General features: G+C 43.9%; 1 protein-coding gene across 4 annotated transcripts; it reads left to right on the top strand.

Moving 5' to 3' along the window:
- Positions 1-4,576: 4,576 nt before the first annotated feature.
- Positions 4,577-65,170, top strand: PCMTD1 (protein-L-isoaspartate (D-aspartate) O-methyltransferase domain containing 1). 4 transcript variants are annotated; one of them, XM_082675186.1, is made up of 6 exons: positions 4,706-4,828; positions 31,071-31,500; positions 44,094-44,196; positions 55,499-55,670; positions 57,180-57,303; positions 62,544-65,170. In XM_082675186.1, exons 2-6 carry the CDS (start codon positions 31,194-31,196, stop codon positions 62,906-62,908), a joined length of 1,071 nt encoding a protein of 356 aa, XP_082531312.1. In that variant the 5' UTR covers positions 4,706-4,828; positions 31,071-31,193; the 3' UTR covers positions 62,909-65,170. The 4 variants fall into 4 exon arrangements, with proteins under 4 accessions (XP_082531314.1, XP_082531315.1, XP_082531312.1 ...); XM_082675187.1 differs by lacking the exon at positions 31,071-31,500 and adding an exon at positions 37,610-38,141 and having other exon boundaries at positions 4,716-4,828; XM_082675188.1 differs by lacking the exon at positions 31,071-31,500 and having other exon boundaries at positions 4,577-4,828.
- Positions 65,171-116,858: the final 51,688 nt, after the last annotated feature.

Raw genomic sequence — 116,858 nt, forward strand, 5'->3', positions numbered from 1 at the left:
TTCTAATTGAATATAGTCTGCACAAACAGGTTTCATTCTTAATGTTCAATAGAGCAGAAATTTTGGAAGTATCCACTCAAAGAATAGGGTCGAGTGACTTGGGGAAAGTATAATTTTATTTTTAATTGCACATACAATTCCTTTATTACTTAGATTTCAATGGTTACTGAATTTGAGAAGCTAAAAGCAACTTTTCTGCTTTTCAGTGTTTTGCTGTGAATAGTTCCAGTGGAGGGAGGTGGTTAGACACAGCAAGGTATGTGTTTTTACATTTGTTGCTTGGTCTCAGAAGAATTGAATTCTTTGCTGTTCCAGGTTCCAGGTTTTTAAAGACTCTTACTATAAAATAACTTTAAATAAATTTTGTCGTAGTTTTTTTGTTGTTGTTTGTTTTTAACATATTAAGAAGTTTCAGAAAATACAGTATAGCTTTGAAATGCTGGGAAACTAATGGAGTCTGCAGATCAATGTGGCATTCTGGGTGGGTAGTTCAGAGGGAAAAAAAATACAGAAGAGTCACTAAAGGCTCAGGCCCACAGAAGCAGCGGTGGTGCCCGATTCCAGGTGATTTTCCCACGTGGGAAGGGTTGCTTGAGCAGTCTTTCCGTGCACACCCATCATCACGAATAGCATCTTTGACTGTGAAAAATATCAACAAAACAACTTCATATTGTGGCTCAAAGGATTGAGAAAGGCCCATAAAGGAAGAAACACTGGGGAAGGTCCATGAACAATGAGTACACTTTCCTTACTAGGAGATGATTTATAGCCACTGGGAATACCAGGAATGGAGTATTTTCACCAAAGCAAGCCTGTTTTCCACCCAGTTTCATATGTATGAACTATATGTACTTTAGAAAAAAGATGTACTGAAAAAGTCTATTTTCAAACTTTCAGCACTGATCAGAATCGCCCAGAGGACTTGTTAAATTGGGTTTGGGCCCCCTGGATTTACACTTCCGGTGAGTTCCCTTATGATTTGATGCCTCTGGGCCCAGCCTGAGGCAGGAAGTAGACTGGCCCCCGGGGCAAATGGTTGCAGTTCGTTCCATGTGGACTGATACTCAGGTACTCCGAGGAGAATAACAGGACAATTGAGAGAGGAGGCTGGGCCCTGTCCAGATAGAAGATAAGAGACCACATCTTCCTCATTCTCCAAGTCAGGAGACCTCCCCGACTACACATGCCCAGAAAGGCTCCTTGGAGGTCAAAAGGGGAGTGATGCTAAGTGGCCCATAGGCCCCTTCAGTAGAATCCACCTTGGCTAAGAGATGTGCACGCACACGTGGGGAAATCCTGAGATAAACCAAATACGGACTCAGATCAGGCAAATCAAAATGATTGGCCAAAGGAAACCAGGAAGAAATGCCCCATAAGAGTGATTCACTGATTCACGAGGGCACGACTCTCTCTCTGAGTCTGCCCGTGTGTCTCTCCACACGTACTGTACTTTTTTTTCTCCTAATAAATACTTTACTTGTTTCACTACTTTCCGTCTTTGTGGGAATTCTTTTTCTGCAAAGCTGTAGGGCCAGGGCCTTGTCACTGACCTTTGGTCTAGTGGCTAGCATTCGGTGCTCTCACTGCTGTGACCTGACCTCAGTCACTGGCCGGGAACTGAAACCCTGCTTCAAGCTGCTGCAGGCTGAGGCCACCCGAGACCACATTTTGAGAACCACTGACTTAAAGTCTGTTTCACTTTTCTTCTAGAGGATAAGCTACTTTTATGTTGTCATAGAGAAATCCTGAATTTTGACTTTAATGTTTCTCAGTAATCTTAAGTGATCACAGTGGGACGCAACACCAAGGAGACACCTTGGAATAAAACAAAGTGCTAATGGCTATAAACAAAGGTTGTCACGAAGTTAAAAGATTCCCTTTCATCTGTCAGCTCTGAGACTGCTTTGTATTTCCTCGATTTGTAAATTACATAGATATCACTCCTCTGGAATGTAGGGTCTGAAGTTTTCTCCTTCATTTCCAAATTCTAGTCCTACTCTAGAAACATGACCATCTTCCCAAAAAGCCAAATTTATGTTTCTTAAAATCAGTAAGGAAATGCCGTTGTGTGGCTCTTGTTTTTCAAACAGAAAAGTAAGTACAGTGAAACTAATTCTCTTTTATTAGAGAGGAGATATTTATTTTTTTGTTGGGCGGGGAAGGAGGCGATGGACTTGTAACTGTACTGAAAATAGTACAAGGAAATTTAGTTGCAGAACAAAACAGTTCCATATTTAGTAGGATTTAGTCCTGGATTTTCCCCAGACATTGCAGGTCAAATGAAAGATACAAAGAAATTCTTTCAGGCCTCAGACCAGACTTGGCACTCACTATAAACCATAACCAAGGCCCATTATGCAACAGAGGTGTTTGCAAATAACTAGGTGATTTAAGGTTAATCTGGGCAACACACGAAGACCTCCAATCCTGAGGCTGAAGAGAACATGCAACAACTCTTGCCATGACTTTGGGAAATGTGAACTCCAGGATGGTGACAGTAGTTTGTATTCTGAATTTGGTTTAGTTTAATAAGCATTTGCCGAATGCCCTGCCAACTACACACTGGCATTCGCCATCTACCTTTACAAGGATTAAATCATGAGCCGCTGCAGCTGCTGACCTTCAGCACCCCCTGAAAGGAGCTCAGGTTGGAGATCAGGAATGAGGCGCTCTGTGCTCCGGGAAAAACTGGCGGAACAGGCTTTCAGACAGTCAGATAGTCTCAGAAGATTTCATGAGCCCAATTCTTGCATCTCCTCACACCTAGAAAAGCACTAAAAGCATAAACAGTGACATCTGCTCCTCGTGACTAGCAGCAAACCTCTGCCAAAACGTGTGTGCACCCAATGCACTAAAAACCTGTATAACACTGACCGTCCCCTACCTCCTCGGGGCAGCTTCTCAGGGCTATCTGAAAAGCTGTCTCCCGGGCTAGAGTCCTGATCTTCCCGCAAATAAAACTTAACTCACAACTCTCACTTTGTGCGTTTTTTTTTCAGTCGACAGCCTCTGCGTGCAACTAACAGAGCATTTCCGATATTACAAGGCTCCTGCCTACACAGGATTCTGTATTCATGAAGTATGCACTCTGGCTATCTCCCGCTTAATATTAAAACTGAAGCAACCTGGTGTGAAGAATTAAGTTACTGCAGCAAGTGTTACTTTCCCGTTGCCAGGACCACACTCGCTGCAAAACTGGACCAAGAGCTCTAGGAATAAATTGTCTTGTGGGCATCTACATTAATCAAAGTCTAAACAAATCTCTAAATAATTCTGGATGACGGGATAATTTAAAATTATATCAGCCATTCAACAACTGCAGAGGACCAGTCTTGCAGGAGACCCTGTACTGGGTGCTGGAGAGCAGCAGGGAACACCATAGGCCTGCGCCCAGACTTTGTGGATTACACATCAGTAGGAAGGCACACACTCACCAGAAGTAAATTATGCACGAGAAGTGCTAAATGCAGGCGTAGTCAGAAATGGTCTCAGGGTGGAGAACCCCAGGAAGACACTGAGCTGTCGGCCGATTTGCTGTTGAATCACTCACCCACAAGAACAGCACTTGGTCCCGTTTGCTAACTACATCCTTACTGGTAGTCTTACTAAAAATGACATGTGGTCAAGTTTAATGCAGTTGCGGAAGAAGAAAAAAAAAGTCTAGAACTCTGAAAAATTCCTATTGCAGAATGGGGAAAGTAAAGAAAATGCATAAAGAAATGAAGGGGAGAAAAGAGGTGTGGCAGGTGATTCATGATTTCAGCTATTTTCCTATCTTGACCATTTTTACTTATTTAGCTTATAGTAGGAGACTTTCGGGTGCAGAAATTCCTGCTTGGGAATTTCAGAAAGCGAACCCTTTAAGACTGTTCCGTGACCCCATCACGGTGAGTACACAGTTAGGGCCCGGGACCAGGAATGCAGGGGTCAAGGACACCGCAGACAGAAAGACTGCAGGAGCGGAGCGGCCGCCGGACCTGCATTTACACTCCATTCACTGCAAACACAGTTGCTGAACTGAACGCCGACCAGCTCTTAGCAACTCTGCTCCGTCTGCGAGCTCCTCCCTAGGGCTCTGACCTCGCCTGCAGGGTTTCCGCCAACAGTATCTGATTTAAACGCTTCTGCACACAGATAGCCACGGTGGGAAGCAGCACGGCATTCAGGGCGCTGTAACTGTTCACCCGCGGAGGCAGCCCGCGGACATGGTCCGCACGTCTGCAAGGCCGGCAGCCGCGGGCAGACCCCTCCCGCCAGGCAGCCCTCGGCCTCGCCTCCTCTCCCGGCGCCGCCCGAGGGGGTGGAAGCCGCCTGCCGTGGCGGACAGACAAGCGCCCACACGCCGCCGGGAACCGCTGAGCAGCACCAGCTCACTCGCCGGCCCAAGCTCCGGAAACAGCCGCCCCACGCGGGGAGGCGGGGGGGGGAGGGCGGTGGCGGCGGCGGCGGCGGCGGCTACGCGGCAGCTGCTCTCGCGGGATCTCTCTCTGCCTCCATGTTTTCGGGCTCCGTAGAGATCTCGCGTGGTTTGGGCTAGGGGCGGGGCGAGTCGAGGGGCGGAGTCGGATGGGGCGTCCCCGGGCCTTGTTGATTTCAGCGTCCTCGCGGCGGCCCTCGCGCCCGCCGCCGTCCGCGCATGCCCGGTCCCCGCCGGCTCGGAGGCCGCGGCGCTCGGGCTTCCCCAACCAGCGTCCGGGCTCCGCCCCTCCCCCCGGCGGCGGCGGCGGACGTGTTGTTTTGGCGGCGGCGCCGGCTGCCGCGGAGCCCGCCGAGTCCCAGCGCCTCACCTGCGCCCGCTGCGGCGGGCCCACCGACCGCCTCGCCACAGGTAAGGCAGTCGCCTCGGGCTGGGGGCGGGGTCGGGGGCCAAGGGGCCGGTAGGGCCGAAGGGGGCCGAGGGATTGAGGGAGTCAGGGGGTGGTCGGGGGCCGGGAGGGAGGGAGGTCTGGGCCGGGCGGCCGAGGGTTCGGGGGAGGCTGGGCCCGGGGTTGGAGGCGGGTCTGGGGCCTGGAGGTCGGAAGGGCCGCGGGGCCGCGGGGCCGGGGTCGGAGGCCGGGAGGTCGGAAGGGCCGAGGGGCCGGAGGTCGGGGCCGGCGGCTGAGGGTTCGAGGGGGCCTGGGTGCTGAAGGGAGGCTGGCGGCCGCGGGGTCCAAGGAGGTGGAAGGGCCGGGGGGCCGGACCCGGGCCCCGCCGCCGCGACTTTGTTGTTGTCGGCTTCGGAGGAGGCGGACCTGCCCGCGGCGCCTCGCGCGGCTTCGGCGCTGCGGCTGGCGGGGCTCTCGGGGGCTGGAGCGGCGCCGCCTTTTCTCGTTTTCGGGTCTTGGTTGGGCGGTTACTGCTGTAGAGTGCGGGCTCGTCCACCGCCGGAGTAGAGGGGACCCAGGCGTGGAACCACACGGGGAGAAATTTTGCGAATCCAATTATTTTTTTGTTTGTTCCCCGCTTCCAGAACTGTGTTTCTATCTGTCCTCTTCTTAAAATTTAGAGATCCTAACTGTGTTTTTTAAATTACACATTGGCATCCTTTGGGTACGGAGGAGGAAGTACGGTCTTCCCGATAGTTTTTGCTCTTAGTTTGTTATGTATCATTGTTGCAGAAGTACTATGTGCTCTTTAAGGAAACACAGCGCAGCCGCACAGTGACGAAGTGTGTCCTCCCGCCGCGCCGGCCTCCCACCCATCTCCCCCCCCCCCCCCCCCCCGCTTACTGCCCAGGGGAACCAGTCTGCGAGTGTGGGGTTTAGCCATTAAGGATTTGTCTGTGCGTGTAATAAATACGGTTTAAAAACACAGTTGTCACGTTATTGTAAATCGACTATACTTCAATAAAACAAAAAGAATAAAATTGGGATCATATATAGTATATAGTTCTTATTGGCCAGTTCTACTCATGGTTGTTTCTCCATTTTATGACATACCTCATTCTTTTAAAAACATACAGAGCTCTATTTTAATCGATGAACATTGTCGTCCATAGTTGTATAATCATTTAGCTTTTAGTTAGCTTTTAATAAGGTCTACAAACTAATGTTTTGAAACGTAATGTGGTAGAACTTTCAGCATGTCTGCCAGTTGGGGATACTTACATATTAGGAAGTTGAGTAATATGTTTACATAGAGCTTAATGGTAGCTTTCAGGAGGCCTGGGTGACTTCATAATGCAGGTTACTAAAATACTTCATTTTTTGTTTTTTTAAGTGCATTTTTCAGAGTAAACTTAAATTCCATATGCTCAGTTGAAAACAGATTCAGTCCCTCAAATGTGAACTGGCCCCTGTGTGACGAAGAGGTAAAGGTAGGAGGCCAGTGGCCCGCAGGTTTGTGTCTCAGGCAGGTAAACGGTAGGGAGTAAGCTGTTAAGTGGAGGGATGAGAGCAGCTGCTTACTATTCAAGAGCACGGGGAACTAGGGGCTCTCTGCTACACTTGATATTTCTGCGTGCAGAACTGGAGGCTTCGTTGATCGAATCACCGCCTTGTATCTATTAAAAATGTGCTGTGCGTTCATCTTGGTGCTGGCTTCCAGGGAAAACAACTGAGTAAGGTCATCACAGAGAACCATCTGGTTCTCAACATGTATAGCCTGAAATCTGAGGCCCAGTCGTGTAGCATTTTATCATTCGGGAAACTGTTTAGAAGGAATAAAAAACATCCGTGGCCTTTTTAGTTATCCTTGCTGGTAGTGGAATGCGCTTTCTTATGTATTTCTCACAACATAGGTGGCAATCTCTCCACTATATGAATTTTTAAACAGAGGCTCTGAGAGGTTAAACTGGTGAAGACCCCGCTGCCTTTTCAGTGGTGCTGACTGCATTAGACTCAGGCATGCTTCATGCTTCAGACCTGCATCCAAGAACCTGTTTTTTGCTCTTCTGTGCTGCCCCCCATTAATGAAAATTACCTCACAAAATTACCGAACTTAGAGTTTCCTTCTCTTTTTTGGCTTGGAAACGTTCCTTACAAATAGAGACATAAATATAATTGTATGTATTGAAAAATAATCTAAAGGATAATTAGTGTGAAACTCTAACAATATCTATTTATTTTTACTAATTTTTATTTTTGGCTGCTTTGGGTCTTTGTTGCTGTGCGCAGGCTTTCTCTAGTTGCGGCGAGTGGGGGCTACTCTTCGTTGCGGTGCGCAGGCTTTTCATTGCGGTGGCTTCTCTTGCTTCAAAGCACGGGCTCTAGGCACACGGGCTCAGTAGTTGTGGCACGTGGGCTCAGTAGTTGTGGCTTGCAGGCTTAATTGCTCCGCGGCATGTGAGATGTTCCCGGACCAGGGCTCGAACCCGTGTCCCCTGCACTGGCAGGTGGATTCTTAACCGCTGCGCCACCAGGGAAGTCCCTCTAATGATATCTTTTAGATGAGGTTTCTGATGGTGTATTATTAAAATATTGAATTCCTTGAGGTGATGCCATTAAGCAAGTAGATGGGGGATTGTGTTACTTTAGTTTTCAGTCACTCCATTTGATGCCATGCAAAATTTGGACGTCTTAGTGAATTGTAGCTCTTACAGATGCTTTTATTCCTTATAGACTAGTTTCATTTAGTATTTTTATGAACACCATTACACTCTTTGTAAACTAATATGATGAAAACAATACAAAGAGCGTCCTAAAAAGATTAAAATTTGTTTATTTATTTTGGCCACCTAAAACTGCATCATGACAGGCAGTTTAATAGAGTGTATGTCATAATGTTGTGGTTATTGATCTGTTTTGGTTTTCCAGCAGATGTGACAACTGTGTGGTTTAAAGAAATACAGCACGTACTGAAGTTAAAGTATGATCAGTTGTAATATGTATTTGAGAAGAAACCCACGTATAGGAAAATATTTGAGCTTTTTTTTCTTGGCATGTGTTAAGGATGGTAATTAGATTCACATTTAAATGGCATATCTGCCATCACTTGTCTCTTGGACAACTTACACTGGATGTGAGTGGGTTTTATAGTTGTGGGATACAAAAAAACAATTCAGCACTAGCAAGATGTCTTTAGAATACGTTAGGACTTCCAGCTGTTGGAGGATGGGGAATCCAATTCTGTGTGTGCATAGTCTCAAAAATTAATAAGAGAGATCTTATGGCTCACGGGGAGAAATACAGTTTTCCAGGTTAGCCTAAAAATTCTTTTGGGGCGGCATACATTTATGAGTAGCCGTCAATAAACTATTTAGGGCCTATGAATGGTAACAAAAGCGTCAGCTATGATCTAGAGTTTAAAATCTAGATGAGATTTAAAAGCTAAGTATGAAAGAACTCTTGTGGAATTGCCTAAAGGACCTGTTCCCTGATAGCTCTGTTTCTAGGGAGAAAATGGTTAAGATGCAAGAGAGGCCAAAGGAGAGGGGAGATAATCTGAGAGTTGGCCCTCAGAGTAGACAGAGGGAAAGGGGAGCCCTCAAAGAGTCAGCTCCGTGGTTGGAGGTCAAGGGAGATAAGAACTTAAAAGTTATAGTTCTTTGAGATACTGGAAAAAAGTCTAATTACGATTATTATCCTGTGGTAGCTGTGTCCTGCTGGGGGTTGAGTTGGAATAATTAACACTTTGCAGTAATGGGCGGGCTCTTGTAAACCTATAATAACCACAGTGCAGTAAGTCAGTTCAGTGTATAACCTCAAGTGCAGTGAGCATCTCAGAGCTGTGGACTGTGAAGTGTCGTGAGGCCCTTGTCTTCCCTGTTCCTGCTACAGGCCAGCACCTTGGACTTACGTACAGGTGTTACCTGAGATACAGTTCCCGTCTCCCTTTTTTGGAGCTGTGTTTTCTCCTTTCTGGCCGCCTCAGGCCCCTGGATCCCCCTGTTCATTCCCTCTTTGCTGAGGTCCCAGTTTGCATCACCAGCTTCATTTTATTTCCAGAGCTTCAGACCTGCCTTCTGTTGTTTTCCTTGACAAACTCTTTAAAGTGCTGTCATTTTGTTATCTTGAATCAAATAGATTCAGAATTGAAGTGTTTTCCTTGCAAAGTTAATTCTTTTTCCTTCATTTACTTGTTTGTATTAATGATCCTCACATTTTCTTAGTCATCTAGACTCAAAATCAAAGGACACCTTTGACACTTGGCCCCTTCTTATAAATGATTTGTCATTTTATTGCATGTGGTTCCTGATTCTCCTGCCTCTTTTCCATTTTCCCAGCAGTTAAGTAGTTTTACTCCCTTTGCTTCAACTGCCATTAACCGGAGTCTACCCGAATCTCTAGGTTTTACCATCCCATCGTTTGCTGCTATCAAATTAACTGTACTAAATGCAGCCCTGATCATTTTTTTCCCCCTGCTTGCAAACAAAACAAAAGCCGAAAACTTACGGAGTGTTTCTTCTGACAGCCACTGTGCCGGGTGCTTTGTGTCATTTGGTCCTCGTAATAGTTTTATTTTGTAGGTACTATTATGCTACTTTACAGAGGAAGAAATTGAGAGTTCATGAGCCTGAGGGAGTTGCTAGTGGGTAGGTGAACTGGAGTTGGAATCCCAAGCATGTCTTCCAGTTTTGTGTTCTTGACCTTTGTGCCTGCAGCGCGTGGCTCCTGATCGACTCTGGAATACAGTCCTTGTTCTTCACCTTTGCCTTTTCAAAACTGCGTTACGTGGCCCCAGCGCTCCTCCTCCAATTGGTTCCTTGTTTTATTCAAACTTCTGGTTTCTTATGCATTTTCTTTCGGAGTTTCCTCCCTTTCCTGTCTCTGCTCTTTGAGGCCCTCCTTGTGGAAGGCTTACTGATGCGCTGTATTTCGCTAGGGCTCCTCTTCCCCGCCTGCGAGTAAGGTCTCCTCTCATTCATATTATAGTTGCTTAACCTTGTGATGAGAACTTTCTACTCTGAATTTGTTTTTGAGTACTCTTAACAGTTGTAATTGGATTAAAAAATGCTCGAAAACAGAAAGCGTGTGTTGTGGACGCTCAGGAGATGGGTGTGAATGGATATGAAAATGATCTCTGGTCACCTGCCCTGTTAATGGCAATTTAAGTAGTATTTGACTTTAGTTGGTAGATGACACCCAATAGTTATTGGAGTTTTTAATTTTGTGTATGTGACAACCAGATTTTCTTGTTGTAGGCTATCAAATGAGTTCAATTTTCAGATTCATTTCTAGGTAATTATGATAAGTTGTTTTTTCTTAAAAACTCAGTTTTGTTTTTTCTGTATGCATGTGTCTGAGTTATTGACAATTGTACATATGTATAATATATGTATATAAATTCTTAAAATTAATGGTTTGACATTTGAATTCTTTTCGATGCGGTTAAATTAGACATATTGTCAAATGAACTACAATGTTCTCATAAACTTTTTGGCCTCACACCTTTCTCTGTGCTTATGTAGATACGGGCCTATCCTGCAGTGTCATTTATTCCTTTTTTGTGACACCAGGAAGCTCCAACGTTTTGGTCAGCTGAAATGCCCTCACACAGATTACACATAAGTCTGCTTCCTGAAGAGTTCATGTGAAATTTCAGATTATTTTGAATCTATCAAGGTTAATGGTTACCATGCAAAGGTTAAAATTTTATATTTCTCTTATATCTGCCTCTGCATTTTGTATTATAGTGTAAGTAATACAATATAAGTATTATATTAAGTAATTAGTTTCTGCTTTATCTTATAAAAATATAATCCTTTCTGTTAGGAGTTGCGAATGTAGGATATCTTGGTGATGGTGATGGGGGACACATTTGGGGTTTCTTTTTGGAATACTAAATGCATGATTATAAGAGTGAGATTGATTCTCAGACTAATTATTAGTCTTCCTGCTCTCGACTTCATAAAGGATTAAAGTGATCACAAATACTTCTCTAAAGATAAAAGTTGTAAGCAAGTTTAAAATAAATGATTTTGAAAATAGGTACTGCAGTCACATGGCTCAAGGTTTAAGTGCTGTGAGAAGTTTCTAGCCTGAAGATGACTCCTCAGGCTGCCCTTCTCCCCGCTGGGAGGTAGCCACTTATCTCTGGAATGATACAAAAGAAACTATTTGTATGCGAGTAAATTTGAATAAATACTCTTCTTCTTTCCAGTTAGGATGAGGGTCATTGCAACAGTTTCACTTGCATTTTTCACTGAGTGTTATCTCTAATATTCCATAACAGTAAAGAATTTCTTCATTCTTTAAAAAAATCTTTTTGCAGCCTCAAAGTATCTGCTATATATTGCTACATATGTAGATTGTATGTATTATCATTTATTTAACCTTATTCCCTACTGATGGACATTTAGATTGTTTCCAGTTTTATACTGTTATACCCATTGAGGCACCCGTTTGAAGGAAGAGAAATAAAAAGTAGATCTTTCTCTCTAGGGAAAAATAAAAATTGAAAACTGAAATGGATGTTTCTTGGGGAATGAAATGGTTTCCTTTTCAGGCCTGATGATGACTGGTGAGAGAAGGACGGGCCATGTGAAGATGCTTGCTGGAGTCCCTGGTGACTGTGTGCGGAAGAGTAGGAATGGCAGTGGCAGTGGTGATTGGCCGCAGCTCCCAGGGCCAGTGTCCGCTCCGCGCGAGGCCACCTCTGCCTGCGGTTAGAAGTTCTGTACTTGGAAAGGGTTCTCCATATCTGGAAACTCGTCTCTGGGACTGTGGCCTGTAATAGTATATTTAACATAGGAAATCTGTTCAGGGAATGAACTAAGATCCCTGGGTGTCATCTAGAAGGAAATGTCATGGCCAATAATACAATATATTTTATGAGGTCATTGAATTTTTTACTGTAGTGTTATTGTATGTTCAGGTGTAAGATTTAAACTACTGAAATAAATGAAGTTTAACAAATTCCTCCTTCAGCAAACCTCTGTCATCCACATCTGTTCCTCATGGGTTGTTTGGGTAATAATGGCTTTTTAACAGTGTGGTGTGAATCCTTTCAGACTTTATGTATAAACAGAAATAACATTCATGTATCTTAAAAATGTCAGTCAGAATCCTATTGAATAACAAGTCACGGTAAGAATAATGAAAAGTCAGAATTGAATGTGATAACAAGTGAATAAGGTGATGATGGGATGTCAGGTAAATAATGAATGCACTTTGATTCCTTCTGACCAAGGGTGCTATAAATACAGACTGTCATTGTATACAAGTGTAACAGCTGCTAAAGTTGTGTAGCTGGTCTATCAGGTTACTCCTAACAAGTCATTTAAGGTTTCCCAAGCTGTGCCTTTTTTTTGTTTGTTTTTTAAACATAGTAGATATGGCTTACTGAACAGGATGAGTTATCTTTTCTTTGTTATTTTTCAGTAATTCTGTCCTAAATATGGGATTTGAGTGTTTTTCTGATAGGCATCAAAAAATGAGTTTTTTAGGTGTTTGGTAGCTATGTCATTTCTCTTTATGCTGGTACTGTATATGCTGCCTGGGTCCACATGGCTCAGGTTTTTGTAACAAGGATTCGTTTGCACTGACTCATTTCTGAACACCTATGATTCTCGTTTGGTCACTTATACACAGTTTCCTGGCCATCGTAGAAATAATAGGTAAAAAGGTCATTTGTCTTTGTTCATCTCCAGATCCTGCCACATATAATAGCAGTAAGAACTCCTTGTAGAAAGACTAGAAAATATGGATAAAAAAGAAACAGATTGTCGGGAATGTAATCACCCGGGGTGAGTGTCCTCTAGTTAATTCTGAGAGATTTCTGTATTAATGAGAACACCAACTAGAAAAGCCCAGCTTTATACATCCTGCTGCCATATAAGGCAAATACATTTGGTGATAGAAGCATGGAAAATGTGAGTGCTTGAATTTTCTCTGACCTGGATGCTTTGCCAGGTGACCAAGGCTGTGGTAGGGCCTCAGCTTAGCATGTCAGGTGATTTGTGCATGAACGGCCAAGTGCTGAGTGGTTTAGCTGTTGGTGATGGGAGCCCCACGTGTGTCAGTAGGTGGGTTAGTATATCCACCTCTATTGCTGTTCCTGGTTTGATAATTCAGAGCTTTTATTCTGATTGTGTATCATTGTATTTTTGTAATCGTCTTTAAAATACTGGATCTTAAGTTTATTAGAAAGAAATATTTAGAAATACCATAGCCCAAAAACAAACACAAAATGAGCCTTTCTTTGTTTGACAGTATTTCGAAGGATGGTGTATTTTATCCCTGTGACCCTGTGAGTCCTGGTACTCTTAGTCTCCTGTTTGCATTCTAGTCTCTTTTTAAAAATTAATCAATTAATTAATTTATTTTTGGCTGCATTAGGTCTTTGTTGCTGCACGCGGGCTTTTCTTTAGTTGCAGCGAGCGGGGGCTGCTCTTCGTTGCGGTGCGCGGGCTTCTCATTACGGTGGCTTCTCTGGCTGTGGCGCATGGGCTCTAGGTGTGCCGGCTTCAGTAGTTGCAGCACAGGGGCTCAGTAGTTGTGACTCGCAGGCTCTAGAGCGCAGGCTCAGTAGTCGTGGCTCGCGGGCTTAGTTGCTCAGCGGCATGTGGCATCTTCCTGGACCAGACCTCGAACCCGTGTCCCCTGCATTGGCAGGTGGATTCTTAACCACTGTGCCACCAGGGAAGCCCCCTGCATTGTAGTCTCTTGATGACTAGAGTGGATTTTTAAATTCATGGTCACCTTGATACTCAAATATAAGAGCAGATTTTGGAACACATGAAGGTAGTTACTACAGTTTTAGTTTTAAGAAAAAGCCTGGCAGTGGTCTGTAGTGATTTAACATGTATTATAAATACCATTGTGAAAGAATTACTTCAGATACTTCTAAACCATTTTAATGGTTTAATGGACTTGACTTTTTTCCTGCAAATAGAGTGATTTTGAACCTTTATTCTTTTATGAACCAGAGAAATTAGAACTGGCAAAAGAAAGATTTAGGCTTTTCTGCAGTGATTTATATAAATACCTGTATTGTAACTGTTCCTGAAATTGGTTTGATTCTGATGGAAAGGGAGAGATCACCATGGTCTTAAACTAGTTGAGCCACCTTATTGTTTATGGCAAAAAAGCTTTTTGTAAGCATTCTGTTTCTTGTTAAGGACTTGTTCAGCTGTCACTGTTTAATAATCCCTGGTTTTATTGTGCCTAGATAGTACATCCTGTATGTATTTGGGGCCACACCTGCATATGCACGTGCGCATGGACATCCGCGGCGCACGGCTCCAGGAGGCCCCATTCACACAGACACAGTGTGATTGCCATTCCCTGCGCTGCCTCAGGAAGTCTCCTGTGTGTGACGGATGCTCCCTGGAACGGTGCAGTACGAGATGCTAATATCTTGGTGCTTTAACATTTTCACACTTTTGTATAACTTTCCCTTCATTTAATCTTTACAACAGCCTTGTCAAAGAGTGTCTTGTGTGGTGAGTATCATTAGTCTCATTTTATAGATGCATGAACTGAGATTCAGAGTTAGTTCCTTTTCCTGAATCTGCTGAATCTGCTTTCTTTCCTGTGAAAGGATCTGCAGTCTTCAAGGACAGAGGGCTTGGTGCGAGAATAGACCTAGAACTCAGAGCCCATTCTGCCTCCTAAGGAAGTTAGGTCATCCCTTTGCTTGGAAGTGATACTATTGCACAGGGTTTTGTTAAGATTAAATGAATTAAAATGGCACCGCTTTATATGCAGTAAATGCTCAACTAATGAAAGTTGCACTAATGATAAAGGTAGTAATGCTTTATGAGTCACACACTGCTTTTCAAGTATCATGAGATCAGTCGTCACTCGGCAGAGCGAGGGACTCGCACAGCAGTAGTGTCCATTTAAACGAGAGGCTAGCCTTGGGAGCAGCCTCGCGTCAGTATTGTGTGGGGGGTCAGGAGTAGCCAGGGAGCCGGGGCGCGGTCGCTGGGGAGCCACCTTAGGCTCGCTTGTCTTCCGTTCGTTTTTAGTGATAACACGCAAAGCACCACCTGTAGGGCAGTCTGTTTTTAAAAGGGTGCTCCCTCTTGAGGCCAACCTGGAATCATACTGCATTAAAGTTTGAGCCATTTTGAATCTGCTGCAAAAATCCTGACAAGTACCAACAGCTGAGAAAAGGTGGCAGCTCTCACGTACAGGATCTTAACTCACGCTGAACTGAATTTCTGTCAGCCCTCAGAATGAATCTGTGCAGTGGCTTCCCACTGTCCTAAAAGTAAGGGCAGGAATCGAGCAGGGTTGAGCCCTAAGTGGTTTTGAGCTTAGGCACAGCTTCGCCCAGTGGTGTAGCATATTAGGGATGCTCGAGTTTTTTTGTGATACTGCTCCAGGGTTTTAGGACTGGGCATACGTTTTCATTTATAAGAAAAAATGATTACATGCCTTAAGAATAACCAAATCAAGAAATTGATGGTTTTATTTGTTGCAGTGTTTCCAGTTAGTGCTTCAAATTGATTTTCAGGGTCATCTTTAAAGTCCTTGTATAGTCGTCTGCAGTATAGTCATTGTTGTTTCAGGGGACTTTAGGTTGTCTTGGTGTGGCCGTGCCTTGTCTGTAAGGGAAAATGACTTCCGTGTTCCGTCAGGACCACGAGCTCTCTTGCCGCCGATTATCCTTGTGATCTCTTATTTTGTTTCCTGTGTCTTGGTGAGTAGAATGGATTCAGGCCCCAAGTGTACAGATTTAATTCCCTGTGGAGCAGCATTTGGTTGTAGACTTCGGGCAGTGTGATAGACAGATAATGCCCTCTTCCCCAGGGTGTTCATGCTTTAATTCCTGGACCCTGTCAGTGTGTTACCCTGTATGGCTCAGGGGAATTAAGGTTGCTAATTAGCTGACTTTGATAGGGAGAGTGTCCTGTATTACTGTGATGGGCCCAGTGTGATCACAGGGTTCCTTAGAAGTGGAAGAAAGAGGCAGAGTGAGGACTCAGCCTGACGTGGCTGGCTTTGAAGATGGAGAAAAGGGTCATAAGCCAAAGAAAGCAGACGGACACTAGACTTTTGAAAATGCAAGAGTAACCCCCCTTAGAGCCTCCAGAAAGGAATGCAGCCCTGCCTGCACCCTGATCTTAGCCCAGTGAGACCTGTGTTAGACTCTGATCTCCGGGACTGTAATATAATGAACCTGTGTGGTTTTAGGCAGTTTCATTTGTGGTAATTTGTTAAGACAGTGATAGAAAATGTATACAGGTAATAATAACACATTGTGATCATTTGATTCCTTAGTGAAGTGATTGCTAAGCAACCCCTTCCCCCAACAAAATATTTAGATGACATTACAAAGCTGATAAAAAACTAGTACTGCTGTGTTTACTTTTATTAAAAAAATGTTTTTAAAGGCTTGATTTAGAGCGTTTATATTAGTGTCATTTTTATTTATTTATTTTTGGCTTCGTTGCTGCGCTGGGGCCTTCTCCAGTTGCAGAGAGCGGGGGCTACTCTTTGTCGCGGTGCGCGGGCTCTAGGCGTGCGGGCTTCAGTAGTTGTGGCACACGGGCTCAGTAGTTGTGGCTCTTGGGCTCTGGAGTGCAGGCTCAGTAGTTGTGGCACGTGGGCTCAATAGTTGTGGCACGTGGGCTCAGTAGTTGTGGCTCGTGGGCTCTAGAGCGCAGGCTCAGTAGTTGTGAAGCATGGGCTTATTTGCTCCACGGCATGTGGGACCTTCCCGGACCAGGGCTCGAACCCGTGTCCACTGCATTGGCAGGCGGATTCTTAGCCACTGTGCCACCAGGGAAGTCCTACTGCTGTTTTTAAATGGGGGTGGTCTTGAGCCCTGCCAGGTGGGATTTTCTCTCATTTTTGTAGCATCCTGGAGATAGCTCTTGAGTTTTTGGAGCTTCGTTCTGTTTTTAATGACAAAAGTGGTGTATTGGGTAGGTGAGTCAAAATGGTGTACAGATGGGAGAACCACAAGTATGAAGACTGTCTTGAAGTTAGTTGTAGTAATCTAGCTAAAATTGATAAGGATGGTGATAGAATGGAATTTTCACTGAGAGCGGTGGGAGTAATTGAAGCGAGTAGCTGCCCTGCAGGGTGAGGGCTGTGTAGAAGGCTTTGGGTGTATTGTGTTTGAAGTGATGGTGGGGACCCGTGGCCCTGTGAAATTAATCTAGTAATTTATTAAATGCACTGGAAAATTTGTACTGAAGAGGAGGGTGACTTTGAATCAGCAGAGCAAGAGAAAGGAGTGATACATACCTGCCCTCAAAAGCCTGAGGCAGTATGTTGGAGGAAGGCATGGACAAAATTAACAGCTGTTTAAGTCGCTTTTCTGGCAGATAGAAGCTGGGGTCCTTGTGAGTTTGCTACATGGAATCCTTCCAGTTTGGGGGAAGGAGTCTTATATTTGAAGAAGTTGTATATACTCTTTGTTCTCAGTAGGAAAGAAAGACTATCCCTCTGCATTCACTGTAAATAGACATAAGTAAATTTCTACCCTAGGCTCCCCTGCTGTAAAAAATGGAAAAATGACAGTAAGGTAGTTGGATAAGGTAAATTATTAGAGATTATTATTTTTGAAATTTTTTTTTTTTTTTTTTTGCGGTACGCGGGCCTCTCACTGCTGTGGCCTCTCCTGTTGCGGAGCAGGCTCCGGACGCGCAGGCTCAGTGGCCATGGCTCATGGGCCCAGCCGCTCCGCGGCATGTGGGATCTTCTGGGACCGGGGCACGAACCCGTGTCCCCTGCATCGGCAGGCGGACTCTCAACCACTGCGCCACCAGGGAAGCCCGAAAATATTTTTGTTCTTCCAGAACACATATACCTCCCCACACAACACACATTAAAATAAAACCAAATGCTCTGTAGAAGCATAAGGATGTCTTTCTGGCTAGTCCTGCTCTTCTCTGGTGTTCAGTGTATCACATTTTTAGGGCACAGCAGCAACGTTTATATGGCTTATTTACCATTTTTTACTGTTGCTTTCTTCCAAAATTATTTTCTGCAAAATGAGTAATACAACAAATCCATTGAATTCTTTAGGGCCTGTTTGTATATTCAGTTTTCCCTCTGTGTTCCTACAACTCTGGGACTGCATTTTCCAATAAATGTTTTTTGATGGTCTTGTCTTCTTTCGATTTGAAATGCCACTGGCTAGAAAAAGTAACCTTTACTATTGCTTATCTCTGGCATTTGTTTCAAGAATTTGGCTTTGCTGTTTCCCTGTTCCTTCATTCCTTTGTGGGTCTCTATTTTTAGCCTGCCTACCATGTCTACATGAAATTTAATGAGTTTTTCATTGGTTTTATTTTGTCCTTTTCCAGGTGTGCTAATAATTATTGAAGTCTATACAGGGGAAACAAGGGAACCAGAAAGATGTTGTGTTTCAGTTAACAAGCTCATGTTTAAGCTGACTCCCAGTAGCTGAGGCTGCCAGGCATCCTTCTGTCTAAGAGTGTGACCCAGTGATGGATCTCCTGAGAAGGAACTTTAATTAATTAATTAAGTTTTGGCTGTGTTGGGTCTTCGTTGCTGCGCCTGGGCTTTCTCTAGTTGCGGCGAGCGGGGGCTTCTCTTGTTGTGGAGCACGGGCTCTACGCGTGCGGGCTTCAGTAGTTGTGGCTCGTGGGCTCTAGAGCGCAGGCCCAGTAGTTGTGGTGCATGGGCTTCGTTGCTCTGCGGCCTGTGGGATCTTCCTGGACCAGGGCTCGAACCCGTGTCCCTTCATTGGCAGGCAGATTCTTAGCCATGGCTCCCCCAGGAAAGTCCCCCTGAGCAAGAACTTTAAGACGGCAGAATTGGCGCCTGCTGCCCTCAGACTCCTAGTTGCTGTTGACCGTCTAACTTCCCTTTGTGATCACGGTGGACAGCTCTCGTAGCACAGAAAAGCTGGTGACAAGTGTTTAACATTTTGCCAAGAAACTAGGATAAAACACAATCACATACTTGGAAGTTTTAAAAAAAGGGGTGGTCATTGCAGGATACAGCAACTCACATCAGATCCATGGGACTGTGGGTGTTCTGGCTGGCATAGTATCAGGGTCTCGTGTATCCTCAGTTCATTTTACTGCCTAACTGTCTTTCGTTCTCTGATGGACCTGAATGTGGTCTTCCTGGTTTTCAGGTTTGTATGAGTCTAGTTCGTACAGGAACGGCAAACCACACGGTACTTTGAACAGGGAACGTTTAATGTGAAGAATTGTTAGCTGTAATGGGATTGGCTAGTAAGTAAAGAGAGCCCTGAAGAATATGGAAACGGTGTGAGGAGCAGCCACTACTCCTGGGGCTGGGATTGAGCGCTCCAGGAAGAGGCCCGCCTGGCGCTGAGATCCAGGCCTTGTTGGGAGGGTGTCTGGCTCATTGGATGGCAGAGAAGTTGCTCTGGTGCCTCCTTGATGGAATTTTCTAGAAATCTGCTCTCTGGGGTATGAGGCAAAAATGCTAGAGAGGTGTTTCACCAGAGGCTGCCTTCCGCAAAGTGGCTAGGGGAGCCTCTGAGGGAGCCAGGTGCCGGGAACCCTCTTGCTCTGTGGGAGCCCGCCGAGACATGGCTACGCTGTCCAAGGTCAGGAGCCTGCAGGAGGAGTGAGGTGGAAAGCCCGGGCGAGGGGCTGAGAGGGACAGGAGGAGGGGCAGAGTAAGGGGGTGAAGACTTGTTCGTGGGACCTGTTCAGTCTGGGAAGAAAGTGGTACTGGCGGGTGTTAGCAAATTGTGGCCCGTGGGTTAAACTGGGCCTGCTGTCTGTTTTTGTGTAGCCTGCAAACTAAGAAGGGTGTTTACATTTTCAGATGGTTGGAAAAATACTAAGAGTACTGTTTCATGATGTGAAAATTCTATGTAATTCAGGTTTCGGGGGTCCATAAATAAAATTTCTGGGACATAGCCACACTATTTGATTTATAAGCTGTTTGTAGCTGTCTTTGCTCTGGAAGCACACAGTTCAGAAGTTGTGATGGAAACTATGGCTTGCAAATCCTAAAATACTTGCTCTCTGACCTTTTATAGAAAAAGTTAGCTCAAGGACTGGGGACACTGAAGGTTAAGTGTAGTGGTAGAAGGATCAGCAAATTAGATGCAAGACGTGCCTGGAGAATGAAATAAGGATTCCCAGGGGCAGTGGGTGGGCAGGTTCTCAGACATGAGACAGTTGCTGTTGTTGGAGTTGTGGTGCTTGTTGAAGGTGCCCAGGATGATGGTGAGAGCTGGCGGCAGAGAACCTGCAGCTGAGGTGCCAGAGTCCCCACTGACACTGGGGGAGTGGACACCTCAGGGTCCTCAGTGTGCGGATGGGGAGATCAGTGTGCACAGATAGGAGAGTGGAGTGGGAGGTGGAAATGCACAATGTCTTCTGCACCTTTTCCAACAAGAGTGAAAAGCAGTCGCTGTCAATCTTCTAGGCCTTCTTAAACACGGAAGACTATGTATGTATATGTGTTTTCTCTAGCTTCTTATTTTTATATGTGTGTGTATATATATACATGTATATGTGTACACATACACATATATATTTTATATGTATATATTTTAAACACGTATCATGAGTTCACATTGATTCCTCCAGTTCCATCCAGCTCACGAGATATATCCTCGCAGTCTTGCCCCAATCTTTCCATGCTTTGGTTTCCCTCAGAAACACCATAGGGTTTTTGAGATCTCATTGACAGTTGGCACCTAACATCCACAGTATTTTATGTGTCTTTATTATATTTTATTGCTAGATTTCTATACATATGATGAATGTTTCTTGAAATGGAAACATGTTCTTTTGTGAGAGGACTAAGTAGATCTATATTAAATCATAAAAACAGCTGTTGAGCACATGGTGTGTGTTATGGAATGTCACAGGCAGTTTACGTAGATTATCCCATATATGTCTCGCTAATCCTGAGGTAGTTATTATTATTAATATTGGGTTTACCATGTAGTAGCTGAGGCCTAGAGAGATGGATTATGTGTCCTGAGGCCGCATAGCTGGGAAGCTGTACAGTTAGGGTTCCGACACAGAACCCACACAGTATCCTATGAGCCTTTATCTAAGTATAATTTTTATTTTAAAAGAGCACTTTCTGTTAGAATATGATTCATAATGAACATACAACTTGATGTGAAGTTATGATTTGATATGCTAGTACTCATTCTACAAATGGTCCTTGTAAGGGTAGCAAAGAGTAAAGCGAAATTAAGTTACATTCCTGTTGATGTGGCTCCTGTCGAATTCTGACCAGAATCTCACGTTGCGGAGGGCTGTGACTCAGCACGTAACCTCCGTGCCTATCAGAGGTCCTGAGACTAGGTTATCAGTTTTTGTTTATTAAATGAGGAAATCATCAAGTAAAGTCTTTTTGTGCAAAACACTTAAAAATTAAAATATCCAAATGTAAGGTAATACTATTTGCTTTGAGTAACTTTTTGTTGAGGGAACGTGTAGTGTTTTAAATACGCTATGAATAAACATGATTTTACTCACCCATTTTGACTACTGTTTATAGTTTGAAGACCGGTCTAATTTCATTTTAAAATGAAACGGTTTCTTACATTACTAGAGACCTTTAGTTCTGTAAATTCATTTTAGCCAAGTTAAAAGTAAATTTTAAACATTTTTTCTGAAAATATGCTATTTAAGAGACTGATTTCCTTGAGCAGAGACTATCTGTGTGCACTGAAGCCATCCTTTGACATCCTTTCCTCAGTGTGCCTGTGTCGTGCTCATCTTGCCGGATTCGTGGTGAAGAAGTGTTCAGTGCAGGCTGGAGAGAGGTACTGAGCTATAGTTGTAAAAGCTTTTGCAAGCATTTTGATTGCTTAGTTTGGACAGTTTTCTGAAAATGAGATTTATTAACTAAAGGAACCACGGATGACAAATGAATCATTTGAACTTAAGGTGAAGCTCTTAGCACTCAATTCAGAGCCCATGTAGCATTGTTATGATTGTCTTAGGACGACAGTTCATCTCTCAGAACTTATTAAACTTTCTCTGGGTTGTGAGTAAAAATAAGGATAGAACTATTTGTCCCCATAAATGAAATGAAGCTATAGTATCAATGTGGTGTGTGTGTGTGTTTGCGTTTCTCAAGGGTCTCAGACCTGCATTTCTAGTCACTGTATTTCTGATAATGTGAATATTAGTAGTAGTGCATGACGTAAGATCTATGAATAAGGCTGAAATATCTCTGTATTTAGGAAATCTAGAACAATTTACTCTTTCTCGGTTGGTTTTCTTCGTTCATATGGTGCAGGTAATACCGCCTGTTCTGAAATACCCGAAGGTAATTCTGATATCATGTGAGTTGGTGCTGAACTACAACAAGGTGTTTTTGTTTTATGCAGCTTGTACTAGTGTCTGTCTGTAGATAAGGTGACCGTCATGGGCTTCAGAAAGATGCCATTTTATAGAACTACCATACGACCTAGCAATCCCACTACTGGGCATATACCCTGAGAAAACCATAATTCAAAGAGTCATGTACCACGATGTTCATTGCAGCTCTATTTACAATAGCCAGGACATGGAAGCAACCTAAGTGTCCATCGACAGATAAAGGGATAAAGAAGATGTGGCACATATATACAATGGAATATTACTCAGCCATAAAAAGAAACGAAATTGAGTTATTTGTAGTGAGGTGGATGGACCTAGAGTCTGTCATACAGAGTGAAGTAAGTCAGAAAGAGAAAGACAAATACTGTATGCTAACACATATATATGGAATCTAAGGAAGAAGAAGAAAAAAAAAGGTCATGAAGAACCTAGGGGCAAGACGGGAATAAAGACACAGACCTACTAGAGAACAGACTTGAGGATATGGGGAGGGGGAAGGGTAAGCTGTGACAAAGTGAGAGAGTGGCATGGACATATATACACTACCAACCATAAAATAGGTAGCTAGTGGGAAGCAGCCGCATAGCACAGGGAGATCAGCTCGGAGCTTTGTGACCACCTAGAGGGGTGGGATAGGGAGGGTGGGAGGGAGACGCAAGAGGGAGGGGATATGGGGATATATGTATACGTATAGCTGATTCACTTTGTTGTACAGCAGCAACTAACACACCATTGTAGAGCAATTATACTCCAATAAAGATGTTAAAAAAAAAAGATGCCATTTTATAATACTGGAAAACGGTAGTTAACCTACTTACATTCTTTATCTTTGCTTAGTCAAGTGCTTACTTAGACTTTTTGAAAGTTTTTAAAGGTGCCATCAAAATAATTTGATGTAATGACTGTGTGACAAGGCCAGTCTTTGCACTACACAGTGCGTTAATATATAGCAAGAACATCTTTGGCGTGAGCTCATCTTCGGGTTTATTTTATAACGAAATGTTGGAACAGATTAGTGGAAGGGAACAGATACAAATCATCTGAACTGATGAGTAGTTTCCAAACCATGTAGTTTTGCTTCGGAGTATTCTTTTACTTTTATTTGACTATTGTCCTGTGTGAATTCATAATTTTTCAAATAAGCCCCACTTTGAAAGCGTGACCCAAGAGGAGCTGAAAATACGTATGCTTTTCTCTCATGCTTCCCCATCGATCTCATTACGTCCTAAGAACATTGTCACTTAACGGACTGAAAGCGGACAGCACAGCTGCCAGTTCAGTATTCTGACTTTTCCGAGTTAGAGGAGGCAAACGACTTGCAGGCTGTGGCTCCTATGAGGATTGTAGTATAGCACTTCTTAATACTTCTTGAAAAATGGAAAGATGGCAAGTAAATATCCTCAAACCTGATGAGGTTATTCCCCGAGGACTGGTTTTGTTAGGTCACAGACACGTGTATAGCGAGGGTGTTTGTGGTCTACGATTAGGGCTGTGCTCAGTGACCACGGGCTTGCGTGGCAGTGGTAGAGGTTTGACAAGGCCGTAGATTCTTTGAGTAAGAGGAGAGGAGAGACTTCTGGAGCTATATGAAGTTCTGTAATTTTCAAAATAAAAAAAATTCAGATTGAGTTGCTTCCTATCTCTTCTTTTAAAAAGATGTGTATTTCTTTATCCCCTCATGTCCTGTACCTTGAACTCTTCAGCGAGCCACCACCTACTGCTTCTCTGTCCATCTGTGAGTTCATGCCGTTGTCCACTGTCCCAGGTGGGGAGGAGGGGAGAATTAGAAGAATGAGGGGCACTGTGGGGAAAGGCAGCAGGGGCAGCTCTGGAGTCGTGGGGCTGAGAAGGTAACTGAGAAGTCCACACCTGTGAATATAGGCGTCTTAGCACTTGCTGAATGTCAGAGTATCTAGTGTGGACGCTTGAACGTGGCTTATCAGTTTGCCTTTCTTCCTGGCGCTCCAGCTTCAGGGTTCACACTCCCTCTAGAATCGTGTCTCACGGAGGCCGCTCGCTAGGTGATAACGGCGCCAGATTCCAGAACTGGTGCTTCCTTGTGTTCCCTCTTTGGTCTTCTGGATTGAAGAATGAAAGTTTGCAATGTGCATTGTGTCATAGAAGTGAAAGAAAATGAAGTATTTACTGGATTTGTGTATTACTAGGAGCTTTCTATGTAGCGTACTCTTTACTCTTCACAAATTGATGATGTGGTTATTATTTTTCCCATTTTATAGATAGGGAAACTGAAGATCACAGGTTAAACAGTTTGCCCGAGGCTGTACAGTCATTAAATGACATCAGATGCTTAATTTCCCTCGAATCCAGGGGTCCCCAGCCCCCGGGCTGCAGACCCGTTAGGAGGCGGGCCGCACAGCAGGAGGTGAGAGGCGGGTAACCGAGCCAGCCTTCGTCTGCCGCTGCCCACCGCTCGCGCCCCCGCCTCCGTCCGTGGAAAAATTGTCTTCCATGAAACTGATCCCTGGTGCCCAAAAGGTTGGGGACCGCTGTTCTAATCCATTCTTTCTTTGGAACCAAGAGTACAAAAGGGAGGAAAAAAAGGAAATGAGAGGTTGAGGAGAGGGAAGGAGATCTGAAGTGAACATCTTTTCAGCTAAGAGAATGAAAGGTTCTTCGGAGTGAGAGGTCAGGAGCCTCTGGGTCAGCTGTTGTGTTTCAGGAGGGTCCACGGCTTGACAGACCGGATTTGCGTTGTGGCTCACCCCTGCCAGCTGTGAGCTTGTCTCGTGGTCTTTGAACTTTGTTCTCGTCAGTAAGGTGAGGTTAGTGCTTCTTCGTAGGGATGCTGAAGAAACAGACTCCAGTGCCAGGTAGGTGGAGGTTCACAGGGAATTGCATGTGTGTGTTATTAGTGGTAAAACAAGGGCAAGCTTTGCATTGTCCTTGGACGTGGAGTTAATTAGATGTTCTCAGCAGCTTTTGGCATGGAGTAGCGAACCTTGGCTCACCCTATTTTTTCTTTTTCTTCCTTTCATAACTCTCTATGTTTCCTCGTGTTTGTCTGTCATCATTGAGAAAGGTTCCCGTGCGGTTCTCTCTGTACTCAGAGCGGCCTTGGTCCATGACTCCCATGTCAAGATCCTTGAAGGCTTAAGGAAGAAAGAGCCTATGTTCGTGCCCTCCAGTAGTGTGTTCTCCTTTGTTTGGGTCACCAGTCTCCTTCCCCCAAAGCTGGGTGGGCTGCATCCCCACCTCTGCGGGGACAGGAGCACAAGGAGTGACTGCTGGCCACCGGTGCCAGGAAGGCAGGGGAGGGGTCAGCCTTCCGCCTGTTCTCTTCCTGCCCCGTGGCGTCTGTCTGCCACTGGCTTGCTTCCTGCCTCCTTTGACTTGGCTTTAACCTCCCATAAAACATCCCTGAGCTGCCTGAAAGACACCATGATGTTGAATGGAGCTGCCAGTAGTTCTTTCCCGCTGCCAGGTACATAAAGTCACAGACCTAATTTTGAAAGCGTAGGGCAAGCAGCTTTTGGAGCACTTGGAAATCATGTCAGGTGAGCTTATGTGAATGTGCCCTTTGCTCCTCCACCCTCAGGAGTGAAAACTGTTCTGAGGAGTAAGTGCCGCAGCTTCCTTCTGGGACATAACTGCTTAAGCTGTTCAGTCCTTTATTCTGACACTTTGTCCTGTTCTACCTTTACCCTTTCTTCTTTTTCTTAGAATCCTTATTTTGCTTTTATTGTTTAATGCAGGACTTGAACACCCCTAAATTTTTTTTCCTTCTACGTTAGAGAAAATGGCAGGAGTGCGGCAGAAAAAATTGTGATTGAAGTAACAAATGCTGAGGCACAGACGCTCATTTCTAGATAACTAAAACTCAGTTGTATTCAATGCAGGTTTAACTGATGCCAAAATAGCAGGGAAATCAGAGCCCTGGGCTACCTTAGGAATCCGAGAATTAGCCTCTTCATTTCACAGGTGAGGAAGTGGTGTTCTGGAGGGTTGCCCAGAGCCATACAGCGAAGTTATCAGTGGGATCAAGGCTACACCTTGGTCTCTTGACTTGTGTTTGGCACTTTTCCATGATCGAGATGGAATTATCTCAGAATTAACAACTGGCAAACACATTCCATGACCTAATGCTGTAATGGCTTTTTAAATACTGTTTGCCTTACTCATAAAAAATGAACTGAATTTCAAGGTAGGAGATGATTGTTGAATTATCAAAATATTCACTACAGATTTAACTTGCGAACTCCTCATATGTACATTGATTGTAATCAGTGTAAGTCTCACGGTCCAGTAGTCAGGGGATTGGTTACTTGGTGCATCTGTCTGATGGAACATCACGCCCCTGGATTTTGGAAGAATTTTTGATGGCATGAATAAATGCTTAAGACATTAACTGAATGTCTGAAATAATATATACAGTATAATACCAACATTATGTTAAAAAAATAAGAATATTGATGCTTAGAAAGTAAATAGTAACAGTGACTCTTCAAAGGTTAGGCTTATCAATAATTTTTATTTTACTTGGTTTTCAGGTTTTCTGCAAATGCATGTACTACTTTTATAATCAAATCAGTGAATATTATAAAATGTAATTTATAATCATACATACAATTTATATGTACTATGTGATTCATTTTCACTCAGTTTTTCAGAACAATGTATATGATAAAATGACATCTTTGAAGCTCTGTAGTGTAAATTATTATTTATATTATGATCTCTTTTTTGTTCCGTGGTTTTTCTGCTGTAGACTTATTTTATTTGTTAAATGTATTTTTATTCCTTAGGAAACTATTCTCCATGTGTCTTTATTGTACTTCTTCTGGTCTAAATAAATATATATAGCTGTCTTCATTTTTACCTTGTCAGTTTTGTTCAAATAATGCAGATACGCAGTTTAGAAAGTTAAGTGATACTACGAGCCTTGCAGACAAAGCATAGCAGTTCCTGGCTTCACCTGTCCCCCCCAGGAGGCTCACACTCCAGAGGGAACTTAAAAAGGTAGCTTTTACGTCCTGCTACAGATGAAGGGTTAACTCCCATACCCCCTTTACCTCCCTCTCATCCTCCCAGTGTGGTTAAATGACTATTCAAGTTAAATCAGCAATCATGTTTTCTGTTATGACTGTGTAAATATTGCCTTCCACAGACCAAATAATGTATTCCAATTCTAACAGTCCCTTTCTTTTATGGTTTTGGTTTTCCCTTAACATCCTGTTTGAGTCATTCAGTGCGCTTCTCATTGTCTGAAATCCTTCCCTGGCTTGCCCCGTCTGCAGGAGGAGGTCCAGGCTCCATGTGCTGTGGCCTGCGAGTTTGCCAGGCCCCTTGGTCCTTCTGGCCTCGGGAGCACTGCTTTCTGTCCCCGGGCTCACCTCTGCGGTGCTGTTTGCAGTGTTTGAGCGGGTGTGTTGCCCCTGTCCCTTCTACATCCCGAAATGCCTTTCCTGCTTTCTGCTGTCTCTGCTTCCCAGGCCTTCTTTAGGCAACTCGTGTGGTCCTTCCATCCCCTCCCCTGCCCCCACTGTGTCTGGGCTGGGTGCCCCCTAACACCTTGTGCAACTGCTGTGCCCTGTGCATCTGAGTTTGTAATTGTTTATGCCAGCTGCTTGCCACATGTGCTCTGGGGTCCTTGAGGTCTCCTAGGATCTTTTCAAGGGTCTGAGAGGTCAAGTACTGGGTTTTTCTACTATAACATCTGAAAACACCTAATGTTTTGCAAAACAGCAGGGCTTGTGGGAAAAATAGCGTTGGGGCATGCCACTCAAAGCCTGTGCAGCCAGCTTACCAGCAGAAACAATACCAATCCTAAGGAAATTTCTGGGACAGCTAAACCTCTGCTGGGGTTTGCAGCTGGCATCACAGCCAGTCAGTCCTTCACAGCCTTAAACCCTGGGGTTCATCGTCCTCCTTTGACATTCAGGCCCTGGAAGACCATTTGCTTATGGGTTATCATTTTATTTGCATATAGATGTCATTTTTATTAAAATTAAAAAATATGAACCTGGGTATAGCCTTCATTAGTCTGTTGTTTTAATTCAGGGAAAACGTCTTAGCATTTTTACATCTGCATCCACAGTCCCCCAGATCACTTGAAGACACTGTCCCGTCATCTCATTGTCTTACATAGGAAGGTACTCTATTCTAAGCTTTTTGCTTGAAGTCTTTATGAGCTGCCACGGTATGCCTTTAGTGTGTGGAAGCTTGTGCCTTCCTGTCACTTCAGAACACGAACATGTATTGTAAACCACCACACCTTCATTATCTCCACGTCATTACCATGTATGCTGAACGTGTGAGCTCATTTGTGTTGAAGAAACATGCACTGCAGCAGGTTGTACCTCCTACTCCAGGAAGCCCTTCCTGACTTCCTCCCTCCTGCACAGCCTTTCAGCTTTCTGTTCAGATCGGTTTCTTTCCTACCAGACCAGAGAGAAAGGAGTCTGGGAAATCTGATTTTGCAGTTGGGCGCTACACCCTGTTGACAAAGGTGATGTTTTTTCCAGCCTTCTTAGTGCCTGGTCTGTTGCAGTAGATCTGAAACACAGATGCACTGCACTTTCTAAAATGGAAAAGTAATTTCCCTTGTTAATACCTGACTGACTCTGCTGCCTATAGTAGATGTTCCTAAACTAGAGTGGACTCCTGGGTCTCCAGGAACTCAGGAGCCTTCTAAAATTGTATGCAACACTTCTAATTTGTTCATTTTTTAATAGAGGGGAGTTTGTGATCAGACTCTCAAAAGGGTCCCCCCCAAAGAAATCACTGGCCTGCAGGCTGAAGTCTACCCAGCTCCGTGTAATTTCTCTGCTCTCTTGACTTAGGCTGAGCTGTTTCCTCAGCCTGTAAATTCCCTGACTCCCATTACTGTGTTGCACAGTCCATGCCCTTAGGAGAGCTTCCTTGATCCCCGGAGCCAGTTCCCTGTGGGCTCCGTGGGCTCCTTCAGCAGCGTCTGTCACGTGAGCTGTAGCTCCCCATCCTTTACGGACGGTTTCTCACTTGACAGTGGGCGTGCCAGGGCCTTCTTACCAGGCTTACGGTGGCGTTGGTGAGGCAGTACACAGATGGCGGCAAATGGCGGCAGTCCCTGCTCGCTTGGGTCTTTCCTTTGCCTTTCTCACTGAGAGTGTGAGCTCCCGTGTGGTGCGGTCCACGCGTGCGTTTTGCTGTGATGATTTTGGGTTAGAGTTAAGAAGGACCCGAGAAGGGTCAGGTCACTCTTCAGCCATAAAACAGAGCAGAAGGGAAATAATTCTTCAAGCTAGTAGATTACGGCGTTTCGGTAGAGCCGTCTGTAAAATGTCTCTGTGTAGTCAGAGTCGCTCTCGTCAGATCCTCAGCAAGTGCTGCCGGGGGTGGGGGTAGGGGGGATCTGACGGCAGCCGCCGCTGCCCAGCGTCGCCAGCTTTTCTGTCGTCTCGGGAAGACTTTGAGGACCCGGTGAGAAAGCTATAACCTGTGCTTAGAGGCCATGCTGTCAAAAACACCTCTAAATGGGGAATTCCCTGGCGGGCCAGCGGTAGGCCTCGAAGATCCCGCAAGCCTCACGGCGCGGCCCCAAATCCCACCACCCTTAAGTGCTGGAATTGCACCCCGCGCGGCGCGCGGTGCTGGAGCTGGAAAGGGTCTGTCCCCGTCCGCCTTCGTTGTGTGGCGGGCGCTCAGCTCGTGGGGAGGATGGCGCCGCGGGCCCTGGCCCTTTCCAAGGAGAGCGGGTGGGGACGTCGGAGCCAGCCATTTGTGTGTGTGAGCTTGAGCGCGCTAGATAGGAGCGCGGCGCGAGTCTGCAGTGTTTCCCCTGCTTGGAGAGGAGGAGAGACAAGAGGGGCCCCGGCAGTGGGGCAGGCCCTAGGGGCGCGGCCGCTCTGTCCGGCTGCGGTCCGGCTGCGGTCCGGCTGCGGTCCGGCTGCTCGCCTTCTCGCCAGTCAGGAGCGGACCGAGTGGGCTGTCAGAACTCTGGTTTTTGGCCATGTGGGTGTTTTTGTTTCTCGCTTTCCCTCTCGCCTGATTTATCAATTCAGAAATTAATTGATACATGAATTTGCTTATTAGCGCATTGAATAAAGCTTAAATTGTGTATTGAATAGTACTATTGAAATTCTTATTTTATCAAGTTGCACTTATGTTTCCGTTCAAAGATGCTGAGTTTGACTTGTTAAAAGTTCATTGTACCTACGTGTGTATAACGTATGTTCTAAGGCTTAACCTATTAAAGTTGTTAACAAAATTTGTGGTCTCATTTATCATGACAGGGTTTACCAAACACAACAATCTTAATATGTATATTTACCTATATGTATATATATTTATTTCTATACACACATTTTAAACATGTTCCATTTTGTATTCTGTGTTTAGGTAATCTATTCTTCTTTATGTTAACCTTTTGAATTTATGTGGTGCATTTAGGAATTGATAGTGGATGTTTAAGTTTAGGAACTTTAAATCCAGTACCTAGGCTTTCCACACTCTGAAGAAGGCCACGTGGCTCAGTGATGGAGGGGCGTGGTCTCTGGAATCGGGAAGGCCGGGGGCCACGCCCCAGCCGCGCCCCCTTCCAGAGCAGCCTGTCCACCATGGCAGCCACTGGCCACGTGGGGCTCTTCAGCACTTGGAGTGTGGCCAGTGTGACTGAATTTTTAATTGTATTTAATTTTAATTAATTTAGGTCTGGGTAGCCATGTGTGACTGTGGCTGCCATACTGGGCCTCACAGTATGAGGTGATTTAACTTAGTTCTGTGTCCCAGGTTTCCTGTCTGTACAGAGGAGATCAAACTTAAGCTGCCTTTTGTGGTGGTTATAAGAATAAATAAAACAATATATTTAAAGAGCTTAACTCTGTGCCTGGAACAGAATATGTCCTTGAGAAATGGTAGTTAGTTATAATGACTATTATATATTTAATAAGCTGGAATTACTTTCCTTTTGAGCATTCATTTAAACCTGTTTATTTTTATTCTTCCCTTTCAGGATTAATTTATTTTTGGAAATCAAGTGCAATATTAAAGGAAAACAAACCACACTACATTATTGGAAGCCATTTCTGCTAATTTTATTACATTTTAAAATTTATGGTTTGATTTGAATACTATCATGGGAGGAGCTGTGAGTGCTGGGGAAGATAATGATGACTTAATTGATAACTTAAAAGAAGCTCAGTATATCCGCACTGAAAGAGTGGAGCAAGCCTTCAGAGCGATTGATCGCGGAGATTACTATTTGGAAGGCTACCGAGACAATGCTTACAAAGACTTAGCCTGGAAGCATGGCAACATACACTTGTCAGCACCTTGCATTTATTCAGAAGTTATGGAAGCGTTGAAACTTCAACCAGGATTGTCTTTTCTTAACCTGGGAAGTGGAACCGGATATTTAAGTACAATGGTGGGCTTAATTTTAGGTAATTTAATTTTTGTAAAATTCTATTTTAAAAAGTAAGCTGAGTTTGTATTACTGTTTATGATTTATAGGGTTTGTAACTTTGTGTACAATGTATGTTTGAATGTATATTCTAAAAGTAGTTACCTTCCTTAAGTGTGGAAACACAAGGTCATAGTAGTAATCTTGCCTTATTTTCAGCCCTGACCCTGATAGTTAGCTTTGCGTTCAGTCCTAGGCTTAAAAAGTTCTTGGAACTGTTTTTGAACCCCCAGCCATTGTCTGTACTTAGAATTGAACAGTCGGAAGGTGGGAAACTCAGGAGTATCATGTAATCTACTTCAGGTAAAGTGTCCTGACAGCTGGCATCCTGACAGCTGGCATAGAGAGTTTGATGGCTATCAGGCAGTGCCCCATGGTGAAGGGGATGGTGCTGTGCTCTTGTTAGGGTGCAGGAGTCTGTGGGGTATGGAGGGTGTGGCACTGTGGGGCAAAGCACAGGACCGGGGAGAGAAGTGTGTATGTCATTAAGTTTCAGCCATCTCGTTGAGTGTCTCTCTGCCAGGCCTTATTTCTGGAGCGAGTATGCAGCAGTGATCAAAAGGGACAAATGTCTCTGCCTTCAAGAAGCTTACTGGGTGCTTACTACGAGGGCTAGGCATTGCTGAAAGCACTTGACATACAGTAACTCATTTATGCTCCCAGTAACCCTGTGAAGTATGTATTGTCATGATTCCTGCGTATGTCGGTGAGCAAACCGAGGCACAGAGGTTCAGTAACTCGCCTAGGGTCACGTAGCTAGGAAATGACAGCTGGGGGATTGAGAAGGCGGGTGGACAAAGCATGCACGCAGGAGCGTCTGCTCTGAGACATTGTGATGTTGGATGGAGGATGAACAATCACGAGTGTCACTGAGCCGCTTAGTATACTGAGAACTGCTGTGTGACAAGCATTAAAGTAGAGCGTCAGGCCCATAACACGGACTCTTGCCCTTGGGTTGCAGACTGGCGGGAGTGGAGAGACAGGAAGATGCACGGTTCTCATCCCGTGTGCTGTGTGCCGTGGTTGGGTGTGTGCCCACGTTATAGGGATGAGACTGGTTTACAGACTACTCTACAGTGATGGGGATCATGGAAGGATTTTAAATAGAGAAATGGCTGTACTCTAGGAGGTCCTGGTGCGCTGAGGCAGTCCTGGTTTTTCCTGGTTATCCTAGCATCAATATTAATGATGTCCTTTTCTTTCCCAAAGTGTCCCAGTCTGCACGGTAAATTATGTGTTCACATCGTACGACTTTAGGCATTTTCAGGCCTAAAGTTCCCCTTTCCTAAACACTGACTAGCTCCATACTTGCTCTCCTAGTCGTGGAACCTGCAATCATTTCACTTTAAAAAAAAAAAAAGCCCTTTCATCCCACAGCTGAGTCAGTTCCCGATACATAATAACTGGTCAAAAACGGTAACATTATTAATTTCTTCCAAGAAAGAAATTTAGCAGCTTACATTTGAATTTGGTGCTCTGCTGATCCTGAGATAGCAATTTTTCATCAGGTTGGGAATCCCAGAAACCTAGCACTTGTGTCATTAGCGCCTCTTTGAAAAAGGAATCTCTAGGGTTTGAGACGGTCTCCAAATCAAAGGAACTTAGCGGAGGGGGAGTAGGGAGAGCTGCTTTTCCAAAGCAGGAGCTGCCTTCCTTGAGCCAGTGCATTTCTTGACTAGCTGTGGCTGCTTAAGGCTCAAGTCCAGGCCTCACTCCACGTCCAAGCACCTGTTGTTCTGCCCTTCACTCTTCTAGCCGGTCAGCTGGCTCCTGCTGAGGGAGGGCAGTTTAGCCAAAGGCCTGGTGGGGGGAGAGCAGGGGTCCTAACTAGCTGCCTTACCAGCAGTGAGGTCACCCTCCTAAACTCCATTCCTTAGTACTTGTCTCCAAGAAATTAGATGACTGGGGCCAGATGCATTTGAAGGCCGACTGCAAACGTCATCATATCTTGAATGCTTTCTCCTCTATACCCGCGGGCATTGTGGGGAAACAGACCCTGGTTTGAGTGACCCACAGTGATGCCGCTTCCTCCTGTTAGCAGGCTCCAGGAGGTCGCGAGTCTTCAGTCACATGTGTGACCGCGCTGACTGGACAGTATTCCAGCGTTTGTCTGTGTGTGGTCCTGCAGTCAAGACCAAGATAGAATACCTCTCCTTTTGCTGGTAAATAATTCATTTGATGAGAAAGATAAAGACATTTTAAAAAAGGAAAGGCAGAGAGAGCGGGGTCTGTAAGACTGTGATTACAGTTAATAAACCTTGGATCTCTCTAGCTTCTGAGGAAGCTAATCTTTTTTCCTCCTGCTCCCCTTTTTTGGTTTGTGTTTCTCGAGCATTTAATTAAAGTCAAGGAGGGGGATACATCCGTAAAAATCACTTAGAACCAGCTCCACGGGGGGCTGCTTCCGTGTTGCCTGTAATAATCTGAGAGCCGTGCGTCGGGCTTGGCCCAGTGCTTCGCAGTGGCCGTAGCAGCAGAAGCTGTCTCCTAGCTGCACTGCTCTAGCACCCTGGCCCTCAGCCCTGCTCTCCAGTCCCGAGACGGGCGGCGCGTGCTCCCTGTGGGCAGCACTCCTCGCCCGAGGACACGCTCCGTGTGATCCGGAGGCTCTGGGCCGCACCGGGAGGGCAGCGCGTCTGACGAGGCCCCTTGAGGGATCTCCCCTGGAGAGGGTGGGCTGCAGTCCTGAGAGCTCTCGTTCAGTGAGAGGTTAGGGTGATCCTGGCTGCAGGAAGTGTCTGTGATTCCACATTTGGAGCAGTTACTCATAAATGGAATTTAGTTTTGCCGCGCACTGAGGAAATGGACTGCTCCAGGTTCTAAATCATGCCTCCTTCTGACAACTTGTTTCGTTCCCAGTTGAAGATAAATTCTTGTTCCGCTCTCTTCTCCTTAGGAGTCTTCCTGGAGCAAAGGGTTTCCACACAGAATCTAGTCCTTAATTGACCCTCCTTTCAGTGCTGTCTTCTCCAGGGAAGCCCATTGAATAGGGTGCGGGAAAGAGGTCTCTCGTGTGTCCTCATTAAATATCAGAACCACGCAGGCACGTTACTCTGATCATCTTTCTGGTTCAGGTGGAGACGCTTCGTCTCCATTCTGGTCCTTTGTGCTGAGGGATTCACCCCTTACGTAACCCATAATATAAAACTTAGGTGTTGCTTATAAAACCTGTAACCTCGGGCTGAATGACTTTCTCAGTCTCTTGCCTAGGTCCTGAGTTAGCAGACGTGACTGTGGAGAGACTGCCAGAATCACCCAGCACTGCGTACGCCGCTGCCTCAGCTCTGCAGCCTTAGTTCCTACAGGTCACACGGTGGGCAGGCTTGCGTGTCTGATGGGAAGAGCACCGCCAGTGTACCTAAATGCCCTCGCCTCCCAGGGGGCTGGTCAAGCTGTGCGTGGCCGTCATGTTTGGTCTCTGTGCTCTTTCTCTACCACAGGACATTAAGTGGTACTTACTTATTCAGCTACACTGACATTGCCTTTGACCTCAGACATTCATGTTTTCTCTCTCACTTTAGCCCTCTTCCTCACTTGGATGAAGTTCTAATTTACATGCCATAAAGTTCACCCATTTTAACTGTACAAGTCAGGGAGTTTAAGTCTGTTAGCAGAGTTGTACAAACATGACCATAATCCAGTTTGAGAGCACTTCCAGCACACATAAAGATCCCCTACCCCAGCCCCTGGCAGCCACTTAGCTACTTTCTGTCTCTGTAGGTTTGCCTTTTCTGTACCTTTCATGTCAGTGGAGTCATGCAGTCTGTGATCTTTTGTGTATGGTTTCTGTCCTTGACCGTTACATTTTCAGGGTTCATCTGTGCTGTAGCGTGTGTCAGTGGTCCATTCCTTCCGGTGGCTGAGTAATCCTCTGTCGTGTGGGTGTGCCACATTTTGTTTGTCCTTTCACCAGTTAACGCTGATTTTGAATGATGCTGATGTGAACATTCATGTACAGATCTTGGTGGAGACCTCCAGTTTCATTTCTCCTGGGTGGGTTCCTAGGAGTGAAATTGCTGGGCTGTATGGGGAGTTTATGTTTAACTTTCTAAGAACTTGCCGAACTGTTTTCTGGAGTGGCTTGCACCATTTTATATTCCCACCAACAGTACACGAGGTTCTAGTTTCTCCATAGCTGCACTGATGGTTTTTTTTTTTTTTCTTTAATAGCCATCTTAGTGGGTATAAAGTGGTATCTTGTGGTTTTAGCTTGCACTTCCCTGATGCCTAATGATGTGGAGTATCTGTTCCTGTGCTTTTTGGTTATTCCTCTATTTTCTTTGGTGAAATGTCTATTCAGATCTTTTCTCCATTTTTAAATTAAGTTGTTGCTGTACTTATTATTGAGTTGTAAGTGTTCTTTATATATTTTAGGTACAAGCCCTTTATCAGAAATAGGATTTTCAAATAATCGTTTCATATCTTTTTAAGCACCCCTTTTAGAAAACCCCCATGGCTCACTTCAGGCCTGAGAATGAGGGAGATCCAGAGTGGTCTTCTGCCTCATCTCCCCCATCTTTTTTGGTGAGACAAAACCCATTCTGCACGTTTCCAGGGTTCTCTCTAAGGTAGATTCTCTTCTCTTCTTCTCTGCATTAAGCCAAACCTCAGTTTTCCCTCTATATTTCTACCCTACTTCTTCTTTTTTAGGAGATTATTATTTTTTTTTTCTTTTTAAGAATTACAAAGACTGTCCTTGGTATGGGCTTTATTTTGGGCTCTGAGCAAATCTGTTTTGAAAAGAACCCTTGCGTTTAGGCCACTACCATTTTCTGAGATCAGTTAAGCTCCTTTACACCGTTACTTCTTAGCCCTGGTTGGGCTCCCGTGCATCTTTTTTCTGCCCATATGCCCTGCATTGAGTTGCTACCATTATTGTTTTCTTGGGGTTTTCCCCTCACTTCTGGTTGTGGAGCGGAAGTCATTACTGACAGCCATCTCCTTCATTGCTGCTCCTGTGGAAGTCCCCAGATGATTCTGTGTTTATGGGTGTTACTGCTGATTATTACAGGGCAGCTAATAGTAATAAAAATACAGTTTTAGGGAACAGTGCAAGCTGTAGAAATTTTACCAAGTTTTCATAGTAATTTCTTCTGGTTATATTTCTTCAAGCTCTTCTTCGAGGTTGAAAGGCACTTCCCTCGGTGCTGTGAAAAGTCTCAGGTGGGTCACTTTGCATCCTGAGTTTTTACCTTCAGGCTTAACGCTCCCCAGCCTGGATCGTCCATGCACCAAAACCAGTTGAACCGTATTTGCGAATTTGCCGACTTGCTGAAATGCGTCTGTAACCCTGATGTCAGTATCTGTCATTGGCGCACATGTGCGGGTGCCGGCGGGGGCGGGGTGGTGGTGGTGGGAGCCGCTCTGGGGGCGTGGCCCCAGCTGGCCTGGGTCGAGGGACGGTTCTGCTCCTGGTTTCAGCGTCTCAGAGCGGCGGCCAGAGGATCGAGTCACAGTGCGGTGCGAGCAGCTTGGGTGCTGGGCCCCTTTCTCCTGAAGCTCGCTTCTTGTGCAAAATAGAGAAAATAGACTCCACCAGGGTGAGTTTTTAGGACCGAACGTTATTATCTCTGTGAGGTACGTATGTATGTGTCTGTGTGCGTATTTCCCTAGTAGCCGTGGTGTAGCATTTGCTTCGTAAGTATTTTCTGGACTTTACAGAACATAAACGACCACAGACACCGTGTGCTGACTGTGTACTCCAGAACACTCCTCACCCTCTCTGAATTTGTGTCTCTGTGTGAAATGACTTGTGAATCTCCGTCTCCCGGCGACTCCCTCTGGAGCTGGCGCCCACGCCGTGTCTCTCCCTGGCAGTCTCCTCTAGGCTGAGCTGGGTGCCGGACTGAGCACCCGCGTCAGGGGCTCACCTGTGTCGCAGGGCTGCTCCTGGAAGCTGCCTTCACGTCGTCTGTGCGGGAGCTCCTGCAGCCTCAGCCCGTCCAGCCTCCCTCACCTTTGGTGCAAAGAATCTTCCCCCGGATTCTGCTGCTCTTTGCGTTGCCTTTACATACACTTCCTCTGTCCTTTTGTGGAAGCTTCTTTGGCTTCAGCCTATGGTGAAGGGTGGCTCTTCCTTCTGTCTTCAGGTCACCTCCCCAGGCAGAGGATTCCCAGGTTTCCAGCACCAGGTCTGTCTGCTGAGCTCTGGACACTCCGCATCCTCCAAGCTGGCCAACAAGCTGGATACTTGATTATGCGGTGCTTACTGCACGCCTCTTCTTCAGTGTGCACGAGATTCCCAAGTTCAGCCTGTCTCCAGCTCAAGTTGCCCTTCCTTACCCTCGCCCACACAAGACAGAGCAGCTCAAGTGGCTTATACCTCCTGTGTTTGCATTTTGGTGAAAGGTACTTTTTCCTACAAAAATTACTCAAGGCAGGGCCTGAACAGCAGTCTCTCTTCTCTGTCCTTAACTTTTATCTTGCGGGATAGGCAGTCTGTTCACAGGGTTAGAAACCTGAAAGAACCACCAGGCCCCTCACCTGTCTCCTCGCTTTGTCTCATCTTCCCACCTGAAGAGCAGTCAGCGCATGGAGCCCTGGGGACACCTCCGCTTCGGCACAGACTCGCAGGATGCTTAGAGGGTGGCAGTTGACTTGAAAGCAGAAGACCTTTCCTAGGTACATAAAGGAAAGTCTGTATTGCATTTTAGAAGATTTCTAGCAAACAGCTAAAATTAGTAAGAAATTTATTTTCAATGACATATACTTTTCTGTAAGATTTACTTCTGTACAATGCCTCATTCTGTGATAAAATAGATTTGACACATGAAGACGTGACAAATACACATTTTTATGCTTTGTATATATATCACTTGCCTCAGTCTTCCTTGTGAACCTTTTAAATTTGGGATGGTAGCTAAGTTTATGTACTTTATCATTCTCCCAAAGAGTATTTATTATACATGCCATTGAGCCCGCTGCTGAGGATACAGCAGTGCAGAAGACACATCCCACACCCTTGAAATCGTGCACGTCGCTTCTGAACTAGCAATAGAAGCGTTGGGTCAGATTTATTGGCTGTTCTTCATTTAGTTCAGGAATTTTTATTGAGTATTGATGTGACTTGGTCACTGCACTGGCCCTGGAGTGTCTTCACAGGTGAATATGCAGTACAACAAAAGGGCTGATGAAATGGCTTCCGTGGAAAGTGAGTGCGTGAACAGTTGGATCAAGACCTACAGCTGTTCACGTTACCTTGTAAACCATGTCCTGTTCTGTCACAGTTGCACACACTCCTCAGTTTACTGACTGCTTTGGCGTAGTGTCTGGTGTAGGCGTGTGAGAGATGGTCGTAAACTACTCTGGCCACGTTAGACTTGGGTATTATCAGCCCACTGGGTGGAAATACCTGAAGCAGCTGATGGTGACATGTGTTCTTGATATGTGGACATTTTAGACATAGTTTACTTAGGATCTTGGGGCCATGCTCCGTAACTGTTTAAACCGACACTTTCAGATTTCGTGTAAACATATTTTTAAGATTCACCTGTAGTAAAAGAAAACAGTACTTATATCCATAAGCTGAGAGAAGCCTGAGGGACTGGAACGTTCTGGTAAATTCCAAGGCTTGCTTCACGCGGCCTTTCCCAAACCTAGAGAGCAGAGAACAAGTCTCCAGTCTTAGGTATGTCCCACTAGCTAAAGAATTTTAAGCTTAACGTGGCAAGATTCAGTAAATGTTTGACAGTGTCTTTTGTTAACATGCTTTGGTAACGTGATATAATAAGGCGGAGAACCATAAGAAAATATTTGTATCGTAAGTGGAAGTGCATTCGATCAGTTTCTCTTACCTGGTTATCGGTTACTTAATCTTTTGCTGATCTCATTTTTTCTTCCCTTTTCTTCATCTACCTTTGCACTGTTTTGTTTCTTGGCGTTATACCCCAGGGTGTTCACGGAAAGAAAGAATTAAACCTATTCTTGTCTGCTTTTCACCTGTACCATCTCTGAATTCTTCTAAAGTTACTTGTAAATCTTCCCAAAGATGCCTACTTTATTCAACTAGAGTTAGTAATAAAATATCATTGTAACTTGTTTAAAGGTGTTTTTACATATACAGTTGGTCCTCTGTATCCACGGGTTCTGCACCTATGGATTCATCCACCGTGCATCAAGATATTGGGCGGGAAAAGTCCAGCAAGTCCCTAAAAGCAGAACTTGAATTTGTCACGTGCCGGCAACTATATACATAGCATTTACGCTGTATTTCCTATATGTAGCATTTATGTATTGGGTATTACAAGTAGTCAAGATGATTAGGGGAGGATGTACAGATGTGCAGGGTGCATGCGGTTACTACCATTTATATGAGGGACTTGAGTTGCACAGATCTTGGTATTTGCAGGGGGTGGTCCTGGAACCAACGCCCCCCCCCCCACCGCCCCAATACTGAAGGGTGACTTTTAATTCTCACTGAGAAACTTTATGCTAATTTCATGGAAACCGAATAACTGATTCACCTACTCCCTCTTGTGGTAAATATTTAGTTTTATCCCGATGCTTTTATTTGTAGTTATTAACTCTTGATTATCATTTTAGCAACGAGAGCACAGATTTGAATAGTCCAAAGAGATTTAAAAAATCATTTAGATGGGCATGGCAATAATTAGGAGGGTGTAGCTAGGGTGCTCAACCCAAGCTGCCTTGTTAGGGTCACCTGCAGAGCCTGGGCCTCACCCTGAGAGATTCCCTCCCCCTGTTTACAGTTTAAATCAAATTAAATTTAATCGACTTTGAAATTTGATTTTAAGATTCACAGGTTATTCTAACATGGAGTCAGGGTAGAGAACCACCTATAAGCTGCAGTTTTGCTTCTACAGTTAATCAGTTCTGTATTCAAGGGGAGAGCATGTTATAATTTCTAGTGATTTGTACCCATCTTGTACTTTATGGTGTGTGAAAGACTTCTACATAATTTACATGATTTTCCCACAGACCCATTCCATACAGTAGGAAAGACCTCACATGGTAAGTGACTGGTCTGATGATCCAGCTGTAGCAGGAGCCAGGATTGGAAATGAAGGCACTGGCCTTAATCCACCCGGTTTCTCAGCACCCTGCAGTGCTTCGGTCTCACACGGACTGCGCCTTGTTCATCTTCAGAGCTCCTCTGGTTATGTGCTGTGCACTGTGAGGTGCTTTTTGCTTGTGGCTGTTCCACGGATTAGCTCTCCGCACAGCACGGAGGACACCGGGCGTCCTGGGCGCTGTGCAGCTCTCAGGTGCCCGGGCCTGCACACCACGCTCAGTGCTTCAGAGGGGGCGTGGGGGTGCTGGGTGTCACACAGGGCCAGCAGCCATGTAGGTAAGAAGTGGAGGTGTTGCTAGACACTTGATACCTAGACCTAATAATCAGCGACCTTTATGTATAAGCTCTCATTATTGACTAACTGGAAGATGATAAATAAGCTGGTTTAGGTCCAAATACTACAAAAGAAAAACAGTCTTTAGATTTTTTTGTTATATAGGAATTTTGTTATATTATTGCTCTTAATAAATGGACTTTTGCCAGCCTTAAAAATAATTTCTAATATAGGATACCTATGTTTTTCTAATACCTGTATTTGTCTTAATAAACTTTGACTTCTGTGTAAGTTTCTGTTTTCTCTTTAGTATTTAGCAATTAAAGATAGTGGTCAACTGTCAGTACTTTGGTTTTTTAAGAATTTATATGACAAAAGTTAAGCTTTTATTATTTCATAGAAAAATCTCTTCACATTGGCACATACAAAATAACACTGGCATCTGTTCAGCACAGTCAAATTAACATTTCATCTGTTAGATGGTGATAGGGAGTCTTAAGCTCTCGTCTTTTGGATGCCATTTCAGTTTTCTCCAGCAACAGTTTATACCTTTCTATTAGAATTATTGTACATTACTTATTTATTTGAAAATCTTGTACTTTTTTTTTAAATCTCTTTGACTAAGCTCATTATTTTTTGATCGAAAAAGTTATACATGCATGTGTTAAGACACACTTCAGACAATAGAGTGTAATGGTGAGAATGCCTCCTTCCCACCCCAGGCATCTTAGTCCCCTTCCCTAGAAGCAGCTGTGTATGCTTTTTTAGTTTTCTGTGTTTTATTCTTCCATTCTATTTAATAACAGGTGTCAAATGAGTTGTAATAAAGAGCATCGCGCTGCAATTTTATCATATGCTTGATGTGTTCTAGTTGTATATCACATTCTAAATAAATGAGATACTGGTGACATTGCCATTTAAGTTCTGCCTTCTATTAATGCATTCTTTTCAATTTATTTTTTTCAACATGTTAATTACTGTTCAGTTTATTAGTGATAATTAAAGATATATCTCCATGATATTTTAAAATTAAGCAATTCCACCTGTTAAAAAATCATGAATGGTGTTTGTACTAGAAATTAATGATAGTATATCGTACATGTGTGTTTATGATACTATCAAACAAATCCATTGTATGTTAATGAAATTGTCTTTATTTTGTGTCAGGGTGATGTGAAAAACAACGTTAAGAAATTTTCTTAACAAACTTTGAACCTTATTTCCAAAAGGTGCCACTTTGCTTTTAGATATTGTATAAGCAGAAAGCAAGAAAAGGAAAATGAGACCAGTGGTGTCTTAAGTGACAAACAGCCTACGTAGTCCCTTTTGACTTAGAGCTCTTAAGTTCAGACGCCCTCTGTTACTAAGGCAGTCTGAAATATTGAGCAGAAGCCTTGATTTCTACATTCTCTACTTGCTGCCTTTATTATAGTGTTTATCCGTTCGGACCTATTGGAAGCTTCAGCCCCAGCAATAGTGACCTTTTTTTATTGACCTCTCATCCATACAGCCCTCATTTTGTTTTCCAGATGGTTGATGAGTATAACTAGATTCCTAAAATGAAAAAAGTCTCCGTTATGTTTTACGTTCAGTGGATTACCTTAAAAGGGTAGAAGGAAAATTAGATTCATTTCCTAGAGCAATATTTTCCTTACTATGTATATAATGTTAAGTAACTGTAGTGTAATTTGAGTTTTTTTAAATGAGGAAAACTTTACTCAGTGTTTCCTAGCCTTTTTTGTTTCCTTACGGAAATTCAAGTTTTCAGAATAGTCAGATTCAATACTAAATTAAAAAGTGACGTTACTACGTGTACTTCTCTAAGTTTATTTTTTTTGTGCCATTTTCGTTTATTTTTTGAAAAAGGAAATTCTAGTTTTTGGCAATTTGTCTTTGGTAATATTAAGGAATTACAAGAGATCTTAAAAGATATTGGATGGGTGTCCCAGTTAGCAGATGAAGACTAATGGTTTGACAGTAAGGAAACAAAAAATGAGAAGCAAAACATTTAAGATTTCATTGATCAGAATAACTTATTTAAAAAAGTATAAAGCATTTCAAAGGAAGGTAGTGCTGTAAGTGTTGTGGTCAGATGGACCTTTTTATCTAATCCTTTTTTAATCTGAATACATTTTCCAAATAGAATCAGTTTTTTTAAAAATTAATCAAATGCAATAGAAATATAGTAGGTTTATCTGCTTTTGACCTGAAGATAGTATCTGAACATTTTGGTTTAATTTTTATAGTTAGGTAATTCCTAGATTACAAACCAGTATTTTCATGTGCCCCCCTGTACATTCAAAAATGTTAATTGAGGACTGATTTTTTTGTTATTTTAAAGTTCTTAGAGGTCGGTAGAACTCCAGTATATGTTGTATTTTTAATGGCATTCAGAAGGGGGCACATCCAGTTAAGTAGTTCCTAAGATACATACCAGATACAGAAAATGACACACACACACACTTTTTCCTGAGAGACCAATCTCAAAGTAAGACAGGAATATAACAAAAACGTAGAATGGAAAACCTGATTGGCTCAGTCTCAGAAGTTTGGGACGAATGAGATGACTAGCTCAGAACAGTGTGTTACTGTCGTGGGGTCGTGGGGCAGGCACAAGGCACAGTAGCCTTAGGAAATGGGAATCCTGTTGGTCACATTCTCGGCCAGTAGCAGGGTGGGGGAAGGAGCAGTCCCTAGATCATTGCCCTGTACCTCGTTCCTGGACTGTCACTCATCCTTGGCTGTGTGCAAAAAGAAATGCCAAGTAAGCGGTGTAAAGTGGGCGGGAACAGGAGAGTCAAACCAGCTCCGCCCGGCGCCACACTCCCCTGGACAGTGGGAGCTCCAGAGGCAGAGGGTGTGGTCTCAGCCCTGGAAGTAGCATTCACTGGGTCGGGGGGTGCTGTGCGAGGCTTCTGTCATACCTGTGTCAGCCCGTGGATGCAGACGTTTGAGAATTACCAAATTCTTAACAAATGGTAAAGGAGAAGCTAAGGGTAATTAACTTAAACTTCATATAGAAATATGATTATCTCTTTGGCAGTATTGTCCTGACAGATAAGCTACACCCTGGAGAGAACTCTTTGTGACTTATTTTTTTTTAAAGCGGTGTAAATAGGTTTCCATATAGCTTTTAAATCTGTGGCTAGCAGAGACATATTTCAAGCCCTCTTTAAATGCTCCTGTGATAGATAAATGAGCAGAAATTAAAAGAGCTCTATAAAGACATTCTTAATATTTTTTATAAATGCTGCTGCTACAATTGCAGGTCCTTTTGGAATAAATCATGGGATTGAGCTTCATTCAGATGTGGTGGAGTATGCCAAGGAAAAGCTGGAGAGCTTCATCAAAAATAGTGATAGCTTTGATAAGTAAGTATTCACACCTATAGTTCTGCTTCGAAAGCACTTGATAAGTAGACGCGTTGACATGTCTGTTCCTCACTACTGTTAGTTTACTGATCCTGGGTTGTCAGTTGAGTGCAGCAACAATCAGTGTGGTATAAAATGAGAGAAAAAATTAAGTTAGAAAACTGCTGTGATTTTTATTCTGTGTACGTATATAGTGAATTACAAATAAATAACTTCTATGTTTTAATTATATGCTACTGTCACTTTATTAGTAGGGTAATGTTCCATTCATTAAACATCATACAAGTACCTTTCCTGAAGATAGAATGTAAAGATGTGCTTGGCATTAGAATACTTTTTGGGAACTGTGTTCACACCTTTGGGATAGTAATTTAATAGTCTGCCCTCTTTGTTTGTAGCATAAGAGTGATACCTGTTAGAATATGGAGGACTTTCTTAAAAACATGAAGTTACTTAGTAATATAGCCAGAGGAAATTATCATCGAAGTATATTGATATATCCTGTGAGGGCTGTGTTTGAGAAATTTGCTTATAGAACCATTGTTTTGAACTCCTACTTTCCCTTAGAAGAAATACTGCACAGGCGTTGGCCCTTGCGTGGGCAAGGAAGTCTGTTTGCTGTGTGATGTCCCTAAAGTTCAGCAGTGGTAGTACTGTGGGGCAAAGGCTGCTTCTGCTGAAGTCCGTGAACTCCTGTGAAACTGGAAAATTTGGAGGGCGTTTATCTCTCTCAACTAGTCATATTTTCAAAGAGAGAAAGGCCTAAAACGGATAGGAATCAAGCTTAGAACCTAGTCCCTTTACTGTATAGCAGAGCTTTGGTCCAGGGTTCCAACCCAGCTTGTTGGGAGTGGGCCTCACTCAGCTCTGGCCTGGCCTGGCCTGGCCTTGCTTGGAGGTGGGGACCTGGGCTGGGGGTGGGTTCTGAGCTGAGGGCTGTTCCTAGGGTTCAGGCCTGGGGGACAGCGCTAAGAAGGAAGCAGGAGGGCATTTGAGGGTCTCCTGGAGCGTCTTCCCCCCTCTCCTCCCTTCTCTGCCCCTCCTCCCCTTCCTTCCCTGGCCCTTTTCTTTCCGTCCCCTTTGCCATGGCCAGTTTGTATGTGTCCCCTGGCAAGTGGCACTTGGTGGGTTGAAGAACAGAAAACCGAGGTGCCGCAGAGTCCGCAGTGCAGGAGGGAGTGTGACTGGGTACGGCTTTGGCTTTGTTCTGTGATCAAGCCAGTGGATCTGAGCAAGTCCCTTGAATTTTCTGCAGCAGTTTGCTGAACACAGTTCCTTATCTTATTTATAAAGAGTTAACATTTAATTCATGTTTTTGAATCATTTTTCAAATGCTTACCGTGTGGAATCGTATTCTGTTTCCAAGAGTAACATACTATTTGACAGAAATAAAATAGTTTTGAGTTCAAGTTATTTGATAAGAAATTGAGTTTCAATGTTAGTATCCTTTTGTGTCTTCATCATTTCCGTCTGTCTTATAATTAGTGGTATGGTAAGTGCTTAAGATATGGGCATGGCTAGTTTTTATATTGGTTATTAGAACTATGGAACTTTGTTGAATTTATTGAATTTCTGTTGTTCTAAGTATTTGTTTTGATGTTGAAACTTAACATACACATAAGACCTTTTGAATACAAGTAAACTTGGAAAATATGATAGTAATATCACTAAAAGCAAATGTTTAAGGTCTATCTTAAGAACTGCTATATATTAGATAATATAGTTCAGGTGTTAACACATAAAGGCACAGATAATTCACTTTTGGGTCATTAATCAGGCAGAACAAACTCAAGGAAGAACTTTGAATCATCGAAGTACCTCTTTACAATATCTGTGGAGTCAAGTTTCTTGCTGACAAGTGGGCATGGTCCTGGCAAACAGTAAAATATGTCAATTCTTTAAAGTATTTCTGTGTTGATGTAATTTAAATATTAAGTAATCTATAACACAGATAATTTTGAAGGTTTTATATATTTAAGTGTCTCAATTAAAATTTTTTTTTCTAAAATTGTTTTCATGTAATCGTAAGATGATCAAATGTCCTTGGCTTGTATTTCTTGAGTGTTGTTGTTACCGTGTTATACAGGTTTGTTATCCATAAAATGGTGAATCATCAAATATGGTGATATGACTGATCTAAATGTTTCTTTATAACTTTTAATGGTCTTGTTACTTTAGTTAATCAGACTTTATGATATGGTTGTTTCTGAAGTGTTACAACTTACTTTTAAAACAGATTCTTATATTAATAAACTATTCTGAAAAAAAAAAGACAGTTCTGGAAATGTTATGTCTTCTGGTTTTCAAGTCGCTCCGGAAACAGTGGTTACGTGCTTCAGATTATAAAGGGGTCTTGCACGCACGAGGGGTGGTAGGTACTGGGAAATGATTCGCTTTGCACAAAGTCGTGAGTTGGGTGGAAGTTAAGTAATCAAAGTTGAGTCATTTAATGGGCTCCTTTAACATCATTTGGTTTTGGTGATAGAAATGATGAAGATGTAGTAGTTTTCTTCCTATCTTACTTGTGTTTTGATGATTTCTTTGATTTTTCTTGGCGTTTGTTGATAATATTCCTAGTTATTTTCAATTTTTAAATTTGAAAACCTTGCTTTGGAAAGTTATGTTTAAAATTCCGTTCCTAAGCAATTTTATTATATTTAATTGTGTACGGGTCATCAAAATACGTTTTAATTAATAAAATATCAAGTAACTCAGGAAAACAAATTGCTATTTATGTATTCCTTAGTACTTAGTATTGTTCCTTAGTACCAGGCTATCCTTGATTGTGTGTAACACGAAGACAGTAGAAAGCTAAAACCTAATACTTTTCCAATCTTATTTATCCTGTTGGTTTGGATCTTTTTTATCAGTTCCTTTTTCGAAAGTATTGTCATGTCACTTATGATTTAAACTGTATCTTTAAAGTTTTCTTATGTATATCTATTGGAGGTCATAGTGAACTCCCAAACACAGTAGGCGGGAAAAGATTCAGTAAACTACTCAACATTAGATTATGTAATGTAAGATACATATTTAAAAAACAATATACAGATGTATGTTTCTGTGTGTGCTTTATAAAGCAAGCTTGGTTCCTGAGTCTTGAAAGTACTATTTCTTCTTTCAGAAAAAAGATCCTTAGTATAATGTATATACTTTTAAACTTTCTTTCTATGTCTTGGTTCTGTATCAGCAAATGAAATAATTTGGAGAGGCTACCCTGAATTTACTGTACTTGGAGATAGGAGGGAAGGGGGAGTTCTCTTGTGTGGTTTATTCCTTTGCTCTGCCTGTGGTATACCCACACGTACCGAAATTCCCTAATGAACTGACATTTGATTTCAAAGGTTCTCTAAAACACCGGCAAGCTTTTTCAGACGAAGGACCAGATAGTGGATGTATCTGGCTTCCTGGGCCAAGTGGGCTCTGTTGCAGCTGCTCAGCTGTGCCACTGCAGTGCAGAGGCCTCCTGGGACACCCTGTGGAGGGGTGGGCGAGGAGTTCTGGTACCACTTCATTGACAGAAACAAGTGCGGGCTGCATTTGGCCTCTTGTCCGTGGTCTGCCGACTCCTGTTCTGCCCGTCACACACACGCTCCGCGACGTTTCTATCTTAGCCCAGTGGCTTTCGTGAGCGAAGGAGAAGTTTGGGGAAGGTGAGGTTATCTGAATCAGTGTTTGTGCAGGTAGAGTAAGCAAAATAATCTCTCCAGCTGTGTTTACTTGGAAGAGTAAGTCAGTTAAAGGAGCGTGAATTATAAACCTTTACCCTGTAAGTGCTTTGCAAGTAAGTGGTAATTGGTGTAGCATTTATTTACGGCTTCATTGATGTGTTTGTATACGCTGTATACACGGAGCCGACTTGGCTCCCTAGAGGGCATGCTTTGGGGTGTGCCATTCCCTGTGAGACAATAGGTCCTGTCTCCTCTCCCCTCCAAGGAAGCTGTACCTGATTTTGGAAATACTCTACTGTCATTAGCCACATGAGTGCAGCGTAGCCTAATTGAAGATTTTCATTCTCTTTGAATGGGGGACTGTTGTTTCTACATAGTTTGTTGTAGAAATGAGTCATGAAGACAGTAATGAGATGATAAAAATAACAGCAGGTAATGTGTATTATCTGTTCCTTAAGTACCAAGTACCATTCTAAGTGCTGTACCCACAGTCCTAGAGGCAATATTGATGTCCACATTTCCCAGATGGGTAAACAGGGTTAGACAGTCCATAACTTCAGCTAGGCCAGTCTTTGTTTAGTTCTGATTTAGCTATGATGATGTAAAAACTGATTTATCAGGGGTAAGCTGTGCCAATGAATTACAGCCTAGCGACTTGGCCCCAGATACAAAAGTTGAAGCAGCACTTTGATGTCCATCATTTATTTATTTTTTCCAGATTAGAATTTAGGGACTGCTGTTAGCATGGTTACGTGCACTATAGCATTTTTATCAGAAAGCACACCTACCTGTTCATTAATGAGACTTACCTGTGGTATGGGTGATGGAGATGGGCAGGAGAGGAAGCATGTCCCTCAGGGTCAGTCAAGGTACACACTTTAAATTACCTTCAGAGCTAGTGTAGTTGTCTGCATTTTAGAAGAATTTGATTGATTTGTGGCAATGTCTAGTGTCCTAATTTTATTTTTAATTATAGACTCCTTTTCCACATTATATAGTTTGCATTGGAAAAAATTAAATGCTACTGTATTCTATGAGTTTATCACTAGAGCAGTCCTGCTTCATCTTTAAGAGAATTATGGCATACTTGAAGTAGTTTTGCTATCTTAGATATATAGTCAATATTATTTCAAACTAGTTCTCGGATACTTGAACACTTTGGTATATTAATAATGTTCAGATGGTAGTTGTATGAGAGATATTATAGGTTGTAAACACAGTTTTTAATCATGACAAACATTGAAATGGTGGGACAGAAAAATGCTTAAAAATAGTCATCAGGGTTACCAGTTATGTATTTTAACATCGGTTAGAAATGGCATGGGTAAAAGTTTGATGGCTTCTAACACATTTTAGGAGAAGAAATTATTCTGGGAATAACATACTGTTTGACAGAAATAAAATAGTTTTTATCCCAAGTTACTTTATAAGAAATTATTGTTGAAATATATGAAGGCTCACTGTTATACGACGTACCTGTCACATTCCCTATAAAATGTTTAGAGATTGTTTTTGGTCCTGTGGAGTCTCCTAAAGCTCTATTCAATGAGAAATCTGTGTGTTTACTCTTCACACTGTGCTTTAAATAATGCTTGAATTATTCTGGAATGAGTTTGATACAGTTGGAAGGGAAACCACTTGAAAAGGTAAAGTCTTTGATTTTTTAAATTTTTTATATTCAGTAGCTTAATCCTTGGTTGTACGAGTTTTTGAATGGTATAACTGTACTTGGAGATCAAGAGATTAACGTTTCCTTGGGTTTTCTTCCCAATGGAATGTTGTGAAGTTTGTTTTTTTTTTTTGCAGTATGCGGGCCTCTCTGTTGTGGCCTCTCCCTTTGCGGAGCACAGGCTCCAGACGCGCAGGCTCAGCGGCCACGGCTCACGGGCCCAGCTGCTCCGCGGCATGTGGGATCTTCCCGGACCGGGGCACGAACCTGTGTCCCATTGGCAGGCGGACTCTCAACCACTGCGCCACCAGGGAAGCCCTGAAGTTTTGTTTTAATGAAGTAGTCCTAGCTGTTAGAGTTCAAATGTATATTATGACAAAGTGTTTTAAGAAAAAGAAGTGTCTGTGATTCATTTGGCAGGTTGTTTTGGACGAAGTATGAGAACAAGATAGGATTCTTTCCTTTGTCCTTGAAGTCCTTTATTCCACGGGAATAATAGTCTGAAATTTCAATGACAGTGTCCTATGGCACATGATAAACTAGGTGTGCAAACTGTCAGCTCCCACTCCAACGGTGTATTGAAGGGGAATGTTGTTTTTTCTACTCTCAGTCAGCTCCTAGACCTAGACTATCCATCTAAGAGGGAAGCTGCAGGGCAAGGCTAGGTCACCCTGGTCTCCTAGCAGCTTATCAAAAGAATTATATGGGCAAGTTGGCAAGGTCCCTGCTGTGAATGGAATCGTCTGTCCATCTCGAGATGAAGATAATCCGGCATGCACCTGTAAAGAAAAGCACTGCTGAGGTAAGTGATTGGACTTCGGGTGCTAGTTTGGCCAAGCGCTCATGTCGTAACCAAGCTATCTGTGCTCTCTCTTTTCCCACAAATGATTTTCCGTGCACATTTTATTTTAGTAAGGGCATGTCAAATAATTTTCCCTCTCGACGTAAGAGTCTAAAAAGCCATTAGATTTTCAGGTTTAAATCAATAAATAATTATAAGTCTAAAGTGGATGAATTTGTAGTTACTACATTTTAGAACTGTTTAACTTTTTTTTTTTTGTATACAGGTAACTAAGTTACCTAACTTGTTAGGAAGTATAATTTGGTGTAATATAGGAGTATAAGGTATCTGTATCTGGGAAATTTTGTTTTGGAAATTTTCTTCAAAGGATAAAAATGATTGCTACTTTTCACATTACTAACAGACATAGAATTTTAATGAGCTCCCCTAAATCAAGTATGAAAACTGGAAGAGAACACAAGAACCATACTTTTAGGATTAAAATGATAACCACGTAGGAAGTCTCCTTTTGGTAGGTCTCTTATCTTTCTTTTTTTTGTTTATTTTTGTTTTGCTGTTTTTTTTTTTTTTTTTCCCTTCTCAGGTTCCATTTGTGTGTGGTTGATGTGGAAAGGTGGAATTTGGATTTTTTTCTTTCACTATTTTTAAACCTAGATTTTATGTATAAATCTATAAATAATGTAGCACTGTTTTATAATAAAGTGAAAACTTCTGGTTAGTTTATTACTACAGTCTTCCAGATTATACAGAATGGTATTTTTGTTATATGTCCTTTGCCTATAGAGGTTTGTGGAAACTTGGGGAAGATGCAGCTTTCAGAATCTAGTTAAAGCTGAAGGAGGAAACTGTTCTCTTTATTTTCTTTTTTACACTGGAAGAATTAGTAGCAGTTGTAATTGACTCTAGCCACACGGTAGCTGTCATCCATGCCTCAAATCAGTCATTTGTTCTTCATACGTATACGAGTACATCCATAAACATTTGCCTGAAAAAGTTTAATCATAGACTTTTGAAAAAATATTATTAGTAGGATTTATATGAATTTATTTACTTGAAATGCTATTTTAAAAATGAGCCATAATTTCAGTATCAGAATACAGAATGTCTAAGTAAGATCCTCACCTCTGCCTCGTCAGAAATACTAAAGCTCATCTCTAAATCCTTTATTAGGAAAGATAATCTATAACCCATTTGTGTATTTAAAAAAATAATGTTATAAGTACAGGCAGTTTGAGAGTTGTTTTGTTTTCTTTGATAGCGTGAAGGATTCGTGAATTATTGGTGAAGGTGAAGCCATAGCTCTAAGTGTAATGAACAGTACCCAGACGGAACGCTGTCTCTGCTAGACATGCTTCTTATAACTAGTAAATTACTATGCTAGGTGTTTTTGTGCCTACATTTAAAAACATTCACCTTTCTACCTGATGTGTCCTTGAAGCTTTACTATTTTGTGTCTAGAAATAGTCCAATCCTTCTACTCTTTTTGGAATGTTGTCTCAGGTTCAGTTAAACTTTAAAATTTGAGTATGCTGGTAAAGGAAATTAATTTGTTAAATGAAAGTGTAAAGACCCATATGCATTTGTTAGAGGTATGTGGTCCATTTGCATTAGTAGAAGTTATTTATAAATTTAGAGGTCTAATTTTTCTCTATAATGATTCTTTGTAATATTCCCTAAGTGGAAGCAGTTATACTTGTTCAGATCTGCATTACAAGGGAAAAGACTTTCTTTCCTAGAATAAGGTGGCTTATTTAAGATCTTCAGGAAGGCCCCTAAAAAGTACCTTTCAGGGGCTTCCGTGGTGGCGCAGTGGTTGGGAGTCCGCCTGCTGATGCGGGGGACGCGGGTTCGTGCCCTGGTCCGGGGGGATCCCACATGCCGCGGAGTGGCGGGGCCCGTGAGCCATGGCCGCTGGGCCTGCGCGTCCGGAGCCTGTGCTCCGCAACGGGAGAGGCCACAACAGTGAGAGGCCTGCGTACCTCAAAAAAAAAACAAAAAAAAAGTACCTTTCAGTTAGAGGACAGTTGGTTTGGTTTATTCATTAAAGGCAAAAGTGTTTGTTTTGGTTTATTTTTACTGTTTGAGTTTTGCCTTTTTTTTAGCACTTGGGGAAAAAATCATGTATTTTGTAACATGAAGCTACAGTAACATATAGCTACAGCTATACAGTTATTTATAGTTATCCAATTTAGTAAAACAAGAACCATCATACTGATATAGAAGGTGCCATGGGCACATATTTTTTCTGTAACTGTTTCTGTGCAGGTTTCTCTTCTAGTCCTGGGGTTCTTGTGATTAACATATTTAGTTTGTCAAGTTTGGGTTCATCTTCAAAGTTGGTAGGTGGAACAGCTGACAAAACAATTGTTTCTTATGTTTCTCTCCTACTTAGTTAGTGTTTTTTGAGGCCCGTAATAGGTGATGGAGATACAATTAAAATTCAGAGGAAGTGTTCAAAGAGATATGAGGAAAACCAGGAGAATATTCCAAAGGGAAGTTTGTGTTAAGGGAAATATTTGAAGCTCCTGTTTACAGGTGATAGAGTTAGAAGGGTAGTTGTTCAGTGTTTTCAGTTTATGTGGCTGTTGAAGTATACACACACACACATACACATATACACACATACACACACACACACATACGTACACATATACACACGCATATAAAGGAAATACTGAGATATTTTACATTTTCATACTGAATATTTGAGATCCTGTGTGATTTTTATCCTTTCAGCACATCTCAGTGTGGACGAGCCACACTTCAGGGACTCGTATCCACATGTGGCTAGTGGCTGCCATCTTGGGTCGTGTGGTTTGCTTGTCCTGTCTCACCTTTCAGATCGCGGCTTAATCATTTCTCAGGGAGCCTTTCTCTCACTCCCCAGGGCTGTCCGTTTCCTTGCATCCTCAGTCTATTTATGGAGTCGTATACCTTTAGAGCATTTATCACACTTCTAAATTAATCTTCAGTTACTGAGATTGTTGTCTCTTCCACTAGATGCAGGCCTGAGTGTTTCCTGTTGTATTTCCAAGCCGACACACAACTGGTGCTCCAGAAACAGTATTTGGAATGAATTGTCCTAATCGCTAGTGTCAGGCCACTTGGCTAGAGTCACACATTTGATTTTAGAATCAGACACTAAACTCCTTCTAATTCATTTTGCTGGGATGAGAGTATATAAAAATACCACGAACATGAGAAGTGGTTTTAATTGTAAGTTGTTTACTTGTAATGGTGTTTTGCTAGATAATAGTTCTGTGAGCTTTCAAGTATTTTTAACTAGTAGGAAACTTTTAAACTATAAGCATATTTTTAAGTTGATTTAACAGACTTAATGGTAAAAGAGGTTTAATAATTCAGATTTTTAAATTTAAATTCCCTGCTCACGTTCATCCTGAAAATTTTAAGACTGGCTTAAATTATTATAAAATTAAGTTATTTAAAATGAAATTTTATAAGAATGGGATTTTTAGATTGAAAATACTGGTCTTTTTTCTTTTGAAAGGATGCTTATTTTGAGTTTGATGAGATGATTAAACCACGTGATCCACATTATTTAGTTATTTGAAAGCCAGATTATAGACAAGCCTAGGTTGTGTTGAGTGTAAGAGAGGAATTAAACATTGTCCATTACATAGGTAAGTTCACACTTTTGTGTGTATTATGCAAGTAGAAAGAATGAGACCCGATTAAGGAGTTGGGTAAGATTTCGTTGTGTATCTCATATCTGAGCTGTGTCTCCAAGTGATGCTAGGCGTTTATCAAGAAGAGAGGGAGGGGCCTTTCAGTCAAAGGAACAGCACAGACACAGATACAGGAGACACTTTGTAATATTTCCTCTAAGTGATGAGAAGCCAACAGTTCAACCTGTGGCTGCAGTGCAGTGTGTGTGGGGTAGGGGGCAGAGCCAGGGAGTGAGTCTGGAAGTGGGGACATCCAGGTAGAACCGTAAGGAGCCCCACATGGCCCTCTAAGGGGCGCGGACCTGTGCTGAGCAGCCGTGCGGGAAGCGGTGGAGGGAGGGGAGAGCCAGAAGGCGTGAGCACCGAGGCGCAGGTGCCGCAGAAGGAGCGGTGGCGCGGGGCCGGCCCTGTGTGGAGCCCCGTGTGGAGAGGAGGGTGCAGGCTCTACACTGACCCTCGTGCCCCCAGCCCCTCCACCAAGGGGACAGGAAGTTGAGGACGGCATCATGCTGCGAAACTCTTCTTTAGATATCGATGACCATAGTGTGTCTGTACTTTAGTGAATTTTAATGGGAACTTACTGCGGAATAAGTCTGTTAATTACCAAAGGACAGGATACGTTTTACAAAATAAAAAAAATTACCGTACGTGTTTTATTAGTGAATTAGGCTTTTACTTATGTATTTTAGAGACCGTTTTCAGATTTGCCAGAACTTAAGGAATAAAGTAGAAGTCTAAATAGGATAGTTTGTAAAAGCATAACTCTGTATACAGCGAACCAACACTGTAACCAGGAACAGGCGGCCTGGATAAGATGCCTGTGCTTTGAAACCATCCATCTCTCTTCTTTTGTTGTGTAGGGAGATCATGGGGGCCAAAAAACACTTCATTCTGCTCTCTTTTCCAACCCTGTAACATAGTTCTGCCAAAATGTATTAGGAAAATCTCCCTACTCTTTAGTGGTTGCAAGAGCATAGGGTAAGGGCACCGGTGTCTTCCTGACAAGCTTTGCCACTGTTAGCTGCAGCAAGGTGCCCGCAGTGGAGACTGCACAAGCCCTTCCATGTCCACTGGCCCCTGGCTTCTTTTGGAAAGAGCGGGGGGAGTGAAGCCTTTTCTCTCTTGTTTGACCTTTGGGATTCTCATCCTTATTGTATGTCCTTTGTGGGCATCGCAAGGTTGGTGTTGTGATGGCTTTTTCACTATATTCACCTTTTAAGCCTTAAGTAAGGTTTCAGTGTGGCAAAAAAAAAGGTTAATGTTTTGAAAAAATGTACACTGCATCACTGATAATAAAACAATATATTTGATCAGTGTTAAACTTCATAAATCTGATATTTCAGTCAAACTTTATAATATTTTATCCTTATAATTAATTTGATAACTTCACTATTTCAAGAAGCTAGACTCTGTTAATTTGTTTAGATCTGATCTTTTGCTTAATGAGGTAAAATGCCATCTGTTTTCCGTATAGATTCGAGTTCTGTGAGCCTGCATTTGTGGTTGGTAATTGTCTGCAGATAGCGTCAGACAGCCACCAGTATGACCGGGTCTACTGCGGGGCTGGAGTCCAGAAGGACCACGAACACTACATGAAGATACTGCTGAAAGTCGGGGGCATCCTTGTCATGCCTGTAGAAGACCAGGTAGCTTCCACTGTCCTTTCACTTGACGTAGGAGACGCACTTAGCGTAAGACGGGAAGCGTTACCTCAGTGAAAGGTACACTGTAAGTGTTAAGGAAGAAATAATTACTCTTCACAGATCTGTCTATAGAGGAGAACATTGAAACGGGCTCTTGACTATTAACCAAGGCAGGTGCGGAAAAGACCCGTTAACTAGGGTTAGGAGAGCCGCGCAGAGCTGCGCCCTGGCCCGGGTGAGGGGAGCGAGTGCCACTGAATGTGGTAACTGCTTCTAGCTGGACATATGAAAAGGAAATCCTGTTTGCGGTTTGGTTTGACCTGCTTAACTCCATTCCAGAAACGAGTAAATTTTTGGATCTTCTCTTAGTATACGTAGGCGCATTTGAAAGTATTTTTCACCTATTGTCTGCCTTTGGTTTGGAATTATTAGGTATAATAAGTGTATGAAATACTGATTTATTCAGAAAATGGGTGGCTCTTTTACTTTGAAATTTTATAAATATACATTGCAAAAAATATCTTTTATATTCATATTAACCTACATCTGAGATGTTCAAAACACCTTGTGCTTTGTAAGTAGAAGATCGATTGTCCAAGATGACTGGGACGTAGTGTGGTCGTTTTGGAGTTTGTATATCTGAGGGTCCCCTAAGTTTACACATGTGATTTGCAGGTCAGAGGATTCACCATCACCATGTACTGTGTTTGTCAGTTATTAGAAAGAATATAAAGCATTCATTAAAACACATTCTTGGAAAAATGTTACTTGAATGCTTCCGGAGTGTTGAGACTCCCAGATTAATCATCTTTTTCTGTTTTCCTTTAAAGAGACGTTTTTAAACATATAAAATATGGTTTCCCATTGGTATTTTATTGAATATTTATTATATACTATTGTACTAATGTAAAATGTAATAGGCTGATTGCTATAATATAAATTGAAGATGCTAATTCATCTTCCTTCAGTCATGTACTGAGCTAATATTTTTTCTCTAGAACTGATGGTGGGTATTTGCTGACTGGGTAAAACTTCTAATCCCCTTGTGACTAGTTACATATATCTGTGAAATGTCAAGTTGGGATTAGAATTAGAATCTGTATTTTATAACCACCATGGAAGATCATGAAGTTGATTCGTTGGTACAGTAATGAAAACGTCTTTTTACTAATACAACACTTTAACCAAACAACTGAACCTGTGTGAGACGTGTGTTTTGGGGGCCAGTGGCAGGTGTGGGTTAGAAGAGTACCCCTAGAAGCCCTCAGACCCCAGATACAACCTGCAAAGTCATGCCTTTTGCGCTCAAGTGTCTGTCTTGAACAGCAAGTATTTGTGATTCCTCCTGTATCATTTTATGGTAAATATTTAAACGAAAGTAATTTGCTTGCATTCAGATACAAGTGATTATATAGCAATCACTGCTGTTATTCTGTTAAAACAAAATTGTGACTGTAAGGTGATCACACTTCCAAGATAAAGCCGTTCTATTTCTTTTCTCCCTCTAAATAGTTAACACAAATTATGCGAACTGGACAAAACACTTGGGAAAGTAAAAACATCCTTGCTGTGTCATTTGCCCCACTGGTGCAGCCGAGCAAGAATGACAGTGGCAAACCGGACTCTGTGGGCCTCCGTAAGTAACCCCCGGGCCTTTCTGCCTGGACCGTGGCTTATGTTGCTCAGCAGCTGTGCTCGGGATTAATGGACTGTGTTAATTATGAAGAGTTAAGTAAATCATGCAGTAAGACATTCCATGGATTTGTTTTTTTCAGTGAAGCTCCTACCTTGCGCCAGACCCTGTTAGCTGCCTTCATGGAGGCATGAAAAGAAGGGGCAGGTCAATGAAGAGATGAGTTTGTTACTTACAGTTGTGAAATGATTAATTACGGTAAATTTGTTGGCACCATTTTCCATACAGAGGGACAGCAGACACAAAAGCCTTTCTTTAGGCTGAAAAGAGCTTGCTCATTCCAAGACCAGCAGTAACTTTCAGGGTCGCTGAAGCTCCTCGGCTGGGCTGCAGAGGACAGCTGATGGAGACTTTCCTTGTCCTCAAGGAGAGAGTCAGTGTTGATGGGGGTGGAGTTGTTTGAAGGTAGGAAAATGGTGGAGGAAAAAGAGGGCTCTAAAGTTTTACCCTGAGCCCCTCACTGAGTGATGGTACCATTTATTGCTGTTTAGGACTGAGGGGTGAATAGCTTGGAAATCGGTGTAGGAAGATCAGAGACTTTTATTTTGGCTGGGCTTGAGTTTCCCATTAGGTAGGCATGTGGGTGTCACCCTGCTGCACGAGCTAGGAGGATGGGTGAGGAGGCGCTGGGACTGGGCCTGTGATCCACCAGCTCAGAGCTGGACCACGAGCAGAGGCAGGGCCGAGAAGTGGGGGGACAGCAGTGTGCGGTGTGCAAGACCGGACTTTGGAGAAGGCGGGAGCGCTGAGCTCCCTGAGGGCTGCCGAGACCCTGAGGAAGAGCGGTGAGCGCGGCCGTGGTTGGCCCAGCGTGTATCATGGCTTTGGAGACCAATAAGTAAAGTTCTTTGCCAAAAATGAGCTTTAGAACTTTACCATAGTAGACTTCTTGGTTTAATTTGCTTTCTAAATGAATTTATTTCATAGGAACCTGGGAGAGATTTCATTTTATTTTCAGGGTTATTTTACCCTCTTGCAACCCATGTGGTTTTGTGGTCTTTTGGGGTGTTTTTTTTAAATTGAATTTTATTTATTTACTTTTGGCTGCGTTGGGTCTTCGTTGCTGCGCGCGGGCTTTCTCGAGTTGTGTTGAGCGGGGACTACTCTTCCATGCGGTGTGCGGGCTTCTCATTGCGGTGGCTTCTCTTTGTTGCAGAGCACGGGCTCTAGGCGCGTGGGCGTTAGTAGTTGTAGCATGTGGGCTTAGTAGTTGTGGCATGCAGGCTCTAGAGCACAGGCTCAGTAGTTGCAGGCACGGGCTTAGTTGTTCCGCGGCATGTGGGATCTTCCCGAACCAGGGCTTGAACCCATGACCCCTGCATTGGCAGGAGGATTCTTAACCACTGTGCCACCAGGGAAGCCCTGGGGTGGTTTTGAGAATTAAATGAAGTAGTGTTTATAAAGTGCTTAGCAGGTAATAATGGCTTAGTAAAGAATAGTGTTGGGATTTGGGGAAGGTCAGTAAATTACACCTGTTTCCCCTGCTCAAGTTCTTAACAGTGGAGAGGTGGACTTGGGGACTAGGTAGCTAGGAATTGAAATGGAATACGATGTGTGGAGAATAAGAACACGTTTGCTTTTCTGTTAAAATAAGTTAAAATAGGTTTCTGTGTAGAGAACATTATTTCATTAATCATAGGGAATAAAAATATGAAAGAATGTTAGCACAAAAAAACCCTAAAAAATACACGTGCAAATCCTTTGCCGAACGTATTTTGTAGCTATGAAATTGCTCATGTCAGCAGTTACTAAAATGTATTTATAACTTTTCCTCGGGTTCATCACAAATTTTTATTCAACTTAAAGTCATATTTCTTTTTCTTTCTTTGGTATAAGACATTATAAAAATAAATTTCACAGCAGGCCCTTTAGAAGGGGTGAAGGAAAAACTCTACACCAACTAAAGGAAAACTCTGTTTCCTTTATACACCACCTGCCGAATCCTCCTGTCGTCCAGACCTGTGGGTTCTCCTCCTTGAGCAATCCTGCAGTCCTCTGCGGACCCCAGCGAGCTAGACTGTGGTCTGGTGCAGTTGTGGTGCTCGCCGGTGCTAGCACAGACCCCGCAGGCTGCAGGCTCTGTCCTCCTCCAGCTTCTCACAGGCTGCTTGTGAATCAGGCCCCCATGACCCCTCCTAGAGTTCGATAATTTGCTGGAGCGGCTCCCAGAATGCAGGAGAACAGATTACTCATTAGATTAACTGGGGAACAGCCGGATGGGAGTGATGCCCAGGGCGGGGTGTGTGGGCGGATGCGGACGTCCACGCCCTCTCTGCGCGCACCACCCTCCCAGCACCTCCAGTTGTTCACCAGCCCAGAAGCTCCCCGAGCCCTTTCCATTAGGGCCTTCTATGGAGGTTCGATTGATTAAATCATCGACTCATCGGTGATTAACTCAACCTCTAGCCCCTTTCCTGTCTCTGGAGGGGTAGCCTGAAAGTTCCATTTCTCTAATCCCATGGTTGGTGTGCCCAACAGCCAGCCAAGCACCTTGAAGGGCTTAGTGAAAGTCACCCCGTAACATCAAGTCACGTGTGGTTGAAGGGAGCCTCTCATGAACACTAAAAAGCACTGCTTTTCACTTTGATGCTCTCATCACTTAGGAAATTCCACGTGTTTTAGGAGCTCTGTGTCAGGAAGGGGAAGCCAAATGTACATTTCTTATAAATCTCAGTATCACAGAGGTCAGGAGATTTCATGAACTGTTGAACTGCACCACACTGAGCCATATGAAGTTGCGGTTTTGTAGGTTAAAAATGGGGTTTGACCTAAATCCAGTGCCCTTTTCAGTCTTACTTAACAAATAAAAATGAAAGTGCTGACTGCTAGGTTCCTATAAAATCTACATAGAGACCACCTTTTGGGAAACAAATAGAGCTGACGTGTGTGTCAGAGATAACCTTCATTGTAGTTTTGGCCTGAAAGCTTCAATTCACAGTAAAATTTTATAGCAGTCAGGACTAGTGTTGTCTGTCTGGTCCATTGAATCCTTCTCGTGACTAGAAGCGTTAGGAACAAGGAGGTTGCAGTACAGAAAATACTGGGATTTTTGAATAAGTAGGGCTGAGAATTGTCTAAAAGTGTTCGTATTATCAGAAAAACGTTTAAATGAGGCTCTTGTGGGTGCTACTTCAGGACCTGTGAGTGTTAGAAGCGACTGAATGGAGCCAGGTCTGAATCCTTTTCCAGTCCGGGTCCGTCGGTGCTTCTGCAGTCGGGCTGTCCCGGCGGTCGTCGTGGTGATCGTGTCCCTGGAGGAGCAGGCAGTGCTGGCAGAGGAGGACGACAGTGGACGTGTTGGGAGAGCGCCCGGGGTGTGGGCGGGTCACACCCACAGGGACGCCCGAGAAGTCTAAGTACTCCTTCTCTTCTTTGTAGCTTCTGAAGCTCTATCCCCGCTTGTTCTCTACCCCGCTTCCTGCAGTGGTCCCTTGACCTCCGGCCTCCCTCCCGCTGGCGCCCCCTGGGGGGCCGTCCTGGCCTTTGGGGCTGATGACCCCATGACTCCCGTCTGCAGCCGGGCCTTGCCCCCAGCCCGGCGCTGGAGGGACTGCCGCGGCTGGAAAGGGCCAGCACGTCGCGTGGCCTCTGGGCCCCGAGCACCTTGCCGGCCCCTCCCCGCTTGCCTCGCCCGGCACTGACTGGCTGCCCCATGTGAAAGGCCCACGGGGTGGCGGCAGCGCCCAGACCTCCATTTAGGACACACAGCGCGAGCAAAACAAATCTTTATCTTCTCCTCCCCGAACTGTGCTTTCTCTTGGTCACGTGGGTAATCAGCGTTACATCTGCCTCGCCGCTCGGGCCAAAAACTCTGCGCCCAGTCCCCGTCCGTCCTGTCTTCACAGCAGAACTCAGGCTTGTCCCCTCTCTCCGCCCCAGCGTGGTCCTGTCTCATGCCGGCCCCTGGCACGCCCGCTCCTTCCCTTGCCAGCCGCCACCCCACAGAGGGGCCGGGCCGTGCTCTTCCATTTTGGGTTTCAGTAGAGAGTCTGAAGAAAAGGTTTTGTAGCAGGCCAGGAAGTATGGGCTAAGGGATCTTGGAATTGGTCTAAAATACCTCCTGCCTGGAGTTTTATGAAAGACCACATCTCCCGCTGCACGATGTGCCCAGCTTGTGACTGGGCAGAGCCCCGGGCACTAGGGCAGGAGGGAAGCACCCAGGACAGGATGTGTACCCTCAGGCCCTTTGTGGGGGGGTGAGGAAGGGCCCCAGGCCTCTTTCCTACCCCCCGCCCCCAAGGGCTCACAGCTGAGGGCAAAGAGCGGCCACATACACATTCGGATAAGTGACATGATCACAGGAAGGTTGGGAAGGAGGTAGCTAAGAACAAGTACCAAAAGTAAGGGGAGAAGTGATGAAGGCTTTCTTGTGCTGTTGAACTGAGGAGGGCTGTGTTTTGTTTTGTTAGGTATTTGAGAAGAATCCTTGATAAGGGTTTTATTCCCACAGGGGTGGAAACTAGGAAGAACGGATTTCAGGTGGGGACCTGAGAATTTTCTTTGTCTGGGTGCAATGCACTGGAGGAGGCCACCAAGAGGGGCGTGTGGCGCTAGGTCTTAACACCTGCGCGCCGGTGGGAAGCAGGAGTGAAGCAGACAGGGCCTGTTCCGACTCTCCCCGTGCGCTAGATAGAAGCGAGCGTCAGCAGCTTAGGTCTGTGGTGTTTCGGGGCTGCTAAAGTGTGCGCCGTGATTTCTGGGGGCCCTTTACCTGTGAACCAGTTCTGCCTGTTGATTTACAGAAAGATGGAAACTGCGTGTGCATGCGTGTAACAGTCTAGAGCTCAGACTGAGGCAGCTGTTCAAACAGTGCCTTCATTTGAGGTTTTGAAACAGGTCCTTCACATACTTTTCAACATCAGAAAGTACAGAAGATGTGTAGGGTAAAAGCTCTTCTCTTCTTGTCCCCTAACTGCTTAATTCACGTGCGCTCCAGCCGTTGTAAGTTATTTATCCTCCCCGAGAGGGTTTATGCTCATACCTGGGGATGCGCACATGTCCGTACACACAGACTCCGGTGCCGTCCGCTGTCCTCAGTACTGCAGTGGTCTGGCACATAGTAGGCGCACTTCCTAAAATCTGTGTTAGATGAACGTCAGTTTTTTGTGTCCTGTCTCCTAATATTCACTAAGAAGTGAACAGTATGTAACGTTTTACTTTTTATGTTTTCCGTGTGTTTTTAGCCCCCTGTGCTGTCAGGAATCTGCAGGACTTGGCTCGTATTTACATTCGACGCACACTTAGAAATTTCATCAATGATGAGATGCAGGCCAAGGGCGTTCCTCAGAGGGCTCCGCCCAAAAGGAAAAGGAAGAGGGTCAAGCAGAGGATTAACACTTACGTCTTTGTGGGGAATCAGCTTATCCCTCAGCCTCTGGACAGCGAGGAGGAGGAGAAGATGGAAGAGGATAACGCGGGGGAGGAGACGGGCCGCGGCGCCGCCCGCGAGCAGGAGACGCCGCCCCAGAACTTGCTGAGGGAGAAGATCATGAGGCTCCCCCTGCCCGAGGCTCTAAAAGCGTACTTGACGTACTTTAGGGAGAAGTAACTTAGAGCAAGAAGGAAGAACGCCTACTGATAACTCCTTTAGTCTTGAAAATGTAGCATTGTTAGACGTTAAAAGAGAATTCTTTCTTTCATCAGAGTGAATTTTTAGTGGAAAAAGTATAACTTGTTTCTGTCTTGGTAATAAAAATGATGTATTCTGTGATTAAAAAGAATCCCTTTTATAAAATATATTTTTCTTTAAATCTTGTTAAAATTGCTGTTTTAACTTGGAGCGACTTCAAGAGTGGAATGTAACAGTAGTCAAGACTGGGTCCTTCAGACCCTCATCTGGTTCCTTACAGACTAGTAGTGGTGAGGGTTAGATTTAATCTTCCATAAGGGGAAATAATCAGGAAGCATATATGTAGTCTGATTCCAATTGCAGCCATTTGCATTTCCTCCATGAAACCTTTATCTAACAAGGAAATCAGAAGCTTTGTGTGTTGCAGTCACTATTGCTGAGTTGCTGTAGGTCTGTTCCGGGCAATGTTTGAGTGCAATAACGATGCAGATACGGAGTAACGTAGCTTTAAAAAGCCTCCTTTCAGGGAGTTCAACAGCACTGCTACTCTTGCTCTGGAATCTGTTGCCAAAAGACATGGGGAAAACATCTGCTTCTCTCATAGAGATTTTAGGAGCATGTCAAGTGAATATTAAAGTAAAACGTATATACTTAATACAACTCTTAGTTTGGGTGGGCCCTTTACATTTTCAGTATTTAAAAATGATGAGGTTATCTTACTCTGAAGTTTTAGAAGATAGTATATTTAGGACGGTTTTCCCTGTAGTCCACTGTATAAAGTATTTGCTTTAAGAGAGTCTGTTGTTCTACGCGACTGTTGATGGCTCATCGGTGAATCGGCCTGAGTGGGCTGGTCACAGGTGCACTTTAGCAAAGGAAACTCCTGGTTCATTGGCAGGTTCATCCTTGACAAGCAGGGCTGCGCCAGCCTGCATTTGCTTTGAAATTCATCTTTGTAGCATAGGAAGTAGTCACAGAAATTATATGTAGGTGACCTTTTCTTTGAAAATTCGGAATCATAGTGTAATCTTTGGGACCTACACCGGGCTCATTTAATTTCTTCCCATGTTTTTATTTTGTTCTTGTTTCTTGTGGTAAAGTAACAGTGATTTTCATTTTTTTGATTAATATCCCATACTACTGTATTCATTATTTGAATGTCAGTAGTGAAACAGGTGGTAAATGCCGTTATTAGTGTTTCTTTTCTTCCTACTAGGGCATGAAGAGTCATGCCTTGTTTAAGAAAGTATACAGTGTAGCATATTTACTGTTTAGTGTTCCATGGATTATATATTTTTTAGAAGGGAAAATTTGAGAGTATCACTTATCACCACCAGCATCACTGTTACAACTGTTGAACAAGTATGCTTGAGGAAACGCAATCGATGTGTAGTGGAAGGATTATTATGTCTCTGCAAAGATTCAACCGTTAGATGAATGGTTTAAAAAAAATCTCAGCTCTGGTAATTCCACACATGTAAAAACAACTGTTTGAAATAGTCTAAGCATGAATCATCCCAGGTAAATCAGGATCTTTTAGTAATGTGAAAGATAATTTCGTGGAAGCTGTTCGTTTTTTACCATTGACTGGGCTTGGGGGTATCTCCACAATTTTTCTTAGGCGATTACTAAGCTGTTATTGTTAAGAAATGCCCCATTCATTTCTAGCAAGGAAAAAAAAATAGTTTCAAGCTATTGTCACGTTAGAAATGTTCCTTTTATTTTGAAATCAGTGTCCATTTTAGAAGTTTAATTTGGGGCTCCTGGTGCCCACATATTTTTTATCTAGCCGCCCCCCCACCAGCTTTGTTGTTTTCGGGGCAAGTGTTCAGATAACGTCAACACGACGTTTTCTTAAATCGTGGTGTTAACTATTCATGAGGGACGTTTTTGTTCAGGATATATTTGAAGATGGAGTTTTTCATAGCAGCTTTTATTCTGTTGGCTTTGGCAAAATGTACAGTAGGTTTTCATAATCATTGCCTATTTTTTGTCATTGAAATGTATCTTTTGTGTTTTTAAATGCATTTATTTCACAGTTGTGACTTTACTGTTGACTTCAAATAAAGAAGTAGAAATAAAGAATGAAATTTTAAGCGAAAGCCCTTTTATCTATTAATGGGAATATATTAGAATGATTAAGAATATTTTGGGTGTTTATTTTTTAATGAATCATGTTATATTTGAGTGTGGATAATTGTGCTTTATAGGTGGAGAGGTAGCAAATAAAGATGAAGTAATTCAAAATGATGAGCAGTGTATTCATGGGAATTTACAGTGGGGTAATTATTTGTTTTGCGGAGAGAAAGTAGGCCTAGGGAGGGAGCACGACGACTTCCCCCCTCAGTCAGATTGCTGCTTGGAGATGGCTTGAAATAGCACCCAGGATCTGATAGAGCCCGAGAAACTGCCGGCAACACCATTAACTACCAGGAACATCGTTTAAATCTGTACTGCTTATTGGTCCATATATGTGGTTCTAGTACTAATAAAGAAAAATGTCATTAAGATAGCACACATAGTAGTTAAAATACAAAATGTGGAAGTGTTGGTTTCCAGCTGTTTGAGAGGACAAAAGTGAAGCAAAACCTGTTAATTTATGGGAAAACTTGGAAAATTATTTTAAATAGTTGCATATAATTAAGCATCGTTCTCCAGTGGCCTGCCTTTTTTCTCTTTCTAAATTTAGAAAATGTCAGTACACCTATGGATATATGCTGAATTATGGTATAGAATTGTCTGTATTTGGACATCTCATTTCCTTTTGACTGTTGCCACCGCTGAAGGGTGTAGGGTTTTAAAAAATTTATTTTTATGGGGCTTCCCTGGTGGCGCAGTGGTTGAGGGTCCACCTGCCGATGCAGGGCACACGGGTTCGTGCCGTGGTCCGGGAAGATCCCACATGCCGCGGAGCGGCTGGGCCCCTGAGCCATGGCCGCTGAGCCTGCGCGTCCAGAGCCTGTGCTCCGCAACGGGAGAGGCCACAACAGTGAGAGGCCCGCGTACCGCAAAAAAACAAAACAACAACAACAAAAAATGTATTTTTATGAACTATTCAAGTAGATACGAAGGATATTTATAAGATGCTTGGAAAGTCCAAGGAATGAGTGTTCATGTCCGTACATGTGAGTACGAACCATGAGGCTTGACTGACAGCACTACCGTTCCTGTGTGTGCCCCTCTTCCCCGCTCATCCTAGCCCCCCTCTCAGGGTGCCCGTTTGTGACGGTCACACCTGGCTTTTTGCCGCGGTTTTACACATACGCTTGTATCTCCAGGCGGTATGAGTGGAATCACCCCTGTTCATTCCTGTGCACCTAGTTTTCACTGCACGTTGTCTTTCTGAGGCTGGTCCCTGTTGTCTGTGGTGATGCTAGATTCCCACATTCCCACTTTTTTGTTCATTATTTCTTCTTAACTCTTGGATCATCTCAATTTTCTTTTGCCTAAAGTACATCTTTTAAAATTTCTTTTGGTGAAAGACCCTGTGGTCTTAGTTTTGTCTGTCTGAAAAAAATTTATCTTTGTTCTTGAAAAATATGACTAATGTAATTTTAGGATGACAGTATTTTTCTCTAAAACAATGGAGTTCTCTACATTCTGGCTTTCATTGTAGCTGTTGAGAAGTTCACTGATAGCCATTTCTTTGAAGGTTATCTTTTATCTCTGTTTTTACAGTTTTGTCCTGACATTGTTAATACTCTTGTCTTGGCATTGTTGATTTTCTGTAGTTTCATGTAATGTGCTAGGTGTTCATTTTTATCTTTAATCCTACCTGGTATTTGTTTTATAGGTGTGTGGACTGGCCTCTTTGATCAGCTCTGGAAATTCTTGGCCATTTTCTTTTCTTACAGACATTGCCTCAACTTTTTGCCTCTCAGCATTGGATTCTAAATAATTCACTCAAATATATCTTCCAACCACTAATTGTCTTCACTTGCTTTAAGTCTGCTGTTAAACCCTTACACTGAGTTTTAATGTCTGTTAAATTTTCTAGTTCTTAAAAAAATTTTTTTAAAATAATTTCCTGCTCTTTATTAATACGTTCAATTCGGTAAGCACACTGAACCTGTTTTCTATTCCATATCTGATTCCAGTATCTGAACTCTGTGGCGGGCTTCTGCTCAGGATGTCTCTGAGGGCTAGCTGTGACGACCCCGTTTCTCTTGTGCTTTGCGGGCTTTGACTGAGCTTGTGGAACTCTATCTGTGAGGGTTTATTGGAGGCCAACTGGTCTTTGCCAGAAGCACTGCTGGCTCACGGCCTCTTTAAACTAAGTCCTGGGTTTAAGGGTTTCACACCTCTCAGGGAGAGGGGCCTGAACATCCACGGGAAAGCTAACCTGGGGACGTTACATCTTTGGGGAGATTTTACTCCCTCCTCATAGCAAGTTTTGAAATAGGCAGTTTTCTCTGCGTTCTCTGGGGGAAGGAGGGGACAAGGTGGATTATTTCTAGGTCTGCTTAATGAAATTTATGCGGACGTGGAGATTCCAATGAAGCCCTCCCCAGTTAGGAAAGGGCTTTTCCCCTTCTTCCTGTAAGCTTGCTGCCCCAAATCTGAAGTTAATGTCGCTAAGTTAAGCGAATACTCCAGCTGAATGAGACTCCGGTGTTCACGTACCTTGCTGGCTTCCCTTTTCACTTCGTTTTTGGACCCTTGTCTATGTCTTACTAACTTGCTCACTCAGCACACTGATGCCTTTAAAAAAAAAAAGTTTCTAATGCTTTATCTAGCGCACACAATTTTCTGCTGGAGTTTCCTAAGGCCTGCGAGGAAAGGTCCCACAGCCACGATGCGGCTGGCATTCATGTGCTCCTCTTGCAGTTCTTAGCCTTATACTCATGGAAGGTAACAGTAGGGTGTTTTTTTCCCATTGACTGTCAGGTTTTTAAAAGTAGAAAGTTTTTAGTCTTTCCTTCCAGAAAAATGCCCTACGAATACAATGTAATATTGATTATATTGAATATTTTGAACTGAAAACGACACACAAACCCGCATGTCTTGTCCAAGTTCTCCAAATTGCAAACATCACCAAGAGCATCGGAATCGTTAGCGGTGGGCCTGAAAGGACGAAGCTGGCTTTTTCGTTTATTGATATAGACAATAAGAGACACACGAACGATGTCAAGCATAGTTCAAGTTTATTTTAAAATCATTCTTGTTCATGGAGATTGAGTTTTTTCTTCTGATTTTTGTATTAAAAAAACCCCAAACCCCACATATTTAAAAGTTGGAACATTCTGCCAATAGAGGGCAGTGTTCACCTACAGTAGAATGTAAAGGAACGAAGAATTGCTGAGAGAAGGAGAATGAATCTGTTTCTTCTTTATACTCATAAGGTTGATAAAATTTGACAAAACGTTCTCCGCTCACTACCTCTGTCTCGCAGCGTGGTCGTCTGGAGTTGCTGCCTAAATTAACCATCCAAGTTTCACTTTGTTTTTCTGTTTTGCATTTTTTAAAGTCCTATTTTAGGGATGAGATTTGTTTGAAAGTTTCAGTCTTTAAAGATAAAACCAAAACCTTAAATACCTGCTTACAGAGTGCCCAAAAAGTACACGTTGAACTGCAAGACATACTTGTGGCAGAAGTCTTGTTTCCAGCGCTGTCGCCGGGAGAGGGCCGCCCGCCCCCGGGCACCTAGAGGGTGAGAGGCGGGTCTGCAGCCGCCGGGGCGGCGGGTCCTGGAGGCTCATCGGTGCCACTTCACGTGCTCACACGCGTGACCGTGGGTGCGTCTGCTCCAGGGCCGGGCGTGGGCGCTAAACAGTGTTCAAGGAAGAAACCAGAAGCAGCTGGTGGGAATCTCTTATTAGTGCAGCGCTTTGGGTTTCAGGAGTGGAATAATACTGTTCGGAGTAGGGAGTATGTGCCCCCGGGTCAGCCAATTATTACTGCGCTCGCCCTTCAGGGTTTGGAAGTGTTACCGGATAAAAAGAAGAAAAGCTGTCCTGCGTGGATGCAATAAATAATGAACCAACGTGAGCTGCCGAAGCCCGGCCGGGGGCTGAGAGGCTGGGCTCACGGAAACAGTGGAGCGACGCGCCAAGAGGAGGTGCCTTGCCGGGCGGCTTTGGCGCTGACGGGCCCTCTTCCCCGCGGCGCACCCCGCCCCGCCTCCTGGCCCGCCCCACCTCCTGGCCCAGCCCCGCGCTCCCCCCCGCCCCCGCGGCGTGCGCCCCCGCCCCGCCGCGCCTCTGTCCCCCCAGGTCCCGCCCCCGCTCGGGTCGTCGGAGCAGGGTCCTCACTTTTCCGCAACCCCAGGCTTCGGCGCTTAGACTGGAAAGCGCGAGCCCTGAAGCGGTGAAAGGAACGGGTCTCCTAGCATCTTCCAGAACTTACCACAGAGAATTCCCATCTTCATTCCTTGGGTAATTTGCCTCCATAGAGTCCCAGTTTAACCCCTTTATTGTCGCCCCCCACCCCCAAATCTTCCCTACTCTGAATTGGGTGAAGCAGCCGCCCACGCCGCGTGCCCCCGCTCCCGGCTGGGCCTCCCCGTGCCCTGCGGTGGGCGTTGCTCCCGGGTACCCAGAGCAGCCGGGAGCGCGGGGCGGGGGCCCGGGCGAGCAGGCAGGTCGGCGCCCGGGAGACCACGCCGGAGTGGGCGGGCAGATGGGCCTGGGTGCTCACACGCCGTCCTCGCCTTCTGTGTGGGGAGAGAAACCGCATCACTGAGCTGCCCTTCGGGTCGCACAGTGTGTGGCGTGCGCACCCTTCTCATCGTGGTGCTCAGGCTTTACGCCCCAAGAGGAGAAGTGCCTCTAGGACGAGGCGGTTGGAAGGGCCCAGCGTCCCCGGTAAAGTGTCTGCCGGTCGTGGCGGGTGCGCGCGGGAGAGAGCCGCCTGCCCCGTTCGGGTGCATCCCTGGGCGGGTGAGTCTCACTCTCCCCGAGTGAGACTCCGGGGATTTTGAGCAAGAGGTAGGACGAGAAGCGCCGGGTCACTTTTCGTCATAATCGTGAAATGAGGATCTAGCTGGGTAATGAGAGTTCAAGCTGGTGGTGGTCGTTGCACATAAGCCCACTTATATTCGGCCCAGAGTAATTTTTGTTAAGCATCTTAATTTTATGTGCTCGTGAATACGAAAAACAGCCTTACTGGAAAAACCCACAAGACGCATTCTTGAGCCCGGGGCCGCTTCTCGTGTGGTGGCCAGAGGGCAGGGCAAGCGGGGCCTTTGGCCTTGAACCTTGCCTGTGTCGTGTTGCGGCGTCAGTTTCTGCAGAAGCCCCAGCGCCAGGCACAGGGCGGCCTGTCCGCCGCCCGTCCGGTGCCAAGGTCGGCGGTCGGCCCGTGCCGGACACCCTCTCCTGGAGGCCCTGAGCGGAAGGGAGAGGGCGTTGTCCTTGCAGCTGTGTAGAGCCTTCCTCGGCTGGAGAATGATGCCCAGTGGCTGGACCCTCAGGACCCCAGCCGGGCCCCCTGCGAGTTCCCAGCTTCCTGGGGTCTCGGTTTCTTAGTCTGTAAAATGGGGATGCTAGCGGTTTTCGCCTCCTGGCCTTATTCTCAGGTGACATGAGCTCGTGCGCGTTACACGCTTAGGAGAGGATCTGGTTCTGCCCAGCTGTATGGAAGGGTTTGCAGTGACTACTGTTTACGGCTCAGGGCATGAACTTTGGACTCATATACCCACAGGAAGCTGGCTGGCAGGGTCCTCTGAGGGGAGCGGGGGGGGGGCGCGAAAGACGACCTGCCCTTAGTAGAGTGATGGGCAGCGACTGACCTGCAGCTGGAGTCCTGGGGAGTGGGGACAGCCGGGGCCAGCCAGCTCCTGAGTGGGTGCTGCCCTCAGGGCTTGGGGCCCATTGATAATGAGCTGGCTGTAGTTTTCAAGAAAATATGGAAGTCAAAAGTGAAATTCCCTGATTTTTATTTTTTTTTAATTTTTTTGGCCAAGCGACGCGTCTTGCAGGTATGTTAGTTCCCCAACCAGGGATGGAACCTGGGCGCTAGGCAGTGAAAGCGTGGAGTCCTAACCACTGGACTGCCAGGAAGTTCCCTCCCTGACTTTTATTTTTATTTATTTATTCAAAAAAACATTTGTTTATTTATTTGGCTGCGCCAGGTCTTAATTGCGGCATACGGCATCTTCGTTTCTGCATGTGGGATCTAGTTCCCTGACCAGGGATCAAACCTGGGTCCCCTGCACTGAGAGCACAGAGTCTTACCCACTGGACCACCAGGGAAGTCCCCCTGACTTTTCAATATTAGCAGCTAATTACAGTTTTTCAAAGTGAAAGGCTCGACCACGTGTATTTGCAGGTTGCTTTCAGCCCAGAACCTTCAGTTTTTGACCCCTATTGGAGACAGGGTATGAAAGCCGAGAGAAGTATATGCAAAGTCTGTTCAGATTGGTCCTCTACTTCTTTGGGGCCAAAAATCCTTGACATAGGATTACATTTTCATGCAAGCAATATCATGAAGGACCACAACTAACTGCTTAAGATGAAAATTCTGAAAAAGAAAAAGCAGATCTGCCTTTGAAAGCAAAAGAAAAAAGAGATAAATTGTTCTTCATCAAAATCAACAACTTTCGCACTTCAAAGGACACCATCAAAAAAGTAATAAGACAGAATGGGAGAAAAATTTCAAATCATATATGAGAACCCTTTTACCTCAACAATTTAAAAACCCACATAACCCAGTCAAAATTGAGCAAAGTATTTGAAGAGCTATTTTTTAAAAGAAGGTACACAAATGGCGAATAAAACCCATCTGGAGATGCTCAGCATCATTAGTAATTAATGAAATGCAAATCCAGAATGAGCTACAACTTTAACTCTTGAGAATGACAAAATAAAAATGTCAGACGATAACGTGTCAGCAAGGATGTGGAGAAACACTGCTGATGGAATTGTGAAGCAGAGCCCGTTGGAGGACAGCTTGGCAATTCCTCAAAACCTTAAACGTAGAATTACCGTATGACCCAGCAATTCTGGTCCAAGAAAAATGAAAACATGATACTGATTCTTCCAATCCAAGAACATGGTATATCTCTCCATCTGTTGGTGTCATCTTTGATTTCTTTCATCAATGTTTTCTTTAAAAAAATTAATTTATTAATTTTTGGCTGCGTTGGGTCTTTGTTGCTGTGCGCGGGCTTTCTCTAGTTGTGGCGAGCGGGGGCTACTCTTTGTTGCGGTCCGCGGGCTTCTCATTGCGGTGGCTTCTCTTGTTGCAGAGCACGGGCTCTAGGCGCTCGGGCTTCTCACTGTGGTGGCTTCTCTTGTTGTGGAGCACGGGCTCTAGGTGTGCGGGCTTCAGTAGTTGTGGCATGTGGGCTCAGTAGTTGTGGCTCGCGGGCTCTAGAGCGCAGGCTCAGTAGCTGTGGTACACGGGCTTAGTTGCTCCGCGGCAGATGCGATCTCTCCGGACCAGGGCTCTAACTCGTGTCCCCTGCGTTGGCAGGCGGATTCTTAACCACTGCACCACCACGGAAGTCCCTTTAGCAGTATTTTTAAGTGGAGAATTGATCTATAAATAATTCCTGCCTACAGAGAATTTTCCAGTCTCTTTCCCTCTCTCCTTCCTCCAAATATTCATGGAGTGCCTATTTTATACTAATAGCTAAAAAAAAAAAAAAAAAAAAAAAAGCTATATTTTGCTTCTTGGTCCTTCCCTCTGGCTCTTATACCAAAAATGGGAACATAGATAATAAAGGAAAAAAACCCCAACCCCCCAAATATATAGAGTGCAAATTCTGAGATGTCCTATGTAGGAAACTGTGCAGGGATGGAACATTGCCAGCAGGGGTGGGTGTGGGGAGAGCTTACTTAGAAGCATCAGGGCTGGCATGCCTGAGAAGGGGGTTGAAACCTACAGAATGAGGAGACAGCCATTCAAAGAACTTCCAAGCAGAGGAGTGAAGTCTAAGGCTGAGTAGATTTTGGCTCTTAGAGAAGCTGAAAGAAGGGCAGTGGGGCTTCGTGGCTGGAAGGAGAGTGTCTCAAGACATCGAGTAGAGGAAGTGAGTAGAGGAGAACCTCCTTCAGCCAAGCCTGGGCAGGCGAGCAGCCCCTGGGCCTCTGTCCCTGGGAGCCAGGGCTTGGTGCTGGCAGGGTGCACCCAAAACCCGAACGTCTGCTCTCGTGGCCATCACCATCACGTGGCCATCACCATCACGTGGCCATCATGTGGCCATCACGAGGACCATCTTCTGTGGTCCCAGAAGATGCTTCCCCTCATCTCCTGCCCTAATGCCTCAAAACAAAAGGGGATGTTACCTCTCCAAAGGCTGCTGGGATTTATGGGAGATACTGGTGCTAACCCTGGAGCAGAGAGGCGATTTGAGCTGTAGGAACATGTAGGTAAGAGAGAACACAAATACGCTACCTTGTCACATCCCTCCATTCACAATAGCATGACAGCTATTCTCATTCATGCATAATCAATTTCCCAATCTCATTGATCATCCGTTTCCTTGATTCTCTTCATGAACCCATCCCTGGACTGGACATACTCATAAGTTAGCAAGGGATTTGCATCTTCCTCTTGAATTCACACACTCTACGTTTGTATATTTGTATGTCTAGACATAATGTGTGTGAAGTGTGATAACAGACTCTTTACGCTGGTAACTGTATAAACTTGGAATGCTTAATTAAAAATAGATTTACTTTTGTAAAAATATTTAATAAGGTTTAATTACATTTTTATAAGTAAAGATTTAATTTTAATACATTTGATTTAAAATTTGATAGATTATGATTTGCATTTAACTAGTTTAGATTAATATATTTTTTATTTTTCCAGCTTTATTGAGTATAATTGACAAAATTGTATATATTTAAAATGTACAATGTGATGATTTGATCTGTGAATACATTATAAAATGATTATCACAACCAAGTTAAATAACACATCATCACCTCACATAGTTACTCTTTTGTTTTGTTTTTGTGAGAATGCTTTAACTGTACTCGCTCAGCAAATTTCACATCGACAGTACTATAGTCACCATGGTGTACATTAGATCCTCAGAACCTCTTTTAACTGAAAGTTTGTACATTTTGACCAACAGCTCCCCATTTCCCCCACTCCCAAGGCTCTGGCAACTACCGTTTATTCTCTGATTCTGTGAGTTCAACTTTAGTTTAATTTTAGGGTTCCACATATAAGTGATACCACACAGTGTTTATCTTTCTCTATTGGGCTTATTTCACTTAGCACAAAGCCCTCCAGGTCATCCACGTTGCCAGTATCTTAGCTATTGTGAACAGTGCTGCAGTGGATCTGGGAGTGCAGGTAATCTCTTTGAGATACTGATTTTTTTTTTTTTTTTTTTTTTTTTTTGCGGTATGCGGGCCTCTCACTGTTGTGGCCTCTCCTGTTGCGGAGCACAGGCTCTGGACGCGCAGGCTCAACGGCCATGGCTCACGGGCCCAGCCGCTCCGTGGCATGTGGGATCCTCCCGGACCGGGGCATGAACCTGTGTCCCCTGCATTGGCAGGCGGATTCCCAACCACTGCGCCACCAGGGAAGCCCCCTGAGATCCTGATTTTGTTTCCTTTGGAGATATACACAGAAGTGGGATGGCTGGTTCATACGGTAGTTCTATTTTTCATTTTTCTGAGGAACCTCCATACTGTTTTCCATAGTGACTGCACCAGTTTACATTCCACCAACAGTGCACACGGGTTCTCTTTTTCCCACATCCTTGCCAACGTTTGTCATCTCTTGTCTGTTTGTTAACAGCCATCCCATCCGAACAAGCGTGGTGATATCTTATTGTGGTTTTGAATTACATTTTCCTAATGACTAGTGATGTTGAGCATCTTTTCATCTCTCCGTTGGCCATTTGTATATCTTCTTTGGAAAAATATCTATTCAGGTCCTTTGCCCATTTTAAAATTAGATTATTTGGGGATTTTGTTATTGAGTTATATGAGTTCTTTATATATTTTGGGTATTAGTCAGGTATCAGATATATGATTTGCAGATATTTTCTCCCATTCTGTAGGTTGCTTTTTCATTTTGTGGATGATTTCCTTTGCTATGTAGAATTTTTCTAGTTTGATGTAGTCCTGTGTTTGCTTTTGTTGCCTTTGCTTTTGGGATCAAATCCAAAAAATCGCCAAGACCAATCTTAAGGAGCTTTTCCCCTGTGTTTTCTTCTAGGAGATTTAGGTCGCAGTTCTTACATTTAAATCTTTAATGTATGTTGAGTTAATTTTTGTGAGTGGTATAAATTAGTGATCCAATTTTATTCTTTTGTGGGTGGCTGTCCAGTTTTCCCAACACCATTAATTGAAGAGGTTATCTTTTCCCCATTGTGCATTCTTAGTGCCTTTGGCAAATATTAATTGACCGTATATGTGTGGGTTTAATAGTGGACTCTCTATTCAGTTCCATTGGTCTATGTGTCTTTTTAACGCCAGTATCATATTGTTTTGATTACTATAGCTTTGTAATGTAGCTTGTACTCAGAAAGTGTGATTTCTCCAGCTATGTTCTTCTTTCTGAGGATTGCTTTGTCTATTTTGGGGTATTTTGTGGTTCCATATGAATTTTAGGAGTTATAAATGTTTTTCTGTTCTCGTGAAAAATGCCGTTGTGTTTTAATAAAGATTGCGTTGCGCCTGTGTATCGCTTTGGATAGTATGGATATTTTAACAATACTAATTCTTCCAATCTGTGAACATGGGATATCTTTTCATTTGTTCGTGTCTTCAGTTTTTTTCATCATCGTCTTATAGTTTTCAGCACACAGATTTTTTTACCTCCCTGGTTACATTTATTCCTAAGTATGTTATTGTTTTTGATGCAATTGTCAATGGGATTGATTTCCTAATTTCTCTTTCAGTTAGTTTGATGGAGTCTTTAGGGTTTTCTAAATCTAAGATTGTCATTTGCAAACAGAAACAATTTTACTTCTGCCTTTGATTTGGATGCCTTTTATTTTTTTTTCTTACCTAATTGCTCCGGCTAGGACTTCCAGTATTATGTTGATTAGAAATGGTAACAGTGGGAACTCTTGTCTTGTTCCTGATCTTAGAGGAAAAGCTTTCAGCTTTCACCACCAAGTCTGATATTAATCGTGGGCTTGCTATATATGGCTTTTATTATGTTGAGATATGTTCTTTCTAAACCCTCTTTGTTGACAGTTTTTATCATGAAAAAATGTTGAATTTTGTCAAATGCTTTTTCTGCATCTATTGAGATAATAATTTGATTTTTATCTTTCATTCTCTTAATGTGGTGTATCACATTTATTGATTTGTGTATGTTGAACCGTTCTTGCATCCAAGGGATAAATCCCACTTGATTGTGGTGTATGATCCTTTCAATGTGCTGTTGAATTCAGTTTGCTGGTATTTTGTTGTGGATTTTTGCATGTATTTTTTGTCAGGGATATTGACCTGTGATTGTCTCTTCTCGTACTATTCTTGTTATTGAGAGTAATGCTGGCCTTGTAAAATGAGTTTGGAAGTTTTCCTTCAGCTTAAAATTTTTGGAAGAGTTTGAGAAGGATTGAGGTTAATTTGTCTTTAAATGTTTGATGGTATTCACCATTGAAACCATCTGGTCCTGGACTTTTCTTTTTTGGGTGTTTTTGATCACTGACTCAATCTTCTTACTAGTTACAGATCTTCAGATTTTCCTTTTTTTTGGATCCAGTCTTGGTAGGTTGTACTTTTCTAGAAATTTATCCATTTCTTCTAGGTTATCCAGTGTGTTAGCATATAATTTTTCATAGTAGCCACTTATGAACCTTTGTATTTTTGTGCTATCAGTTGTTATGTCTCCTCTTTAATTTCTGATTTTAATTGAGTCTTCTTTTTTTCTTAGTCTACTTACAGATTTGTCAATTTTACCTGTCTGAAATCTAGCTCCTCCTTTCATTGATCTTTTTTACCGTTTTTCTAGTCTCCATATCATTTATTTCTGCTCTGATTTTTGTTATTTCCTTCCTTCTGCTAACTTTGGGCTTAGTTTGTTCTTCTTTTTCTAGTTCTTAGAAGTGTAAAACTAGATTGTTTATTTAAGGTCTTTCTTTTTTCTTATCGTGGGTGTTATGGCTATCAACTTCCCACTTAGAACTGCTTTTGCTGAATCCCATAAATTTTACTATGTTGTGTTTACATTTTCATTTGTTTCAAGATTTTTTTAAATTTCATTTTTGGTTTCTGTTTTGACCCATTGATTGTTCAGGAGTGTGCTGTTTAATTTCCACATATTTGTGAATTTTCCAGTTTTCCTCTTGTTATTAATGTATGCTTTCATCCCATTGTAGTTCAGAAAAGATATTTACCTGATATGATTTCAATCTTCTTAAATCTGTTAAGCCTCGCTTTGTGACTTAACATATGATCTATCCTGGAGAATGTTCCATGTGAGCTTGAGAAGAATGCGTATTCTGCTGTTGTTGGATGAAGTATTCTGTATATGTGTGTTAGGTCCATTTGGCTAATGTGTAGTCTAAGTTCAATACCCCTTATTTATTTTGTCTGAATGATCTATCTATTGTTAAAAATGGGGTATTGAAGTCCCGTGTTATTGTTACATTGCTGTCTATTTCTCCCTACAGATCTGTTAATATTTGTTTTATGTATTTGAGTGTACCAGTGTTGGGTAATATATATTTACAATTGTTATACTCTCTTGATGAATTGACCTCTTTATCGTTATATAATGACCTTCTCTGTTCTTGTTATAGTTTTTGACCTAAAGTTTATTTTGTCAGATATAAGTATAGCTACCCCTGCTGTCTTTTGGTTTCTATTTGTGTGGAATATCTTTTTCCACCTCTTTACTTTGAGCCTGTGTCCTTAAGGCTGAAGCAAGTCTCTTGTAGCAGTCTATAGTTGGGTCTCTCTCTTTTTCAAAAATATCCATTCAGCTACTCTGTGTCTTTTGGTTGGAGAATTTAATCCATTTACATTTAAAGTAATTATTGATAGGTAGGGACTCACTGTTATCATCTTGTTCATTGTTTTCTGGCTGTTTGGTGGTTCTTTTCTTTTTTTTCTACCTCTCTTGCTTTCTTCCTCATGATTTGATGATTTTCCGCAGTGGTGTGCTTTGATTCCTTTTTCTTTGTCTTGTGTGTATCTACTATAGGTTTTTTTGCCTTGTGGTTACCATAAGGCTTACATGAAACTTCTTGTAAATGTGACAGTCTCTTTTAAGCTGACGGCAGCTGAAGTTGTGCTCCTTTGGTGGGTCACGTTTTTCAGGTTTTTATGTTTCTTGTAGCCCTTGCTCTGCTGTCTGCGTATTTGATGCAGCAGTCACCTCTTTCATACTTGACAGACTGGTTTTGGTGTGGAAAGACCTTCACCTGTGCGTGGGTAAGAGGGTGTGGCTGGGTTGGAGTAGTGGTTCTGGCTCTGGGGATGCCTCTGTGTTAGGCTCTATGCAGCTCTGTCAGCTGGGGGCAGTGTTGGTGAAGATTGCAGGCCTTCTAGAGGACCAAGGCTGTGGGTGTCCACAGTGGTGCTGAGGGATGCTGGGGTCTTTAGTGGCAAAGCCTGCTGGGACCACCCAATATTTTTTTCTTCCATGGGGGATGTCGTGGCTGAGGGGATTTTTTTGGTAATTGGTCCAGCTTGTGGTGGCCTTCATGGTAGTGATGTCACTGGTGTTGGATGTGTGGGTGCCCAGGCAGTAGCCGTGGAGCCGGGGTCTGGAGAGGGGGCACTTGTGGATCTGCAGCGGCTCCTGTGTCCGGGGTGCTGGCCAGCCTGCAGCAGTGCTGGCTCGGGGAGCCCGAGATACGGGTGCAGAGCCATTGTCTGGGGTGCAGGTGGGCACAGAGCAAGCAGAGCAGGCTTTGGGGGCTGGGTGTGCACCGGGGTGAGGTTGCTGGCAGCTGTGCTCATGGGGCAGTGTAGCAGAGGCTCCTTTCGGTGGGGGGCATGGCAGCATCTCCCTCCCGGGGGGCCTGTGCATGTAACACTAGGGGTCCTCCACTAGGGAAGCTGCAGGAAATCTACAGCTGCCGTGCTCCCCAGTGGCAAAGGCTGCCCGGTCCCCACAGAGCAGGCCGTGGGCACCACAGGGGCACCTGCTGCTTGCCTGGTGTTGTTGGACCCCCTCTTCTTTGTTCCTCGCTGCCTCTGACGTCTCTGCTGAGCTGAGCTCCCCAGCAATCCTTTCTGTGCAGTTTTTCTCCTTCTTTTGCTCCACTGTGTTGCTGTAGGTTCTTAATTGAATTCTTTTTTGTTTGTTTGTTTTGTTTGTTTTTTTGCGGTACGCGGGACTCTCACTGCTGTGGCCTCTCCCGTTGCAGAGCACAGGCTCTGGACGCGCAGGCTCAGCGGCCATGGCTCACGGGCCCAGCCGCTCTGCGGCATGTGGGATCTTCCCGGACGGGGGCACGAACCCACGTCCCCTGCATCGGCAGGCAGACTCTCAACCACTGCGCCACCAGGGAAGCCCCTTAATTGGATTCTTCAGCCCTCCTAAGGCTGTTTTCAATTGTGAATAGCTGTCTAATTGTTTTTTTGTGAGGGGAAGGAAGACTGGTATCTCCTACTGTTTCATCTTGCTCAGTTTAGATTATTTTAGAAAAATAAACTTTGTCAAAATACATATGAAAATAATTTATTCAGTTTTTACATTTGATTTGGATTTTTATGAATATATATTCAAACAGCCTTTGGATACAATTATGTTTTAAAAATTCTTTAGATCATTGAGAAATATTATAGTACATGCCAAGGAAGGGCTGGAAAAGAAGATACAAAAATAGAGCTCAGAAAAGGGGAAAAAACAGCGGAAAAGTAGGATTTTAGAAGCAATCTGCTTAAATTTTTAAAATCTGAAGATAATGAAAGAGTAGGCTTCTGTCATGCATGACCCATATAAAATCTGCAGAGTTCATTACACATTTTTCAGGTTTAATTACTGATCAAAACAATTAAAACAAGCCAACTGGGCATTGCAAATTGTTTAGATTTTTACCACTGATCAAAATAATGAAAATGAGCAGAAAATTATTCTCATCAAATCCACAGTTTTATCAGGTCTGATAAAATTTATGAAACTACAGTCTTTAGTAAATGAAACTTGAGTTACTGATCAAAATAATGAGAATAAGTGACAAAAGTATTTACATCAAATTTCTAACCCAGAAGCACAAAGGCGGTTCTGTCCAGTGTGAGATGACAAAGAAGACGCCTTCCCAGAATCAGCAGATCGGGGGAGAAGGTCAGGACTGGGGGCCCCGCTGGGAGCTGATCCTGGAGGGTGTGGCCCTGCTCCCGGAAAAGAAGCTGATTCGGGTTCATGGTGAGAAACCTTTTGCATTGGATGAAGAAGAAATAGAAACGAACCTTTATTTTAAGTTCGCAGACAATCTATATTTTGTTACTATTTTTCTGTTTTATAGCTAATTTTGGAGAGCAGCTTTTGTCAGTGAAGTTATTTGTGATGGAAGCATTTGGGTTCTTTATGAAGAGAATATAAAAAAGTCACTATTATGGAGAAAAGCACACATAATACAATTGCTAGAACTGAAAAAATCCTGGAGAAATAGCAAAAAATTGGTAGTATTTAACGAATAGAAGTAATAGTCAATATAAAAACATTGGTATGATGTTCTAAAAATACTTAGCCAAACATAGTTAGTCAAATAAAATGACACTTTATTTATTTTTTGACAGTGTCCAATATTTACTGAAAACAATGGATAGATTCTAAGTATAGAAGAAGTAACTTTGGAATTTGAGGCTAGAATGTCTGAATATGTCAGATAAATATAAAAATAATAAAACAAATTAAAACTATCTAGAATGGGGCTTCCCTGGTGGCGCAGTGGTTGAGAGTCTGCCTGCCGATGCGGGCGACATGGCTTCGTGCCCTGGCCCGGGAAGATCCCACATGCCGCGGAGCGGCTGGGCCCATGAGCCATGGCCACTGAGCCTGCGCGTCCGGAGCCTGTGCTCCGCAACGGGAGCGGCCACAACAGTGAAGAGGCCCGCGTACCGCAAAAACAAACAAACAAACAAAAAAAACAAACTATCTAGAATGATAAAATCAAGTGAAAATTTTAATATAATGGGAATATTGTTAGGATCCAGATATTTATTTTTTCATTTATTATTTTTTAAAAATTTTTATTGGAGTATAGTTGACTTACAGTGTTGTGTTAGTTTCAGGTGTTGCAAAGTGAATCTGTTATACATATACATATATCCACTCTTAGATATTTAAGAGATGTTGAGATCTGTAATAATGTTTCATATGAAGGAAGTTAAAATATTTCATGGTATTTTCCATGATAATGATAATTTTCCATATTCAATCCGCCTTTACAATTCTATATGTAAAATCTGTTAGGTTTTTTTTCTGAGTCTAAGTATCACTTTAAGAATTTTATTAACAGTTGCTGCTGCCTCAGTGAATAAAATTTCTCCAAACTGAAAACATCTCTCCAAGAATTACAGTGACTCTAGAAATGAGGTTTAATTTGGCGTTATTCTCAACAGAGCAAGATTATATGGACAGTCTGGATTGTAAACACATAATTAGTGATTTTTTTTGACATGAAGGCAAGAGATAAATTTTGTGGAATAAATATGTGAGTATTTATGAGTTCTCTACGTCTTCATTTTATTAGTCATCCACCACCACTGGTCCATCATCAGAACATCTCAGCACAGGTGACGATTATGATATTCAAAAGATCTTATGATTATGGAGGTATTCTTGTCAGGAGAGGGTGGCAGAATATATTTTATTTAATAGTTTGGTTTCCATTCCTTTACAGTGTAGACGCAGAGTGTGGGTCTATTTGTAGTCTTGTCCAGACTCTGCAGTGGAAGTGCTGGCCTGGGTGGACGAGCCTCCATCATTCAGTGCTGGGGCCTCTTGTGTCCTCCAGGACCTCGTGTGAAGTGATGCCCAATCAGTGTTGCCAGATGAACGCATATTACCTGGTACTCCCTCCTGCAGTTCCACTCGTCACTACGACGTGCCTTTCAGAGCCTGGATGGACTGGCTCATTCTTAGGGAAGCATTTCCCATCCCCCATCAGCCCGAGCCATCGCTTCTCCCTCTGCGCTTCTGCAGACCTTACATCTGGCTGCATCCCACAGAGGGTCATCGCAGATGCTCTCAGCATCCCCTCTATCCCTGTATCAACAGCAGCCTTAGGGCAAACACACTGGTCTTTGCAGCTTCCCACAGGACTTGGCATGGGGATATTCAGTACATTTTTTCTTTTACTGGCTATGATATTTTAAGAAATTACTATACGTAAATCCTATAGTAAAATCCCTATTCCTCCACATTTATGAAATAAGTACTTGTGGTTTTGTCCTTTTGCTGCAGAATTTTTAACCTTGTATTAAATACGTACATAACAGACACTGTTCATTTTGAGACTGGTGAATGATTTTTATAATGTTTCAGGATAAATCTTTATAAGTTGTTATCAAAATAGCCAAGAGAAAAATATAAAAATAAGTTTCAGATCTCTGGTGGCTTGATCAAAGAAATACATAGTTTGAGGGTCAAAGATTCATTAATCTGTTGAGGTTAAGTGTGATTTTCTATCAAGTCAAAGAAAGGAGTGCACGCTAGTCTACTGGGTCTGAGAGGTTGTGTGGACCAGAGCTTCGGCACAGCCAGGCTTTGGGTCAGGATCTTCCTGCCCTGCTTATTTAATTGTAGATCTGCTGTTGGAACCACCTTTACTCTGCTTGCTATAGATGATCTGTTTTTAGCTGCTATAACTTTCTCAGAAAACATTATACCCCCTTAAGCGCCTTATTTCTTTTTCGTTTTTCCGTCCTTGTGAAGGAATCTTCCCAGCTTGACCTTAGCTGAATTCCGTTCTGTTCTTTTGTATTGTGCTTGCTTCAGGCAGAAGATGAACCAGATCACTGATGAACCATTTGGCATGAGACGTGCGGGTTTCAGGACTTCACTGAGGTGCTATTTTAGGATGACTGTGATATTATGGGTCAGAGTGAAAACAGAAAAAAGGTGTTCTTTTTTATTAAAAAGCAGCTCCAAATGAAATGACGTCAGTTTATAAACATTTGAAATGCATCCTCATTTTCCACCGGTTTGGTAGAAATAGAGGGATGATTGCAGTTCCTGGGGGTCTTTACTGTTTCCTTCAGGACGTTCTCTGTTAAGGATTCTGCCTGGTATTCATTGTCTCACACCTGGGAGGTCATGTGATGGCAACTTCAAGAGGAAAACGAGTAATCAGTATTCAAAAATAGTTTTAAAAAATAGCCAATAGCAGTTTACGGCTTTGGATAATCTTTACTGAACAATGGAAAGGGGAATTAGATTTCTCTGGAAACTATTCTGTTAGATTTCACGCGAGCAAGAGAGATCTGTTTGGAGGACGGATCCGTGCCCTGAATGGTGACTGTGCTTTTCCCGTTTTGCTGTGTAAATGGTCACGTGCTCACTGATGAAGGGCTAGTGGTGCTGGCTGGAGGTGCCCGGGTGTTGGCTGGCACGCCCCGCCTTTCCGGGTCTTCACCTCCGTCTTGACCTGAGATACCTCAGCGACCAGCGTGGAGAGCACCTCCGCCCACACACATAGTTTGCTCATCCTTTGTGAGCAGATTTTGTCATGTGGAAAGTTTTCTTGGGGAGCTGAGATGTGACCACCAAATTCACTTCCATCTGCAAGGCCAGGAATTTCCCCACTGCCAAAGGAATTCCTGGGGCTGTTGTAACTTGGTGCTTTGTTACAATGCAAGCAGGTATCACTGATGTCATGACAGTAATTTTAAATAAGGTAAGCATCGAGGAAATGAACATTGAGGACAGAAAACCTTACTGCAGATGTGTGGGCACACCTAACCTCCCCCATCTGAACCCATTTGGCCAGAGATGGTGGGTGGTGGTCTTTAGTTTGGGTTCATGATGCTAGAATACACGATCTATATTAAACCAGCCCTAACTGGGCTTCCCTGTGGTGGTGCAGTGGTTAAGAATCTGCCTGCCAATGCAGGGGACACGGGTTCGAGCCCTGGTCTGGGAAGATCCCGCAAGCCATGGAGCAACTAAGCCCGTGTGCCACAACTACTGAGCCTGCGTGCTGCAACTAATGAAGCCCACGCGTCTAGAGCCCGTGCTCCACAACAAGAGAAGCCACCACAATGAGAAGTCTGAGCACCGCAACAAAGAGTAGCCCCTGCTTGCTGCAACTAGAGAAAGCCCGCGCGCAGCAATGAAGACCCAAGGGCAGCCAAATAAATAAATAAAATAAATTAAAAAAAACAACAACAGCCCTAACTAAGTGTGAATTGAAATTACAGAAGTATGTATCTTAAATGATAAAGAAAGGAATTTGGAGGGAGAATACACTAACTACCAAAAACTACTTACGTTTATAAACCTTGATTCTCTTTTTGAGATTATCGAGGACCAGGTAGGATGACAATAAAAGCAAACCCCTTCTGTCCCCAACCCAGCTTCTTGCGTCTGGGTGTTCTTTGCTGAATCTGGACATGATCAGAGGGCAAGCCAGGAGGACGCAGTTGGGATTAAACCAAATATTCTAATGCAACATTCCTTTTTTTTCTTATCGGACCTTTGGAATCCATAGTGACTTGGAGTCAGACAGCATCATCTAATACATGAGCTTTAGCTCAGAGAAAACATGAACTCGAGCACAGTGTAAAAGAAACGTGCCAATTCATTTATTCACACCTCACAGAGAAATCATTGATTGGAAATGGTGGTTAAAATTTAGAAGGAAAATAAAAAACATTTTGACAGGGACAAGATCTGCTGAGGAAGTACTCAGAAAACGAAGACTGGATAGTATTTGATCTTGAAAATACAGTCTTTAGTGGCGCTGTATGTCTATAGTGTCTCTTATGTTATTGTAAATTGTATTGTTAGTAATTTTAAGCTTTCAAGTAATTAAAATTAGAAGGGGTCTGCCCCATATCTAGCATGGTGTCGGAAGCATTTTGTCACCAGGTCACATATATATATGACCCACGATGAGGTCTCTCAGTTTCCCTTTGGCAAAGTAAGAGTGATGACATTTCTGTTTGAAAAATCATTGCAACTGTCTGTAAGTACTTTTCCTCTGTGGATGTACATATGTTTAAATAACTGGCATTTTCTCTGGAGAGACTTTGCTTTTCCCCTGCCGTAAGCAGAACGTTGGAGATGGCCAAAGCCATAGCTGCTCTTGTCCCAAGCCAGGGAAACTCCTCTGTCTGAACTGCCTCTTTACTAGCAAAGACAATGTGTGTATTTTTGGTTTTTTTTGACAGTGTGTGTATTTAAGGCCGCTGTTTTTTAGGTTGTCTAGGTTGAGCGTTGGGTAGACAGCATAAGAAAGAAAGAAAGGATTTTGTTTTCTGTTGCCTCTTCCGTGATGTTTGCGGGGCTTGATGTGGGTGATTTAATCCACCTGTGGCCTCTGGTTCAGACTGAAACTCGGGATGAATTGTGAGTATCGATGTGGTGCATGTTCATGAAGGTGCTGACCTGTCCTCCACTTCACGTCATTTGTGCCCTTTTCTCCCTTATTATTGGAGGGTGTGTGTGTGTGTGTGTGTGTGTTGGTGATGAGGGATTTTGGAGGCAGTGCTGTGCATCATCCTAAACCTGGCCTGGGATGCTTTTCATCAGTCAGTGCTGTGTCACCTGCCCTAACAGAAGAGTACACTCTGGGTGAGAAGCAGGGGACCAGAAAGAGAGAGGCAGCGCGCATGGGGTCAGTGTGGCTCATCCCAACTTTGTGAATCACGGTTGTCTTATTGAAGGCGTTTCTAAAGTATTTTAATAGTTAAATTCAACAACATTTGTCAGCCTCCACATTCGCTACGGGGTAGATAAGTATTTCAGTTAACAGGAGAGGAAACAAAAGATGCTGAAGGTGATCTCGACGAGGGATCTGGCTGGGTTCTAGACCTGCGGTATCTCCTGAGACTCCCAATTCAGTCCACACCTTTGCTCAGACCTTCAGAAAACGCCCAGTGATCCCCGTGGCTGCTGGGTCTAGGCAGGTGGACTCTTGTAAACAGGGCTTTGAAGGCCTTACAAGGAGTGTTTGGAGGTCAGCCAGGGCTGGGACTCTGACAGGGGGGTTCCCTCCACCCCGGGAGGCTGCCTCCTGCCCAGGAAGCCGTGGGCAGCACAGGTCCCCTTGCGTCTTGATGAGACCTTGAGGGGCGGCCGAGGGGCCGTGTGTTGGGATGCTCTGCCCTCAGAGGACTGGGGTTCTGGAGCCTACGTCACGTTTCCTTAGATACCACTGGGCATTGGGACTGACTCCAAGAAAAAGGCTTTCGGGAAGCTTCGGTAACTGGAAGGGTAAATGAGCAAGAGAACTTGTCTCCTGCCCTCTAAGTAGCTCTGGCTCAGATGCTACTTTGGGTGTAAAATAATTGTCCGACCATTTAACTCAAATAGATTGCTGTCCGTTTGCATCTCAAGCCTTCCTAGAGAGTCCTAGGACATAATTTGGAAGATTATTTTTATATAAACACGATCATCTGCACACACTCCTTGAGTCAGGTAATTGGTATCAATGGATAAAGCCTACAGACAAATGCAGTGAAGACTGGTATCAAAAGGTTTAAAGCTGTTTTAAAAGAATTCATAATGATCCTTTTTTACAATTTTTTATTTATTTATTTTTTACTTTTTGGCTGCACCATGTGGCCTGTGGGATCTTAATTCCCTGTCCAGGGATCGAACCCTGCACCTTCTGCAGTGTAAGTGTGGAGTCTTAACCGCTGGGCATCCAGGAAAGTCCCTGATTCCTTTAAAATTGTTTTTTTTTCCAGGTTATTATGCGCTAAATTGATCCTCTTACACCTAGACTAGTTAAGTCTTTGAATTTATAATGAAATCTAAATAAACTTAAAAGAAACAACAGGTAGTTTTAAAGCAAATGAGGTTCTTAAATAAAATACATTCTCTGCGTAGTTTTAGTGTCCTAATTGTGAAAATGAGCACCGCCCTTCCCAGGTAATTTTTATTTTCTTTTAGTTTTTAAAAATTTATTTATTTTTCTTTATTTTTGGCTGCATTGGGTCTTTGTTGCTGTGCACGGGCTTTCTCTAGTTGCGGCGAGTGGGGGCTACTCTTCCAGGCTTCTCACTGAGATGGCTTCTCCTGTTGCAGAGCACAGGCTCTAGGCACCCAGGCTTCAGGACTTGTGGCTCGTGGGCTCTGGAGCACAGCCTCAGTAGTTGTGCATGGGCTTTAGAGTGCAGGCTCAGTAGTTGTGGCATGCGGGCTCAGTAGTTGTGGCTCGCGGGCTCTAGAGCACAGGCTCAGTAGTTGTGATGCACGGACCTAGTTGCCCCGCGGCATGTGGGATCTTCCTGCACCAGGGCTCAAACCCGTGTCCCCTGCATTGGCAGGTGGATTCTTAAGTACTGCGCCACCAGGGAAGTCCCTTGACTGAGCACTCTTGATGCAGAAGTTCATTTGCTCCTCACAGAGGATGCTGATGAAGGTACTGTTATCACTTCCAGTCCTACCCACCAGCCTGCTGGCACCACATTAAGCAAACTGAAGAATAAAAATCATGTGATCATCTCAATAATGTAGAAAAACCTGTTGACAAAATTCAACATCCATTTATGATTAGAACTCTCAACAAAGTGGGTTAGAGGGAAATACCTCAACATAGTAAAGGCCACATATGACAAAATTACAGCCAACATCATACTCAACAGTGAAAAGCTGAAAGGATTTCCTCTACAATCAGGAACAAGACAAGGATGCCCAGTCACCACTTTTAGTCCACCTGGTATTGGAAATCCCAGCCATAGCAACCAGACTAAAAAATATAATAATAAAAAGAATCCAAATTGGAAAGGAAGAAGTTAAACTATCACTGTTTTTAGGTGACATGATACTATATATAGAAAATCCTAAAGACACCACCAAAAAACTATTAGAACTAATAAATGAATTCAGTAATGTTTCAGGATAGAAAATTAATATACAGAAATCTGTTACATTTTTATATACTAACAACAGACTATCAGAAAGCGAAATTAAGAAAACAATCCCATTTACAATTGCATCAAAAAGAATAAAATACCTAGGAATACATTTAACCAAGGAGGTAAAAGACATATACTCCCAAAACTATAAGACACTGATGAAAGAAATAGAAGATGACACTAACAAGTGGAAAGACATACCATATTCATGGATTGGAAGAATTAACATTGTTAAAAGATTACTAGCCAAGACAATTTACAGATTGAATGTAATCCCTAACAAAATACCAATGGCATTTTTTTTCAGAGAACAAGAACAAATAATTCTGAAACTTGTATGGAAACACAAAAGACCCCAAATATCCAAAACAATCTTGAGAAAGAAGAACAAAGCTGGAGGTATCATCCTCTCTGATTTCAAAGTCTGCTACAAAGTTACAGTAGTTAAAACAGTATGGTACTGGCCCCAAAACAGACACATAGATCAATGGAACAGAGTAGAGATCCCAGAAATGAACCCACACTTATGTGGTTATTTAATCTACAACAAAGGAGGCAAGGATATACGATGGGGAAAAGACAGCCTCTTCAATAAATGGTGTTGGGAAAACTGAACTTCTACATGCCAGAGAAACAAACTGGACTACTTTCTCACACCATATACAAAAATAAACTCAAAGTGGATTAAAGACTTAAGTGTAAGACCTGAAACCATAAAACTCCTGGAAGAAAACGTAGGCAGTATGTTCTTTGACATTGGTCTTAGCAATATTTTTATGGATCTGTCTCTATAAAAATACACAAGGGAAACAAAAGCAAAGACAAACAAATGGGACCACATCAAACTGAAAAACTTTTGCACAGTGAAGGAAACGATCAACAAAATGAGAAGGCAGCCTGCTGAATGGGAGAAGATGTTTGCAAATGACTTGGAGATGCCCTGGCGGTAGAGTGAGCTCCCAGGATGGCTGTGCCCTGTCTGTGTCCCTGGGAAGCACAGGGTCCCCTCCCCTCCCTGTCTCTCACCCGGCCTTCTCCTTGGGAGGCCCTCCAGGACCAGCTGGTGGAGGTGCCCAGTCTCCTATTGGGCCACTGCTTCCACCTGGAGCCTGGGAGGTTTTGCACATCTTTTAGGCCTGGAGCTTCCATCCCCTTAGCCCTCTGCTCCCCTGAGAGTCAGCCCCACTGGCCTTGGCACCAGACTTTCTGGGGGCTCGTCTCCTGGTGCAGGAGCCGGGCTGGGGAGCCCCATGGGGCACAGCCCTCTGTTTCCGGCTGAACCTCTGTGGTGTGGTCACCCTCCGTCTGTTGGATGTTCATCCTGGAGTGGGGCTCAGCTAAACCGCATCTCGCCCGCCCCGTCTCCTTGTGGTTCCTTCTTCGCGTCTTTAGTTCCAGAAGCTCCTTTCTGCCGGTGCTGCTTATGGAGATGCTCTGGAGAGTCGTGGCTCTGCAGGCTTTTCAGGGCCCCTGGGAGGCTGGGTCGGGGCTTCCCGAGATACTGTCCTGGTCCCTCCTGTTATTGGCTTGCTGTTTTAATTTTTATGTCTCTGATTATGAGGGTTAATAGAGTTTTGGATATCTTTATAGGTATTTATGTTTTATCTTTTGTAGCTATTTATATTTTGTCTTTAAACAGAGAGAGCAGTGTTAATATATTAACTAACAATAACTGTGTCAGTATGTCAGTAGTCTACCCACAGCATTAACTTGCCTTTAAAATATCATGGTCATAGGTTTCTATGTTGAGTTTGGGAGGAATCATAATAATAAAATAGCAAAAATTTATAATGCACATTATGTGCTAGACACTCGTCTAAGTACCTTAAATGATTAACTCATTTAATCCTTGTAATAAACTCATGGGGCAAGTTCTATTATTGTCCCCATTATAGAAATAAGAGAACAGCAATGTGTCCAAGGAGACACAAATGACAGGGCAGAACTGAGAGCCGGGCTCCAGGGCCTGGCTGAGCCTGGACTCTACTATGGAGAGACTTACTGAAATCCCGCCTCGCAAAGTTACGTTACAAGAAGTGTAAAAACTCCGTGTTATTACCATAAATGTACAACTTCCCGAAGAGTCGTTGAAAGAATTTAATCACGGGAGGCTTCTCTCTCAAAATACTCTCGTGATCAGTCTTTGTTTCTAATACCCGCCATCTCTTATTTAGAAAGAGACGTTCAGCTCCTTGGGTTGAGTTATTTCATTTTGGGCGACATATGTCTGGGGCCAGGAGCCTCTGTGTGGGATTTATTAATAAATCATAATAATGAAACCCACAGTGGTGGCTTTTAAAAAATAGCTTCTTTTCCCGTCAGGAATTTGCTCATGCCTGGATGTTGGGAAGCCCTCAGCTCTTTCCTGAGCCGAAGCTGAGGCCCGAAGGCCCAGGACAGGGTGACCTGTGAGTGGCTGGGTTGCCTCACCTCACACCTGGGCTCTTCCTGCCACAGAGCGTTGCTTTCTAGGTCTTCCAAGGATTGCATTAGATGATAGCTTTTTACCAAATGGTATAAAAATAAACTTAACATGAAACTTACCGTTTTTTTTTTTTCTTTTTTTGGTACGCGGGCCTCTCACTGCTGTGGCCTCTCCCCTTGCGGAGCACAGGCTCCAGACGCACAGGCTCAGCGGCCATGGCTCACGGGCCCAGCCGCTTCGTGGCATGTGGGATCTTCCCGGACCGGGGCATGAACCCGTGTCCCCTGCATCAGCAGGCAGACTCTCAACCACTGCGCCACCAGGGAAGCCCAAACTTACCGTTTTAAATGAACAATCCAGTGGCATCCACTACAGGCACCTGCTGTGGAACCAGTGTCACATCCATCTCCAAAATTTTTTTTCATCTTCCCAAACTGGAACTCTGTACCCATTAAATAACATCCCCCCCCCACCCCGGTCCCTGGCACCCTCCATCCTACTTTCTGTCTTGGTAAATTTGATGCTCTAGGGACCTCATATAAGAATCGTACAGTATTTGTCCTCTTGGGACTGGACGATTTCACCTAGCATAATGTCTTCAAGGTTTATCCGTGTAGCAATAGGGTTGCTTTGAGAAATTATGTATGTAAAGCAGTTAAGACAATGCCTGGCATACAGTGAGCTCTTTATAAACTGTTACTGTTGGTATCCGTTGTATTGGTTTCCTGTTGCTGCTGGAACGAACTCCCACAAACTTTGTGGCTCAGAACAACACACACTTATTCTCTTACAGTTGTGGAGGCCAGAAGTTTGGACGCAGTTCCACTGACGTCCAGGTGAGGGCAGAGCTGGCTCCTTCTGGAGGCTGCAGGGGAGAGTCTGTTTCCGGACCTTCTGCAGCTTCTAGAGGCGCCTGCGTGTCTGGGCTCAGGGCCCCTTCCTCAGCTTCAAAGTCAGCAGCATGGCGTCCTCTCTTCTGTCCGATCTCTGCCTCTGACCTTCCATCTTCCCTAACTTTCACCGTCCTGCCTCTTTCTTACCTCTGACCCTTGTGGTTACCCTGGGCCCACCTGGATAATTCAGGGTCATCTCCCCATTGCAAGATCATTAATTTAATCACATCTGCAAAGTTCTTTTCGTCATATAAGTTAACATATTCATGGGTTCCAGGGATTAGGACGTAGAGCTTTTGGGGAAAACTTTATTCAGCCTACAACACCAATAATGCAGCAGCTGCTGATGGTAATAATAACATAGTATTTAGTAATGGACGGAATGTTTTTATACCTGAACAACTCATCGCAACAACAGTGGTACCACCTGGGAGGTGGTTACGTCTCAGCAGTAACCCAGACCTTCTGACGCAGAATGTGCATTTCAGCCAGATCCCCTGAAGAGCTGAATGCACGTTGCTGTTGGAAATGGTGTCTGCCCTTCATCGGGTGCCTTAATGAGGACAGTATGCACAGGTGAAGATAGAGCCTCGATTCTCTGTTCTCTGCTCGATCTTCCTGACTAATGACATCACCACGACACTGCAGACTCCGAGTCTGCACCAGAGTGTTGCAGACTTACGCCGCATATGAGAACTGGAGGTGGTTGTAGGATGTAAGGGCGTTTGCTCTGTGAGGATTGCTGACTCTGATTTTACCTGAAGGGAGTGTGTGACAGGGGACCCCGTCTGCTCTCTGCCTTCAGGTAAGGCCTGTGCCTCAGGGCGGTAGGTATCGATTTATGACCCTGGGAGCAGAGTAGCGATTTGCCTTCTGGGTTAGATTAAATAGTCTGGAGGTGAATAAAATCTGCTACTCTAGCACATGCTTCCTTTAGATTATCTGTCTTTTTTATGAATATATATTTGAAGATAACTTATTTTAAAGCCTTGCTAGAGAGGTGGCCAGCTTTTAAATGGAGCATGGGAGACCAGCTGGGCTAACAGAATCAGGGGTTTTGTTGATTTTCTTCCTCTTATTTGGTTATTTTGTTTTGTATTATTTTGTTTTGACTAGTGATTGAGGTTTTTTTGAAAGCTGGAAGCTTTACCTTGACAGACACGTAGGGAGAAAGACAACAGTTCTTGGGAGGAGCCTCCAAACCTGTCCAGAGATGCAGCCTTTATCACGGAACTGTCCCGCTGCCTCAGCATCTCTTTCTAGAACATCAGGGTGAAGGACTGGTCGTGACTATTCTAATTCGGTGTTCCGTGCGGGAGACTTCCAGGAGGGTCACGGGACTCACCTCTCGTGTTCTCAGGTTTCTGCCATGCTAATAGTGCCAAGTAATGTAATTTTGAGTCTCAGTGACTCCACGCTTGAGTTAACACTGTCTTTTAATTTTCCTTGGAGGTTTGAAAGAGCAGAGCAGGAAACACTGCCTACACTTGATTTATTAAGTGTCAACCTAGAAGGTAGTGGATGGTTTGGTCTGTTTTCCTCTGCCTTATATATAGAGGCATGCATGCCTGAAATTGCTGGGCAGAATGACTGTTTGTATTGTCTATGTCGTTTATCTCTTTCCTATTAAAACGTTAAGATTCTCATACAAACACTGTGTCTTGATACTGATGAGCTGTGAATTCCTGAAGGGCTGGAGACGATTCACTCTCCTTCCGAGATTCCCTTTTTCAGGCCTGAGCTATCATAACCAAATAGTTTCCATCATTTTGAAAGAACAACTGGAACTCAAATAGACCAGTTTATCTAGGCCATACACAGAAAGGAATTTAGGGTACTGGAAAAATAGGGTATTTTCAGATATGTCCTCTATTTTTGTTTTAGTTCTCTTCAGTTCTTATTCTCAGTAAATGATGTAAAAACTAGTTAGTCTGAACTCATTGTTTATCTCTATTCTCCCCTAACAGACTCTTAAAAAAAATTCTTGGAGCTGTAAGTTCTAAAATAATTTCCAAAATAATAAACTTAGAAAGATGCTATCCTATTGACCAAAGCTCCGTAATATACTGAAAGTGAAGTTTCTTTGCTGATACGATGAGACCATTGTTCCTCAGCTTGAAAGATACACTTTCCCAGTGTTCATAGCAGCACTATTTACAGTAAGTCAAGACACAGAAGCCGCCTAAATGTCCATCAACAGAGGAATGGATAGAGAAGATGTGGTGCATATACAATGGAATATTACGCAACCATAAAAAAGAATGAAATAATGCCATTTGCAGCAACATGGATGGACCTAGAGATTATCATACTAAGTGAAGTAAGTCAGACAGAGAAAGACAAATACCATATGATATCACTTCTATGTGGAGTCTAAAATATGACACAAATGAACTTATCTACTAAACAGAAACAGACTCACAGACATAGAGAACAGACTTGCGGTTGCTAAGGGGGAGGGTGGTGGGGGAGGGATGGACTGAGAGTTTGGAGTTAGCAGATGCAAACTTTATATAGAGAGAATGGATAAACAACAAGGTCCTACTGTAGAGCACAGGGAACTATATTCAATATCCTGTGATAAACCATAATGGAAAAGAATATGAAAAAGAATGTGTGTATATGTATAACTGAATCACTTTGCTGTACAGCAGAAATTAACACAGTATTGTAAACCAACTATACTTCAATAAATAAAAGAAAAGAAAGATACACTTTTAGACAAGGATGTTTGGTGTTAATGACAAAGTAGGTATTCAAGATGTTTGTTAACATGAAATGAAATATTCTTGTGCAGGTGTGTTACTTAAAATGCACTCTGGGCCGGGCAGACCTCCCTGTATCTCTTCTTTCGTTTTTTTCCTTTCTTTATATTCCACCCTCTTCTGTTCCTTTCTCCTTCATGTATTCTCCTTTTCCAAAAATGCATCATCAATAAACTTGATTTCTGTTCGTGGTAAACACATGGTGTGCAGATCTTCTACTCCTCTAATTTTCCAAAACCAAAATCTGCCCGTCTGAGTATGCTTGAGTACGCTTGAGTTTCCTAGAGGTCTGCCAGCCCTGGGGCAGCCCCTTGGGCACAGTGGGAGCTGTGGTCGCCCCTTTGGGGATGGAAAGAGAGAAGAGGGAAGCAAACACTGTGCTGCTTATCTGGTTTCTTCCAGATGCTCGTGAAATAAGTGTTACCATCCCAGGCACGGCCAAGGCAGGGTTTTCCCTTTCCCCTCGGCCTTAGCTTTACTCCCAGATCGGATTCTAAGGTGACTGTTCCCAGGGTTGTGCTCGTGCCCCAGACAGCTGCTGAGCACTGACCACACGATGGGCACCGTTCAGAAAGAACACACAACTCAGACTGTCATTAGGACTGTTAGGAAAGGACCTGCTCCAGAAGCAGCCGCAGGCATTGAGTGTTTGTAGTGAACAGAAAACAGTGCATCGGTGGAACACACGTGGGATCCCATGTCGGTATTTCTTTATGTATAAACACCTCTTATGAGTGTTTACTTTGACCATAGGGTCAGAGCTTTCCTCTTAATTATCTTTGTATCCACAGCATATAGACAGTCACCGGCATAGTAGACAATTGGTAACCTGCTCATAGACTAGAGATTTCCCCCTTATCACTGCAAAACAAGGACTGTGGTTTGATCAAAGCCAGATTGTGAAAATAAAGCTATGATTTATTCACAGAATGTGCTGTAATTAAAAACTGGTTCTGAAATATGGGATGTATGAAGGAAAGAGAAACAAAATTCAGGAAAGGTTATTTGATTGTGTTGACTTAAAAAAATAGACTTTATATTTTAGAACAGTTTTGAGTTCACAGCAGAACTGAGTGGCAAATGCAGAGATTTCCCATATACCCCCTGTCCGCCCACCCGGACAGACACAGCCTCTCCCAAGCTCAGGTTCCCGCCATCAACATCCTCCTCCAGATGGTACATTTGTTACAATCAGTGAACCTACACTGACACCTCAGTGTCACCCAGAGCCCATAGTTTACATTAGGGTTCATTCTTGGTTTTGGACATTCTGTGAGCTTTGACAAATGTATACGGGCATTATACTATCATACAGAGTGTTTTCACTGCCCTAAACATCCTCTGTGCTTCACCTGTTCATCCCTCTCTTCCCTCTAACCCCTGGCAACACTTATGTTTTTATTGTCTCCGTAGCTTCGCTTTTTCAGAATGTCTTAGAGCTGGAATCGCACAGTGTGCAGCCTGTTCAGATGAGCCGCTTTCACTTAGTCACGTGCATCTAAGGTTCCTTCCTGTCTTTTCATGGCTTGATGGCTCGTTTCTTTTTTAATAGTCCAGTGTCTGGATGGACCACAGTTTATTTATCCATTCATCTGCTGAAGGATATCTTGGTTGCCTCCAAGTTTTGGCAATGGTGAATAAACATTCTATAAATATCTGTGTGCAGGTTATACTGAGGATATACGTTTTCAACTCATTGGGGTAAATCCCAAGGAGCACAATTATTAGATGATAGCAAGAGTATGAGAGCAGTAAGAGTATAGTAACAGTATGTTTACTTTGGTAGTAACTGTCTTCCAAAGTGGCCGCACCATTCTGCACTCCACCCACAGCGGATGAGAGTTCCTGTTGCTTCACGTCCTCAGCAGCATTTGGCGTTGTCAGTGCTCTGATTCTGGTCCCTTCTAACAGGTGTGTAGTGGTAGCTCATTGTTTTAATTTGCATTTCCCAAATGATGTATTATATGTATGTATATATACATATATATATATATGTATATGTATTATATGTGGAGCGTCTCCGCATATGCTGATTTGCCATATGTTTTTACCTTCTTTGGTGAGGTGTCCATTGAGGTCTTTTGTTCAGTTTTTTAGTTGGATTGTTTGTTTTCTTATTGTTGAGTCTTAAGAGCACTTTTTATATTTTGGCTAGCAATCTTTTATCAGATATGTCTTTTGTAAATATTTTTGCCCAGTCTGTGGCTTGTCTTCTGATTCTTTTGACCTACCTTTTGCAGAGCAGAAGTTTCTAATTTTTATGAAGTCCAGCTTATCAGTTTTCTTTCATGGATTGCGTTTTTAGTGTTGTACCTAAAAAGGCATCACCAAATCCGAAGTCCTCTAGACCTTCTTCTATGTTAACTTCTAGGAGTTTTATAGTTTTACTTTTTTTTTTTTTTTTTGCGGTTCGCGGGCCTCTCACTGTTGTGGCCTCTCCCGCTGTGGAGCACAGGCTCCGGACGCGCAGGCTCAGCGGCCATGGCTCACGGGCCCAGCCGCTCCATGGAATGTGGGATCTTCCCGGACCAGGGCACGAACCCGTGTCTCCTGCATCGGCAGGCGGACTCTCAACCACTGCGCCACCAGGGAAGCCCCCTGTGCTGACTTTTAAAGGAAAGTTGAAAAGCTTTCCTGCTTGCATAGGGAACTTGATTTTTAATTAATTAAGTGCTTCTCCACTGAAAACTGTTCTACAAACCTGATTATTGTAGAGTACAGTGCATAGCTTTTATATACGTCCCTTAGGAATACCAAATCCCCCTCACTAAGGCTCTTTCCTAACCCAGTTCTACTAAGATTGGTACTACATTTTGAAAAGGTTATAAAATACAAAATCCTTATATTTATATCTGATATTATATGTACAAGGTAATTTATCTGAGCTGACTACATCATAGATCTTTTGCAGCGGCCAAATAAAATACTACACAATATCACACAGGGGGATCTTTTTAAGACACAACTTGTGTTGTCACACTCTCTTGCTTAAGACTTTCCAGGCAGTGTCCATGGTCCTTGGGATGGACTCAGACCGCCCTCAGGGGCCAGGGCTTGTCCATCTGAGCCGGTCCTGCCCCCTCCCAGCTGCTCTCTGTTCTCCCAGGACCCACCCCTTGTTCTCAGTTTGCTGAGTCAGTGCTGGGAAAAGCTCAAACTTCTGGTTTTCAGATGCTCGTCCTGGCTCGTCCTGGCTCACGGGACCCCTGCAGTGTCCCTTTCTCCGAGAGGCACCCCTGACGCCATCGCCAGCCTGCACGGCTGCCCCTTGTCTCTGGGTGTCACGTCCATTGTTGTTACGCTGTCCTCTGCACGTATCTTCCCATCTCCTCTCAGTGCCGCCTGTGGTCTTCTCAAGTCTTCCTTTTCCGTCTCTGTTACCCATACCTGTGCACCCACCACCGCGTGTGTTCCAGGAACGCTGGGACTCTGGGGGGTCGTGTTCCTGCTCATTCCCCATCAAGGTGCCCGGTGTCCAGCCTCGCGGTGAATGTTTGCCTCGTAGGCAGTCACTACAAAAGTGATAAATATATTAAACCTCGCAAGTGTGAAGTGTAGTATTGTTATAAAAGGTAGGAGGTGTAAAGGGGGAGATATACACAGATACATGACGCAGGAGTAATTCTTGGAAGAGAAACTATTTTCCTCTGTTCTTTCCTTCGGGTGGCTTTTGCTGCCCTTTTGCTTTGGTTCGTAATATTCACGTGGCCACCCCCCATCCCTGCTGTTGGTTAGGCGTTGAGGCCGGAGCAGCCTTTGAAGGCGTCCCCGCAGGCTCCACTGGGACCTGCACGGCTTCTTCCTTACCGCGTGGAGAATCTCCTCTTTCCAACTTTAAACGATTTCTTAGGCGTAAATGGTAATTTAATTTAATTTAATTTCATGCCTTAAATGGTAATTTGTGAGATTTGTTTCTTCAACTTTTTACCTTAATCTAATTCTAATTCTAAATCTAATTCTAAGGACGTAAATCTAACTTTTTACGTTAACCTAATTATAAATATGATAAACTCACATGAGGAAATAGCCGTTGGATTGGCAACAACCCAGAGAATAATTAAAATCACATACCTGGCATTTGGACCAGGAAAGCTTTTAGTGTCGATGTGACTACCTTGCGGTTTTGTACTGATGGATGGCTGGATGGCTGGAAAACCAGGTGGGCGGCGCTGATGAGCCGCACTCTTGCAGATGCACTGGTATCGCGGTACAGCAGCTACAGAGGGTCGCCTGCCACAGGGCGGGCGCTGCACCCACGGCGCACTTACAGGCTTTATTAGACCGGACTTTTGCCACAAATCTGTCTAAGAAAAACAAAATACGTAAGCTTGTTTGAAATCTAGAATCTGGTTTTGTTTATAATCTGTATTTGTTTTGTAATTACTTGGGTGAGATGTAGGCTTTTTAGCAAACAGATGGGAATTAAAAAGAGGAAGACAAAATGATATTTGGAATTTAGTACTGTTTTTGTGTCTTCTCCAGCTGTTTGGTAGTCATGATATTAGTTCTACCGCATAATCCGACTTCAGATGAAAATAGAAGACCAGTGACTGTGGAGGTCACTTGTGCTTCTGTTGACCTGGAACAAGTATTAGCCTGCCAGATATTTCTCCAGCAAAGTTGGGTTTATTCAGAGCTGCAGAGAATTGCCATTCGGAGTCTGCAACCATGGCAACCACAGCAAGTCCCCGCAGGGCAAGGAAAGGAGAATCTTTTATAGAGGGGAAAGGAACTGAGGAGGGATGTAGTAAACAAAGGGTCCCTGGCTTGTCACTGGCCGCGTCCTGGCCAGGAGAGAGGAGTCTGTCTTCTTCCTGGTGGGGTCTGCTATCGGCACAGGCATGAGAGCTCCCCCTTCCGGCCTCCCGGCTCTGTTTAATTGAGGTTTCTGTTTATTAAGTTTTTACACTTCAGATTGTGCAGTTATGGGATGTTAGCAGGGGCTATGCGTCCTAAGTGAAAGGCTTGTTCTAATCTAAAAGTAGGACAAAACAGATATTTTTGCTGACTGACTATTTGGAATTTGTTGCTAATAAGAAATCGGCCAAAAGCATTTAGCATTTAAAATATTTAAAATATATATTTTTAATTAATTGATTAATTAATTTTTGGTTGCTTTGGGTCTTCGTTGCTGCGTGCGGGCTTTCTCTGGTTGCGGCGAGCAGTGGCTTCTCTTGTTGCGGAGCACAGGCTCTAGGCACGCGGGCTTCAGTAGCTGTGGCATGTGGCCTCAGTAGTTGTGGCTTGTAGGCTCTAGAGCGCAGGCTCAGTAGTTGTGGCGCAGGGGCTTAGTTGCTCCGTGGCATATAGGATCTTCCCAGACCAGGGCTCGAACCCGTGTCCCCTGCATTAGCAGGCGGACTCTCAACCACTGCGCCACCAGGGAAGCCCCTCAAATGGAATATTCTAAAAGGTTGATGAACGAAATCAGTCTTTTCAATAGAGTTGACTCTGTTTTCAAATATTACTTTCTTTCAATGGCTCAATGTAATGAAAATGTTAGAAGAATTCACACCAGATTCATAACCATTGTAAATTACTTTGTTTCGCTGGTCTTAGGTTAAGTGTATGCTGTTTTAAGTGCTGTTTAACGTTCCATGAAGCTGTTATAACTTAGACTTTGAGTGAAAGAGAGGTCCAGATAAATAATAAAGAACGCTGATTAATAAAGAAGCCTCATGGGCAGGTGTGAAGGCCCGGCTTCTTCACTTTCTGTCTCTGTTTGCAGAGTCATGAATGCTGTTTCTTGTGGTTTCCCTGAGAACGAAAGGGCATACGAGTGGCAGGCGAGGGCAGATGTGCAGGCATGTGTGTGAATGCCATTTTTCTGGGCTGCCCCAGCCCTGGTGGGGGCAGGGTGCCCACGGGGTAGAGGAGGGGCACAGGGGCTCCACTCAGTGGGGGACCTGGACCCAAGGCACCGAGAATGGTTGACCCTGCCCCAGGGCTGCAGGGACGGTGGATGGAACCAGCCCTGCTCCCCCAGCTCTCTCTCTGGGAGAACTGGACCATGAAAACACCGGTGTGATCAGGGTGAGGGTAGAGCTGCAACGGAGATGCACACAGCGGGTCGGGATCTGTCTTGTTCCCATCACAGAATCACTGTTAGAATGTCTGGAGATTCATGGTGATTGTAGACAACCCCTATTTTACAGTTAAGAGAGCTGAGGCTCAGAGGACGGAGCGATTTAGTTGGGGCTCCATCGTTAGTCACTGGCTGAGCCAAAACATCTGTGCAGTGTTGTTCACATGGCCAGTGATCCCATCTAAACCGAGTGGAGGAAATCTTAAAAAGCCCATAACACCGGCCTACACTTCAGGGGTGATCTTTTGAATATTTGCCTGTTGACTAGTTATGTCTGGGTATTTGCAATCCATATTCACAAAAAGCGAAAACGATAACGTGTATTAAGGAAAACCGGACCTTCCCCATCAAATTGTTCCTCAGGTGTCCCCTCCCAGCATTATGACTCTGGCCTGGGAGTGCTCGCTCATCCCGATATTGCAACACCTGGCAGCTGGTGGAGCCGGAGGTGGCCAGCGTCCTGTCCCCCCGACGGCTCCCAGGAAGGAAAGAGTACGCTGCCCTTGAGCACGTCCTCAGAACCTCACCTGGTGGAGGTGCTGCCTGAAGCTTTGTAGCTCAGTTTATCAAAGAACAATAAAATAAGTGGTGTTAGAAACGCACGTTTACACAAACTGTTAGGATTTGCACTCGGTTTATTTAATCTGTTTCCTGCATTTCACGTGTTAGTAAGAGCACACAGCTTTCATTTCTAATTCTCGTGCTTCTCGCTGATGAGAAAGGGGCAGATGTGGACCCGCTAACGTGGCCAATGTCTTGGCCTGCCTGTGACCCATCGGCAGAGCACGGTGTGACGCCGACGTGCCAGGGCCCGGGTGACAAGCCTTGGTGGAAAGCTTGATATTTTCGAGGCGTGGTTGTGAGCACCACGGGGGGAGGGGACAACCATGAAAAGGCCTTTGTCCTCAGGACCTTCCTATGTGGTTGACTGGGAAAGACACCACGTGCCCCGGAGTGAGTCTCTTCTGGGCCGACTCCTCGGACAGAGCCAGGGGAGCCCCCGATGACCTCCTGGGGACAGTGCTGGCGCTGCCCCTGGGTGGCACCTTATCGCCTAAGAACGGACCTGGCGTCTCCACCGGGGGCCGACCCCAACGGCAGACGCCCTGGAAGCCACGGATGAACACAAGTTCAGGTTCTCTCGAGAAGGCTCTGCCTCCCGACGCGCCTTTCTCCTGTCTCCTGCGGTGCCCTTTGCTGACTGGTGGAACAGACACCTAGGTTGTGGCCATCACGGCTCGGAGACACCAGGGTATGATGGGCCAAACACGTGGGGCTCTGTTCCCCGGAAGGTCTGGACGCCCCTCCCAGGCTCCTTCGACGACAGCCTTACCCTGGCGAGTCCCGAAACAGCCCTTTGTAGCCCCAGACTCCCTTCCGAACGCTGGTCAAGTGCATCCACCAGCCCCTGGACACCGTGGCTCAGATGTCCTCAGCAGAGCCCAGGCCGCAGTCTTCCCGCGCTGGCCCCAGGCCCGCCCCTTCCGAGATGCCCCTCGCGCGGCCAGCAGCCCCAGGACCCAGCGGCGGGCCGAGAGGGCTCGTGGTGCTCGGCCCTGCCGCCCCGGACTCCCCACCGGCCGGGCAGGCACACAGACGTTCCGTTCCGCCCCTGAGCACGTCTCCGCCGCGTCCGCACTGCTGTTCCCCGGGTCACCCCTCCGCCTTCATTTTCCCCAGTCTAGCGCCCTGGGCGTCCGACGCAGACTGCCTTTCAAAACAGGTGCGATGAGGACACGGCCCTATCTGATGTCCGCCGTGGCTTCCCGTCGCCCCCAGGGAGGGGTCCAGGCACGGTTCGGGCGGCCCTTGCTGTCCGGAGGGAGGCCGCCAGCTTCCCCGTGGCCCTCCCACCAGCGCCCCGTCGGGAGCCTTGCCGTCCCTGCGGCCGAGGCTCGGCGCGCCAGCCCTTTGCTTCCTCCGCGTGGGGCTCAGGGCAGCCTTTCCTGATGCTCTGCGCCAGGTACCGGCGCCCGGGCGGCCCTGAGGCTGAGCCCATCTCAGCAGCTGCCGTCCGGCTGTGGGCTTGCCTGCAGCACCGGGAGCTCTGTGAAGGCAGTTCTGCGTCTGGGTTCCGTTGTGCCTGTTTCTTTCTTTTCACTTTTCTCCCTTGTCTCTGCAAGGCATCGAGGCATTAGGAATGCTAAATTCAAGGGTCTGGATTCGAATCCGCGTCAGCTGGACTCGAATTGTGTTCTCTCCACCACATGCCTCTGCCTTCCCTAAGTGAGCTGCACACTAATCAGGAAAGTTAAGACTTTTGGGAATGCTGTTGTTGACTGAAAGGAAAACGCACAGTGTCAGGTCTGTGAGGTGGTCTTATTCAGGGTCTCACTGGGCACTACAGCCCCCAGGGGAGCCCCTCTGAACTGAAGAGGCATTGGAGGGGCGGGCGAGCGTGCGATCTCGGCTGAGGGCTGCGAGCCGTCCAGGACGCGTCTCGGGCCAGGTTCCTGCTACTCACGGGGAGCAGACATGTCAGTTAATGTTTTCAGTGCTTTGCTAAGTGTGGGAAGATACAGGTGTTCGGGTTCCTGAAATATATCTGTCTAAGGGCCTATCTTGCCTATTTCCCCAGAGCACAGAGTACCTCATCCTCTTCTGCGTCCTGAACTCCTTTCAGGGTGCACAGCGACTGCGGTGGCTGATGACACGGTCCTCGTAGAACTGGATGGGGGGCAACTTTATTTTACACTGCTCAGAAGGGAGAATAATTGCTTTTTATAGATTTTTCCGAGAAGTTTTGCTTACAGACATTGAGGAACTCTTTTTCTTTCCTTCCCTCCTTCTTTGCTTTCTTTCATTCCTTTTCTTCTTTCTTTCATTCCTTCTTTCTCTCTCTTTCTCCCTTTCTTTCTTTCATTCCTTCTTTCTCTTTCTTCCTTCCTTCCTTCCTTTCTTTCTTTCTTTCTCTCTTTCCTTCCTTCCTTCCTTCCCTCCTTCTTTCTTTCTTTATTCCTCTTTCTCTCTCTTTTTCGGTATATGGTATTTTTTAAAGGAAAAACTCCTGTGTTTCACATCTACGTCTCGTCTACATTACTCTCAACACTTCTGACACTTCAGGTCACCAAATATGTGGGGTTTTCCCCACACCAGGCAATTCTGTGACACCAGCTGGGCGTCCTACAATTCAGCTGACTTCTGACACTGTTTACCTGGAGACGGCGTCAGATCCACAGTCAAGGGCTCAGTCCCACAGCCCTGCCCGTCCCCCCGGAGACACCACTTACAAGTCCAGGGTGTCACATGTGGACCAACTAGCCACAAATTGTAGGTTCCCATGACCTCTTACTTGAATTCCATTAATTTGCTAGAGCAGCTCACAGAATTTAGGGAAGCAGTTTACTTATCAGATTACCTCTTTATTCTAAAGGGTATATGTAACTCAAGAACAGCCGGATGGGAGTGATGCCCAGGGTGGGGTGTGTGGGCGGATGCGGATGTCCACGCCCTCTCTGTGCGCACCACCCTCCCAGCGCCTCCAGCTCTTCACCAGCCCAGAAGCTCCCCGAGCCCCTCCTTTTGGGCTTCTATGGAGGTTCCATTACATAAGCATGATTGATCAAGTCATTGGTCACTGGTAATTAATTCAACCTCCAGCCCCTGTGTCCTACCAGTATGTTGGGGGTGGGAAGATGAAGGAGCGGGGCTGAAAATTCCAAACCTCAGATGGATGGTTGGTTCCCCTGGCAACCAGCCCCCATCCTTAGGTGCTTCCAGTAGTTGCCTAATTAACATAAACCCTGGTGGGGTTGGAAGGGGTCCATTAGGAATAACAAGACACTTCTTTCTCCTTTATCACTCGGGGCTATTTGAGAACAAAAGATTCTCTCTCCTCGCTCTTATTCCTTAGGAAATTCCAAGGCTTTAGGAGCCGTGTGCTAGGACCAGATGTGTATCTATCTCTTAGAAATGACAGTAGCACAGCTATAGAAATAAATTCTTGAATGTCAACAGCGATTCTAGTCTTCAGTGCCAGGTAAAACGCGTCCGACTGCAGTTCTGAGGCCTCGTCCGCCACGTGAAGGCTGTCAGCCGATGACAGCTCCACCTTTGGCGGGACCTCTGTTTCGGGGCTTCTTTCTGCCTGTGAACGTTGGCCCAGCGAGGAGGCTCTGCTGGGTTTTTCTCTGGCTTTGTAACCTCTGAGAGATCAGCCTTGGCTCTCTCTGTCCCCACCTAGGAGCTTCCTTTAGTGCCTAGATATCCTGGGGCCATGATGGGACAGGCTTTGGGAAGAGGATGGGATTTGCCCTTGTGTGTGAGTGCCGGTGCCCTAGTTTTATGGTATTTGTCAGAATTTAACATCCGGTCTCATCTGCGTGTCCATGGGCCCTTGGTCTGAAATTATTTAAGGCCGGCGGGGAGCTGGTGGCAAGAGGAAAAAGTGCCATGACAAATATCCTACTCTTGTTACCGAACCGAACTTGGGTCCGCGGGCCTGCCCGCAGTAAAGGCAATCTACTGACACCAGGGCTTGGTGGAGGAAAGAGCAGCATTTATTGTTAAGGGACCGAGCAAGGAGTCCAGGACAGCTAGTGCTCAAAAGCCCGAGCTCCCCGATGGGATTCAGGAAAGCCAGGTGATGGAGGGGGTCACAGGGTATGTGATCAGCTCGCCAGTTCTCTGATTGGTAGATGGTGAGGTCACAGGCTGGTGCCACTCAGATAAAGCTTATCTTTAGTCTGTGAGCATTTTAACACAGTGACAAGTTCGGGATCCCGAAGAATTAAAAACACCCAGCTGTGATGGTTATAAAAGTAGCGGAGGCGCTCGTGCCGATAACCTGTGTAAGAATTTCCAGATCTGTTTACAAAGAAGGGGAAACCTCCAGTCCTCGGAGAGTCAGAAGACTTGTCACAGGAAACTGTAAAACGAGATACCTCAAGCGGATGTGTTCATCTTTGAGTTTCATAGCACTTGAAAAGACAAATTACAACATTCTTAAAAAAATTTCTATTAAAAAAAAAAATGACCAAAGCAAATGTGACCGGTAAGCAATGAAAAGTACCCTTTTAGGGCACCATAGGAAAATGCAGGTAAAGGCAAACTGTTAAGGTTTAGCTGTGCTTGGTATTTCTTGGTTCCCTGTGGGTGGCTGCCACCTTTTTCGAAAAGAAAAACAGTTATAATGCTGGAAAGTAGGTCGTTGGATTACAGGTAACTTACACCTCAGTCGCCCAGCCTCCAATGCAGCCAGTGACGCTGGTGGTCCTGGACCCGGGGCACTCACGACAGGAGGGTGAGACGTCCCTACCCCTGCTGGGTCCAGGGACATTCAGCCGCAGGTCTCTTCTGTCTCACTCCTGGTAGCAAGAAAATAAGCCACTGTTATAATGAGGAGTAAGAAGCCCACGTGCCGAGGGTGGAAATGTAAAAGCTTGTCGCAGACGACACGCTGGGGGCTGCAGCCCGACAGCCCCCCAGGTCTTCTGGGATGTGTCTGTTTGAGCCTGGTTCAGACTTTGTTATTTGCAGCCTAAGCTATGCCTAACGGATACAATAGGAAAGACAAACAAACAAAAAACCCCCCAAAAAACACTTGGATTTGCACATCCTTGGATGGTGGCTAAAGCCTTGCTTTTCTAAGCCCCAGTCTCCCCACAACGGGTGCTGGGGGGTCTGGGGAAGCGTCTCCACCTTCTCCCTGGTGGCTGCAGGAGCTGCACACACAGTGGCTTCCTGCCTGCCCTGGGGACTGTCCAAAGCTACTGTTTTCATCTTTCTCATGTTACCATTTACTTTCTGCTAGGAATTAGACCCAGACAATAATCTGGAAGGGATCATGGCGCGCGTTCAGGCTCCTAGACCATTGTCCTTAAGGATTCGTTTTTTTTTTTTTTAAATGAATATTTAGATCTATGAATCAGCAGATTACTTCAGTTCTTTGTGATTATTTTATTTTATTTTTTTATTTTTGCTGTGTTGGGTCTTCGTTTCTGTGCGAGGGCTTTCTCTAGTTGTGGCAAGCGGGGGCCACTCTTCATCGCGGTGCGCGGGCTTCTCACTGTCGCGGCCTCTCCCGTTGCGGAGCACAGGCTCCAGACGCGCAGGCTCAGTAGTTGTGGCTCACGGGCCTAGTTGCTCCGCGGCATGTGGGATCCTCCCGGACCGGGGCTCGAACCCGTGTCCCCTGCATTAGCAGGAGGACTCCCAACCACTGCGCCCCCAGGGAAGCCCCTGTCCTTAAGGATTCGGAACTGTCTTCTTTTTCGTGGGGCTTTTTCCTAACGACCAGTGTGTTTGCCTTTCGCTGATCCAGCTGCATTTTGCAGCCTGAGCGCTGTAGCTTATAAAAATACGCAGCACGAGGACAAAGTCGGTAACTACACCTCAGTTTAACTGTCCTCTCAGATTGAAAGTCAGTCCCGTTCCATGGAGTAGCAAGGGGTAGAGGAGCGTTTTGGTTCTGTGTGTGCGCATTTGAAGCCGAGCTTGCTTTAGGGTTTTATGGTTTCCAAGGGGCGCTGCTGAAGCCGGAGCTGCAGTGGCCCCAGGGCCCAGCTGCCAATAAACAGGGCCCCAAAGGGAGCTGCTTCACTAAGCACAGAGCTTTCCTTTGCCGTTGGGATCTTGCCGGATGGGAATTTAGTGTTTTGAAGGCAGGCGTCCCTGTGGATGCCTCTTGTTCCTGACCTTGGTGAAGGAGATGGCGGCCTCACCGCAGGTGTCGAGGAATGCTGGTCCAGGTGGGGCCCCACCTTCGGATGCTGGAGGGATCTGTGAGTGCCCCATCAGCCTGTGGTTGAGGCCCGCAGAGAGAATCAGTATCTAGGAATCAGAAAGGTGAAAGTAAACTCTTGAATTTAAATTTTCATATTGGAACTGTTGGGACTCAGGGTGGGCCACCTCCAACTATGCCTCGAAATAATCAATGTTGATTATTTTGATTGATTTTTTTAAACATCTTTTTGGGAGCATAATTGCTTTACAATGGTGTGTTAGTTTCTGCTTGACTGATTATTTTGAATTAAAGTTACTTAAGAAATGGCCAAGGCAAGGGGGACACTCTGACCCTCCTCTCTGTCTCCCTGAAAGCAGGAAATCAGTCTCTCATGTGAAGGTGCTTCTCCCTGCGTCCAGAGGTAGAAGGACGTCCTTATCTCTGGAGACAGGGAATTCGGCCAAGCAGGCTGGGTGAACAAAACTTGTGACTCCTCTCGTTGACTCCCCAGGCCCAAGGTCTGTTTAGATTCTTCACTAATTGAGCACCCAAACCCAAGTTTCTTTGTCCTGTCAATTCCTCACCAATGTATTGTTTCTTTGTCTAAAAAGTATAAAAGCTGCCTGCTTTGACCACTTCTTGGGTCCCATTTCTGTGAGACCTCCATGTGCACGAATTAAAATTTGTTTCTTTTTCTCCTGTTCATCTGTCTTGTATCAACTTTATTATTAGTCCAGCCCGAAGAACTCAAGAAGGGTAGAGGTGGAAATTTCACCCTCCCCAAAACAAGAGTCTTCCAAGTGGACCAAATGCCAATTTTTTGACAACACTTCCGTTGAACCAGATGTGTAGGAAGAACCACCACATTCACTAATTAGATTCTCACGTCTGTATAAAAGTGAAGAGTAAACACGTTACGTTTAACAAACCTAATGTTCTGACATTGATAGATACGTGAAGATAACGGCTAAGCCACTAGCAGTTGTGGAGAAAGTTGAAGGTTCGCGTGTTATGACACTGATGGTTTCAGGTGTTCAGAAAGTTGAAGGTTCGCGTGTTATGACACTGATGGTTTCTTAAGGTCCTTATTTATTCAGACACTAAGGACTGGTAAAGTAGGGAAGATTAGCCTAAGAAGGCATTTGACAATATGCAAATGATTAGACATGCTAACTTGGCTCCTTTTTTATGAGCTAAATAATTCCATATACCGTACGGTTCCGTAGACCTGAATGGTTCTGTGTTTCTTGAGGAATGTTGCTGAAATCTGTGATTCTGGAGCACGGTGGGGTCGTCAGGTGACATGGAACTCGCCCTTCCTTCCACCTGTTAGACATGAAGCTTCAGACCAAGCTCCTCAAGGATGCAACTCCCTCGTCCATAAAATTAGAAAACCAAGCAACAAGCAAACAAACCAGGATCCTTCGGGCCTCTTCCTGCTGAGCCTGGCGTTATTCTCCCCCGTATCCTGCGTGAGTGTGTTAGGGGGCCGTTGCCTCTGTATCACCAACAAATGCCCCGTTTCAAGACCACTGAAGATTAAAATCATATTTTTATCTGTAGTTTTCATGATGACACCAGAGCCCTGACATACCATTTTATAGACCACGGCATGAGGGGTATCAGGAAAGTAGAGCAGAGCATCCAAGTCGGAAAATTTGAAAAAGAGTCAAAAACAAGAGGATGATGTGGAAGAAATAAAGGTGAGGGACACAGGAGAGGAGAACAGACAAGAGGATGATATGGAAGAAATAAAGGTGAGGGACACAGGAGAGGGGAACAGACAAGAGGATGATATGGAAGAAATAAAGGTGAGGGACACAGGAGAGGGGAACAGACCACACAGGGGACCTCGTGTGCTGGCCCGGGGAGCAGAGGCAGCAAAGACGAGGGGGCCCTGGAGAGCAGGGCCACGGCGGAAGATGCCCACCGAGGAAACCAAACACCACTGCACTTACTGACGTCGTCGTGATGCCGGGTGTAAAAGTCTGGAAAGGAACTCTTCCCTTCTCATCCGTGTCAGCGAGGCGTGTCTGTGTTTAGTGTTCATCTTTGAACCGAACTCAGTTCATCAGTTGTTGGCTGCTCACCACTCAAAAGCCAATAATTCGAGAGACAAGTGTCAGTAGAGAGGAAAGGTGCTTTTGTCAGAGAAGCCGGCGGTCCGGGGAGAAGGTGGACTCGTGCTGAGAGACCAACTCTGAAGATTCTGCTCAGCCAGGACGGTGTTGAAAGGGGAAAGTGGGATTTAAGAATCTCGGTGAATCATCGAGGCAGAAGGTTGATTCTTCATCCTTCTCCATTATGTGCAGACTGGCTGACTCTTCTCAGATGTTCTCTTGCCCACGTGGTCTGCCTGCAGGATTGCTAAGGGGGCCGCTGGGGTGTAGAGAGCTAGCCATTCTTTAACTACTTAATTCTTCATCTTACTTCTTTTTATCTAGGAAAAGAACAGGTCAGGCAAGGCATGGTGTGCATTCAGGAGAGCCCAAGTCAAGAGTTAGCTTCAATTGCTTAGTGATCTCATTCCTGTAATCAGGTTTTTAAGGTTAGAGGGGGACAGAAATGGGGAAACAGGAAAGGGACGAAAGAGCTGCTTTCAGAAGCAACGGAAACCTTAGGAAGAGTTGAGGGAAACGGCAAGGATGTGGGCAGGTAACGCTGCCTGGTGATGTCTGAGTAGTGGACACTTGGGGAGGTTGAAAGTGCTTTATGGCTCTGCACTTTCTTTCTTTACAGAAGGAGGAATATCAATACCTCCTTGATGCTTTCGCTGTTTCCTTGACAAAAGAAAACTGAACTTTTTTTTTCTTAACATCTTTATTGGAGTATAATTGCTTTACAATGGTGTGTTAGTTTCTGCTGTATAACAAAATGAATCAGCTATACATATACATATATCCCCCTATCCCCTCCCTCTTGCGTCTCCCTCCCACCCTCCCTATCCCACCCCTCCAGGCAGTCACAAAGCACCGAGCTGATCTCCCTGTGCTATGTGGCTGCTTCCCACTAGCTAGCTATTTTACATTTGGTAGTGTATATATGTCCATGCCACCCTCTCACTTCATCCCAGCTTACCCTTCCCCCTCCCCATGTCCTCAAGGCCATTCTCTTCATCTGCGTCTTTATTCCTGTCCTGCCCCTAGGTTCTTCAGAACCTTTTTTTTTTTTTTTAAGATTCCATATATATGTGTTAGCATACGGTATTTGTTTTTCTCTTTCTGACTTACTTCACTCTGTATGACAGACTCTAGGTCCATCCACCTCACTACAAATAGCTCAATTTCGTTTCTTTTTATGGCTAATATTCCACTATATATATGTGCTACATCTTCTTTATCCATTCATCTGTTGATGGACTTTGAATTTGTAAATTGAGTGGGAAAATAGCAGACAGTGCAAAGAAAAAAAAGCATCTGGAAATATATTTCATTTGTTCAATCAGATTCATTTTAGTTTGCAGAATGGCACATTGGGAAAAACACCTTATGTCATCATTTTTCCCCCCTTCTTGTCAATTATTTTTCTCTCTGGACGATTCTCTTCTCTGGACAATTCTCCCTTGAATTGTTCTGTGAAAATTGCTGACACTTTATTCCTTCTAGATTTTCAAGTGCTTTCAGAATTGGATTATTGTGGTAATAGGATCTCAATATTTAACAATCTCAATGTTTAAAATGGAATGTTTTCCTGAATATTATACTCGGAAAAGCTTTTTTTGTTCCCTTGAGCCGTTCAAAGAAAGTGCAGACAGCTCTCCAGAATGACTGCAGTGTCTGTTCACTAGAGATATGTTTAGACAGTCTAGTGGGGATGGAACGCTTCTGAGATTTCCTCAGTGCCATAACAGGATGGTGCTGGGTGAGAGCGCTGCAGTATTACCAGATCAGCAAAATGATGTCTTGGATTCATTAACGGTGCGATGTAGCCAGTGATTAGCAGTCAGTCTGTGCAGCAGAAAAGGGATCTGGAGGCCCAAAGAAAGTACAGACATATTTGTTAACTCAAAAATATGAGGCCTAGAGGAAAACATTCCATAAAATGTGACCAGTTTATGCAATAGTCATTAGGGATGACAGTTTCACTCATTACAATAGTCTAATCTTAACAAGAGGTTGAAATCACAATGTACCCTCTATTTTAAACAGCTTTAAAGGGTGTTTTGGGGTGATTATTGGATCTTATTTTTGCAGTTTCCTTCATTGAAAGCGCTGACAAAACAATTTACATTTTTATTGCACGGATTTCGCAAATATAATTGTGTAGAGAATTAGAGTGACACAGAGGAAAGGCTTTTTTTTTTTTAATAATAGTCCACTTTTATTTTAATAAAGCTAGTGACTATTTTGCTTGGATCTGACATCTAATATACTTTGGGAATACTTTCAGCCCTAATTAAGATAAATGGCCCACGATGGTAAATTCAGATTTTGTTAACCAGCTCTTCTGTATTAGCAATGATTTCTCAGAAAAATGTATGTTTCTTTGTGGCAAGCACTTCATTTTCTCATTGCATTTTTTTTCTACTTTGATGACAAAAGGGTAAAACCCATTTCACTAAATGGGCCTTGCAGCATGTGAGCTTACACCTCGTGGAGCTTCCGTGGCTGAGCAGTTGGTTCTCAGCGTCCATATGCTGGTGGCTCGATCTTCAGCTCAGCGGTTTGAACTGGTTCCACGGAGTGGGAGCTGGGTTGGCCAAGTCTCGTCGGAGGACCAGGCTGATGCGAGGCTGCTCTCGGGGTCAAGGCGTCCTTTTCCACCCTCAAGGGCCCCTGTTTGGATGCCAGGCCACACCGTCACTTTACAGTCAGCCAGCTGCTGCTTTCCAGAAGGCTGCTCTAGGGATGTAAAGTTTCTTCGTTAAAAAAGCACAGGCAGGGGCTTCCCTGGTGGCGCAGTGGTTAAGAATCCGCCTGCCAATGCTGGGGATACGGGTTCGAGCGGAGCAACTAAGCCCTCGTGCTACAGCTACTGAGCCTGCGCTCTAGAGCCTGTGCGCCACAACTACTGAGCCTGTGCACTGGAGCCCGTGCTCTGCAACAAGAGAAGCCACCGCAATGAGAAGCCCACGCGCCGCAATTAGAGAAAGCCCGCGCACAGCAACGAAGACCCAACGCAGCCAAAAATAAATACATTTATAAGAAAAAATAATACTAAAGACCCCCTCCCCCGCTTAAAATAATAATTTAAAAAATCACAGGCATATCAAACCTCAGAGGTGCCCTGGGTGGTATTTCAAGTGAGATCTTGTATGTTTTAGCCTCGCCTCTGCCTTAGGACAGCTCAGCTGATATTATAAATTCTTGGTAATGTTTAAGTACATCTGTCTCACGAGATTTTCTAAAGAGAAGGGATGTAAACCAGTTTCAGGTAACGCTTTCCTTATTAAGTCATTAAGAAAAGTTCAGCTGGATTAAACCCCAAGTATTGGTTAACCTGATTCTTTATTCACTCACATTTTAGGAGAAAGATAAAAATGACCTTAAAATTAGTTCACATGAAGGATTTAATTGTGGTCAGTACCCTTTTGGCTCAGTCTTCCATACTTTTTCTTTCTGTGGTTTATTGTTGCATAATGTGAAATAGTGTTCAGAATTAGAGCTCCGAAACATTGCAAAATTGTAAATGAAGAAATGTATTTTATTACCCATTAATCATAGGATATTAAAACATTTCCAAAACAGGTTTGAAAGGAATATTTTATTTATTTATTTAAGTATAGTTGATTTACAATGCTCTGTTTAGTTCCTGCTGTACAGCAAATTGACTCAGCTGTACATACATATATTTTTTTTCATATTCTTTTCTATTATGGTTTATCACAGGATAGTGAATATAGTTCCCTGTGCTATACAGTAAGACCTTGTTTATCCATCCTGTATGTAATAGTTTGCATCTGCTAACCCCAGACTCCCAATGCATCCCTCCCCCATCCCCTCCCCCTTAGCAACCACAAGTCTGTTCTCTTTGTCTGTGGGTCTGTTTCTGTTTCATAGATAAGGTCATTTGTGTCATATTTTAGATGCTCCATATAAGTGATATCATATGGTATTTGTCTCTTTCTGACTTATTAATTCTTCACTTAGTATGATAATCTCTGTGTCCATCCATGTTGCTGAAAATGGCATTATCTCACTCCTTTTTATGGCTGAGTAGTATTCCATTGTATATCTATATCTATATATGTGTACACCACGTCTTCTTTATCCACTCATCTGTCGCGGGACACTGAGGCTGCTTCCATGTCCTGGCCATTGTAAATAGAGCTGCTGTGAACATGGGGGTGCGTGTGTCCTACACTGTTGGTGGGAATGTAAATTGGTGCAACCACTGTGGAGAAAGGAATATTTTAACAGTTAGCAGAATTTAGTAAACCAAATTGTACAATCTCCTGAGCATTGCGTCTAATCTAGATGTGTCTGTATGGAACATGTGTCTAACATTCAAACTTTGCCATACAAGGCAAATTATTTTTTTTCTTCTGCTATAGAGGCTAAAGTCATTACGTTTTTCTTGTACTAGAAGAGCTAAAGTCATCTATTTTGTTTATATTAACTTTGATACACGTGATAAATGTCTAAACACTTATTCAAGAAACGTTTATTCAGTGACTGCTATGTCCCAGGCACTGTTCTACGTGCTTGCAACAGATGGGCGAACTAAACAGAACCAAGCCTCATGGCCTTACATTTTAGCAGAGAGATGGAGAAAATAAGTGAGAAACATGGTACATAAACATAGTTTGTATGGTAACAAATGCTACATAAAATTAGAGCAGGGTAAAGACAAGCAGGTGTGCTAAGGAAAATCACATAGACACAGTGTTGTTTACTGACACATGATAAAATCAACTGTATACCACCAAGACGTGCTATACTTTTGGAAATGCTGGTCTAGACCAGCACCTCCATTTGGAAATTGTGGAAAGTCCCCTTCACAAAACAAAGACACTTGAAAGTAAATTGACCAAAGCGGTTGGATTTGAGAAAATGGCTTTGTAACCTTAGAGTTATAGATACACATTTTAGAAGAAAACATCATCAGGGCAATTGCAAAGCAGGCAGTTAGCAAGGCAAAAATTTAGGTACAAGGGTGGTATTTCCCTGAGTTTAAACATCAGTATTATAATGACCTAGAATAAAAAGATACAAAAAAAAGTGGTTGGAATCTAGAGGTCATAGTTCTCTGGTTCCCAGACATGTACTGTTTCTTTTTCATAATTCTGGAGTGTCATGTCATGGTAGACTCTTAACTCTATTACATCTTTGTAATTTTTATAATCAGAGGACAAACTGTTTGTGTAATTCTGAAACAAAAGACCACAGTGCATCTATGTGGTCAAGAGACAACGTCAGGTTCGCTTGAAATGGAAGGAGGAAGTTGCTGCTACACAAATTTTATTATTTAAAATCTGGAATGTGATGAATTTTGTCTTTTTTTTATTCGGAATTTCAGAAAAGGGCTGGGACGCAGGGGGACATTATAAAAAAAATATCCATTGCTTACTGTAGAAAGCTGAAAGGAAAAAAAGTTAAGTGCTGTCTAGCATCAAGTTTTTAAAGCTCACAGAGTTGTAACTTTGGTAAAGTTCAAACAGTAAATTCAATTAGTAAAGCAATAACTATCATCTGAATAAACATGACATTTAATGTATTAAATTCTTATCATAAGCTAGTCACAGGCTGAAAAGGGGCAGACACGTGGGACTTCAATATCACGAGTATGGGTGTTTGTAGTGGATTTTGTGATTTTTTTTTTTAAGTAGGAAAGACTTCTGACATTGTTTTTTCCTTACGAGAAAAAAAGTGAAAGCTCGAAGACAATTTTATATTACTTTGCTCTGGAAAACATTAGAAGAAACAAAAGCAAATACTCTAAACTAGTTGTCCAAGAAAACATCTTAGCACAACATAAACGAAAGCAGAATATTTGCCACTCAAGTTCACGAGAGGGCTTCTTAAACATGGTGCATGTAAATTGCTTATTCTTTTTAAATGTCTACTAGAATTAACAAGATTATGAGCTGGACGAACAAATTAAATAGAAAATCCTTCAGAGGGTGATTCTGTGTGGACATTAGAAGTTTCTCTTGGGACTCGGCAGTATTTCTTACCTGCAGTTTCTTTTTTTTTCTCTCTCTCTCTCTCTAGATGTGGTGTGCGGGCTCAGTAGTTGTGTCACGTGGGCTTAGTTGCCCCGCGGCATGTGGGATCCTAGTTCCTGGACGAGGGATTGAACCCGCGTCCCCTGCATTGGAAGGCGGATTCTTTCCCACTGGACCACCAGGGAAGTCCCCCATTACCTGCAGCTTCTGATCAGGTGGCTCAGAGGGACTGGGTCTGGGTTCCAGGAACCTGTGTTCCGGGGACCACGTTGTGAGAAACGCTGGGTTAAGGTCAGAGTTCACAGTTTGCAAGTTTGGGCAAAAATAAAAGCTGGAGAAGCAAAAACCAAAACTAGCCAAATCCTCAAATTTTGGCAAAGATACAATTATGCTTGTTCATTTGAAAAAAAAATGCAATGAAATTGACAGATAAGTTAATGATCAATTTTTAATAAATAAAGAGCCTATAAGGAAAACACCCAGAAAGTTTCCTTTGGCTGCTTTTTGTGGTCAGCTGTTAATGGGAAACACCGCATCTCTTTTGCTATGAAAAAAGTCCTCAAAATGAAAAATTTATGCTGTACTATGAAATTACACCTGTGTAAAATCAGTTTGATTAATGTATTCAATTCGAGTTACTTAGCACAGAAAAGGAAAGAAGTTCACTGAGCAGTGAAGGATGAATGCAGTGGTTTTCCCCACAGTACATCTGGTGCTTCAGGTACATTTAACCGCAGCTGATTAGCAAAGATTCCAGAGAGTGGGCACAGTTTACAGTGTAGAGAAGAATGTTTCTGAAGAGTTATTCTGAATACAGAGGAAATGTGATGAGAATGAGATCATGAAAAGTGTCGAAGCCACCTGGGTGTTCAGATTCCATGGTCCCTCCTTGTGACCAAAGAGACTGTGTTGACATAGAAAACAGTCAGGAAGTTTAGTTTTGCTGCTGCATTTCAGTGTAGTTCTGGAATGGTTGGATAGATTTGAAAACGATGGAACCATTTTGAAGCCGTGATAGTCCAAGTGCAGTTCTGGGAACATGGTACCAGTTCACACTGCCTCTTATTTACTCTTCCTCAACTCCAGCCTATTCTCTGCCCACCTGACAGATGCAGAGAATTGGGCAAGCGAGTTTCAGTGTCTTTCATGTAGGATGAAGGGAGGGTGTGAGTTGATTCTGATCTGAAAGTTCTAGTGAGAGCTGCAGAGTTCTCTGCATGGCTGTGTCCTTGCTTTCCCCACCAGCGTCCACAAGTTTCTCAAACACCCACCGCTGTTGGCATTCACTTTCCACGCTGATTTCCCAGGACTGATGCCCGAGGGTCGTGTTTCTGCGTCACCTGGGGGCCACGGCATCCCAGTGGGTACGTCAGTAGAGAGCCTGCCGCCAATAGCAAGTCAGTCGTTCGGAAGTTGTTCTAGAGGTCAGTGCCCTTTGTCCAGCTTGTTACAGACCGATGGATAAAGTAACAGGAGATGCTTCTGCAGTGTGAGAGCTGTTATGCAAATTGAACATCCTCTACTGAAAAACTGTGGAAAAATAGTGGAGTAAATGGTCATGCTTCTTAAAGTGAGCCTGGATGGGAAACATGTATTTTTCTAACATTGTAAAAATATTTAAAGGAGTATTCTGGATTCATACAGTGTTTTTTATTGAATACTTTGAACATTCTAACAAAAAATAAATTGATTAATGGCCTATTTCAGTATTCATCTAAAGTCCAAACTTTGGACTAGCGGGTCTCTACCTGGCCTACACACAAGACTCACATGGGCCCTTTTAAATTGTACTCAGGACCAGGTCTGTCCCACATCACTTACAGCAGCATCTCTGGGGAGGGGCTCAGGCATCAGGATTTCAAAACTTTCTTCAGGTGAATCTAGCTGGCAGTCAGGGCTGAGAACCACTGTCTTAAGATGTTTCCCGTCTACGTGCCGTTTGAGTTGCTTCTAAGTAATTAAGGAATGTATTTTCTTTGTTCCTGTATCTGAAAAATCTTGCCTTTATCTTTTAAGAAAATTATTTATTTTTGGCTGCGTTGGGTCTTCATTGCTGCGCGTGGGCTTTCTCTAGTTGCTTCCTTGCAG

The sequence above is a fragment of the Grampus griseus genome (genome assembly GCF_964374135.1).
Source record: "Grampus griseus genome assembly, chromosome: 17".
NCBI lineage: Eukaryota > Metazoa > Chordata > Mammalia > Artiodactyla > Delphinidae > Grampus > Grampus griseus.

Excerpts from the sequence above, each read along its gene's own strand:
- PCMTD1 (XM_082675186.1), top strand. The coding sequence starts at position 31,194 with ATGGGAGGAGCTGTGAGTGCTGGGGAAGATAATGATGACTTAATTGAT. Across the intron at positions 31,501-44,093 it reads AATGGTGGGCTTAATTTTAG|GTCCTTTTGGAATAAATCAT; the intron begins GTAATTTAATTT and ends CTACAATTGCAG. Across the intron at positions 55,671-57,179 it reads TCATGCCTGTAGAAGACCAG|TTAACACAAATTATGCGAAC; the intron begins GTAGCTTCCACT and ends CCCTCTAAATAG.